At 42.9% G+C, this 144,179-nt stretch overlaps 1 protein-coding gene across 2 annotated transcripts; it reads right to left on the reverse strand.

Annotated features, from left to right (window-relative positions):
* Positions 1 to 3,861: 3,861 nt before the first annotated feature.
* Positions 3,862 to 73,751, reverse strand: ITGA6 (integrin subunit alpha 6). 2 transcript variants are annotated; one of them, XM_054043328.1, is made up of 26 exons: positions 73,406 to 73,750; positions 40,782 to 40,909; positions 39,743 to 39,822; positions 37,905 to 38,178; positions 35,623 to 35,754; positions 32,615 to 32,828; positions 31,751 to 31,944; positions 31,511 to 31,599; positions 30,475 to 30,602; positions 27,539 to 27,634; positions 25,516 to 25,577; positions 23,795 to 23,952; positions 21,563 to 21,721; positions 20,535 to 20,650; positions 20,226 to 20,415; positions 20,055 to 20,138; positions 19,729 to 19,808; positions 19,496 to 19,573; positions 19,290 to 19,392; positions 17,437 to 17,610; positions 14,733 to 14,831; positions 13,728 to 13,838; positions 13,545 to 13,643; positions 12,149 to 12,274; positions 9,742 to 9,871; positions 6,689 to 6,777 (listed from the first exon to the last, which is right to left on the reverse strand). In XM_054043328.1, exons 1-25 carry the CDS (start codon positions 73,567 to 73,569, stop codon positions 9,764 to 9,766), a joined length of 3,246 nt encoding a protein of 1,081 aa, XP_053899303.1. In that variant the 5' UTR covers positions 73,570 to 73,750; the 3' UTR covers positions 6,689 to 6,777; positions 9,742 to 9,763. The 2 variants fall into 2 exon arrangements, with proteins under 2 accessions (XP_053899302.1, XP_053899303.1); XM_054043327.1 differs by lacking the exon at positions 9,742 to 9,871 and having other exon boundaries at positions 3,862 to 6,777; positions 73,406 to 73,751.
* Positions 73,752 to 144,179: the final 70,428 nt, after the last annotated feature.

Here is a 144,179-nt window from a genome sequence, read left to right on the forward strand (position 1 = left end):
AGAGCCCCTTCCAGACCAAACCATAACCCTATCTTGGGGCAACGTACTGTCACTAATCCTAGGTGAGGTTCCCCTATAGTCTGCTACCAGCTTCAGTCCCTAACCTGAAGTTACCTACCACCCCTAAACAGTAAGACTAGCCCCAAACACCCAACTATAGCATTACCTGAGGCTGCTGGGTAGCCCCAATTCTAACTATATCTCAGGGCTACTGGCACTAATGGTAACACTAGCTCCCCAACTATAGGCCTAGCCTGGGGCCTCTTACCAGCCCCAACCCTAATCCCGTCCTGAGGAACCTGACCGTCCTGAGCCCACAGTCCCCTATGAATCTGAGTTCTAATCCTAGGCCAGAGTTGCTTTCCACCCCAAATCCTAACTTGGCTCTAGGCGCCACCTACCATCACCAACCCTAACCCTCTCCTGGGGCTCCAGCCCTAATCTAAAGCTGCCTTCTTGCCCTAAGACCTAGCCTGGAGCCATGTACTGGCCCCAGCCCTAACCAGGGTTTAGGACCTTAACCCTAGGAAGGAACCTAAATGTTGGAGAAGTGAGTCCACAGGATATGTCATCCAACTAGTAGAGCGGAGGAGGCTTAGTCATACCACTAACAATGGTGAAGGAGCCCATATCATCTGGTGGTTGGTCATGGCAGGTATCCATCAAGGAGTGAGTCCACAGGATATGCCATCCAACTAGTAGAGCGGAGGTTGACAATCTCCCTGTAGGAGCCTGGCACCTCTTTCCCAATCTGGTCCTACATCTCCAGGGTGGTCATGTCCCTGCCAAGGATGATTCTCTTGTGATCCTCCAATGTGCTGAGGAAGGAAGATGCTGATAGAATCACTTGTTCTGTACCTGTTTCAGGGCATATATGTTGACAGGATTGAGAAGTGGTTCCCTTCAGATAGACTCAAAGGTGCAGCAGGCAACCTGGCATCACAGCCAACCCTCAGAACCTCTGGCAGTAGGTGTGGAGAGGCCAGTGTCAAGTACAGTCTGCTCCCACACTCCCACCGCCAACTGGATTTGGTGTCAAACTGATGCTAGTCTCCTGCAGGAAAATCAAAGAACCTTCTTAAGTGTGTGTGTCTGTACCCGCTTTCCCTTGTCAGAGCATTCTCACTTATCTGATTACCTGTTTGAAAGGAAAGTGCAGGCGAATGTTGTCTAAGGCTAACAATGGTGGTCCTTGGCACCATTTGTCATCTAATACCGCCTTATCAGGCTGTATTTTAATAGTGAATGCCATATTCTTGCACATTGTAACAAATGTGGTGGGGGCAAAAACCTTTCCTGTTCTTCAGTCCCCCTCCTTTGTCCTGTTAAAGCCTGGATCAGAAAGGTCTCCTTCCTCAGCAGAAGAGGCGGAGACTGTGTTCAACGATGACTCTCTCAGCCTTTTTATATCTCTTCCACTCCCATTTGGCTCTTTTTTGGCTTTTTTTTTCCCTGTCTTGCAGAGGACCATACCTGGGGACCAACATGGAGTCCTCATCCTTGGACTCTCTCTCCAAGGGATGCTTAAAGTCCATTATTGGACTTTCTGCATTGGGGTTGCATCATTGTCGAGAGAGAGGGAGTATATTTCAAAACACCTTTCCAACTTAGCTCCAAGACCTGGCTGTGCCAGGGACAGCTGGTTGCAAAGAGGGAGGACATCACTTGCCTTTGGAAGAGCCTGCAAAAGCTGCCTCGGATCTAGACTGTTACTTCTGTGCTCTGCCATCCAGTTTTAGTCATCTTATTACCAATTTACCTGATGCTGGTGTACCCCCCTTTTCTTTCTCTTCTTTCATAGTGTTCAGCCAGAAACACTCATTGCTTTAATCACAGCTGCTGTTTCTACTTGTTCTTGAGTTGAGATAAAAACATTCCCAGGTAAGATGGCTGTACAGAGCCTTGAGGAGTCAATTATTTTTTGTCAAGATCCAAATTTCTTGGTCAAGGTCCAGACGCCAGAGAAAATAATTAAAAGGGGGGAAAAAGTTGTTGGGATTTGTTCAAAAGGATCTAGCAGTCTGGATGTGGCCTGTGGTCTGCCTCTTAACTACCCCTGGCCTTAAATGACTGCAAAGAGGTAGTTGCTATTTCAGCACACTATAGGGAGGGCAGGAAGTTAACCTTGCTCAGTAGCTGTGTTGGTACTGGCAAAGGCTTCACTAAGGGCAGATATTCCTGCATGTATATACATTTTTCCCCTTAGTTAGAAGCTGGCCACTCAGTAGTAAGTGCTGTTGGGGGTGCAAAACAGTCAGTCAGTTTGAGCGCCAGTCAAATCCAGGAAATAGAGCTGCTAGGGGTAAGCCAGGCTCAACCTGGGCGTTGGATTTCAATACAATTTCCTGTAGTTTTACAGAAGGCAATGTGGATTGAGACTGGTAAAACACCCTAAAAGAGAAATTGCAGAGTGGAGGTATTACATCATTGAACCAAAGACACTGTGTGAGGTTGTTTGTTCTTTCTTGAAGTTGTATGTGCTCAGTAATGAGGATGCCGAAATAACTGATTATGTAGTTCAGAGGTGGGCAAACTACAGCCCACGGGACCCTCCTGCCTGGCCCCTGAGCTCCTGGCCCCTCCCCTGCTGTTCCCACTCACCCCGCCGCCAGCGCAATACTCTGGGCAGTGGGCCTGCAAGCTCCTGGGGCAGCACAGCTGCAGAGCCAGGGCCTGACCTGGTGCTCTGTGCTGCGGGATGGTGTGGCTGGCTCGAGCTGGGCAGCGCAGCTGCCTGTCCTGCTGCTCTGGTGGCACAGGTGTAGCGCCACCAGCCACCGGTGCTCCAGGCAGCATGGTAAGGGGCTGGGAACAGTCAGAGGGCAGGGGTAGTCAGGAAGGAGTGAGGAGGTTGGATGGGGTGACTGGGGTCCAGGGGCTGTCAGGGAATAGGGGGGCGGGAGCTGGGCTACGCCTCCCCTAACCGGCCCTCCATACAATTTTGGAACCCAGGTGCAGCCCTCAGGCCAAAATTTGCCCGCCCCTGCTGTAGTATAACTAAATGTTTTGTTTAATCATCAGTATAATACCCAGGGCAAGCCTCTGTGAAAGCAGATCTCCAAAAGTCCCAATTTCTATCCCTGTATTTATTTTGTAAGGTTTTATAGATACATGTACTTCTGGGTGTAGGCCCTTTAGATATATTCTTTATTTTAAAGGAAAATAACAGTGATATTAGTCCAGCTAGGGTGCATTATAACTGCTGGTTTATCTTTTGGAGTGTTTATTCACAAAAAGGAATTTGAAATTTGTGTGCACATACCTGTAGCTATCTTATGGTAAAGACTAGTACTGGATCTCTAAGAAGAGAGAGAAAAAGTGAAATCTATTGTTTCTACTATGAGGGTTCCTATAGAAAGTGCAGCTGTAGTCTCTTGCAAGGATAGGAATTCATGATCTGTGCAAACACTTTAAATTAGAGGAATTCTGTGCTACAGAATTGGCAAGTAAATTGACTTACCTCCCCTCTGCCTAGGTTACATGAGGAAGGAGACATTAAAAGGTGCTCAGTTACTGCCCTAAAAAGCCTTAGTTAGCAAAGATATGGGTGGGAGCAAAGCAACCGGCCACTGACTGCGCTAGTGGAGGCAGCAGCTGTGCACGGGGGCAAGCTAGCCATCTCTGCAAACTGCTGTGACAAGGGGACAGCCCATGTGCCACAGAACTGTGAGTGATACTGGGCTGCAGAAAGTCGAAGTGTCTCATGTATACAAGGCCTCTGTATCAGACTACTTGCAGGGGGTGAGGCCAGTAGAATTTGGCATGAATACTTAAATGTAGCATGTAAATCCTTCCCCTTTTTATAGATAACCCAGTGATTTTTAAGAAGACTAGTAATAAATTAAATGGTTCGTCATCATGTACAGTTCCTATTTCTCACTTTAATTCGTCTGAAAATTACATATAGAGCAGGCTGGCTTTAGTTATAACACATTGGTGAGCTGTGAAATCTAAGCACCACTTACAGAAACTCAGTTGCTAATGCTTATTTTATGTTACATAATTAACAATTCAGTCGCTAAAAGAAACTTGTCCTGGAAGAAATATAGTAGCAAGATCAAGGCAATGTGTATTTTAATTAAAAAAATTCACACTTTTATACAAATATCCACAGGTAATTTCTAATCCTGGAGTGATTTAGCATTACTAGTTGTGTGTATGAGAGGATAGAATACTCATGACATGACATGAGATGATATTTTCCGTATTTTGCTCTTTATAATAAGAGGGTGCCCCATACCTAACCATATGTTTTGTTTTAATAAGGGCTGCAACAGTCTCAAAATTCCCACTTCTTAGCAACTGATGAGCTCAGTTTCTTGGGGTTTTGAGCCACTGGGCAAAGGAGCTGGGATTTTAAACACTGCTGTAGCTTTCAGTAGGGAGACAGACTGGCAGTATGCAGTAAACAGCTATGTAAACACACATGTTGCAGAACAGGGGTCACAATGTAATTTTGGAAGTATATGATGGGGGGGGGAGGGAAGGAGAGGAGGAAAATTATACATGAGACCTGTTAACCTTGAAGCAAAAGAATGCAGCTTCTAAAATAACATTTTTAAAGAAACAAAGCTTCAGAAAGCCTGACTGAATGAAAGAAATGAATTGTAGTACAAAACAAAACCCGCCCACACAATTGATGACCAGTCTTGCTTGCTTCAGTCACCCCATTAGAACAATGGACTTCTGGGGGAAGGTAAAGCCAGCAGCTTGTAAAGAAAATACTTTTACAAGTTTTTGCATAATTCTCATCCCTATGCAAAACAATTATGCACACAGATCATTAGTATTTTTTATATGGAATAAGAAATCTTAATTCTTATTTAAATAGTACCAACATTTTAGAATGTAGGTTAAAAAACCCAATAAACTCTTTAAATAGCTCTTATGTTACAACAATTGGTTACTGAGCAGCACAACATTGTGTCACTATTCTTACAATTAACATTTAGATATATTTAGGACATCACTCAGTAGTCTCAAAAGGGATCAGTGCAGATCCATTGTTAAGGACAGATAGGAGCTTATGTTTTCTTTCAAGTGCTATATAACATTTTCAGTAGTAGACACACCTTTCTCAACATGAAATCCATACGGAGCTGGAAAATTGTTTCCAGAAGCACCTTTCTTTTTGTATTAAGTATAAAAATTAGATAGAAAAACCTATACATTTTGGATGTACAAAAGAAAATTTAAATATTCTCAATTAACACAAACATGTTACAGGAACATAATTAGTCATAGAAATGAAGGGCTGCAAGGGGCCTTGAAGTCAAGCCCAGACCAAGTAAAACCTAGACCATGCCTGACTGGTGTTCTTAAAATCCCCCCACTGAGGGGATTCCATAGCCTCACTTGGAAGCTTATTCCAGAGCTTAACTACCCTTATAATTAGAAAGTGGTTGTGGGTTTTTTTTTTTTCCTTTCCTAATATCTAACCTCAATCTTCCTTGCTGTGATTAATCCCATTGTTCCTTGTCCTGCCTTCAAAAGACAAAGAACAATTAATCATTGTTCTCTTTACAACAGTTTAACATTTGAAGACCTATTATTAGGTTCCCCCTTCTCCCCTCAGTCTTCTTTTCTCAAAACTAAATACATGCCCAGGATTGGTTTTTTTTTTTTTTTTTTAAATATATACCTGTTGCTCATAAGTCAGGTTTTCTAAACATTTTCATTTTTGTTGCTCTCCTCTGGACTCTCACCAATTTGTCCACATCTTTCCGAAATCCCTGCTGCATAAACAGAAATAAGAAAAAATGCCCCCACAGACTACCGGCGTGAATGTTTATATTTCCAAGGATGCGTCAGTGATTGAAATTTACTTTTTAAAAAAAGCACTGGCACTCTTTAAATGCAGTGAAAGCTTCACGTCTAACTGGACTTTCATATCCTATTTAAGAACATCCATATCAATTTTAAAGTTCACTTAAAGTCTTCGGCCTCATTAGTCAAAGACAAATGGTTGCTGATAAAAAAAATAAATATAAGAATTACTAAAATATATACAGAAACATACAACTAATCTTCAAGCTTTTTTTTTTTTTTTTTTTTTTAAACCTGTGTATATTTGGTGTGAGAAACATAGCAACATGACCTATTGCACATTTAATTTAAGACACTTTAGGTTAAGCCCTAACTACCATAGCTGCAGTCTCTTATGACTAGAATAGCACATTCACAGATTCCCCAAATTCTATTTGAATAAAGTGAGTCAAGGCTACAGTGTGTTTATAATAGATTGCATATTGTGATAGAAGTTTGGAAAATATATTTGGGACCAGATCCTGCATTCCTTGCACATCCATTGACTTTAGGAATGTAGAAAAGGACTTTTGTGACATCATTATAAACTAAATGTACATATTTCATAGAATGCTCAGTTCAATGCACCAATTTTGCCTCTGTCTCTGACTATCTGGAAGTTTAAATAATGCAGATAAATCAGTCAAGCAATCTTAAAATTTAGCTGTGCAAAACAAAAGCTTCAATATAAGTAAAAATATCTACAATCAAAAATATAGGTCCATATTGTATGTAGGTCTGAGTCCATCAGTATTCCATTAATGAAGAAATATTAAAATCTGAATTTGGAGTTGAGGGGGAAAATTTTCCCTATGAGTAACTTTCATTTTCATTCCATTTTGTAATCCATTGTTTTTTCTCAAGATTCTCTTTATGTTTCCCATCTTTGATCTGTCGCTCCTCTTTCCGAATTCTTACAGCATGGTATCGGGGGACACTGTCATCGTACCTGGAGCGCTGGAAGAATCCACACTAGGAAAGGGAACAGTTTAGGATTAAATTACAATCAAAGTACTGTAAGTATAAATGTCAAACTCTTTGCTTGCATTAGTACAAAAGAAATGGCTTATCTCAAGAAAGAAGTGACAGGCAAGGTAACTGAAAAGTTTAAAAAAAAAAAATGCACACCAAAAAGTGTCTACAGATGTGAAACTGAGCCAAAGTCTATAAATTACAACTATCAGCAGCAAGTGAAAGCAAACTGCACAATCCAACAATTCAAGAGAGCGTAAAACAAATTCCTTCCATTAATTTTGTATGGCTAATTTTAGATGCACAGTCCTGCAGCATTGTGCATTAATTCCTGTTGCCTTCTGTAGGATTACTCGTGTGGGTATGTCTATGCTATAGTGCTGCTGCTGCGCCACCATCACACTGCAGCGTAGTCACTTCCTGCATTGACAGAAGGGTTTTTTTTCCATTGTAGTTAATCCACCTCTCTCAGAGGCAGTAGGTAATTAGATAGAAGAATTTTTCCATTGTCCTAGCTGCAGCTACGCTGACAGTTAATTCACAGACTTGAGCAACATAGCTAATTTGTATCTGTAGACTAGGCCTTTGCATTGCAAGATTAAAACCCCGGTTCAGGAAAGCATCCCTGTGATAAATATGGCAATTCCTTGAAAAATCCTTATCGAATTAAGTAAGTATCTTTGGAGGCAGTTGTATTAAATGCAGAGTTTGTGTGGGTCAGGAAGGAGATGTGATGTGAGGCCTGGGAGATCAAAGGACTATATGGAAAATGTGCCACACAAGAATGGACTTCTGGGCCAAGAAGTGTGAAGTGAATTTTCTGGGGAATACCTAGGGGGAGAGGTTAATGCAAACTCCCCAACCTTTGGTTATACAAACTCTTAGCCTTTTAAATTTATGTGCAGAGGAATGGGATATTTTCTGCTGATTACCTGTTCCTGGAGATGAGATCCCAAGCCCAAAATGCATAAAGAAACAGCTGAACTGCCCAGCATGGGTTCTTCTGAATTTGTAAACCATGGAAAACCCAGTTGTGTGTTTTGAAGGACTGACACACATCAGAGCCTGATCTAGGAGTGACCTCTGGTAAGCTTTGTATTGTTTTTAATGTCTTCTCTGTAATGCTTTCACATTAATAAATGTGTTTGCTTAGGAAGAGCTGTGTGCTACCAAACTGCGGACAGTTCATAGCCTTTGGAGAGAAAGCAAAGTGCAGATGCTAGCCTGTCTAGGCAGTCTTGCTCAAAATATCCAAGTGTAGAGAGGGAACTGAGAAGCCTTGTTACCCATGGTCAGGAGGGAAAGAGAAGAGCTGCCCACAAGAGATGATGGCTGGGAGTTCAGAACCTTTAAGTGAGTGACCTCAGGAATACAGGTGCAGTTAATCTGAAATGGTGATAACTCCTAGTTGAGAGAGCATTTAAATACATTCTTAAAGTTAATTGTGTGCATGCAGTACCTTCCTGAATCTGGGTATAATCCAGTTCCCATTGAAGTCAATTGAAAAACTCCCACTAACTTCAGTAGGCATTAGATTAGGGTCTCAGCTTTTGAGCTCCTAATTTAGTGATTTAAGCTCCTAAAACTTAAACAAACAACTATATTCATAATGTGTTTGATAACTACATATATCTTTATCAAGTGAGTCTTGTTTATTTTAATCAAATATTGGCTTCACTGATTATAGGGCACAATTTATTTTGTTCATTCATCTGTAGACTCAAACTGAGGAGTCAAGGGATGCATTGCATTTGATTAGTTGGCCAGGGCATTCCAAGTCTCTAAGGGAAATCTATTTTTATTAGTAAAAAGAGTGCAAGATTGCAGGGTCAGAGTGGGAGATGTTCTCCATTAAAAACTGAATGAAGAAAAGCTGTGATGAACAGTTCACCATTGAGGCCCTGGTCTTTCACAGTTATATATGCACACACTTAACAGTCCCATTGCAGTCAAGGTTAAGCACATGAGAATGGCTTTGCAGGATCAAGGCCTTAGAAATGAAGAGATATGCAGACAAAGAGTAGAGAGAATTTACTACAAAAGCTTTCTGAGCAGAATACTTAAATTCAGTGGTCTACTGCAAACTCGTAAGAAATATTGCTCTTTAATTATATAGTACTGAAAAAATAGTAACTTTAAAGATGATAAATGGTAGGAGAAAAAGTTGTCACCAGTATTCCAAAGTCTGGGGCTGTTCAAAGTTTTGGTTCAAGCTCATCTCTATTATTATCTACACTTTCAATGTGTGCACAGTGTTGACAGATTTTAGTTAGATCCCAAAGCATCATCATCTCACACACACACACACACACACACACACACACACACACACACACACTCTTATGATTTCCTATGCTGAGCAAAATTTACGAAAAGCATAAAACATCTGTCAGTTTTCAGGAGAAAAAAAAACGTGTTCAGATCACAGCAGAGTATATTTTAGAATGTCTTAAGAAGTAACCAAAAACCCATTAAACCTTTATCAGTTTCCACAGCAATTTAAAAATAATTATAAGGAAATGCCTTTTCATCATGAGTAGCACAAGGCTTTTAGCATGCATAAGAGGTTAATAAAGCAATTTATGTAACATCCAAATATCAGGAAACACTAACACAAAACCAGTAAACTTTATTTTACATCTTAAAACTTTACTCTCTGTAGTTACCATGTGTAAAGTTTGAAACTTTAAAAAACTTAGTATACAAATGCTCGATAAGTAATTATTTCAGTGTGTAGAATTCCACTGTAGTGGTTAGGATTTTTTGTTGAAACATACACACAAAAAGCATTCAAAGTAATATGTAAGAGCCTGTGTCTCTTCTCATGCTCTGAAAAAGGTGATTATAAACAGAGTAAGCAAGCAGATATTGATATTTTGAAACCCAGCCGCAAGCTTCCCATTGTTAGCCACCACAACCATAGCATGTCCCACAGCTAGAAATTAAAAAATATTGATCAATTACCAATTACAGAAGTAGATCAATACTATGCATCAGAAGTAAGCCTCTCTTTATCAGATGGCTGAGTATGGATCTCAGCCTTGTGATATGTGGCATCATAATGATTTTTCTTACTTCTCTTGAAGAAACCACACTACAAGGAAGCAAGGTATTTAGTCAATTTTATGGATTGGTATGTAAAGGAAAAAAGTGACAGCCTATTAAACAATTTTAAAGCCAATTCACAAGACAATCAAATGGAATGGACAGTAATTCTTATCATCCCTTTCACAAGTGCCTCAACTGTGAACATAGGTGAGGGTGGAAAAAGGTATTTCAAAACACTTCCCAGGATATCATGTCCCTCTATGCAGAACCAAAAAAAAAAACCCCACCACCATCACCTCTAGAAGAGAGAGAATTTGTTACACCACGTTGTAGTTTCTGACTAATCTGTCAGCATCCTAGGGCACCTTGATGTCGACAGCATGCAGAGTCACAAATCTTAGCCAGTTGTTTAGCGAGCATTTTAAAATATAAGACAGTATTGCAAAAATACAGATTAAGTATTAACTACTAACCCTAGTACTACAGAACACCAGGACATTATTTGAGAACCAAGAGTTTATGGATTGGCTCCAAATAAAGAATACACCAGGTAAGAGAAGGAATACCACCATTTTTACACATTTTAAGACACCCGTACAATGCTCAAATGATAGAAACACGAATGGGTCACATTAGGTCCCAAAAGACAAGTGGAAATTTATTGTACTTTCACCCAAAAGGGTCATTTGTATGTCATTTGCTTTGAGATGGTCACTTATTTTCTTCAGGACTCTACTGTACTTCCCACAATGGTGAAAGTTCTTGTTGCTTTTACATAAAAAACTAAGCAAATCATTTTTGCCCTTGTGGTGAGGTAGGCATATTATATTCTATTAGCTCAAGAAGCTTTGACTTTTCTCTAGTCGTTTTAATTCTCCTTTCAGTGTAAGATACATAGATGATAGATCTCTTTTATATTGAAAGAATAACAACTGCTTAATACAAACCACACACGTGTGTGCAATCATAATCCTTAGCAGTCAAAATGTAGCTCCTCAAGTGAGTTATTAAAAATTGAATCAGAAGCAATTTTTTTTGGCAGTTATGTGCTGTTACTTTGCAACAGAAGCTGATGTACCTACTGGAAGAAAGCATAACAGGACAATCAAAAGGGAATTGAAGGGCACCTTAGAAACTCTGAACAAGAGCACCTTTTATGGTCAGCAAAGAACAGCAGCTGTTCAGAGAAGCTATTTTCAAGTGAAGTTCCTCAGGGTCTCTTCTGAAAACATAGTAGAAGTGTCAGAGAACCAGATGGTACCAAGGACTGAAGAGATTTTCCTAATCCAGGAATTTGCTTCCTTAGCAACAAGGTCTAGCTAGGAATTTTGGAGTGTGGATGGGAATCAGGAATAAGAGGATTGTACTCTTCCACTTAAAATGATTCCTGACCCACTACTGGTTTCCCCTGACAATGGTGGCTCTGTAAGGAATTCTTAGGTGATATGCAACTAGGACACTGAGCCTAAGAACCAAGCCACCAAGAATGAAAGGCCAAATGCTTATGTGTTTGACTTTATAAACTAAGTTAATACCAGATTAAAGCTTTAAGGGAGAAAGTAGGTTTTAAGCTAATGCAGCATCTACAATCAACATTTTTCAGTAATGTCTGAATTATTAACTTCTCAGCACATTGTACATAAAGGAACAATGTATTCTGTCTGGGGTATTAATAGGCATCTATTATGTTTCATAATATTCTCAAGCCACAAGAATGTATCCAAATAATGTTTTATCAGAACAAGAAGCTTTACTGTTCCAAGTACTGTAGATAGTACTAATTTGCGATACATGCATTTTGACAGTTTCAATGAACAGGCCAATTTGAAGTGGTTTGAACTGTAAACCCCAACCAGATCTAATCCACATACCAATCAAGTTAAATAACATTATTTTACAATATAAAAAGTTAACATATCGCCAAAATTTGCCCCCAATTTAGGATTTATAAAAGTTTGTGTACAATATCTAACAAACAGAAATGTTCCATAAACATTTGTTTTAAACAAACATTGCCATGCATTTTTTTTCAGCCCAAATGTTGCAGAAACTGAAATTACTATTAATTTTTACTACAAAGCAAAAATAGAACTTCACTGGTCATTTTTCAAGATGAGAAATTAAAAACCTTGATTTTTAAATTAATTTTCAGTAAGGTTTTTACTAATAGCATGAAATGAAACTTGTTTAATGATTAAGTAGACTGTGTCCCTATAGCAATATTTTGAAAATGCATTTTTGGAGTTGCTTAACTAGTTTTCTATCTTATTTCATATGTTGACCTGTACCTGAAAAGATAAGAGTGATTTGTAAAATAACTTACCTTCCATAGTAAAAACACCAACAGTGCGAGCATCAGTATTCCAGCAAGAATAGCCACCAAGATGATCCACCAAGGCACTCCTGTATAAAGTGCTACTGTCTTTGCAGGAAAGACAGTAAGTCGCACCTAAGGGAGGGAAAAAGTTTTGAGTAAGGGGGATGGAAAGTTTAACAAGTTCCTAATTGTAACCCAAAGTTCACTTCTACAGCAGTTCCTTGAGCTTTCTGAGCTCTGGAGGCTAGTCACTAGTCTGAAGAGGGCATCATGTCTCCTACAATTCTTATATGCCTACTTGAAGCATTTCTTACCACCCAGTTTTCAAGAGCAGCAGGTGACCGTGCCTGGCTCTTGAGAATGATGGTGGGGATTCCATGGGACATACTCAGGTGAGATGTAACCCAGTGTGCCAGTGAATTCTTCCAAACTAATGGAAGCTCAGAAGCATATAGGACCTACAACCCAGAAGTACTGAACTCTTCCCTAGCTGAAAGCTCTATGCCAAAGCCAGAATGAGAAAAGAGTCTATGGGGAAAGTACTGGATTAAACTAAACATTCACTAGAACCCTTCCTGAATTACAATTTTTTTGTGGATGAGGTTGGGGGAAAGAGGGACTAAAAAATAAACCTGCCCAACTCAAAGCAGGGACTGTCATTTTATTAAGTGTTTGAATATCACACAACCAGGGCCGTCCCAAGCCATTTGGGTGCCCTACGCAGTCCCCCCGGGTCTGGGAGGCAGGAGAGTGGCATGGGGGATTAGCGAGGGGCCAGGAGCAGCCTGCTCCACTTCCCTTGCCCCAGCTGTGTCGCTCGGGGGAGGGGGCTTGCGGGAAAGAATCCCCCGCCCCACTCACCAGCAGCAGTGGAGCAGCCCGGCCCCAGCCCACTCTACTCCGCCAGCTCCCAGCCACGGCGCTCCACTTCCTGCCACCAGTCCTTTCCCCAACCTGAGCGACATGGCCAGGGCCACATCTCTCCGCTTCCCACTGCTGCTGGTGAGCGCAAGGGGCGATCCTTTCCCCGCACTCATCGGCGGCAGGAAGCGGAGCGCAGCACTGGGAGCTGGGGAAGTAGAGCGGGCTGGGGCCAGCCCTGCCTCTCCCTAGCACCAAGCTCACCAGGATAGTGGGCAAGAGGGACAGTCTCTCGCAGGCGTGCCCAGTCCCACCCCGTAAGGCGGTGATTTACATCTCCCTTGGCTGCTCCTGCCATACCCGCTTGGGACCACTGCCTGGGAGGGCACATGAATCAATTATACTGTGGGGAAAGAGTAAAATCTGCAGGGGACATTAGTCTGTGCTTGCACAGTGGTGCAGAATTCCCCCAGGAGTAATACATATGATATACACAGGAAACTTCACTACAACCCATGTTAAAGAAATTTTGAAAACTCACTTGAGCAGCTTCATTTGTGAGCTTAATGTTTTCAGCTGCAGCAGGAACACTGATTTTAGCCCTAACGAGGATATCTAGATAGTTCAGCGTAGAATATTCCTGTTTCAAAATATAATGAGGATACATTAGAAGAGAAAAGACAGGAGAGTGCAAAAATGTCTCAAGAATTGCAATAGAATATACCTCTAGGAAAGTACTATTCCACAATCTTGAACGCAGTACAACCAATGCCGTTCTGTCCAAGCCTTGCAAGGGACATTTTATATTCACACAGCGTACATTCACATTACAGTCCTGTAATTTATATAAATATACACACACTTCAAAAGTCACATTTTACAGAAAAATATTTGAAAAATTACAAGATGGGTTAAAATAGTTGTAGCAAAGAAACAGGAGGATGTATGTCCAGTAGTTAAAGGTGTGGTCCCTTTAGAAGGCCCAATCCTTGGCTTGCTGAAATCAATGGCAAAACTGTTGTTATTAATTTCAATGATAAGATAGGAATAGATACTGTCAACCAAATATCTGTCAAAATGTAGGAATCAGTCTGTGCACGATTTCTTTACTTTGTTCTTATTAGTTATCCTGCTCCCTTTTAAAGTCCATTTCTGAAATCTAAATGCTTACCTAGATACATTGCTAATTAAATCTAGAAAGATGTATTAAATTGTTCTTTTACAGCTGTCTGGAAATTATTCCAATATACTTGCCAGATTTAGAAAAGAAAAATATTTAAAAAGTTATAAAAGTCAAACAGAATATCTATACCGGGGATCGGCAACCTTTGGCATGCAGCTCGCCAGCGTGTAAGCACCCTGGTGGGCCGGGCGGGTTTGTTTACCGGCCATGTCCACAGGTTCGTCTGATTGCAGCTCCCACTGGCCGCGGGTTCGCCGCTCCAGGCCAATGGGGGCTGTAGGAAGCAGCGACCAGCACATCCTTCGGCCCGCGTCGCTTCCCACACCCCCCACTGGCCTGGGACGGCAAACTGTGGCCAATGGAAGCCGTGATCAGACGAACCTGCAGATGTGGCAGGTAAACAAACCAGCAACAAAGGTTGCCGATCCCTGATCTATACAACAAAGTGCCTTCCTTCACTCTGCTAAACCTAAAAGGGTTCCATAGGAGTAAAGGGAAGGTAAAGAGATGGAAGAGAAATTGTTGTTTTGATATGGAAATGCTTACCAGGGTCTTATATTTTCTTTCTGAAAATAAAGACATTTTTTTGCCATTATTAGTCTGCTTCTCTGCAACTTCACGTTTCCTTCTTGACCTATGGGACTCCTTTAAAACAAAGAATTATATATTGATAAACGATATGACATTGATTAATAAGCAAAATAGAAATGTGCAAAAGACTCTTTGAATATTGGGCATTTAAATATTTAGTTTCTTGGAGGTGTTAAAAAGCAATTCAAGTACTAAAGGGTAGAGATATTGGCCAAAAGTTAGGCATGTTTAGTGTCAGTTGCAGTTCTCATAATCCTGTTTTCAAGGATTTATATACTATAAACATAGCTCAGGTAAAAACAAGTTTTCCTTTTTAGACTTGAACAGAGCTTCAGTTTCAGGACGCAGGCCTAGGAATAAATACAGACAAATCTGAAGCCATTTCGCCCCAATGCAAAACGTTCATTCCTCCATTAATTGGTGGCATCACAAGGGTATTTCCTAAACCTGGCCCTCCAAATAAAAATATGGAGATGAAAGAAGAACACAGTGACAGTAGGGCTAGTGCGCGTGTCACACAAGGCAAATCTAGGTGTATGCCACATGACCACCAGGATTCCATATCTGAGCGCTGCTGCCACAGACAGTATGTCTATGCATTCCTGCTAGCACTGAATGCTATCACAGCAATTACTAAGATTTAAGCTGTAACTTAAAAAAGTGATCTAAACAAAAATTGAGGGCAGTAAGGCAAAGTGTTTCACTTGCATTCTGCTTAAAACCATTTCATTTTTTAACACACCAACAAGTGAGTGTGCTATTCCTACTACACTCTTAAGGGAAAAAAACGATTCTAAAGTTGGTCCAATGAAAGATACTACCTCACCCACTTTGTCTCTCTGAACAACACTGCATATATTCCAAAGTAGGCAGATATGCTCCTGTTAAATTTGTTCACTGGGTATGTACAATAAAAGTGTTTCACACTCCACTGGTTCACCAATATAGCAAGGCCTGGCAAAGTGGCTTATAAGAGAATCATGTGCACACTCCCAAAGTTACTAATTAGGTTTCAATGGGAAACTTGCAAGTTTTTACAAAACATGTAGAGAGTTCACGTTGTTTAGTAGAAGCATGTGAATTTAATATTTGTTTGGCAAGTCAGATCATGCTTTTTAAAAGGGAAGACATGCACAATCTGGCCCTTAGACAAATTCTGCTCTCGGTTATACCCATTACACATGTAATCAGTTTGAAATGAGTGGGATTGCAAGGATATCAAATGAGGACAGAATTTGGTGCACACACTTTAGAAGTACATTACATGTACAAAACAAAGCATGCATTATGCATCCCATTCTACTTGGATGGTGAAGAGATTATTTATATACCTAGCTTTAAAAGTTCTTTTATAGTTGTGGTTTATATCCACTTTAAAAAAAAAAAAAAAAAAAAAGATGGACTTAGTTCCACGTGGAGGAAATTGCAGGATTATCACAGAATTCAATGCAAGCAATGTGTGCAAAGGGCTCACAGGATCTGGTTGGATGTTTATTATTGTCTACCATTTGTTCTTGGGTAAATAATGCCAAATTTCAGTAAAATTATTTGAGCATGTTAGCGTAAAAGCAGACACTTAGTTTGTCCTTCACCCATTCTGTTGAAAGCTCTTTTAAAGCAAGCATTGGGTTAAGTGAAATTATTAATAAATGATAGAAGAAAAACACATTTTCTTGTTAAAGAAATCCCATAAACTTGTGTGATTCTTTTTGTCTGAAAATTACTATAACAGACAGAATAAAAGGGGAGGGGGGAATCTTTTTTCCATTTTGGACATTTATAAAACTAAGAATGTGAGTAGTTCCATTGATATCAAACCATCCATTCCCCACTCTTCCTTGCCCATTTTCTCCTCTGTATACTTTGAAGTTAAAAGAAGCCCAGACCCTTCTCTACTGCTATTGAACACTGCATCTGAGCTGAGAGGGTATGTGGCTGTTGCTCTTTAAAACTCTGATCCTGGCTCTCCTCACTGGCTTCTCCTACAGCCTGGCAACAATACTTGGAGTTTAAGGAGCAGATGGGCAGTTCTTCAGTTGAAGCTTGCTATTGGAGAGGGTGAAAAGATGATGGAGAGTAGAGAAGGGCAGGCTGAGAACAGAGTCTAGCAGTTTCAAAAACTTCCCTTCCTTCAGGATCCCAGCTCTTTCAGGCAGCACTTTGTGGCCCTCTTAGCAAATCTAACTTGGGTACCAACCCTAAGTCTCCTCTGAAAGCAAAATGAATTTTGCCAGAGGGGCTGCAGCAGAAGGTGAGACAGAGATTAAACTGGCTGCTGGCAAAAGGTCAATTGAGCTCATGAGGAACAGGAAAAAGAAGAGGTTCAAGCAATCTAAGCCAGCTTTAAAAAAGTATAAATAATTGCCCTGTTTTTCCTTATCTCTTCACCATGAATTGTTTTTCTATTATGGAAGGGGACACTGCTTTATTAAAATACAAGTTAGGTTTTAAAATGGCTTTGCTTTTAAATGTAAAATGAAGGAGCCATAGTCCAATAGCTATGGCAGGATGTAAATTAGCATAGGATATTGATGCACTTTGAGTCACTGAAGATGCAAAGCATTCCAAGGCAGGCACCAGTATCCTACTAACACACTCCCTGTTGTGCTTTAATGTTACACGAACTTGCTTATAAACAGGTGAAAGTACATTAACATACCTTAAGTCGCAAAAAGTTTATTTCATTTTTAGGTTCACAAGGGATTTTCGCCAATTCTTTGGAGTCTACTTTCATCAAATAAAGCAGCCATTTGCCATTGTTGATTTCTTTTGGCCACTGGATGTCCAAGGAAGCTGTGCCAAATGTTTTAAGTGGTCTACCCAAGTTAGTTATCTGTTAGGAATATAAAATCCACACACTTCTTATAAACTGGAATTTACAGTTACAGATCTGCACTGACACTTGAAGAGTTTTTCTGGTATTAAGAAAAATCACAGGAAAACACAAATTCCGAAGATACCATACATTTGGGATTTGCCAAACAACTTTTGATTGGAAATAAAAGGTAGCTAACCTTCCTAATTATAGAAATTATCACAGCATGATATTCTGGATGATCTAGCATACAATTCTGTATAACAAAATCAGGAGAAACTAGATTTTATTTAAAAGTTCTATTGATAAAAATAAAACTAGAGTAGTTGCAAGACTTAGTCTATGAGATCTGAACAGAATACAAAGGTGATAAAGTAAGCAAAAGCATATATAAAGACTGTGGCTGGCCTGGCTGATAGCAGCCATATTTAGTGTTAAAATGTTTTCCAGTGCAGGAACAATTGGAATGTCTGCTCCCTGGGCCAGTAGTGTCTGAAAACGTAAGTGGGATCTTTCTCCTGTAGGACAGCAACAGGAGCCAAAACGTACTAGCAGTAGCAAAAATGTGCTCAGTTATAGACAAGCAGGAGGATTAAACTATAAGGGAACATCTTATAGTGCCACAGAATTACACTTCTGTCAGTCTTGCTCCAGAAGTATGGTAGTTGTTTTTTGTTGGTTTTTTTTAGTCAGAGAGCAATGCTGCAATATCTAGAGCTTTGTCATCACTGAGCCACAGAAACTACAACAAGTATTCTAATTACTGCATCAGCTATAATTAAATAGAACTGCAGAAGGAAGTCTTCAGGAGCCCAAGGCAGGGACACGAATGATAAAGAAAACGGATCTAGATGCTTCTGAACTTGAGACATGCTCCTTTCCCTTCCCCAGAAACCCTTCTCTCCAACCCTCGAACAGAGACCATGAATGCACAAATTAACAACCTCATCATGTGTCCACTGGGGGTATGAGGAGAGGAGGCCAGGATTCCAGCTTCGAAACACACCACAGCCAGTCAGGATGTGTTTTGGAAGGTGGGGAACAAGGGGGTGGTTCTGGTGCAAGAGCAGCCAGTCTTGAGAAAAAGGAATGGGCTACACTGAGCAAGTGTGGAGCACGAATGTGTGGATGGAGGGAAATACATGGAGCAAAAATTTACATTGCCAACACTGGAGCATTCAGGAACCTGCAGATCATTTGAGATGCGTGGATATGAGATCTTGTCTTAGTAATTAAAAGGCAGAAGGCCAAGAGAGTGAGCTCACGGCCATATTTTCAAAAAGGGCCACAACACAGCTTGTTTGTGGATGCTCGGCTTTATGTGCACAAATATCTGCACACACTTTCTGAGCACTAAGACTGGGCGTACCATTGATGGGTTTTGTGTATGTAAGTTTTGTTACCTATAGGCATGGAGGTTTATGCTGGAAAATTGTAGGTGCAGGGGACTGCACACAAACAAATGGAAGATGCTTTTTGGAAGTGTGAACCTGAACTTTCAAGGCTAGAGGAAGCCCCAGTCTTGATGGATCAGTCAGGTTGTGTGTTGTGGAAGTGAAGAGGGAGGTGGTTAATGGTGGTGATTCGGGTGCTAGGGCAGCCATCTTCGAATCAGCCAGATTTTAAAATACTATATTAACACAAGTGTCAGAAAAAAAAAATCAATCATGATTTCTTAATAATCTAGATCAACTCACTCTGAATTCATATTCTATTACATTTCCAACATCATCTTCAGATTCCATAGCACTCTCACCGATTACATTACCTCCAAAGTACACCTGGGAAGGCTTAGCAACTCTGTTCAATTTAAAAAAAAAAAAAAACAGATCATATTTTGGTACGAGTTGCAGCAAAGGGTTCGTTCTCACATTGATTTGTTATGCTAACTATAAACACTTACCCAGTGAGTGACAAAAGCAATTCAATAACCACTTTAGCAGTAGCAGTAATTGGAGCCAAATTAACTTGATTGCTTGTTCTATAATGAAAAGGAAATGGCAGTGTTTATTTTAAATTTTAACAGTTTTCACATTACAGTAAAATTGCCTTTACAAAACAAATTTAAGCCATTCCTTAATGTTTACAAGTATATGGGAAAACACCAAGAGAAAAGGTAAAACCAAAAAACCTTACGTTTCCAACTTCAGATTAACATCCAAATCAGTTGTGTCAACGTTAACTTTAGTTGTACTTAAAATCAGATAAAAGGTTACCTAAACAAGAAAAAAAATCCACACAGTATGATGTTAGGTGAATATATTTTTGTAAGCACAAACTTTGTTTTATGAAAAAAAATATATCATAGAATTCTGAAACGTTGAAAACAGGGATAGGCCCCAAATCAAACCCCAAAGACATAAACACTCTTAAACTTAGGGAAACTTCAGGACTAGGTCCAGAATCTAACTTTATATATTAGGCCCATCTTTAATTAAAAAAAGAAAAAACAAGCCACTCACATTGGAATTTCTCTTGAAAGGATTTCCAAGTTCACACACTGCTTCAGAACCATTTTGATTGGCACCACAAGTTAATTGTTTTTCCTGAATTAAAGATGTGCAGAAGTCAAAACACATTAAGTATTTAAATATATGTAATGTACCTTTGTCCTGGTTTTCTGGAATACTTACAGGATAAGCCCTCAGCTCTCTGAAAGAAGAGTAGGTCAAGCTATCTGGAAAAGTTGCAACTAGTTTAGCTTCATGGGCATCTTCACCATCTTTTTGGAGATTTTTTGCATCTGATGGATTATTTGTCACAGTTATTTCTAGCGCAATATCCTTCTGATCTTTGAGGACAAGCACTGGAACATTGTTCTCACTATGGAAACAAAATATAAAAAGTCTCAACATTAGGGGAAAAAAAACAAAAAAAACATGTCCCTTCCAAACATCCACCCAAACGCATTAATTTTTGCTAACGTATAAATTAAGTCTTACATTGGTAAATAAGCAAATCTGCCTTCATTTCCTTCTCTGGTACAGAATCTGTATTGAAGTTTTAGGTTGCTATTGCATATGTTGTCCTCTCCACATCCTTCTTTTAAGAACTGCACCTATATAAAACCAAAAGTAGTTTATTTTAGGACATACGACAATACTAAAATCTATGTTCAGAAAACAAAACACAGTTGCTGACATATGCTACAGTTAGTTCAGATCCACAGACACTTCATACACCCTTCATTGCACAGACGTGGCCTTAGTCTGACTTCACCTTTTCAGCTGTAAGGAGATGGGGACACTATTGCATTGCTGGAAATTTATCTTGTTGCTGCTAAGTGAAAGCATCATGTCATGTGGAAATACAAAATCTGGGTCAGTTTGGGGCCCACTATTTCAAAGTGATATGTGCCTCTCCTGCTCATTACTTTAATGGGAGTTGAGCAAACACAGGTACGTCTCCTCAAGCTGGGGACTCCAGCCCTGGCTTGAAGTGTAGACAAACCCCAAGTTCCAGGGACAATCGTTCCAGGGTACCCTGACGCTGCAAACGTTAATTGCATAGTGCTTGTGTGATGTGGGAGACGCATTCACAAGGATGAGACAACTCAATTAATTTTCACTTGTGACCAAAGCTAAATTTCAACCTGAGTCTTCTGGGGTGCAAAGTTAGTGTGTTAACCAGCTGTGCCATCTTCACTTCTGTTTTAGGAGGATGCAGGAGCACGTTTTAAGTTTCTGCTACCACAAGTGATGAGAGCCCATATAATCCTTACTTCTCTTTGGTCATAGCTTAGTTCTTTACAGCCTTTAATTCAGTGACTTCTGATACAAGTGCATGTGCCATGCATGCACACACACGCACATTCTTGAATTGGAGTTGAATATTAAAGACTATACTGGAACTAATTACCTATGCAAATAACCCAACCTGTCCACTCTTCTGTCATACAAACTTTGTGTTTTGTTGGCTTAACAATCCACTTTGCATCATCTTCCAAAGATCTATTCAAGAAGAGACTTACTTCTGAGTTCACTGTTTCTGGTTCATTTGAATTTAGAATTGGAACAAGATCTGGAAGCGATCTTCCTGGTCTTCTCTTTGATGGTAAATTGGATTCTGAGCCGCTGATTTTAACGCCAACCGATACAGGAATGGGACGTAGTTTATCTTTGATATTTTCCTATTAAACATTTGAAATAGCTTATTTAATACTCAGTGTAAAAAAATCCCACTAGATTTGGTAACTAAGCAATATATATTCTGTTTTATTTAGAGTGCAAGCAAGATTCTTTCACTATGTTTCTCAAGGGAAAAAATTGAATGTATTCATTGACTTAAAGAATATTAACAACAGACATGCTGGTAAGGGCCATCTGAACCCCAGGTCCATTGGTTCACGAATGATTTCTCTCACAGGTAATGATCACTAGGAATAACATCTGGGAACACAGAGGTAAGCATCATATCTTTAATAACCATCCACTAGAAGAGGAAACAGTGGACATACTCTCCCCCTCCACCCCCAATGAGGAGTGGTTTTTAACCTTTTCATTTGCAGACCCCTAAAATATTTCAAATGGAGGTGCAGACCCCTTTGGAAATCATAGACCTAGTATGCAGACTTCCAGGAATCCATGGACCGCAGATTGAAAACCACTGTTCTATTGTAATGGCAACCTTTCACGGACCCCTGAGACATAGTCTGCAGTTCACCAGGAGTCCACAGGTTGAAAACCACAGCTGTAAAGGATTCATTCAATTGTGGAAGGAAAAGTGAAGCAAAAATTGGCTTGCAAGGCTGTTGCTTGGTCGCAGACTAGGCATGGAGTGCAAAGATCATTTTCCTGCCCCTCACACTCGGCCCCATGGTAGAGTCCTCCAGGAAAATAAATTTATAACGGACAATGTCCTCCATAACAATCCTTTTTCCGTCCACTAAGAACCGCATTAAATGCCCAAGGCTATTTAGTTTTGGGGGGAATTCAGTGCCACTGCATATGTAAAGAATTCATGGTCTCCGCAGATTTTTTTTCCCCCCTTCGCAGAATATAGATTCTGCTGGAGAGGCAATGCAATTATGCCTTTCACCCACCAGGGGTGGCTGTGGCACCAGAAGAGACAGCAGCCAGCCATTGGCTGAAAGGTTGATTCCTCACAGGAAGGGTCAGGTGAGGAGACACGAGAGGGACAGAAGGGGGCACATGGGGCTGCTGGGGGAATCACAGAGTGGGGTTCAGAAGGGCTAGTGGGAGGGACAGACTGGGGAGCTGACTCAGGAGCCAGTGGAGTGATAGCATTGAGCCAGAGGCTGAATGGGAAGGGAGCTGCAGGGCCACATGGAGACAGGGAGAGGAGGGGCAGCAGGGGATGGGGGCAGATGTGGTTGACTGAATGGGAGAGGCTAGAGTCAGCCAGGGTCTGCATGAGGGAGGCTCCCTAACTCCATAACAATCCCTTCTCCCCAAATAAACTTGTTCCATACTTCTCCCACCCACACACAACAACCCTCCAGTTTCACTCCCAGATTCCTTCTCTTTCCTGCAGCTCCTCTGTTACCTCTGACTCCCCCAAGCCTTCGCTCGGCTTCTGAGGGGTGCAGGAAATATGTTTCTATATTCTACTTTAAATTATTACTCAAAGTTATGTATTAATGTACTTAGTAAGGAGTCTATTTGTCAAAAAGAGTTTCCTGAATCTTTTTTTTTTTTTTTTGGTCTGTATTGTTACAGACATACTTGCTGACAGGTATTTTGAAATAAATTACCAAAATAATTGAAACTGGCATGATTATATTGTGTTATTTTGACAAAATATGCAGAATTTTAAAATATTGTGCACAGAATTTTTATTTTTTTGGTGCAGAATTCCCCTAGGAGTAGCCATTGTTCTTGTGTACAGGTCTTCCATGAGGGTCCTCGGTTTTGTAATTTACTCCCTCTCCTTTGTTCTGAAAGCCTCAGTCTGTTGAACTTCAGGGCACACTACAAGGCTCATATGTTTTAATTCAGGCTTTTGAGGAGGTAGGAGATAGCATTCATGAGAGAGTCAGGGTCAGTTTGAGCTTGATTTTGTTTCTTCTGATTGTTTTTCTCCTCCTCCCCCTCTCCCCCCCCCCCATTTGAAGAAAGAAGGTGGTGCTGGCTTTATCTTGTATGTCATACTTTAAAGTTATGTCAAAAGGTACCTGGTGCCCAGGATAGAAGTTTTTCTATTGGGTATAAATCAAAAATAAAATACTCTCCCATCACTTTACCTGCATCACAAGAGAGGTTGTCACACATTCTTTTCTATTCTGTCCTCCTAGAATTATACGTCCAATGAACTGATCAGACAGATGCTTAGAAAACTGAACTCGAGATGGCAGGCCTAACCGCCTCCTGTCATTTTCAGCTTCAAAAGTATAGTTAAGTTCTAGATCAAAAATAAAAGGAAAATACAGAACTACAATTAGGAAATATTATAGCACTAAGAATGCTAATTTATGAGTTGGGCTTGTCATATTAGCCAGGAGAACTACGCACTGTCCAGTACTGGGCTTATTAACTACTCTCCTTTGTTTGCAAAGCCATCTTTGAAGCATAACCTTAATTATCTGCCTGTTTTGGCCATTTCCCATTTGACAGCCAGCTTCCCTTTCCCTGCACATGTCCAAAAGGAGCTTTCACAATTAATAAGCTGCCCCCCCCTCCTTTTTTTTTTTTCCCCCCCAAAGAAAAGTTTCCTGTCCCCCATGTGCACACTGCTGTGACAATACAAATGGTAAATAAACTGCATAGCCAGCAGAGGCAAGGCTGGAACACAAAACATTGTGAAGGCCCCACATAAACTTTCTCTTTTTTCCCTGATGTGCCCCACAAGCACCTGACTGGATGAGACAACAGCATCCACTGTTAGGTATTTATATAGAGACTGTGGTATCTAAGCCACCATGCAGGTCAGTGCCCTTCTAGCCAGGTGAGGTTTTGGTAGATATAGACCCTGCTCAGTTTTAATCTACCCTGTACCCACAGAGCTGAATTAATATTACAGGGCCTGACAAGCAGCAGATATGACAGGCTCTAATCTTGTAAACACTTATGCTTAGGTATGTATAGTCACTGAAGTCAACAGGGCTTCTAATGAGCATAAAGTTACTCATGTGTTTGCAGGATCTGTGCCGTACTCAGCATTAGAGTGCTGTACTCAAGCAGTTCCTTGGGCATTTGGCTGCTTGTCCCCAATAAACACAGACTGGAGATGAGGAGTCAGGAGAAAAAATAATTTTTAAAGCCCTCCCATGTAACATTTCCCCCCCCCTACAAAAAACAAACAAACACACACACACAATCCCTACACCTTCCCATGGTACAACAAAAGCAGTATCTTGGTCACTTAAGAAAAAATAGAAAACATCTGAAATTGGTCTCAAACTTTTATAAGTTTATTGCACAGGCCTCCAAATCCTTATACACGCAAGTAATCCTTACTCCCAATTGCTGCTTCCAAGGAACCATTCATGTGAGGAACACCCTTAGTAGTAAGTTTGTAGGAAAAGTCCCTCGACAAACAGCAAATACTACTTATCAAACAGGATTTTAAAACTTTATATTTTATGGAGTGACACTGGTGTGTGAATAGGCTTTACAGTTCTTCTGGGAGTGTTTGTTGGCATACACTACATGGCTTTGAACCAGTCAAAATCTAGCTTTCACACAAGCAATTTAGTAATACAACTTAATTACATTTCTACAGAATGCTACACTTCTGTTAGCTCAGGCTACAACTCTCAAGTGACAGCTAGTACTGGCAGCATGTGCTGAATGACATTTTAGATTTGGCAGACACCGCGTGAGTGTGTTACATCATTTACATACCTGCCTCTGCAGATAACTTTTATTGACCACAGCTTTGCTCTTCCAGAACATTAAATAGCCTTAAAAAACAAGCAAATAAAAAAACCTCATGACAAGCAGATAAACATTCATAACTACTTACTTATTTTTGGATTGAAGTCCTTGGGGTTAGCAATATATTCAAAACATGCTTCAACATCCATGCTGTAAAGAGTCAAGAATTTAAAATTAATGTTAAGAAGTGATGATCCAACAGAGTGAAAGTTTGAATATTTCATTAAACAATACAGTCACCTGTCCGTTGTCCTGGCTTTTATAATATGATTCATATTATACGAATTAACAGAACTGGCATTTTGCTTCTCAGTGAATGGTAAATTACAAAGCCAGAAGAAAAAGTGCTTCTCTCTTTTACTCTTTCAGATATTTTAAATAAAATAAAATAAAAAAAGGCTTCAAGAAGTTTTTACAAAAGCAAAATTGTTTTTCATATTTAAATAAATAAAAATCTTGTCTTTCCTGTATTTGCTGGAGGATCTCTTGGAGAACTAATTGGATTATGACACTACAGGAGACTGAAACCTGAGCCAGTGATTGGGTAGGAAATATTTAGTCTGACTGTTTAACATGAATGGTCTTGATTCTTTATTGGCTGCATCCAGTGTAATCATTTACACTGGTGCCGCAGCAGGATGTAAAACATATTTTATTTTTTATTTATTTAATGTCTGCTAATGGGTCTTTACTACAGAAGTCTTCTTCCACTTGGAAAGTTCTAGCTATTAAATATTTAAAGTAGATAATTGGTTCTTGTGACTGTCACTATTTGTAGAGCACCTTATAAAAAGCCAGTGCATGAGGAGATAATGGCACCAAATTATGTTTATCAAGATCTGTTTTTCTATAAAACTATAAAACTAGATTGGTTTCTAATTTACTTTCTATACATGGGGAGGTATTTTCAGTTTCAGCTTTCCTAATATAAAACACCCATATGATACTTCACTGTGGATGTAACTCACAAGTTACCACCAGTACACCCCATGCCTTTTACCCTCTACAGTGGTCCTGCAGCCTCAATATTTCATTAAGAGTAAGTATTACTCAGATTGAAAGGATCTGTTCTTTTTCTTCTGGTAGTTTGCACTTTTAGTTTGTTACAAAGTGTCAATGTTCATTGAAAAGTTATTTATTTTTGGTCTTTAAACTTCCATTTAGTGCCAGTGATTAAAAGCCATCCCAGGCTCTCTAAAATATGCATGTATGTTGAATGAAACAGAGAGTGATAGATCACATGGGACACCATGGGACCAATACACATATACATGACCCACCAACCACTTCATTCTTGCACTGAAGTTATATTAAAAACTTTTTAAAATGTAAGTTTCTAAGGAAGAGTATCATAAAATTTTATTATTGCCCAACATGTCGTCATCTTGAAGAAGTCTACTACTCCTATCTCCTATTTACCTAACCTTTGCCTTTTGGGATCTTGATTAAGAATCTGCCATACAATGAACAGGAGTACTTGTGGCACCTTAGAGACTAACAAATTTATTAGAGCATAAGCTTTCGTGGACTACAGCCCACTTCTTCGGATGCATATAGAATGGAACATATATTGAGGAGATATATATACACACATACAGAGAGCATAGACAGGTGGGAGTTGTCACCTGTCTATGCTCTCTGTATGTGTGTATATATATCTCCTCAATATATGTTCCATTCTATATGCATCCGAAGAAGTGGGCTGTAGTCCACGAAAGCTTATGCTCTAATAAATTTGTTAGTCTCTAAGGTGCCACAAGTACTCCTGTTCTTCTTTTTGCGGATACAGACTAACACGGCTGCTACTCTGAAACAATGAATAGGTTTTCCAGTCTGGATAAAGCTTTAAGAGTTACAGGCTCTAAATTATAAAAGTTACAGGACAGGGAATAAATGCACATAGATGGCAACCAATGGAAACCCATTCTCCTGGTCTTACTTTTCAGAAGCAAAGCCAGTTATTGGACAAGAAGATCAGAATATGTTTCACATCTATCAATCATACTGCATATGCCTCCCTTCAGCTCAGTGGGTCCGCATGCCCATCCCCATTACACTGAAAACATGAAGCCCTCAATATGTCAAAGCTTACAACAAAATAAATATCCTACCAGATTCCACTGGGTTCCAAACAGGTCTTTCTGTTCAGGTCAATTTTGTCAGGAGATATCTTGATGGTTTTCTTAATGCTTATAACAGGCCGAGATCTTTTGTTTGGGGAGTGGGGGGGACGCGGAAGGGGGGAACAGGTGTGAGGAGAGGGGGGAAAAAAGAGGGGGAAGTTACAATTAGTAAAATAAATTATATGTTACGCTGAGTTTAAACAGAAGCAGCAGACTCTTATACTTGCATTGATTTGCTGTGAAGATTCCCTACATCCTAGTACTATTCAAAGAAATGTTTTGAGTTTCAGAAAGGTTAGAAATAAAACTTACAGCATTTTGAAGAGACAAGGTGGGTGAGGTAATATCTTTTATTGGACCAATTTCTGTTGGTGAGAGAGAGAGAGAGAAGCTTTGGAGCTTAAAAAAGAGCTCTTCTTCAGCATTTTGTAGAGAAGCCGAACAACCCTGAAAACCCACGAAGGTCATGACTTGAATTAATGTTTTTTAAATCTCTGTGTTAATGCAATGTTATGGTTGTCATTCTACATGCACAAGAAGTCAGGAAATTCAATGTGATGGTTCCCACAGCAATTGTAATTCAGACCCTGTGTGTATACAGTGGGTAGCAGAAGTCATTTAGATTAACATATATGTCAACTTTAATGTGCAGTGTGGATGGCTGAATTATGGCTGCTGAGACAAACATAATTTTTCACTTCCTGACTTTCATGCATGTAGGATTGCTGGCATAATGCTGCATTAGCAGCTTTATTTTATTTTATGTTTTAAACATGAGAAGAGTGCATTTCTTTTCTTTTTAAAAATAGGCTTGTTTACACAGATGAAGAGAATGGCTAACCCTGCTCCCACTGAAATGACTCTGAATTTTGCCATTAATTGTAGCAGAACAGGACCAGTAGGTACATTTTTGAATATTTAGAAGCTGAATGCAGCTGTGCTTATTTCAGTGGAATTCTTTCACTGACTCACTCCTTTTACACCACACCAGATTCATGTCCTCACCTCCTGTTTATATAAGTACTTAGATTGCCCTCATCATCATAGTATTGAGAGACACCAAGTATTGTATGACATGACTAATGTCCATCACATATGGGTTTTGCTCTCATCCTCTGCCAAGGGGGAGAATTGTGGGTGCAGTCAAGTGTTTTGGTTTTGTACTTTTCTTGGTATTTTTAGGGACTTTTAATTATGTGCATGCTGCTATGCTTATATTAGAGAAGGCACAGTCAATGATGGGATGGTCCTTAGGTCCTTTGCGAGTTTGTTCCAGTCTCAGACCGACCCCAAGAAAGTTCTGTCCTGAGGAGCAGAGTTGTCAAACAAGATCTTCATCCCGGGGCGATCTTCTAGATATCCTGAGCCTTGGCCAGGAGTGCCTTGAAGATAAGGACTGAGACCTCAAACTTTTGACTCAGACCTCAAAGTCTTTTACCAGTGTTTCCCCTTCCTACTTGTGTTAGTGGTTCTGTATGATGACAGGAATTATGTTAAATGGCAAAATTAGATCTTTCTGCAGCCAAATCCTATCCCCAGTGCAAAGCCTGAGTAACCAGGCTATAGGCTTAGGAGGTCAGCAAGGGGTCAGATTCCAAACTGTTCTGTGGCCACTAATGTAACCTCAGGGCTTCAGTACACCCTACATCTACTGCACCCGCATCTGCAAGAGAGCCTGGGGGGAAGATTATAATTATTTGCATTATAGTAGCACCTAGAGGCCCCAGTCAGCATGGTGGTCCCACATTATGCTCAACATGGTACAGAGTAAAAGGTGGTCCCTGCCCCAATCAAGGGATGATAGGTAGGCAATAGCAGATCCACTGACCCTGTCGCTCACACAATATCTCCTTGCACACTGATGTGAAGGGAGCCCCATGGAGCAGAGCTCCACATGTCACAGGTTTTAAGAGCTACCTACATGGGCTTTCTGAATTCAGCCCCTTAGCCCCTCACACAGCAGAAATGCACAGATTCCTCAGTGTTAAGGCCTTACTTGGTCATGATGGGCATGCATGCATGCAGGATTTGCCCAATAGCCACTATAATTATCCCACCTTACATGCATCATTCCAAGAGCTCATAATCTACAGTTCTCTTAAACATTGCTACGTTTTCTTGAGAAACTCATAACAAAAGCTAAACATCAGGGATGTTAGGTTATCTTTCAGCCAGTTTTGTAGAAGAGTATGTCTACACTGCACACTAAGCCCAGGTTTGCGAGACTCAGGCCTGTGGACTCAGTGTTTCCAAGTCCATGCTTGAGCATTCACACTACCTTGTAAACCTGTGTTTAGTTGTTGGATCTGGCTCTCACAGCCATGCTAATCGATAATATGCTAATGTGTCTATACTGCTCTATACCATCCTCTCACCCAGGTGTGTGGCTTGAGCAGCATCCACACTGCAAAATGACAGAGCTTAGACCTCAGTCCCAGCGGGACTTGGGCTCTGACCCACCCCCTGTCATAACTATAAAGGGAAGGGTGTAACAGCTGTCCTGTATACAGTACTATAAAATCCCTCCTGGCCAGAGACTCCAAAATCCTTTTCCCTGTAAAGGGTTAAGAAGCTCAGGTAACCTGGCTGGCATCTGACCCAAAGGACCAATAAGGGGACAAGATACTTTCAAATCTTGGGGGGGGGGGGAAATGGGGGTGCTTGCTGATCCAAGTCAAACTGATTTGTGTGTGGATGGAAGGGTGGTTTGGACTCAACTCTGAGTCAGAGCCTGGGCTAAGTGTACAGTGTAGACATACCCAAAAGAGATCAGACTGATATGTGTGTATTCTTCCCCAGCACAATTTTCAACCTCTGGAGGAAAAAAAATGCATTACAAACCTGAATCAAACCATTCATCTCTTCAAAGCAGTTCGTTAGAAAACCAATCTAGATTTAGTTAAAATACTATATACAGTACACACCTGTAAACAGAGACAGAATCGGAAAGTGACCCAACAGCAATATCAGGGTAGGAGTTTCTGTCAAGATCCATATTTCCAGTAACAGAATAACCAAAATATTGAACACTGGATTTTTTGCCATCAAGAATCTAAAAACAAACAGATTGTTGGGAATAAGACATTTAAGTAATTATCATTGCTTTATACTCCAAAAATCTAGGAAATCTGGAGAAGTGGGGCATACAAATCCACATGTTCCTTTCCTCTGTTCTGTTTGTGCATTGGGTTTCCACCATTTGGGGAATCCAGCATGAGAAAAATATAACTGGCTGGTGAATAGAACATGCTCACTTGCACTCTTCCTTTTTAAACCTGTGTCCTCAGTTATGGAAAAGCAGCAGATGACTTGCACTTTTCCAAAATACCATGCCTCTGAAGAAGTACTCCTTTCAGGTGGCACTTGCTCCCGTTCCAGACCTTAGGTCTGGTAGATGCAAGGAAAGTCTGAATTTGGCCCTTAAATATTATAGGCCAGATTGGCACAAAGCATGCATTGCAATATGGCCACTGTGTGGAGTGCAAATTAACCCTAAAGCCATGGTAGCCAGCCTGGAAGATCGTACCAGTGTAGTAGGATCATTGGGTAGCTTAGATGTCCATCTCAGGGTTTTATGCAGCTTCCCATCACTGTGGTGTCTAAGCACCATGCTATATCCTCTACCATCACCCCTCCCTGCTGCCAGCAAAGAGGATAAGGCTGGGCTTCCCTGTGCCCTGCTGACTGTTGTGTGCCACAATGGCTTCCTGGGAATCCTCAGGCTCCTTTAACACACAGCCAGTCCAGGATTGGGGGAAGCAGAAAAAGGAGCTAAAAGCCACTTTTGCGCAGACACCTTCTTGAGCTTTGCTATAGCCGAGGATCTGGGCCTGCAGAAAGTGCACAGAGCAATGCCTATTGTGGAGGTTGCCCAGTATTATATTCTTTTGTGGAACAAAACTTCTGATGCTTATAATGCTCTGCAAGGCTGAGCACAGGTGGTAACGGGTGTTTAATTACCTGTGCTGGCTTTGTATTTATTCCATTCTTGGATCCATGATATATGAACACCTTACCAAAATCATCATATGGTGCCCCCACTGCAATATCTGTTGAAAAGGAATTAGGAGATTTAGCTAAATGTTATCCCAATGAATGGTTACAGTCATGATAAAGTAAGATGCTCTGAATCTAGTTTTAGGGGGAAAAAAAAAATATATATATATATGGACATTCATCTTCGAAGGTCAATTTTCTCACCTGGGAATCCATCTTGATTAATATCACCAATATTTTCAACTGCAATACCAAACATAGAATCAGTGGTTCCATTGAGGCGAATTGGCTTTACCCCTTCCCATTTGCCTTGTTGGTTAATGTAGATGTACACAGCACCCCCAATTTCTCCGTCTCGGTCAAAATACTGTGGGGCTCCAACAACAATATCTTGCCAACTTTAAATGAAACAAAGTACAGAAATTTTAAAAGAATTCTGAGAAATAAGTGAAAATTCCTGGCAAGTTAAAAACTACAGGCTGAATATAATGTAAGTAAGTTGGTCAAACAAAGAGGCAGCTGCTGAGCAAAGGTCACTAGGAAGCACGTTAAATTGGTTCAATAGTGAAAAATTAACCTGGCAATTTTTATTAAAGGAACAAATTGAGTTTGTGGCTTTCCCCCTCTTTTCTGTGCTGTATAAAGAAGACCTAAAAGGATTTTTGCTTGAATGATTTTTTTTCTGCTTGGTTTCTTTTACATATTACCTATTCAAGTTTCAGTCAACTTTTCATCTAGCTGGATTGCTCTAACAATGAGTAGAAAAGAAGTCTAAACTATTCAATAGTCACATCCCTTCAAATAAACTCGGAGACAGCAGCCAGTGTACTTCTCTGAAAAGGAAGCCAGACTTAGTATGCCCTATATTGCTAATGTGAAAATCAAGCAGAAAAAACAAGCAAACTGGAAAGCCTTCCCTATACATCCTAAAGTCAGGGGGAAGGGCACACAACTCCATTCCTCCACATTTTCCTCCATTTGCAAGCATCTTTAGGTACGCTATACATACAATGCACTGCAGCAATACAAAACTAGGATTTAATAGCATGAGCTTAACAAGAGCCTTACCCATCATTGTTGAGGTCCACAACTGCAACATCATATCCAAAAGAAGAGGCCAGCCCTTCTCCTTCAAATATATGCACAAGCGAGAGTGCTCTCGGAATTTGGGTATCTTTTTTCAGCAGAACTACAGCTCCACTGTGGTTGGCTCTTGGTGCACCTGATACAAAAGTTGTCTCTTCTTGGGAAACGATACCTTTACCAGTGTCCAAAGAGAAACCTAGAACAAAAGAAAACAAAAACCAATAGCTAGAGTTTTTTATTGTTAGAGCTGAAAATAATATATATGCACTATATTAAAGTGGTGCCTGGTAGCACTACTGAAATCAAGTTTAGCAAATACTGTATATCCACTACATGCTACCAATTTCATTTACTTTTCAATCAGCTATAACAATAAACACCTTATAAATGAAATAGTACACAAGTGTGAATATAGAATGATATGAAGCATATATCCATGTAATGTCTGTAGAAAGAAAAGACCCTAAGTGAAAGTTTTTAATATTACAGACATGTCTCTATATCTCCACCATAACCATGTGTAGCGTCTGTAAAATATACAGATGGTTGGTCAAACAAATCTGATACTCTATGGATGTGTTTTTGTATGTGTCTATAATGTGCGTGTAAATGCACGCAAACACACCAACCATCTGTACATTTTAAGACGCTACACATGGTTATGGTGGATATTTTTAAAAAAATGTATAACTTAAAACCAATTTAATAAATCTAACCACTTTAATAGAGCTTAAGTACTTAGCCTCTAACAGAATGAACAATTATGAATTTCATAGAAATGTTATTTTCTGTTATAAACATGCAAAACATTGTACAAGCACGATATTTTATGTTAATGTTAGACAGTATTTGAGAATCTGCTGTATACAGTAGTGGTGAAGTCAGCAGTAACTTGCTAATTATGTCTATAAAGGAAATTTTAAAAAGCATGCAGTCCTAAATATTCAGTTTAAATTCGAAAGTTAATACATTGAATTATTATTTTACATATTTTAACAGAATTACTGCATACATATATTAGAATAATGCATGAATTTGTGCTATAAATCTAAATATCAAAAGTCATACAAACTGTGAGGAAAAATCTAGGCTAGAAAGGAATATCAAGCCCCCAGTCTCCTTTTCTTGGTATCCTTCACCACTGCCGTTCCGATTCTCAATTACAAAAATAAGACAGAGTTTCAGATAAGCTTGGAAAGAAGGCTACAGTATATTTTGAGAGCTACATTATAGATCAAGTCCTCTCCAAAGCCCCTTACTTTATAAGCTATCCTTCATCTGAATCCCTGCTGTTACATGCTTTTACTTGAATGAATTTGAAATGGGGGGAAATTAAATAAATAAAGATTATGTCAAAGTCTGGATACACACACACACACACACAAAAGGTATGACCAAGACCATATATACGGTCACCTCAGGTAACAAACCTAGGTAGCTATTCATCATCACACCAGTGGATTTGTCCACCCTTACATTGGGAGGCAATGTTTTGTATACAAACTGATCAGGATCAGTATCAGACACACTTGTCAAAAACAGAAGACCTGTGAACATATATGGGGGGGAAGAGATCAAAGAAGAAAAATATGGTAGTTAGGCAGTAAAAATAACTGCACATCACATATAACCTAGGGCACAGCAACTGCCAATTAATGCCAGGCTGGCACTGCAGTACTTACCGATGAAAAAGGAAGTTAATTTGATTTCAAAGATGTGTCAAATCAAGCAAAGGAGTTTTTAGAGTGACAAAGCCTCCAGGATATAAATGCAACATTAGCCTTGTTATGAAAATTTAATGCTGATGAACAGGAAGACAAAAATACTATTGTCATGCTTATTGCAGTCTTATTCTGTTCACAACAGCATGAAAGCTCCTTCATAACATCCCTAGCCCTGGCATTCCTGCCTCAATCCAAATGGCTCATTTAGATCTTTAGAAATGCTATGAATTCATCTCTCTACCATCACTATTTATGGTCCCCAGCACCTACAAATTCTTGATCTGATTCCTGTTTAACTGCAACTGATGTTCTATTTCTTCTTGTAACAAGTCTCATTCTCACTTTCATTTCTTCACTCTAAGTGGCAATGCTTCTCTCCTTGGCAATGCTCTCTCCCCACATGATACTAAGAATTAATCCCTCTCTCTTCCCATCACCAGCTATTCTGGCTCCATTTTACTAGCACGTGCTTAAACCCATTGCAAACATAAAGAGTACTGGTGTAGAAGTGTCACACAAATCAGCATTTGGAGCAGAAAGACACTTCTTTCTCTTGACACTATTCAGTTTTTCAAAGATCCCATTCAGCCTTTATTCTTTCTGGTTTGTAATAGCACCTCTCATTTGGCCTTTCTTTTTCATTGTTTGCATTAAGCAGGAAAGTTTTCTTTTGCTTTTCATCATGAAAATCACACTACATTTTTATCAGTGTCAATCCATGCTAACGATTAAAGCTTTTAAAAACGTATCTGTAATTGCCATGTTGTATTTGAGTTATTTAAGACAGCCATTAGCTGTTCAAAGAAGCCTTAGGAGTTAAGGGACTGGTAGTTGGGTGCAATGTTTATGCTGTCAGCACACACACACACACACTGCTGACTTAACAGTTATTCTCAGAAACTCAGGCTTTACTACAGCTCCCAATTCTGCATGCTGGTGGCCATGTGATCTAGGAGTATGAATCCACAGACAGTACTTACTGTTAGAGAGTGATTATAACCACATACTGAGAATATGCAGGTCCCCATCACAGCTCTTAAATGTCTCATTACATTTGTAGCTCTTATAGGTACCTCAACGGAGTATCATTTTATACTTCACGCTAGCCCGTAAATGTAGAGGAGGATGTGAATGACCAAATATGGGTTGCATTTTACAGGAGCATTAAATAATTGCTTTCTGCTTGTATTTTATGGTATTGCACACCATTTGGATAGTGAGTGTTCAAGAAGTCTGAAGAGTTTTACCATCTGTGCTTAATCCTACCTAAATAACTGTTAGCTGGAACAGGAACTAGATTCTCAGCTCGGCGACTCTCACTACCAACTTCATAAGGCCCATCATCAAAGATATCCAAAGCATAAAATGTTTGATTCTTTTGCTCTGCACGAACCACCCCTGAAGGAATGAAATGGTAAAATAAAAATGGATGAATGACAAGAGAGAAAAATAATAGATATATGGTTCCTGATTGACATTAGCAACATTGTCCTTGTGATCATGTTTGAATTGGAAGAATAGCACACAGCCTGAAGTTATGTTTTAAAATCTCATGGTATTGTATACATATGGGTCTCATGATGCAGCAACTTTATGGTGCCATGCAATGATCTGGAAAATATGGTATACATTATTTAATTTGTCAAAAAAACACTGAATAAACTGATCATCAACTCTCTTCACTCAGCGTATCATTTCACCCTTTCAGCAAAGGCATTACAGAGAAAGCTTCTAGATCCACAAGATTTCAAAATACTGATAGTAATTTTACTATCAAATTATCATTAAATGCAGCCAATAATATAAATTAGGTAACATCCTTTTTTTAAGAGAAAAAGAGCTACATCTCACACTAATCAAAATGGGTGCGTCTCTTTAGTTAGACATATTTAACAGTTTGCCAAGTACAGACATGTTTTTCCATGATATGGAAAAGCATATTCATAAAACTGATGTACTGTCATAGCAGTTCTTTGCAATTAACAAAGCAATCTCTGAACTCAATATGCTCTTTCAGCTTGTTCAAATTTTCTTGACAGAAACAGATATTTGGAAGATTAAGTCTTCACAAAAAGTATACCTTGTGCCAGAGCTTAACTCAAATATTTCGCATGGTTCATGTGCCAGACACAGGTGTGTGAAAGAACACTGTATAACAGGAGTCAAAGATCAGACAGGCATTCTAAAGGAGGGGGAGGGAAGTATTTTGCACCTATTGGTGTAATGATGTGCAAAAAGAAATCTCTTTAAAAAAAAAAAAAAACAGGCCAGGCATTTGAAAATTTCTCAACATAAACCAAAGGATAGAAAAATAATGGATAGATTTGTGAATTTTGCAACATTTGCTAGGTGATATGTGCCAGTTGCCACAGTCTTTAGTTTTTACTCAGGCAGAACACCCATTAAAGTCAACGGAGTTTTACTGGAGTAAAAACATAAGGATTTGCCCCTGAATGTTTAAATATTTGCTCTGTCTGCAATCATCTTCCCATGATACTGCCATATTGAATGTGTGATATATTAGGGTATATCTACACTGAGTTTTAAAAACCTGCAGCAGTGAGTTTCAGAGACTGATTACAGACATAGGCGGACGGGCCAGTCCAGACGTTGTGGCTCGAGCTGGAGCTTGGACTCCGAAACTCACCCACGTCCCTGGGCTTTGGGCCTACACTTCTGCACTGCTGTTTTTAGCATGATAGCACAAGCCCCCCCACCCTGAGACTGAAGACCCAGGCTCTGAGACTCATGGCTGCAGGTTTTAAAAATGTTGAAAGGTACCCCCAGTTTCTACAGAAGATGACTGATGTCACAAACACAAAAGAATGATCTCAATTAGGATAAAAGTTTTAGTGCAGACATTAGTCTGAATAATTGCTCAAATGCAGAAAAAATGAGATGTTGGCCAAATAATGCTAAAAATATGTATATACACACTCAGTGTGAAAGTTCCACCCTTTGAAACAAGCACTGAATCCTGCATGAAAATTAAGACCAGTGAGGTAGGGGTTTCCTACACAGCATGTTAACTTATCTAATCCGTCCATTAGCTATTCCAATTTTTTAAAATTCCCCTTACAACACTGGTCCCCAAATTTTTTATCTCGTGCCCGCCCAGAGCCGAGGCCTGGAGCGGGGCCACGACTCCAGGAGGGGGGGGGAATGCAGACGGGGTAAGGGGGCCAAAGTTGGGGCCATAGCTGGAGGCAGGGGACGGGAGCGGAGCCTTGGCCAGGGTCAAGGCCAGCAGCTGGGACCATGGGCGCAGGGCCAGCAGCTGTGGCTGGAAGTGGATCCCCAGGCAGGCAGCCAGGGCCGGGGCCAGGAGCGGGGCTGGGTGGCTCTCCCTCCCCACCCCTCCTGGGGGCTGGCCCCGGGTACCTGTCACACCCTCCCAACGTTCCTCTGTGCCCCGATCAGGAAGGCGCACCCATACATTGGGGAGCTCTGCCTTACAAGTCTTTAATGTGACATCAGCTAATAATTTAGCATTTACAAAACCGGGGTAAATGCTGAAAAATCTAGAATGGGAGAAGAGAGGGTCATACCTTTCCAGTTATAAGTTCCTGGTGCACCAAATACAACATAATGATAGTCTCTAGTAAAAGTAGCAGCTACACCTTGCTGACATGAACCAAATTTCTCATGGCCCCTCAGTCGGCCATCACAAAAACTCCATTCTCCACCATCCATAGCAGACTCATCATCCTTAGGGTCCTTAATAGTGAGATCCTGACTCAGCAGGTAGCACCTTCCAATGATATCACGAGATTCCTGAACTGTGTTTACATATTGCCTTTTCTCATAGCGATGTGCACATGTCTGCAAGGAAAACAAAGATACTATAGATAAGCAAAATATTTTATGCCTTCCGTATTTTTTTCCTGCAAAATTATTATTAAAGCCAAATAATGAGAAGGCCATTCTCTATAAGCCACATGCTCCCCTAGCAACAGTAAGCATACAAACTAGGTACTTATGTCTCCAAGAACATTGACAACAGAGACTCCGAAGTTGAGTCACATCCTCTTGTAATGTCTGCATGATGGGCAGGAAGAAAAAAATACCACCACCACATAGGCTGTGCTAACCCATGTAAAGTTATTGGAAACCTTGCAGATCACAGCACTATTATGCACATACTCAACATTTCACATAGGTTGGAGGGCAGGGGGCATGCTTGCTTCTCCCAGAAATGGCAGCATGGTTTGTGCAGAAGCCAGGTTGTCACTGGTTCCCTGTTGATGACAAGGTGAATTTGCCCCTCCCTCCATGCAAGTTAATGCTGCCTCCAGCAGCATTACTAACTAACAGTTTTGGAGGTAAGGGAGAGCCGAGATAGGTGAGGTAATATATTTTATTGGACCAAATTCTGTTGGGGAAAAGGACAAGCTTTTGAGCTTCACAGAGCTCTTCTTCTGTGGAGCTCAAGAGCTTGTCCTTCTCACCAACAGAAGCTGGTCCAGTAAAAGATATTACCTCACCCACCTTGTCTCTCTAATATTCTGAAACTGGTGGCTACAACGCCACTGCAAACAATTCTGGAGGGTAGTAAGGTTGGAAGCGGTAGTTTTGCATGAGCATAGCAACATGGGGGAAGTTCCTTGCCATGCCCCCATTTCTGATCCATATTTGATGTACTGTACTACCATAAGTAGTGTATTTAGCAATAAGAGCATTAAGATACAAAGATCTATGGCATCATTCTGTGGTATCTTATGAAAGTTTCTTCCCTCTGCACCACTGAAAATAAGGGTATATGACTCGTCATCATTAGCATCTTTAACAGAAAGTAGAATTACAAAAAGTGATTTCACTCCACAATCCTGGAGTGAAAACAATCATCAGATCCACTGTTAGAGGCCATCAATTCCTTTGTAGTTATCACTCACCCATGGTGAGCCTCAGACGGAGGTTTGTATTTACTAATACTGACAACAAGTCCAAGAAAATGTGACATTTCTCCCGAACTTATACAAAAGAATTTGAAGGTTAAATTTTTTTAAAAATTGAAAAGTACTTTATGCTTTCATTTTAAAGCCACACTTTAACACCAGCCACGGAGATGCTTTACTAGTATCTACTGTCTACCCTAGATTACTGGGATCATAAAATCAAACCAATTCAAAATTCAGAGAATTAGAAAAACATTCAAAAACTCTGCTGTTTTCTGAGATGTCATGATGGGGGGGAGGGGGAAAAAACCTTTCAGACTATCTGCAGTGCCTCATTCCTCTATGAAAAAATTGAATTCCTTATGTTTGGGAACCTAATAGCAACAAAACCTAGAAAGAGTTCTGTAAGGGTATAGAAAAGCAGACAACTTTAAAACATGCAGCATAAGCCTAAACAAATACTAATAAATATTCAAGTCCTATAGACTTACCACCACCTTTCCTCCTGGCCCCTGACTTTGGACAGTTACACCCATCCACTGGTCTTCTTTACTCTCCGTTGCTGGATCAGCTGCATTATCACAACACAGTTTTACACACTATGGTTAACTCTTGTCAGAACATTTTGTGCTTTGATTATAAAAATACAATTTTAATTCCAGTTTCAGAGGGGTAGCCATGTTAGTCTGTATCAGCAAAAACAACGACAGGTTTCAGAGTAGCAGCCGTGTTAGTCTGTATCCGCAAAAAGAAGAACAGGAGTACTTGTGGCACCTTAGAGACTAACAAGTTTATTAGAGCATAAGCTTTCGTGGACTACAGCCCACTTCTTCGGATGCCATTCTATATGCATCCGAAGAAGTGGGCTGTAGTCCACAAAAGCTTATGCTCTAATAAATTTGTTAGTCTCTAAGGTGCCACAAGTACTCCTGTTCTTCTTTTTGCAAAAACAACGAGGAGTCCTTGTGGCACCTTAGAGACTAACAAATTTATTTGGGCATAAGCTTTCGTGGGCCATAACCCACTTTATTTTTCACTCCATGCAGCTGATGAAGTGGGTTAAGGCCCATGAAAGCTTGTGCCCAAATAAATCTGTTAGTCTCTGCCACAAGGACTCCTCGTTAATTTTAATTCAGTATTTGTTAACAACTCCATGTAGTACCTGAAACAGCCTTTAGGTGGCACTCTCTATACACTTTACCCATACAACAAAACCTTAATTGATGAGGAGGATTAGTTATATCAATGAAAAAGGATTTTCTTGTGTGTGTTTTTTTTAATTAAGATATAACTTACACTTACTGAAGAACATGATCATAAGCAAAACATCTGGATTCAAAGTCATCAATATTATTTTAGCAATTAAGCTAAGACTTGCTTTCACTCAAAAAATAAATAAGAAAAGCATTTAAAGAGGATAAGAATAAGTTTTCCTTGTGATCACTGATTTTAAGAAAAAGAAAGATGCTATATTCAGTGGGAAAGACCATTGAAGCCTACATCAGATAAGAAAAATATGGAAGAGACTACCGTTCTCATCAAAGAGGACACGTGTGCAATGCGTCTCTGGGGATGTAATGTCACAGCTATACAACCCTCCAGTTCTGTTGGCTTGCTGGGATGGAAAGCCTCTCTCCCGAGGTGCTCCAACCAGCAATCTGTTGAGAGAGAAATAGAAAATCATATATTTTGAGGGACTTGAGTAACTTGAGAGAAGCAACAAGAGTAGAATCAGGGGATGCTATTTTGATCATATGTCAGTAGAGATCTGATTTGTAAACTATTGAAGGAGGATGGCATACACCATGACAATTTTTCTATTTTTTTTTTTTTTTTAAGTAGATGATTTAAAAATTGTGTCTCTCTCAAAGCATGATGGTTCTATGAAAACTGACTGTGCAACAATGGCATTGTGAGGTTCTCCAGTTATCATCTAATGATTTCATATCAAATATACTCAGTTTACAAATATTTTTCCTTAATTGCCATCCAAGCAAATTCAGCCTTAGATCTGAGAATCAAGTTGGATTCTTTATGGCTAGTTAAGCTTCAACAGAAGGTGACCTTGAAAAACCCTGAAAATTTAAAAATCTAGAGCTGGTAGAAAATCAGAATTTACATCCAATGGAAAATTCTAGTACAGTATTTGGAAATTTGTTTTCCCAAATCAGGATGAAAAATTGAAAGAAAATTTTTCACAGGATTGAGTTCCAAAAATTTGCTTCAAAATGTTTCATTTTGACATTTCTGATCAAAACTAAACATTTTGACATTCTGGAATTGAAATGCTTAATTTTGGCTCAACTCAACATTAATCTGTGTCCTCCTGACCTGCTTTGGTATAATGTGCTACAACTTGCTGTAGTTCGAGTGCCTTGTGTCCAGAGGCTGGGCTCCCCGGCCAGACTACATTTCCCATGAGTTTCTTTGCTCATGCCATTCCCACAACACATCATATCAATTCAACAAGAGGTCAGACCCTGGTGAATCATGGAAGATGTAGGCCAGCCCAGAAGCCCAGCCCACAGAAAAAAAAATGAGGGCACGTGGCACCCAAACTAGAACTCACATGAGGCAACATGGCAACTAACGCTCACATATAATAATGTTGAACTGACCCATAACAAAATGTTTTGATTGGTTCAAACTAAAATGCTTCTATTCAGTTCAACCTGAAATATAATATTTTGTTTAGATTTTCCTACTGGGAAAAAGTTTGCAAGATTTCAGTTTTTCAGAACCTGCATCTTCTGCTGAAAAAAAAAAAAAAAAAATCAATACAAAATTCCCAGCTCTATTAAAATTGCTTCAGGTCTTCTTTACACATCATAAAGGAGCAAAAAAGAGCATACCTTTATTTTCTTTTCCAGGTTACTTTTTTTTTTAAAAATCCAATATCAGCTTGTGGTTGCAATAGCGTAGTCCCCAAAAGTCTAAACATTTTTCAAATGTTTTTGCCTAGGCAGCTGCTGTTTGTCCTTCAAGACTATTACTGTACCAGGTTCATGAACCAAGAAAAATCTTGAATCATCTTACATAAATTACTGCTGAATGGTGCTGTAAATCTTAAATCTTATCAGATGCACAAGACAGTTCAACAATCAAGCACATTATAAACAGGCTCTAGTGAAACAGGTGTAGATTAGATCGATACAATTGGTACATTCTAGAATGAAAGTAGTGCCCAAAAAGGTATTAAAACATGCTGGAACTAAGCTATGCTGCAGCACTACATGTCTGCCCTGTGGAGCACAGCCGAGTGGGATAAAAGACAGTTTCAGGCACTGCAGCACAGGTCATTGTAAACATGCTGAGAACTATTAACTTTACATTTTAATTTCTGTCATTCCTAATAACGTTCAATTAATCTTTAGTTCAATAAATCAAGCAAAACTTACTGTAAAGGTTCAAGTCAAGCATCCCAATGCACGAACAATGCAGTCTACTCACCCTGCATACCATTCTTAAATAGCAGAAGTCCATAATAGAAATTACTGTACTACCATCACAAAGTAAAGCTCAATCTCTGGTTAACGATGAGAGATACACAAAGCTAGTGATGCTGGGCCTTATGCACCAGAATGAGTTTCATCCTGGCTGAGGCAGTCCAAATGAAACAGATTGTATGTTGCCTAGATGAGTTCTGATGGATGCACGCGAGTATCATTACAGACTGATCATCTCTTTTTTACATTTGAGTAGTCATTGGACTGTTACTTATTCTACATTTTTTTTAATAAAAGGAACTTCAACAACAAATAAATGTGAGCTTATGTTGAGAAATATAATTGTTTCTGCAGCTGTGTGCATTCTGGAGTCTATTTTAGCTCTTTTGCTGGTGATCAAAACCCCTTCTTCCCAAGGTACCAGAACAAAAGAGGATTTAAAAAAAATAATGGATGTTTATTTTGGCAGGGGAAACAAAGATTAAAAACCAAATGCTTACTGTGAAAATGGAGTTTAAGTAAGTTCTTGAGTTTTTCGGAGGATGATTTGCCTATTTATTGCAAGCTCCCCCTTAATGCACAATGGCTCTGACTAAACCTTTCAAACACAAGTACCTAAAGTCAGGCTTCTAGATCCATATTTAGACACCTTCATAAATATAGTCTGATTCTGAAAATTTGTTGAGTTAACAGGAGCAACATGTGGGTGCTCACCAGAGACTCAAAGGTTCAGGTTCCGAAACAGATTTTTCTACTTAATATATTACCATTTATGTCATAAAGTGTAAGCCATAAAATATAGAAGATGTATAGCAAGTTAGCACTGCTGTCAGAACCTTAACTTTTTACAATTTCAGTTGTGCAGACTTAGGGCTGATTACTGGCAAATAACCTCAAAGGGACCATGAATGCAAATAAGTGACTACTCCACATGGATAGAGTGTTGCAGAATCAGACTCAATGGTGCATTAGTCTACATTCATTTGGTTTGTGTGTGTATTATACTACCAGGGGCACTCTGTTAGCCAATGAAATTGCAAGGTAATTAAATGAACTAATAGTAGTCTTACCATATCACCCTTGGCAAAACTTCTGTTAAGCATCATTGGACATAGTTTGCTTTATGCTAAATAAAGCTGAACTGTTACCTCCTAGCTGAATACAAGGCTACTATTCTCCCTTAACTCTAATCAATCATAGCCCAGTAATTAAGAATTTGAGTTTTCCAAATTAAAACTAATTGAGAGAATTATTACTTTTGTGCTTTTGGCCAGGTTGCCACCTCCATAGCTCCACTTTCATGGACTGGGGTGGCTCTGCAGCAGCCCTGCCTCTTTTTTCCCCTCTCCAAAGAGCACCTTACTCCATACCAGACACACCGAGATACCATGAACAGGATTCCCCTTCTGGGGTCCAATTAATAAAGTCCTGCCAACAAGGGGGCATAAAACAAATGGAATTCAAACCAAGAAGGTTCTTTGCCCCAGTCTCAGGCTGGGCCCAGCCTTTCCACCCTATCGGTCTGCTCTCCCAGCAGTAACTCCCAGGACTTCTTGCTTAGAGTTTGGCCTTCTCACCTTCACTCTACAGACCGCTATGAAGGAGAGTGATCCTCTTTTGAATCCTTTTTCTCCCACAATCCCAGTGCATGGTTCTCAAAGAGTTTAATTATATTGACCAGCAAGAAGAGCTCTGCCTTCTCCACAGGCCTCCTCCCTCTGGCTCTCCACAGGCCTCTGTTTTATCTAACCCAGGCCTGATCAGACTACTTGACCTCACCACTCCCCAGCCACAGTCACCAGACCTCCTTCATTTTACCAGCCTGCGGAACAAAGCATCAGTCTCACAGGTAGGGCTGAGACCCTGTGACAGTACCATTAGTTGAATCAATAATTCAACTACTTTTTTGAGCTGGGTGCCTTTGGTCATGACTATGTTTCCTCCTCCAACCTCAAACACTGATCATCAGCTGGCTTACAATATATGGATTTGCTCCATCACTCTCCCAACCTGATGTCCAAATCTGAAGAGAACATACATGTTTTAAGGCTACGGCACTGGAGGAGCAAGGTTTTAACTCCAGGTCTGCATGAAAGAACACCTATTTAATTGAATCCCACTACCGAGGTATCATTTTAGCGCAAATGAAAGAGCTAAAAGCTGTTTCTTAGTGCTTAGGTCCCAAATTCAATCCCTGCCAACCAGTGTGTTGTTTGTGTGTGCTTGAAGCCATGGCTCATTATAGTTAAAAGTACTTTACAGAGTAATGCTGTACAACACTAATAATCATTCTATTCAGACAGAATTATGGAGACAAAACTTACTTGTTTTTCCAAAAGTATATGAGGAACTATACTACTCCCCCCCCACCAAAGACAACAGCAAAAGTCCTGTTGATTTCAGCTAGAGCAGGATCCACCCCATGATTTTTTAATTTTGTTTTTTAAAACACACATCTGCAGTATGTATACATTGCTAATAAGTGAGAGGAGGTGGGAATTGGCCATCCAGATACTATTAGGGGGAACTGTTGCTGATCATTGTTCACTGAAAAAAGTCTGAATTTCAAATAGATAAATGGAAGCAACCTAGTTTCATCAAACATAGTCCAATGAAGTGCTTAAAAAAATTATAAACTACTGCAATATCAAGCAAATCAAACAAACCAGCAATAGATTTCCAGTTTAACAGTCTATATGTATATTAAAATAGTCTTCTGGTTAGTATTAAATTCCTTTCTGCTTTCATCAATAACACTTGAGAAACTTAACAAGTGAGTGTGATAGAACTGCAGCTTTATATGCTTGCAGAAACCTTTATAACTTTATGAAAACTGTGGTAACACAAATAGAACTCAAAACTATCTCAGTTTCCCCCCCTATTTTTTTCATGTAAACATATCAATCATTTGTGAAGGGGGAACTGCAGTTAAGATGAAAACCACATATCAAAGAGATTTTAAAAGTTTATTTGTTCATACCCCTCACCACTTTATCACTTGACCAAACTTTACTGGATGCTTTCCCAGCTCTAGTGAATGTCTTTACCTTGCTCATGTCTCAATACTTTCCAAGAGACAATACAATTTTATAAATATATTTCTATAAGAAATATAAATTCAGTGATTCATTACATCAACTTTAAACCAATCACTAAACTGGGTGAAACAAACTAAAAGGGAAAACATCCAATTAACATACTAGAAAGAAAATCCTGTTCACACACCCTATATTTGCCATGCTCTTTTTTAAAGTGACAGGATTATGTTAATGATGCCAGCCTCATGACCATTATGCGGACTGGAGGAAGCATAGAATGATAGGGTTAGAAAGGACCACAAGGCATTATTGAAAGTGTTTTCTGGGTAACAAATTACCTGCATCTACAAATAGGCTGAATAAAGTAGTCACAGGTATCAGCAGTTTTAATTTTGGTTACCTTCATCCACCACAACTGTCCAATGTAAGGTTGCTATTACTGGGAACAGTGTAGGATATTGTGCACCACTGTCCTTTTCAAAAAATTGCAGCATAAACACAAGTAACACAAAATTAGGAAAGCGATGAAGGTAAGTGCTGCAGTGGCTGAACTTTCACTCTACAGACCGCGATGGAGGAGAACAGGAGTACTTGTGGCACCTTAGAGACTAACAAATTTATTAGAGCATAAGCTTTCGTGGACTACAGCCCACTTCTTCGGATGGAGGAGAGCGATTCTCTTCTGAATCCTTTTTCTCCCACACGCCCAGTGCTTGGTTCTCAAAGAGTTTAATTATCTTGACCAGAAAGAATTGCTCTGGCAACTACTGGTAATTTACAGACCATAGTTTAATCCTATTTGTGTTACCCGCTCTCCCTCCCCCCAGCAATATGCTCCTTTTGTTTGCCACACTCACTGGTTTCGTATCAGATGAAATTTTCTGGGCAGAGACAATTTCTACCACAGCACAATATGACCCTGATCCTGACTGAGGCATCTGGATAACCTTCAGCAGGAGACTGAGTCGGAGTCTTGGTCTCCCTAAGTTTGCGTGTCTGCCAATGCTGCCAATTAAGGAATCTAGTCCTTGAGCTCAAGCAGTAGATGCTCATGCTTTTAGCAGTGAAGATCCCAAGTTCAAACCTCTTTCTCAGCATAAGCAGGGGCAATGACATTCTTGCAACACGTGTAAATAATTCTATATTAAAGGCATTTATGAACAATTTGACTTAGAAGATGGCAACAGCCCATAACCATGAAGAGATCACAGTGAGAAAGTCAAGTGGGAAACATTCTGTGTATAGCCAGAGCAGATTGTGCCAGAAGTTAATGAGAGATTTGTATTGACCTCAGTAGGAACAGGATTGGCCCTGTGCGTGTGAAGGCACTGTTCCAACCCATTCGGAGACAAATCATTACAGGCATCCATCTCCAAGTGAGCACTGTCCCTATAAATGTCTTGACTGTTAGCAACAGAGAGTCCTGTGGCACCTTTAAGACTAACAGAAGTATTGGAGCATAAGCTTTCGTGGGTGAATACCCACTTCGTCAGACGCATGTAATGGAAATTTCCAGAGGCAGGTATAAATATGCAGGCAAGAATCAGTCTGGAGATAACGAGGTTAGTTCAATCAGGGAGGGCGAGGCCCTCTTCTAGCAGTTGAGGTGTGAACACCAACGGAGGAGAAACTGCTTTTGTAGTTGACTAGCCATTCACAGTCTTTGTTTAATCCTGATCTGATGGTGTCAAATTTGTGTTACGATATCCGCACAAAGAAATAAGGAAACAAATCAACTGAGCCAGACGTGTACCCAGAAGCCTCCTGCTACAAGACAAGCCCAAGAAAGAAACCAACAGAACTCCACTGGCCATCACCTACAATCCTCATTCCTCAGTTTAAACCTCTCCAACGCATCATCAGTGATCTACAACCCATCCTGGACAATGATCCCCCACTTTCACAGACCTTGGGAGGCAGGCCAGTCCTCGCCCACAGACAACCTGCCAATCTTAAGCATATTCTCATCAGGAACCACACACACCGCACTACAACAACTCTAACTCAGGAACCAATCCATGCAACAAACCTCGATGCCAACTCTGCATCAGCAACACCATCACAGGACCTAACCAGATCAGCTACATCATCACCGGTTCATTCACCTGCACGTCCACCAATGTTATATATGCCATCATGTACCAGCAATGCCCCTCTGCTATGTACATGGGCCAAACTGGACAGTCACTACGTAAAAGGATAAATGGACACAAGTCAGATATCAGGAATGGCAATATACAAAAACCTGGAGGAGAACACTTCAACCTCCCTGGCCACACAATAGCAGATGTAAAGGTAGCCATTTTACAGCAAAAAAACTTCAGGACCAGACTCCAAAGAGAAACTGCTGAGCTTCAGTTCATTTGCAAATTTGACACCATCAGATCAGGATTAAACAAAGACTGTGAATGGCTAGCCAACTACAGAAGCAGTTTCTCCTCCCTTGGTGTTCGCACCTCAACTGCTAGCAGAGGACCTCACCCTCCCTGATTGAACTAACCTCGTTATCTCCAGACTGATTCTTGCCTGCATATTTATACCTGCCTCTGGAAATTTCTATTACATGCGTCTGACGAAGTGGGTATTCACCCACGAAAGCTTATGCTCCAATACATCTGTTAGTCTTAAACGTGCCACAGGACTCTCTGTTGCTTTTTACAGATCCAGACTAACACGGCTACCCCTCTGATACTTGACTGTTGTTGGCTTTTTAAAAACGAAGGTAGACAGCTCAACTCACACAACATTACTAAAACAAGCTGGTCAATACAACACAGAAGTTTTATTTGAAATGCTAGTTTCACAGACACCATCTCGGCTTTATGATTAAATTAAACTCTCAGAAGTGATGAAAACAAACAGTACAAGTCACTGCCTACATACCTAGTGGGGTCTATTTTCTCTCTGTATACTTGCGTAATTCCTGTTAACATGCACATGAGTTATATGGTATATCATCAAATGATCAGCCCTCCTTCCCCCCTCAACACCCAAGATCTCCCAAAAATCCAACAGGTGATTATGTTAGTGCAGAACTGCTTTGTGACTCTTTCTACAAGGATACACACCATTTACAGTTTGTACCAATGGGTATGTTTAGATCATTAATATGTGAAGTCCTGCCTAGAGTACAGGGGACTGTACTAGAAGACCTCTCAGGTCCCCTCCAGTACTATGATTCTATGACTCCATGAGTGTATTTTCAAATTATCAGTGTAAAGATGCTTCCCAGATACATCACTAACCTGTTTTCTAAAGCCCTGGTGTTTAAAGGATTATGGTTTTCACAGCTCTCCCCAAAGAGCAGATTGTGTCATAGGGAATGGGAGAAGAAATGGACAGCACCAGAAGGGGCAGGGTAAGTAACCACAAAGCAAAACTAGGGAAGGCAAACTAGCCTCTGTTCTGGTGTATAGAAAGGGTCAGCCCCAATGGTTCTGTGACCAAATAAAGTAATCTAAAAAACAAATGCTCCACCTTCACATTCATTCAAAGAGCCGATTGCATATGGATTCTAAGGATCTTTTGCAGATCTCCATGCTTACCCAAAAACCCCTCAGTGCCAAATGGCCAGAAGGTTACAAGAATATCCTGATTCTGATATGTACATTCTGGTTCACCAAAGAATGTCATGTGAGGTCTTAAATGAAAGCCACGGTCACTGGTCATTAACTTAGTCTGTGAAAGGCATATACAAATACTAGGTAAGGAGTTATGTATGTATACTGAAGATATGTTCTTACATTCTGTATCACAGCAGAAGTGGAAAACAGGTTGCCTATGAGACAAGGGATGTTTATTCACCTGCCTGTCTGTTGGCATGTAAATTCAGCATTGTGAGCTAACACAGGGCCGCAGAGGCGTTTTGGCCTCTTCCGGGAGCGGGGTGGCTATGTGGTGCACTACTGGCTGGCAGGGTGCAGGGGGGTAGCCCAGCTCGTGATGGGGAGGAGGTGCTGATGTGCGTGAGTGGGGTCAGGGCATGCAGAGAGCCTGCCTTAGACCCGCTGTGCTGCTGATCGAGAGCTGCCCGAGGTAAGTGCCCCCCAGCAGGAGCCAGCACCCTATGCCCCCTCCTGAACCTTGAACCGCCTCCTGCATTCCAGCCCCCTGCATCAGACCTGACCCTCCTCTCACAGCCCATATCCCCTCCTGCACCCCAACACTGCCCCAGCCCAGAGCCCTCTCCTGCACCCAAACTCCCTCCCAGAGCTTGCACTCCTCGCCCCCTCCTATACCCTGACCCAGGCTCAGACCAGAGCCCCCTCCCACACTGCAAACCCCTCGGCCCCAGCCCAGAGCCCATACCCCCTCCCGAACCCCAACTTCTGCCCCAGCCCAGTGAAAGTGAGTGAGGGTGGGGGAGAGCGAGTGGGGGATGGAGTGGGTGGGGCTTCATGGAAGGGGCAGGGCCTTAGGGAAGGAGCAGGGTAGATCCTGGATTGCCCTTAAATTCAAAAAGTGATTTTGGGCATAAAACAGTTGGAGACCACTGAATTACAATAACAATATTTAAGTTTGATTGCCATCCATTAAGTTAAATATTTCATACTCAAAGAGCAGGGACCTGGCAGATACAGTATTTTGGCACAAACTATATTTTTCTGGCAAACTACAAAGATGATTTGTTTGGTTCAAAAGTTCCTTTTAAAATGCATGTTTCCATTTCCTATGTGCAGTTCTATCTGTCTGACTTTGGAACAGGCTAGCTATTGTTCAAGAAGGACCAGCAGCTGGGGAAAAAGAGAAGAGGTGCTGCATTTTACATCAGGAATCTATACACTTGTTCTGATGTCCAGAAGGAGGTGAGATGCAGACCAGCTGAAAGCTTCTGGGGAAAGATAAAAGGGGTAGGGATGGTAGGGATCTATTACATAATGGTAGGGATCTATTACAGACCACCAAATGAGAAAGAGGTGGAGAGATTTCTTGAACAGAAACATTCAAACACAAGAACTGGTAGTACTGGGAGAGAGAAACTTTTTCACACCTTTTGGGTGGAGTTCTGGGAGAGAATGTGTTTAAGTTCTTGGAAGTCTGGAGGGCACCCAGAGCAGCCAGCCAGTGGGTTCCAAAACTCAGAAACGGATGCCAGACAGAAGGTCTGTGCCTGAGAGAGTGCCTTCAGACCCCTAGATTATGGGCAGTGGCTTGACTCCATTGAGGCTCCAGGAGCTTGAAACATCCCAGGGATCCAGAGCAACAGAGGCTTAGATTTCCCTCACAGTAGTCTTAGAGGGTAGCTTGAAGGAGGCACTGGAATCTGTGCCAGTAGGTGACTCTGCAAGCAATCCCACTGAAATTAAGTCAACAGTATTATGAGCTGTATTTGTCAAAGAGAAGCTAGTGATTAGGTTTGTCCTGCTATTGCATTTCATTTTTCTAATTATCATGATTTCACAAGCTCCATACTTCCTATCTGCCAGAAACATGCTGTAACTAGACTCACTTTCTATTACCTAAGATATCCTGAAAAGTCTGAACCTGTCAGTTAGTTATAGCTCTTGGTTTTGCATCAGCTTTTCTTCATACACTCTACAAAAGGCATCTCTCTTTCAACCAAGAGCCTGATAAAATAAAAGGCAACACCCATGTACATAATCTACCGGCTGCTTTTCTGAAGTGTGTACCCAGAAGGGCAGTACTTACAATATGGAAAAGGCCAGCTTGCACTGCTTTCCCAAAAGCAATTTGAAAAAGCTTAAAATGTCTAGTTGCTGCATACATAATATTCTCATGTGCAGAGAAAGCTATTACTTATGTTCTGATCACCCAGTCTACACACATTCACTGTGAAAATGAACTATTGATTTTTCTTTCTTGATTTAACCCCTTACCCAACTCCACAGTTATAGTCACAGTTCTGGGTTTTGGCGTCTCTGTGAAGCAAATCTTAGCAGCTGGGAAAATAAATCTCAGTTCTAAAACCATATGCTGCTGGCACTGTCCAGATGAATTTCTCATTACAGGCTTTGATAGCACTCTTTGGCCAAACATGGGTGAGCACCCACATTGCTGTCACTGTGACTTAGGCCTGGTTTACAGCTAAAGCTTAGGTTGACATAGCTACATCACTCAGGGGTGTGAAAAATTTCAGCGTTGTGCAGAATAGTTAGGTTGACTGAACCACTGTAGAAACAGGTTGAGGGAAGAATTTTTTCCATTGATGGAAGAACTTTTCCATCAACCTAGCTACTTTTCTCAAAGGTGTGAATTTACTACAATGACAGAAACACCACTTCCGTCCTATAGATGGTACTTTTATGACTTTTCTCAAATATTGGCAAACAGTTTGTGCCCCTTATAATTGTTAACTCTGCAGCAAATAGTCCCTTCTGAATAGCTTATTGGCAACACTATATATAATTGCCAAAGTCAAGTCAACATACACACAAGTCAACAACATGACTCCAGTTATAAAACCATCAGTTGGCCCTCAGTTAACTGCAGATTGCAGGACAAAAAGGGTTACTGTCAAAAATTCAAATAATAAGTTTGCAGAATTTTAATAAGAAAATTCTTCTTTCTACTGCAGTAAAAACTTTTCCTTAAATCCCGAGCCTAATCAAAAAGGAAATGTGCAATTAGATAAGTCACCCAAAAAGATTTCAGTTTATTCAAATAAACTGAAAATGCAGATAGTCACCTCACTGGGAAGAGCACCAATCTGTTAAAACGTTTTATAGTAGTACAGACCATAGTTCAAAAGGAGTTGCATGTTTATTCAGAACACCCAAACAGCTTCTTTGGTTTAACTCCATACGTATGTAGAGTAGTATCAAGGAGGTAAACTGAAATTCATGAGATATTCATACAAAGATACAGATCTCCCTCTTTCTCCACATGTGGGCTGGACAGGGGAAAACTGCCATACTGTATTACATTTTAGGGTGAGTAGGAACGGACAAACTGCATGGAGTTGATGGTTTTTCAAGGTCTCAGAACAACTTATTTGTTCACAAAACTAACTGAAGATTGAGAGCTTAAGCCTCCAAAGTTAATACCATTTCCTTCCACAAACACGGTTTTCTCCCCTGCTTTTTTCTTTTCAGTCTGATTTAAGCGGAACATGACACAAACACTGGAGCTCAAGTACAACTTTTGAGACCCTGATATTCTTGCAGACTGAAAGTTAGGCAATATGAGTTCTCCCATTTCTAGTTGTTAGAACTCAGTTGGATCTCAGCTGACAATAGCTAATATTTCCTTGCTACATCTGCGGGGGGGGGGGAAATATGTGAAAAAGAAAAAAAATTGATTGCTAATCAATGCTCTGAGACATCACAGTCACAATCAACAAATGTCTCAGTCTCACCAAGTACGATTTGTGCAGATGAAAATGTAACTTGGGCTTATGCAGTTACCCCCTGTGCTCAGAATCCATCCAATATTACTCTCCGGTATGTATGAAAAAATTATTTATTTCTGACCACTTCAAATGAGTGCATTGTGTCATCTTCACCTAGGACCTGGCTCCCATAAATGGAGACTAAGGCTCACACCAAGTGAATATGGAGAAGTTTATAAGTGGGAGAACAGTGAGCAGTTTTCATCATGTTACACTGTAAAAAGCAAAGGCCAGAGATGCAGCCAGTAGGTTTAACGGTTACAAAACTTTAGCACCATATATGGTAGAACGGAAATAAAATTATAACAGTGGTCCTTTATCAAGAATGGTAAAAAATAAACAGCTATGAAAATTGAACCAAGAAAGCCTGAGACAGGTCAATAATGGACTTGCTAGCAGCAACACCTGGTTGCCTAGTTTGGGTGTTCCCTGAATAAACATGCATTTTCTTTTGAACTTCAACCTGTGCTTGTGCTGCTGTGCAAACATTGCTTACTTTCAAGCACACTGCTTTGTAAGTGTGATGAGACATTCAGAGCTGTTTTCGGTTTTGTTTCGCTGTGCATTTACAAGATGTACCTTGTGGACCCGATTTTCAGAGGTATTGAGCACGCAAAACTCCAGTGGAAGCCTATACGAGCTCCAGGAACTCAGCATTTCTGATGATAAAAAAAATCAGGCCCCAACTCTTCATCAGCAGTTCAGCTATTTACACAGCTATTATCCATTTTGGCACTCAAGTCTCACACAATGTAGAATGTTCTTTAGACTTGAGTCAGCAGATGAAGTTACAGAAAAGGTGGTTCATGCTTACTCTGCCCTGGTATATCCTGGTATCTCAAAGATTCCTCATTTCCTTGAAAGAGGGATGTAAGAGTAAAAAGAAGTATACGAGCCTAGCTTACACAGTGGCATTGTAACAATTTTTATAGTGGGGGTACTGAAAGTCATTGAGCAAAACTGTAAACCCTGTATATGATGGAAACCACTTCAAGCTGGGGGGGAGGGAAGGGGAGTTTCCGCACGCACAGCATCCCTAGCTGCAGCTCCCCTGAGCATAGAGGTTGCTGAGGAGTTTATTACTGACTGTAAAATACAGATGGCAAGTTTTGTATCGTATACTAAAACAGGGCTTCACTTTTCCATGGTGTGTACTACAACCAGAGAGAGCAACTTATGGAGCATCTCTCATTGTTGATCCTGGGGACCTCCACCCTTCCCAATCATAATATCCCTAAAGAAACTACAGCAATTGCTTACATAGGAAAGTAATATGAAAATGTATTTGTAGCTGTGATTTAGCAGTTGGAAACAAGTAAGAGAGCCAACATCATGCACAGAGCCAGCTCTACATGGACCACATCAGCAAGTGCTTTGTGAACCACAATTTGAGAACCATCACTTTAAGATTTTACTAAGGGTATGTCTACACTACGAAATTAGGTCAAATTTATAGAAGCCGGTTTTATAGAAATCATTTTTATACAGTCTATTGTGTGTGTCCCCACATAAAATGCTCTAAGTGCATTAAGTCGGCGGACCGCGTCCACAGTACCGAGGCTAGCATCGACTTCCAGAGCATTGCACTGTGGGTAGCTATCCCACAGTTCCTGCAGTCTCCACCGCCCATAGGAATTCTGGGTTGAGATCCCAATGCCTGATGAGGCAAAAACAGTGTCGCGGGGGATTCTGGGTACATGTCGTCACCCTCCCCCCCGTGAGAGCAACGGCAGACAATCGTTTCGCGCCTTTTTTCCTGGATTACCTGTGCAGACAACATACCACGGCAAGCATGGAGCCCGCTCAGCCCAGCTCACCGTCACCATATGTCATCTGGGTGCCAGCAGACGTGGTACTGCATTGCTACACAGCAGCAGCTAATTGACTTTTGACAGTAGACGGTGCAGTATGACTGGTATCCATCATCGGCTATCTGGGTGCTGGCAGACGTGGGACTGCATTGCTATACAGCAGCAGCTCCTTGCCTTTTGGCAGTAGATGGTGTATTACGACTGGTATCCATCGTCGTAGTCGTACTCCTCAGTGAGTTCAGTCAGAGGCGCCATGGCTCATGAAGCCGTACATAGGCAGCCTGGACAGCAGTCAGGACCTGTTCAACTATAGGTTGAGCAAGTGCAGAATGGTGGTAGAATGTGCATTTGGATGTTTAAAAGCACGCTGGCACAGTTTACTGACTCAGATAGACCTCAGCGAAACCAATATCCCCACTGTTATTGCTGCTTGCTGTGCGCTCCACAATATCTGAGAAAGTAAGGGGGAGACATTTATGGCAGGGTGGGAGGTTGAGGCAAATCGCCTGGCCGCTGATTACGCGCAGCCAGACACCAGGGCGGTTAGAAGAGTACAGCAGGGCATGGTGTGCATCAGAGAAGCTTTGAAAACCAGTTGTGTGACTGGCCAGGCTACGGTGTGAAACTTCTGTTTGTTTCTCCTTAATGAAACCCCACTCCCCCCCCCTCCCGGTTCACTCTACTTCCCTGTAAGATAACCACCCTCCCCTCCCCCCTTCAAGTACCGCTTGCAGAGACAATAAAGTCATAGTTACTTCACATTCATAGATTCTTTATTAATTCATCACACAAATAGGATAACTGCCAAGGTAGCCAAGGGGTGTGGGAGGAGGGAAGGACAAGGACACACTGCACTTTAAAACTTTAACACTTATTGAAGGCCAGCCTTCTGATGCTTGGGCAATCCTCTGGGGTGGAGTGGCTGGGTGGCCGGAGGCCCCCCCCACCGCGTTCTTAGGCTTCTGGGTGAGGAGGCTGCGGAACTTGGGGAGGAGGACTGTTGGTTACACAGGCCACTATCCTCTGATCCTACTGAGGAATACCAAAAGAAACTACACCATCTGCTCAAGAAACTCCCAGCTACAGTACGGGAACAAATCTACATGGACACACCCCCAGAACCCCGACCAGGGGTATTCTATCTACTACCAAAGATCCATAAACCCGGAAACCCTGGACGCCCCATCATCTCAGGCATTGGTACTCTGACAGCAGGATTATCTGGCTATTTGGACACTCTCCTCAGACCCTATGCTACCAGCACTCCCAGCTATCTTCGAGACACCACCGACTTCCTGAGGAAACTACAGTGCATTGACGTTCTTCCTGAAAACACCATCCTGGCCACCATGGATGTAGAAGCACTTTATACCAATATTCCACATGAGGATGGACTACAAGCTGTCAGGAACAGTATCCCTGATGAGGCCACAGCAAGCCTGGTGGCTGAGCTTTGTGACTTTGTCCTCACCCACAACCACTTCAGATTTGGGGACAACTTATACCTTCAAGTCAGTGGCACTGCTATGGGTACCCGCATGGCCCCACAGTATGCCAACATTTTTATGGCTGACTTAGAACAACGCTTCCTCAGCTCTCGTCCCCTAGTGCCCCTCCTCTACTTGCGCTACATTGATGACATCTTCATCATATGGACCCACGGAAAGGAGGCCCTTGAAGAATTCCACCTGGACTTCAACAATTTCCACCCCACCATCAACCTCAGCCTGGACCAGTCCACACAAGAGATCCACTTCCTGGACACTACAGTACAAATAAGTGATGGTCACATAAACACCACCCTATACCGGAAACCTACTGACCGCTATACGTACCTACATGCCTCCAGCTTCCATCCAAGACACATCATACGATCCATTGTCTACAGCCAAGCCCTAAGATACAACCGAATTTGCTCCAACCCCTCAGACAGAGACAAACACCTACAAGATCTTTATCAAGCATTCGTAAAACTACAATACCCACCTGGGGAAGTGAGGAAACAGATTGACAGAGCAAGACGGGTACCCAGAAATCACCTACTACAGGACAGGCCCAACAAGGACAATAACAGAACACCACTGGCCATCACATACAGCCCCCAGCTAAAACCTCTCCAGCGCATTATCCACGACCTACAACCTATCCTGGAAAATGATCCCTCACTCTCACAGACCTTGGGAGGCAGGCCAGTCCTTGCTTACAGACAACCCCCCAACCTGAAGCAAATACTCACCAGCAACTACACACCACACCACAGAAACACCAACCCAGGAACCTATCCCTGTAGCAAACCTCGTTGCCTACTCTGTCCCCATATCTACTCTGGCAACAGCATCAGAGGACCCAACCACATCAGCCACACCATCAGGGGCTCATTCACCTGCACATCCACTAATGTCATATATGCCATCATGTGCCAGCAATGCCCCTCTGCCATGTACATTGGCCAAACCGGACAGTCCCTCCGCAAAAGAATAAATGGACACAAATCGGACATCAGGAATGGTAACATACACAAGCCAGTAAGTGAACACTTCAATCTCCCTGGTCATTCTATCACAGATTTAAAAGTCACTGTCATTGAACAAAAAAACTTCAGAAACAGACTTCAAAGAGAAACAGCAGAACTAAAATTCATTTGCAAATTCAACACCATTAATCTGGGCTTGAATAGGGATTGGGAGTGGCTGGCTCACTACAGAAGCAGCTTTTCCTCTCCTGGAATTGACACCTCCTCATCTATTATTGGGAGTGGACTACATCCACCCTGATTGAATTGGCCTTGTCAACACTGGTTCGCCACTTGTGAAGTAACTCCCTGCTCTCCATGTGTCTGTATATAATGCCTGCATCTGTAGCTTTCACTCTATGCATCCGAAGAAGTGAGGTTTTTACTCACGAAAGCTTATGCCCAAATAAATCTGTTAGTCTTTAAGGTGCCACCAGACTCTTTGTTGTTTTTGTTGGTTACACAGGGGCTGTAGCGGCGGTCTCTGCTCCTGCTGCCTTTCCTGCAGCTCAACCATATGCTGGAGCATATCAGTTTGATGCTCCAGCAGCCGGAGCATCGACTCTTGCCTTCTGTCAGCAAGCTGACGCCACCTATCCTCTTCAGCCCGCCACTTGCTCTCTTCAGCCTGTGATTCAGCCCGCCACCTCTCCTCTCGTTCATATTGTGCTTTTCTGCACTCTGACATTGTCTGCCTCCACGCATTCTGCCGTGCTATGTCAGTGTGGGAGGACATCTGGAGCTCCGAGAACATTTCATCCCGAGTCCGCCATTTTCTCCTTCTAATCTTCACTAGCCTACGCGAGGGAGAAACATTTGCAGCTGGTGGAGGAAAAGGGAGAAGTGGTTAAAAAGACACATTTTAGAGAACAATGGGTACACTCTTTCACGTTAAATTTTGCTGTTCACATTACACAGCACATGTGCTTTCGTTACAAGGTCGCATTTTTCCTCTTATATTGAGGGCCTGCCGGTTTGGTGTGAGAGATCACTCACGCAGTGCCAGGCAACAGAATTTGGCTTGCAGGCAGCCATGGTAAGCCACAGTCTTTTGGCTTTTTTAACCTTCATAACATGTGGGAATGGTTTCAAACAGCAGCTCCCTCATTTCCCATACCAATCATCCGTTGGGTTGGCCATTTAAAATGGGTTCGCAATGTAAAAGGAGGGGCTGCACAAACCCAACTATTCCCCCTTCCCCCCACACACACACCCAATTCTCTGGGATGATCACTTCACCCCTCCCCCACACCGCATGGCTAACAGCGGGGCATATTTCTGTTCAGCCGAGCAAGAATGAGCACCTCTGAATGTCCTCTTAATAAAATCACCCCATTTCAACCAGGTGACCGTGAATGATATCACACTCCTGAGGATAACAAAGAGAGATAAGGAATGGATGTTGTCTGCATGCCAGCAAACACCGGGACCATACGCTGCCATGCTTTTGTTATGCAATGATTCCAGACTACGTGCTACTGGCCTGGCATGGTAAAGTGTCCTACCATGGCAGACAGGATAAGGCAGCCCTCCCCAGAAAGCTTTTGCAAAGGCTTTTGGAGTACATGAAGGAGAGCTTTCTGGAGATACCCCTGGAGGATTTCTGCTCCATCCCCATATACGTTAACAGACTTTTCCAGTAGCTGTACTGGCCGCGATTGCCAGGGCAAATTAATCATTAAACACGCTTGCTTTTAAACCATGTGTAATATTTACAAAGGTACACTCACCAGAAGTCCCTTGTGTGCCCTCATGGTCTGGGAGTACACCTTGGGTGAGTTCGGGCGTTACTGGTTCCAGGTCCAGGGTGATAAACATATCCTGGCTGTTGGGGAAACCGGTTTCTCTGCTTCCTTGCTGTGAGCTATTGTCATTGTCTTCATGATCATCATCATCATCTTCCTCATCCCCCAAACCCGCTTCCGTGTTGAGTGATTCTCCATTGAGAAGCACAGGGTTTGGGTAGTGGTGGCTGCACCCCCTAGCAAGGCATGCAGCTCCGCGTAGAAGCGGCATGTCTGCAGCTCTGCCCCAGACCTTCCGTTTGCCTCTCTGGCTTTGTGGTAGGCTTGTCTTACCTCCTTAATTTTCACACGGCACTGCTGTGCGTCCCTGTTATGGCCTCTGTCCATCATGCCCTTTGAGACTTTTTCTAAGGTTCTGGCATTTCATTTACTGTTACGGAGTTCAGCTAGCACTGATTCGTCTCCCCATATGGCAAGCAGATCCAGTACCTCCCGTTCGGTCCATGCTGGAGCTATTTTGCGATCCTGGGACTCCATCATGGTTACCTGTGCTGATGAGCTCTGCATGGTCACCTGTGCTCTCCAAGCTGGGCAAACAGGAAATGAAATTCAAAAGTTCGCAGGGCTTTTCCTGTCTACCTGGTCAGTGCATCTGAGTTGAGAGTGCTGTCCAGAGCAGTCACAATGAAGCACTTTGGAATAGCTCCCGGAGGCCAATACCGTCGAATTCCATCCACACTACCCCAAATCCGACCCGGAAAGGCCAATTTCAGCGCTAATCCCCTCGTCGGAGGTGGAGTAAAGAAATCTGTTTAAAGGGCCCTTTAAGTCGAAAAAAAGGGCTTCGTCGTGTGGACATGTCCAGGCTTAATTTGATTTAACGCTGCTAAATTCGACCTAAACTCGTAGTGTAGACCAGGCCTAAGATTCCTGAGTGTTGTACAAGTATAGTCTCTTTCCATATATTTTACAGCAGAATACTTCTGAGTTGCTCATTAAAATAAAATGGCTAAATTGGACTCTTGTTTGCAAAGCAAGAATACCTGTATGCAGCCTCTAAGAAGTACTTGGCACATATTGCTCTCATTTCTTAGATACAAGGGGATGTTCCATCTTATCACAAGTACCACACATCCTATGCTAAAGGTGCAGAAGGGCTGAGCACAACACACAAGTTAAGATACCTGAGGCTCCATTATTTTTAAGTGTTTATAACCTTTTATGGGGTGATAAAGGTTAAAGAGAACAGTCAAAAGTGACAGATACAGTCCACTAAGACAACACTTTAAACAAATCTTTCTTTTTTCTAGGCTGGATTCTTATGTGGCTATTTACTGTACAGCAGCTTGCTTGTGTATATCCAAAACTAATTATTTAATTTCTTAGAAATAAACATATGCATTACTCATCAATTTACCATGTCATTTTGTACATCTTGTTTCTTTCAAAATGTCCCAAAGTATATTTGCATCTTAATACCCCAAGTCTTAGCAAGCATACTACCATAAGATGGTAACTTTATATCAAAATATATTTCAGTGAAAAAGTTAAACGCAGTCTGTCCATTTGGTGTGGATCATTTTTGCTTGATTGTTTTTAGAGTCCATTGACCTACTAGCTGGCTTTCCTTTAGCCTAGTTTTATTCCGTTCCATCTCACCTTCCCAAACCACTTTGTTTCTACCAGTCCTGGAATAGAGATTTTTTTCCCAGTTCCAACTTGATTTTGAAATGTAAAAAAAAAAAATCAGTGCCACAGAATGGATTTTAACAACAGTTATTCTACAGTGGATCTGGCTATTTCTATGAGCAATTTACCAGATAACAGTCACATTTGGAGTGAAGCTTTGCCTAGTTTAACAGAAGAAAATTGGACTGGCACACACACTGTAGCTGATGATTTACTTCTATAAAAACACCACGCATCTAATCAATATACTGATTTGGGAACTGTTCTGTTTTATTTTGCGAGATGGAGAAACCAGACAGCAATGAATTAGATCTGGAAACCAATCTCCTCTGTAATTAGCCTCACATGGAATACCATTTGTGGGAAGTCAGTCTACCTGCCCTGTTTCTGAATGACAAGTTATTTGCCTTATTTAAAAATCAAGGTTAATTGTATTTTTTTTTAAAAAATATGCATTGCATGCAGCGTTTTAATCTGCTCAGCTATTTCTATGACAAAAATGTTGTGCAAGTCACTTAATCTCACTTTCCCACATTTTCCCTCTCTCTAAAAGGGGGTAACACCCACCATTGCAAATTGCTTTGAGGTCATCAGATGAAAGATGCTATACCAGTTGTTTTTTTAAGACTGTTTAATACCAAAACAGGTTTCTAACAAACTTGAAATATGACTTCCCCCCCCCACTTTGATAACCCCATTATGCAAATTTACAATGGCCCCAATCTATTACAAATTCAGTCCATCAAATGAGCCAGATCCAACCAACTTTATCTGAAGCTTCTACTGAAATAGCTATTTAAAACTTAGACGGTTTGTCATACCTCCCACACAAGGAAAGAAACTTTTTTCTACCTGGGCATCATGATTGGAAGAAAGGGGTGAATTAGGGCTTGTCTGCATACAAAAACTGTACTGCTTACCCTCCCAAGAGGGGGTGCAGAAACATCCGAATAAAGGTGTCTATAGTGTATTCCTGTAGCAAAGAGGAAAAAGCTGTACTAATATAAGGCCACCTTAATATCAAATCAATATAACTCCATCCACACTAGTGCCTGCACCTATTTAATTTCAGTATCAAAAACAAAAATTGAGCATGGAAAAGGATCAGAGGGGTAGCCGTGTTAGACTGAATCTGTAAAAAGCAACAGAGGGTCCTGTGGCACCTTTAAGACTAACAGAAGTATCGGAGCATAAGCTTTCGTGGGTAAGAACCTCACTTCTTGCATCTGAAGAAGTGAGGTTCTTACCCATGGAAAAGGAGTAACTCTTCCTAATAAAAACCTGACATGCAATTGCAACAATGTAGAAATTCCTTCAATCTCCAAAATTACTGCTACATATCATCCACTTTGTTTCACCACCACCACCGATCTGCATCTTCATCCCAAGCCCCAATACACTGTTATTCCCTCTGCAGAGGCCTGTCTAAAAGCTTCTTCAGCATATTTACGAGAGGAGAACTGAAATTGTGAGTGGAAGGTTTCTCCAAATATAAATAGGAAGTTTTAAAACTCCAATATCTAGAATACTAGACCATACAATGCTCTTTCAACTGCTACTGTTATGGAGGGGTTTCTAAATCTAAATGGCATGTTTGTCCCAAATTCTGCTCCTTTGAAGCAACACAGCACACAGCATTGTGGGCCCTGTTTTATGCACAAGACATGCTTCTGAAGGCACTTTCTTAAACCTCTTCATCTCGACACACACATGGCTCCATGCTCTCTCTTTCCTTCTACCTTTCTTCAGCTGACTGGGTCATAGTTTCACTCTGAAAAGCAGTACAAATCTTCTTGTGCCAGTCTCAATGAGATTAATGCTGCAATTGGTGTTTGTGAAGCTGCCAGCTGAAGCTTTCAGGGTTCTGATTCTACACAGAGCCTCAATTCTTAGCTCCAAGCACCATTTCTGTGCAGACTGGAATTGGAGCAAAACACACAAATAGCAAGTATGCCACAGCCAACATCACCCCTTTGGTTTCAGTTTTCATTTGAACAATGAGGGCTGGGGGACAGAGTCTTCTTCAGTTCTTCCCTCCTCAGACTTTTGCTGGTAACAGTTATGCTTTTCAGATAAACTTTACCCCATCCCACTGACATCTAGGATTCTCAGTCTGGAAGGTACCAGATGTTTTACTTATTATTAAAATGGATGCGTTAAGTATTATGACCTCTTTGGACAAAAGAATGATTCATCAATAGCTTCATTGAAGACACGAGGTTTACAGTTTAAGTAGGCGGCATGATTGTGTTGTATGTGTCTGACTACATGGCAGAGGTCTGCCCATCTGTCTGTGCATGTCTACATCAGCCTAGTCTGGAAGAAAGGAGCAGAACAGCTGTGTTATTGTTCAGCCCTTTCTTTTTCCAATAACTTTTATGCATAGTTCTTGGACTGGATTTAAGTTCAATGATTTTTATAATTCACTACCTTTGCTCAAGGATAGAATGAATATTTGACAAAAAGAATTCTTTTCCTTCTGTCCTCAACCTCTACATTCAAATATTAATTTAAATTGAACAAGGACAACTGCCTTCTCCCTCTTTCCCCAGTTCAAGGTCTGCCCTTGTTTGCACTGACTATGTACAATTTTTGTTCTGTTTGCACTGGCCTACCCTCACCATCAGTCTGGGAATATGCAAGTTTAGTTTTTAGATCTGATTCCTTTCCTATTTCTGAGACATTTTTAATACTGTACTCTGATCACATCAGAATTGACTAAGCTAGCCATATATGATGTTCAGAAGGTTGATTTATATACTATAATATTATTTAATAAAAACTGTCTTGAATACTAGACTATAATCACAAATTCACCCCTTTCAGAAAGGGTGAGTGCAATAAAAGGGAAGGGTAGGAACTTAAAGCAATTTTGGTAAAAAGAACAGTTATATTTAGGCTTGGCTGAATTCAATTTTTATAATTTTAACAGATAAAGCTTAAAAATAAATATTGACTTTTTCTGTTATCTGTTTAAATTCTCACAGTTGTAGGAAATTGCAAAGGAGGTCAATGACAGCAGACACCGAGATTCAAAAATGTAAAGCTTTATAATAGTTAAAATACAAATTGTCAGCATCCCATGTCAAAATATACAGATTAAATATCCTTAAATCAAACTCGAATTAGTTCTCAAGCAACATTTTTTTCCACTTTGCCTCGGTACATTTCAATTACCATCGATGGAAAAATTGTGTGTTGGTTTGGTGCATGCAGTGAAATCGACATTTATTGACATTTACTAATAAAAACCTAATTCTTCCAAGCCTAGTTATATTATAAAGATGTTCTTATAAAAGCTGCCACATCCATGTTTTCTGCACACAGTAATATCTCAGCTTGCAGAACACTGTTAGTTATTGTTCTAAACACAATGTTATTGTTCCAACCTAATGAGAGACTAATAGAGTTGCCTGAGACTTTTTAAAAATCAGAAAGATGGAGGCTATCAACCCACACCGCTTCTTAGATCATCATCTCTGCCATCTGCATATATCCTCTTTTCAGAGAGTCGAGGCCAGATTCAACCCCCATATAAGCTACTGAAACTCCATCAAAGAAAATGGAATGGCATGGGCTCACATTAGAACTGTATTTGACCCTCAGCCTCAACATACTTAAAGATGAAAATATATTAAACCGAGCAGAGTGATTGGCTGTGTGCATCTTCCAATAGTTAAAAAAAAGTTTTACAACCTTTAATTGCAGCTGCTGGTCTAACTTGTTTTTTGAAAGTTGGAGACTGAATTTGAGGCTATTTATCATCATTATGCACACTGGGTGAAATCCTACAGTCCTTCCACAGGCAAAACTCCTCCTGAAGTCAAGGGAACAAAGCAATTAATTGTTCTTTTGTTTGGTCCTAATATTTAACAATGCTGTTTTAAAAGACATTGTGCTAAAGAAGTATGTCACCATGTTCTTTTGCTTAGTTAGAGTGGGTACAGTCTTGCCTACACTTAAAAGTTTTACTGCTTTAACTTTACTCACACATTTGAAGCAGCAATATCCCTCTACTGTAGATGCAGTTTTACCAGCATAAGAGTGTTCATACCTGCACATCTTATTCCAATTCAGCAAAGCAAAATAAGCTATAGATGTATAAAGCACCTTATACTGATATACACCTCTACCCCAATATAACGCGACCCGATATAACACAAATTTGGATATAACACGGTAAAGCAGAGCTCCGGGGGAGGGGGACGGCTGCACACTCCGGCAGATCAAAGCAAGTTCGATATAACGCAGTTTCACCTATAATGTAGTAAGATTTTTTGGCTCCCAAGGACACCGTTATATCGGGGTAGAGGTGTAACTGCATCTACACTAGGGCTTTTACCAACATAACTATGTCAGCAAAATAAATAAAATCAAACCCCTTACCAGTAGAACTACACTGTAAAACTTTTTGAGCGTAAACTAGGCCTGAGAAATGGACTACAGTGAATAGTTTCTCTGAGATCATGAATGGGTTGCTCATTCCAATTTTACATTGTTTAAACATTCTTCACTGTAAAATGACAAGTCCTACAATTCATTGTACAGTAGGTGCATGTGTTTGCAGAAATACATTGTTGCAGTGTTATCCTCCTCAATCTTTTGACATAATTCAGCCTCCCTTTTGCCTTGAGGCTCTCAAGATGCTCTAGGCTTCAGTGGCTTTCTCAAGTGGACAAAGTTGTGCCAATTAGAGAATCAGTTTTAAAACTAAAAATTAAACTTTTAAACTTAAATAACTAGAGATGTGATTCTAAACCAGTTTGGTAATAGCCCTGTGTGAACACTCTTATTTTTGGTTTAATAATTGCTTGTTTCAATTTAGATTGAACCAGTTCCTGGTCAATTTAAACTAACCTGAAGTAAGCTTGATTTAAACAAAAATAAGAATGTCCACACAGCCTTTTATCCCAGGTTAACTATATCACTTTTTTTTTTAAAGTCACATCTTTGTAAAACCAGGGCAACTTTCTAGTGTAGATGAGCCCAGAGACCCCATCTGCTCCCAGTTCTCCTCCTACATCTCTGACCACTCTTTCAACCTCTCCTTTAGTGGGTGATGATCCGCCACCCACCACTCCCCCCATGTCAATGTCCTTCAGAGTTCTGTCCTTGGACTCCAAAATCTCCCCTCCTCCATCTGTTGTAATAGGAATGGGAGTCAATAGTGACCCCTTTCCCATGATAGGAGTAGTAACCTTTTGCAACTCATGTCAAGAGACTGGGCCAGGTAATGGGAATGGTGGTAAGAGACTGCTTTCTATGTGCGGCATGCTTATTACAGCATATAGTTCCTTATCCTCAACTGTCCCTTGAGATGAGCCACAGATAACTCAAACGCAGAGGGAAAAATACCTGAGCTCTTGATCTTTCCTTGCAAAACCTCCCTTTCTCCTCCACTGGTGAAAATTCCATAATTCTCCCTGCCACTTAGGCTAACAAACCAAATCACTTTCAATCCCCTCTCTTTCTCCCATCACACTGATATCAATGACCTTATTACTTTTCCTTCTGATAGCCATATTGGGGGTCGGGAAGGAATTTTCCTCCAGGGCTGACAGGTGAAAAACCTCTGCCATTCTCTGCAGCGTGGGGCACGGGTCACTTGCTGGAGGATTCTCTGCACCTTGAGGTCTTTAAACCACGATTTGAGGACTTCAATAACTCAGACATAGGTTAGGGGTTTGTTATAGGAGTGGGTGGGTGAGATTCTGTGGCCTGCGTTGTGCAGGCGGTCAAACTAGATAATCAGAATGGTCCCTTCTGATCTTAAAGTCTATGAATCTAATCTCCAAAATCTGTCCTTTCTTCTCCATTGCTAGCACCAGGCCCTAATTCTCTCACACCTCAACTTCCGCACCCTATTTCTCCTCTCCAGCCTCTCTGACACTCATCTTGCCCCCACTATTCTGTCCAGAATGCAGCTGCAAACTGATCTACCATCACACATAAAGGCGGAAAGGAATCCTCTGGATTAGGTTACCCAAGTATAGGATGTGGAGAGAGAACAGGTAGGTGTATGTCTACACTACAAGCACTACAGCAGCACAGCTGCAGCTACACCACGGTAGCATAGACACTACAGTGACAGAATGGGTTTTTCTATCATTCTAGTAAATCCATCACTTCTAGACGTAGGTCAATGGAAGAATTCTTCTATTGAGCCAGCGTTGTCTACACTGGGACTTAGGTCAGCTTAACTATTTCTCTCAGGGGTTTGGATTTTTCATGCCCCTAAGCAACATAGCTAGGTTGACCTAAGTTTTATGTGTAGGAAGGGGCACAAGCACAGGCGCCAGCTTCCAGTTGTCCCAGGGATGCTCAGACCCAGGCCCCACCCCCAGCCTGCCTCTTCCCGCCCCCACTCCACCTCTTCCCGCCCCCTCCCACAAGCGCATCCCATCCCTGCTCCTCCCTCTCCCTCCCAGCACCTCCTGCACACCGGGGAACAGCTGATTGTGGTGGGTGGGAGGCGCTGGGGGTGTAGGGGAGGGAACTTGGCTACCAGTGGATGCTAAGCACCCACTCATTTTTTCCCATGGATGCTCCAGCCCTGGAGCACCCACAGAGTCGGCATCTATGGGCACAAGGACAAAATCCCAAAGGATCAGAGCAAAGGGATCACCCACCAAAGACACTGGAAGAACAGTCAGAGCAGTAGGAGAATCAAGAGAGTATAGAGTCTACTCTAAGGGCAAAATTTTCAAAACCACTGACATGACCAGGGATCTTAAGTCATATCTTCAAAAGTGATATAGGCATGACGAGCCAGATTAACAAAAGTATTTATGTGCCTAAAGACTGGGGCCTGATTTAAAACTTATGGTGACCTAGTTACAGCACTCAGTGTGAAAAATCCATGGACCTACATACTGTTACTCAACACTGACAGAAAAACCATTTCCATCAGTATAGAGTGCGTCTACACTGTTGAGTTACAGCAGCATAGATACAGTGCCATAGCTATGCCACTGTAGTGCCCATGGTGGAGACATGGCCTCAGACAGGTAGTGGTATTTACAAAGGTGCCTAAGTGAGTTAGGTTCCTAATTCCCATTGATTTCAGAGATCTGTACTTTGCTCTCCATCCAGACAGTTTAGCTTTCATCTAGGTCCTCAACATCTTGAATCTTGACTACTGCCGTCTCCTCCTTTCTCGACAAAATGTTATCCCTTTAAATCTATTCAAAATACTAATTTCATTGGGGCTACTCATGCACGTAAAGTTACGCACAGGCTTAAAGGCTCCTATGATTGGCAGTCTAATTCACAACATTCAGGCTGACATTCTTTCAATCTGTGAGACTTGGCAAAGAACTAAATCAAAAGTAACTCCATGGCAGTCAACATGAATTGTGACGTTTTACTCTATCTACAAATATCATTATGACATACATATAAATTTCTTGTTGTTTTATAATTATAATTTCTTTAATTATCATTAAACTAACTCTAGGAATATATATCCATTGCATCCCATGAATGAGGAAAAGGATGATCTAAAGCAAATGCTTTGCTTTGTTAAAGGCAACTGCTGTTAGCCCTTTATCTCAGTTACACTTCTTCAGCCCTCATCCTACTGATGATTTTAACAATTCTCACTCTGACCCAAACACTGCCAGTAGGGAAATGAAAATCGTTTATCTTAGGAAACCTCATCAGTTAAGGGGCAAGAGGAGGAAGAGATTAAGGAAATGTAACAGATAACTGTGGTTGCCTTTAATGAAATGTAGTTTGCTTTTATCACCCTCTTCATCATTCACAGGCTGAAATGCGTAGTATATTCCTAGATTCAAATGATGACGCCTGAGGCTTCTTTATTTGCTGCTTGATGGTTGTTGGGTTGGTTTGTTTGTTGGGGTTTTTTTGTTTGTTTGTTTTTTGCTAAAGATCCAATTACCTGGCATGAGACATATGTATCCAGTTTTCATTTTATAAGGTTTTTCAGTTTAGAATGAGGGTGTGACGGGTTGGATGACAGAAACCCCCTTGGGAGCTGCCACCCGATGTGCAAAGACTACCCCTGCTCCTGTTTTCCCTGCCAGCTCAGAACTCCAGCACCCTGTCTTGCTGAGCCAGACACTCCTGTCTGCTCCAACACAGACCCAGGGTCTGAATCACTTGTCCCAAAGCTGCAAGTTTACCTGAAAACAGCTCACAGGAGTGTGCTTGTCTTTAGCACTCAGATGCCCAACTCCCAATGGGGTCTAAACCCAGATAAATCCATTTTACCCTGCATAACGCTTATGCAGGGCAAACTCATAAATTGTTCGCCCTCTATAACACTGATAGATATGCCCAGTTGTTTGCTCCCTCAGGTATTAATACATACTCTGAGTAAATTACTAAATAAAAAGTGATTTTATTAAATACAGACAGTAGGATTTAAGTGGTTCAAAGTAGTAACAGACAGAACAAAGTAAGTCACCAAGCAAAATAAAATAAAATGCGCAAATTTATGTCTAATCAAGCTAAATACAGATAATCTCACCCTCAGAGATGCTTCAGTAAGTTTTTCTCAGACTGAACACCTTCCAGGCCTGGGCACAATTCTTTCCCCTGGTACAGTTCTTGTTGCAGCTCAGGTGATAGCTAGGGGATTCTTCATGATGGCTCCTCTCTCCCCTTGTTCTCTCCCACCCCTTTATATCTTTTGCATAAGGCGAGAACCCTTTGTCCCTCTGGGTTTCCACCCCCCCCCCCTCACTGGAAAAGCACCAGGTTAAAGATGGATTCCAGTTCAGGTGACATGATCACACGTGAGACTTCATTACTCACTTGCCAGCACACACATATACAGAAAGACTCACAGGTAAATACAGCCATCTGCAGACAATGGGAGTCATCAAGATTCCAAACCATCCTTAATGGCCCACACTTTACATAATTACAATAGGCTCTCAGAGTTATGTTTTATATTTCTAGTTTTAGATACAAGAGTGGTACATTTCTACAAATAGGATGATCACACGCAGTAGATTATGAGCTTTGTAATGATACCTTACAAGAGACCTTTTGCATGAAGCATATCCCAGTTACATTATATTCACTTATATTTTAATAAAACCATATAGACTGCACAACGTCACAGAGGGCTCATGCCAGAAGAGGTCACAGCTGTGTATAAAACTATCTTTACAAAAGAGCTGGAAAACATGCTGAAAAGGAGAAATATAGCTGGGGATTCACAGGTATTCCACCACTACTGCCCTCTCACCATGGCCTTATTCTCAGCTGTGACAGTGAAAAAAGTCATTTTTACCAACATATGGGCTCAATTTCTGTCAACTTCTCTCCCACAGGTTGGCCTACCTCCCTGGAATACTGGGACAGTAGACACAACTTGTCCTGCCTATAACCAGTCACTATGTTTGGCATAGCTTCCATTAGTACCAGTACCCAGTGGGCATTCCAAATAGGAATTATGAAAATGAATGCCATTAATTTCGCAAACATAAGATCAAGTCAGGAAGTCCTCATTTAGAATTTCTCAGGGTTTTGCCTTCCCCCCCCCAGCAGAACCTCCATCAACTTCAATTAGATTTTTGCCTAAGTAAGGGCTGAGTAAAAACAGGTTCAGATTCTGATGTCAGTTACACCACCAGTTCAATGGGTTACATCAGAAATTGGACCTGAGTGAGGAGTTCAGGATTTGACCCATAGACAAAACACTTTTGCTGCTCCTGACAGTTTAAAAAATGTAAAATCTCTGGAAGGCAATATCATCATCATCTATACTAATCTGGTCTCCATTACTGTCTGAGCACCACACAATCTTTCACCTATTTATCCTCACAACAGCCCTGTGTGGTAGGGAAGTGCTATATCCTCATTTTAACAGATTCAGTGATTTGCTCATGGTCACACAAGAAATCTGCAGCTAAGCAGGGAGCAGAAGAACCCAGGCTTCCGGAGTTCCAGGCTAGTATTCTAATCACTGGACCATCCTACCTTATTCTACATTTGGGAGAGTCAGATTGAGAGGAAAAAGTGGTCAAAATGTCTTTACATATCCAAAATACCTAGCAGCCACTGAATGTAGCTCCCGCGGTTTGTCTTCTTTTAGAATTTTGTTTTTTTCCTTTTCATGAAAGTTTAGATCCAGAAAGTCATGTCAAAATTGAAAGAATCTATGGGTTTTCTCCATCCACAGATTTGGATTGTTCTCAAGTCCGGAGAAGGCAATTTCATGCTAATCATCTTTAAGAAGTTTCAGTTAAATTTCACAGACTCAGAGTATTGTGACTGCCCTCCAAGGGATTACTAGTGACCCATGAATGACTGCAATTGTCCCTGCACATCCTGATACACTTACTAGCAGCATTGACAGTACCATGGGGTTCTAATAAACTTAAGATAATCCTTTTATTGAGAAAAAGTAAAATGAGACAAGCTTTCAAGAATCCCAAGCATAAACTTACATAGGGCCATGATGTATGATTCTAGAAAAAGCAATTTTTGGGGTTTAGATTTTCATTCTTTAGCACTGGAGTACTTTATGTCCTCAATAACTATACAATTCTTATAGCTCGGGATTTAAACCCATGCAACCTCCCTGAAATCAATGAAATTGTATAGGGTGCAAGTCAGGGCAGAATGTGGCCCTGGAAGTTTTAAGTAAAGTTATCGGGTAACTTTCTTGCTGGCTTCACTTCTTCTCTTATGCACTATGGATTCTCTTTGGACTCCATGCTCTTCTTTTTGAATTAAAATCAAATATTAGTTTTGGTCTTTCATAAATCCTCACATAGTATGGTATCACCCATAGAGAGCATATACAGTAAAATCTGTAAATGTGTTCAGATTTAGAGAGACAAGGTGGGTGAAGTAATATCTTTTATTGGACCAATTTCCACACAGGACCAAATACTTCTGCATTCAGTTACTGCATGGGCCTCCCTGAAGCCATATAATTGAACATTTTATTTTGCCGTTGGGTCTTCCATGAACAATAGAATTTATTATCATGATTACGTTGGCAACACCGGATTTATTTGCCCAGCCCTTCCTGAAGGAGCTCACCTCTGTAGTGTGGAACAGGTTCAGTCTTGAACACCAGTGATTTTATTGCAGAAATACACACACACATATCATCACTTGGATTGCTTTTGATCCAGTCATCATGCAAGTCACAGAGAACCTAGGAAAATTATTTTAACTCAAAAATTCAATTCACATTTTATTAGAAACAGCCTACTTCATCTCAGGACAATGTCTGGATTAATTCCTACATCATCAAAGAGCATGGATCAGCATTTTGTGATTATGCAGCAAGAATACAGCTCATCAGTACAGTTATAATATAGAGCGTGATCTTTACAAATGGGAGCAGATTTAAAAATCAACGGTAAATATTGATGATGTAAAACTAAAGATTTACTAATATGCGTCAGTTTCTTCATTTGCTTGAGTCTGCTTTTCCCTAAGAGGCGTGAATACACTTGCTTTCCTGAGCACTTCATTCTGATGCCGCTGCTGCTGGCTTGATTTAAGAACACTGAAGTCCTTTGGGGGCAAGGTCCTTTTGTTGTCATACGCCCCTTCGGAATTCTTTGTCCGCAGTCATCAAGAATGCAAGGTCAGTGTTTTCCACCAGGCTCACACGTCTCTCTGCAGTTTTGCTGTTCCCCCAGAAACCTCTTTAGTTTTAAATCATTATGACATGAAAAAAATTGTGAGGTTCTCAACTAGACATTTATGACGGAGCTCCCCCTTGGCTGCTGCACAAGTGCACACCAGTACAGAGATTTTGCTTTACCCCTTGGTTTTTAAACAATCAAGCTCAGCTCAGACATTTTGATTTAAACCAATGAGAATACACAGTAGGTCCTGTCGGCGGCAACACGGTTTCCCCTGCTCTGAAAAGCATCTGGTGTCCTCATCTACACAACTTTTGCTAACAGGTGGTTGTTCCGCCCGTTAAATAAAAAGTCTCTTTTTCGTGCCCTGCAGTCAGAAGCCAGTACAAGTCCGCACCCAAAGAGCCGCACGCGCCTTGCAGAGAACTCGTAACACGCACAACTCGGGGAGTCCGTCCCTCCCTCCCGCAGCGGCGCCGCCAGCTACCCAAACCGCAACCGGTGCCGCAGCCCTCACATCCCGCAGCACTAGTAACCGCTGGCTTCGTCCCGGCCGAGGCAGCTGCCAATACACCCCTGAACCCAAGCGCACAGGACGGAAGGAGAACGGGAGGGAGGAGACGCGCTGCATCGCCACTAGCCCACTCCCACCTGCAGGGCTCGCCCGTGAAACGTCCCCCGCGCCCAGCCCGCAGCTCCACGCAGCGCAGCCGGCGGAGTTTGAAACAGATGCCAAGGTCCCCCCGCCCCGCGGACCCCAGGCGGCGGAGAGCGGCTCCCGGCCGGGGCTGGGCGCAGCCAGCAGTGGCACTGGCTCGGCAGCGGGCCAGGGCTCGGCAGCCTGGCGGCTCCTTTCTTCCTGCTCGCCCAGGAGCCTGCCCGGGGAGGGGCGGCGGGGGCCCCGCGCCGCGCTGCGCTGCAGCGGGAAAGTTTCTGTGCGGAGGGGAAGGGGGAAGCTCCCTGCCCCGGGGCCGGGGGGCACTTACAGTCTCTTGTCCTGCGGCTGCAGCTGCCAGTGCATGGCCAGGGAGAAGCCGAACAGGCTGTCCCGCTCCCCTTTCCGCAGGATCACGTTGTCGGTGTCCAGGTTGAAGGCGGAGGCGAGGCAGGGGAAGAGGGACAGGTAGAGGAGCGTCTGCCCGGGGGCCATCTGCTCTCAGGGCTCCGGCCGGGGACCGAGGGGGGAGCGGGAACCTCCTGCTGCTCTGTGCCCTTCGCCCGACTGCGGCTGGCGCTCTGCAGCCTCTCCCCTCGCTGCCACACGCTGAATGAGCCCGTTGTTCTCCTGAGACTCCCAGGCTTTGCACTAAGTGACGAAGAGAGGCGAGCCCCGCCTCTCCCAGCCACACCGGGCCCCGGCCCTGCAGCCCTCAGCCTCTCCTAGCCCTGCCCTGCCGTTCTGGCCCTGTCAATCTTCCAGACCCTGAACAACAGCACGAGGCGCCTCCAGCCCGGAAAAGCGCCTCTGCAACCGTCCAGGATGTAGAGCCTATCCCAGCTCTGCAGCCTGCCCTGTCTCCACCAGCCTACCCCAGCCTTGCACAATTCCCCCAGCAGTGTCTTGCTGTAGCTCTCCATAGCTCAGATGCTGCAATCAAGGGTCACCTATAAGGAACCTGCAGCTAGTTACGTATTCCTAGTTCGTTATTCAGGATTCCAGTTCCTTATTCAAGGGTTCTAAAATTGAAATTGAGTAACTAACTGGGGTTCCAACACATATAAGCAACAATAACTCCTGGTTACCCCAATCATGTGTATTTGTGTCCATCAGACGTTTGGGAAAATATAAATTAGAGTAGGGATATCACATTGCACAGAAATAAAGCTTGTGTCAGAGAGTGATCTTCCCCAGGCTGTTCAGAACCTTCTGACAGATGCAGAACATATGAGTTGAGGGTGACCCAAGAGATATTTTGTCATTTACATCTAGTCAAACCCCAGTTACTTATTCAAATTAAGAGTCCTTGAATAAGGAGCTGAGAATAAGTAACCAACACTAAACAAACATAAGGCAGCCCAAGCACATTGATTTCACTCTCTTCTGGTGCCTTCTTGGTCCCCAAAGCCTAAAAACGACAGCAGATGCTGCAAGCAGAATTCCACCAAGGACATCTCCCAACACCACCAAGCTGTAAATGACCCAGTGGAAGATGATGGCCTGGAAAAAAAACAAATATGCTTGACCACAGAAAAGAAGTAAACCATAAAATACTGAAAACTAATTTACTAATTTAACTAATATGGAACATGTACCAGCAATAACAATAAATGTCCAATAGTAAATACAGTCCAGGTCATGAGACAGTAACTACATGTTCTGAAACATTTTCAAAAACCATTGCCTCAACTGAAGATGAAAAGCCAGTTCTGGACAGCAGCACCCAGAACATCAGCTGTTTCTAATGTTCACTTTACATATTCCCCAAAAGGCAAACTAAAAAAACAAACAAACCAAAAAACGCGCCACCAATGCTTATTTGTATTAGTTCTTTTAGTCCCTGTTGCAAAGCACATAGAAAACAAACTCTACATATACATAAGTCTTCTCTAAATTGTCTTCAGGGCACTGTAGCCTCAAACCTCCATAATATCTGAAGAGATCTGAGATTACCTAACTCCTAATCTATAATTGTTACTAAATAGTCTACAGCTGAAGCATCCCATGTCATTTTATCACATGCAAATCACATTACAAAACATCTGCAGGGATGTTTTGTAATGTACATAACATATTGGAAGGTTAAAGAGTGTCAGTGGTGATTTTTAGTTTGTTTGCAGTTGACTTTTGTCACTGCATCCTGCATTCATTTTCTTTTCCTAAAGTAAAATTTTTTTAAAAACCTACAAAAATCAACAAGCGCATGGCACAGTAGTCCTTCTTGGCCATTAGTATGTATTCTCTGAAAAGTAGGGGCGTACCAAGTTTTAGCTACAAAGACCAAACAGCTGTGAATCAGGAGTCATGATGCCTGTGCTTCCATAGCATGGGTTTTTCTAGGTCTTTCATCAAAATGCAAGTATCATTGTGACCCAAAATATTCTTATAACGTGATGACGGCTTGTGATTAGAATCTACTAGACTTGAAGCTGACATGTTCAATTTAGTCAAGTCAGTTCTGTACATGACTGGTTTGAATGGGCTTGTATTTTTTTTTCTCCTAAACCTTTTGCCAAATGCCTATGACAACATTGCTGTAGTGGAATTATTTGGGTGCTGGTATATGAGCAATTAAGTCTGTTTGAAATGCCATTCAGGCAGATTTTTAAAAATACATTTCACCAAGATCCTCATATTACATTTTCTTATGGTCATTGATACTGCAAATACATTTTTTAAAGAGAAAAGAAATCCATCTGCTGCTGTTATGAAGCCCCCCACCCACTCCAGAAATGTGCTTCTGTAGCCTGGAAATCAAAACACATATTTGTTGAATTAAGCTCCAAGATATTCATTCCTAATAGAAGCCTTCTCTTCCTGCCTGATTCATTCAAAACCATAATCCAGTGTTCAGTCACATCACAATCACTCCCATGGCATGGACTTGTGTTGACACAAACACTAGACTGTGATTTCACAGGGACTGGGAGAGGACTATACTCATAAGGGAGCAAGCTTATTACAGTTCATAAATTTGATGGTAATTAGCAATTACTTGAAAACAAAAACAAGTGTAAGCCCTTTAAAAATAATTTTGAGGTTTATATCAAAGTAGTAGGAATTTTCCCTGCAATAACATCCAGCCTACGTACTATAGTACTTTGAAAAAGTTGCAATAGTTCTGAATAACTTCAGCAGGGAGGGGGTCATTCAAATACTCTCATACTGGATCCAGAAAATAGTTTGGACAATGCTGTTCCATTACATTTATTGGACCCCTCTTGCCAATGCTGTCTAGGCATTTTTTACTTGTTCACTATTAGCCATATCAAGGGTGAGATGAAAAACAATTTCACATTTTCTTATTACCAGAACTAAATAATAATGAACATTCAAAAATGTAGTTACATGAAAACCTCTCCCAACAAAAATGGATTGTTTATAAGGTGGAGCAGAGATGCACTCAAAACTTTTAGAATTACATTGGGATAGTCTCTTAAACAGGTTTCAGAAGCAGCCGTGTTAGTCTGTATCCACAAAAAGAAGAACAGGAGTACTTGTGGCACCTTAGAGACTAACAAATTTATTAGAGCATAAGCTTTCGTGGACTACAGCCCACTTCTTTGGATGCATATAGAATGGAACATATATTGAGGAGATATATATACACACATACAGAGAGCATAAACAGGTGGGAGTTGTCTTACCAACTCTGAGAGGCCAATTAATTAAGAGAAAAAAAACTTTTGAAGTGATAATCAAGCTAGCCCAGTACAGACAGTGTGATAAGAAGTGTGAGAATACTTACAAGGGGAGATAGATTCAATGTTTGTAATGGCTCAGCCATTCCCAGTCCTTATTCAAACCGGAGTTGATTGTGTCTAGTTTGCATATCAATTCTAGCTCAGCAGTCTCTCGTTGGAGTCTGTTTTTGAAGTTTTTCTGTTGTAATATAGCCACCCGCAGGTCTGTCACTGAATGACCAGACACGTTAAAGTGTTCTCCCACTGGTTTTTGAGTATTTTGATTCCTGATGTCAGATTTGTGTCCATTAATTCTTTTGCGTAGAGACTGTCTGGTTTGGCCAATGTACATGGCAGAGGGGCATTGCTGGCACATGATGGCATATATCACATTGGTAGATGTGCAGGTGAACCTGGTGGCTGAACTTTGTGATTTTGTCCTCACCCACAACTATTTCACATTTGGGGACAATATATACCTTCAAGTCAGCGGCACTGCTATGGGTACCCGCATGGCCCCACAATATGCCAACATTTTTATGGCTGACTTAGAACAACGCTTCCTTAGCTCTCGTCCCCTAACGCCCCTACTCTACTTGCGCTACATTGATGACATCTTCATCATCTGGACCCATGGAAAAGAAGCCCTTGAGGAATTTCACCATGATTTCAATAATTTCCATCCCACCATCAACCTCAGTCTAGATCAATCCACACAAGCGGTCCATTTCCTAGACACTACTGTGCTAATAAGCGATGGTCACATAAATACCACCCTATACCGGAAACCTACTGACCGCTACACTTACCTACATGCCTCCAGCTTCCATCCAGGACACACCACACGATCCATTGTCTACAGCCAAGCTCTAAGATATAACCGCATTTGCTCCAATCCCTCGGATAGAGACAAGCACCTACAAGATCTCTATCAAGCATTCTTAAAACTACAATACCCACCTGCTGAAGTGAAAAAACAGATTGACAGAGCCAGACGAGTACCCAGAAGTCACCTCCTACAAGACAGGCCCAACAAAGAAAATAACAGAACATCACTAGCTGTCACCTTCAGCCCCCAACTAAAACCTCTCCAGCGCATCATCAGAGATCTACAACCTATCCTGAAAGATGATCCTTTACTCTCACAGATCTTGGGAGACAGACCTGTCCTCGCTTACAGACAACCCCCCAACCTAAAGCAAATACTCACCAGCAACCACACATCACTGAACAAAACCACTAACCCAGGGACCTATCCTTGTAACAAACCCCGATGCCAACTCTGTCCACATATCTATTCAAGTGACATCATCATAGGACCTAATCACATCAGCCATACCATCAGGGGCTCGTTGGTAAGACAACTCCCACCTGTTTATGCTCTCTGTATGTGTGTATATATATCTCCTCAATATATGTTCCATTCTATATGCATCCGAAGAAGTGGGCTGTAGTCCACGAAAGCTTATGCTCTAATAAATTTGTTAGTCTCTAAGGTGCCACAAGTACTCCTGTTCTTCTTTTTTCTCTTAAACAGGTGAGACAAGGTGGGTGAGGTAATATTTTTTATTAGACCAACTTCTGGTCGTGAGAGAGACAAGCTTTCGAGCTACAGGTGGTCTATTATATAAATGTCACTTTATTTGCTTTAATATGTCCTACGGGGGGGAAAAAGCAAGTTTGAAAATGTCAGTTTCCTTCTTTATCCAAGTGGCCCATGATATTGCAGAGATTAGCCCATCTGCAGAAAAATGTTATGGGACATCTAGCAACCAACACAAACTTCAGCACTTCTTATTTTGTTCTGTCCCAGTATAAAGGAGGATGAAAATTTGGTATGACAGACAATTAACTTTGACCGCTCTAATAATGCATAATAATGCACATAATAATGCAATGTTTCTGAAAGAAGCAATAGCCATGCTACTGTCTCAGTCAGCTCAAAGCCATGTGTCCTTTCTCTAACACATGCTCTGCCATAGCTGAATTTTCAGCTGCCTGTTTTTTAATGGCATGTTGGTATTCTGCCAAATGGGCCGCAAGACATTGGCCTGCTGTGCCTACATACTGAGGAAGCAGTGCCAGAAATGCTCTCCTCCTCAATATAACAATTGTTTATTTAATTATAAGAACTCATTTTTCATTTTTAGATAAGCCAGATAAGACATTAGTCTACATTCTCGAGAAACTCTAAAGAGTGATGCCTTGCATTGCTGACCCTTTATCTTTCAGATGAACAAAAACACCTTACATTTATTTGGCATAAAAAGTAGAGGATCATTTACTGGTATACGTGGACACACAGCTGTATATCTTTCATGACGCACATTAAAAATTCTTGAAAAGCAAAAATATGTAACCACGTCTCCTTTTCTTCCTTAAATTAAATTCAGTATGCTTATTTATTGTATTTAATTTCAGATGGAAAATTGACCCAGGCCTATAGTTCTAAAACTAATTATAAGGTTCTCTAAATTCTTAATTGAATCAAACTTTGGGGTTCAGAATTTATACACGTAATCAACCCTTCTGAATGATTTCTTTAATGCAATGGTTTTACAATGTTTAGACTTGCTGGCTTTCCCAGACTTCGTTCAATACAGCCGATGCCTCTCAGCAGCTCCAGCAATCAGCTGAATAGACTATTACTCTTTTGTGCACTAGCACATTTTTGCTAGAATTTCCACTACTGCTATTTTCAGTTCTGTTCCACCAGTGTTAGCACTAGTGAGCAGTAGAGTAGACAAGATGCCTGCAGCTGTTGGCATTTTAAGCAAAATGTGCTCTGAGCAGATTAGATGTCATGGTGATTAAAATGCCAGTGGCTCCCTGGAGGCCTGTCTCCACTAGCACTCCCATTGGTACAGCTCTACCAATTGAGTTGAACTTGTACTAGCAAAGGAGGGGCATTTTTGCAAAAACAAAAATATTTGTTTACAATCCTAATGTAGACACCCTGGCCCAGATCTACACTCGGATTTAGGCGTTGCAATCACAAGAACACACTGAAATCCACAAAGCCTGAGTTCGGTGCATAGGCTCCCTATAAATAAATGAGGAGAGATAGGCACTTTACAATGAGATCTACAAAAGCCAACATGCTAGGTAAGGAGCTGCCTAAAACATCCAATGGGAGATGCCGACAAGAGGAGCGTGTCATAGGCCCTGCCCCTCTCTCAGAGATAAGTGCCTAAATCCAGGCTGCAAGGAGGCATCTGCCTCTGCAAAGTGAGCCACAAACAGTAACCCACCACCTGGAGTCAGGCAGATTAGGCGCTTAAGTAGTTTCTTGTGGGAATGAGTTAGGTGCTTTCCTCTTTCCATGCAAAACTGGATAGAGGAGGAAGGGGGGGGAACGGGTGCTGCCAGTGCACAGCTTGTAACTTTTAACTCAGTGGTTAGAGCACTCATCTGGAATGTGGGGAACCCAGGTTCAATTCCCCTCTCTGCCACAGGGAAAAAGGTTTTTAACAGGAGTCTCCCCATAACTCTCAGGAGAGTGCTCTAACCCCCTGGATATTCTGATGTGGGGATGTCTCAGTCTCTCTGTTTGAGCTGTTCCACTGTGGATAAATAACAAGAGTGATTGGGGCAGGGGTACCCTGGATCTCTTACCTCCCAGATGAGTGACTTAACCACTGGATTTCAGTCTCTCTCTTTCTCATCCCCACCCTACCATGACTGTTCCACTGGGACTTCAGTGAGAAATAGGCATCCAGACACCTAGAGTGAGGCATCATAGCACCTGCTCAGAGACAGAAACTAGGCACCCAGGAAACTTTTACACTGAAAACTTAGGCACCAAGTGAGTTTAGGTGCCTAGTGGATTCAGCAGGAATTTTGTGGATCTGGGCCTCTGTTCCTCCAGTGGGAGTGGAGAGAGATTCAAGCAGGGTATTGGACTATGAGGACCCAGAGAAATCTCAGTAAATGATGTGGCAATAAGAAATGTGTAATTAATATAAAGCTTACTGCAAAAAACATATATTTTTTAAAAGGGGCAGAATAGAGTGGGTGGGGGTAGAGAGTCCAAACATACTGAAGTTTGCCTAGTACAGCTAAACGTATAAGGGCTGTCTTGCCTCAAATGAGAAGTACTGCGCCATTGGAATTATTTTGTCCAATAATATGTGGGCCATGGCTGACTAGTTTTACATTTGATCCCTGTTTGTTTGTTTGTTTGTTTGTTGGAGGAATATAGTCCCAATTCAACACATTTATGAAATGAACTTGTTAAATATACATAAACATTTCAAATTTTTCTTTCAATTTATCACCAACACAATTAATTATCTTGTTCATCAAAATTTACTATGCACACATAGCCCAGAACCAGCCCCTCTATTCCCTACACATCTGGGAACAGGGAGAGGGAGCTGGTTAAAAAGGTGTCTGGAGCTCCCTGATCCTTGAAGTACTAGGCACGGAGCTATTCCCAAGGAAAAATTTCAAGCTGCCTCAGGCTGCTCTAAGTTGCAAGATGCATAGATAGCAGTGACTCCCCAAAGTCCTTTCTAGCAGCTGGAGATCACCGCAGCACAAGAGTACACTGGCCACACTCCCTTTTCCTTGGCCGTGCCTCCTATGCCTGGTACTGCAAGTAGGGCTGGCTTAAAGCCAGTTATGCCAGCTCTGTCCCATGACTGGAGGATTCTTCTATGCAATGGGGATCTCCAGGTGACCACAGCAAAGCAGTCTTAGTGGGGATGATGATTTGGCTGCTTAGTGTGTAGAATGACTTTTACCATCATAATTTAATACATTACCACAAATATTCTTATATAAAACAACTCAGGAATAACTACAGGGCCCTGTCATTTCCAACTGAAGTCAAGAGAAAGAATCCGATCAACTTCAAAGGAAGTTGGATCAGGCTCATAGCAGACAAGGCTCAACTGCAAAGTTGACTTTTGCTAGAAACAGTCTGTGAGGGAGGATGGGCAAAGGTAGCCTATAACTACCTTCACTTTCACTGGAGTCTGGGGCTGACTGGCCCTGGCATAGTTTGGAACAGCCTCTGGCCAGGACCATGAATGAGGGACAGCATTTGCACACAGGCCATGTTTCAGTAAACAAAAACTAAACAATAATGAAGAATTAAGATACGTGCTATTTTAATCTCCTTACAAGACAAAAAAAGACTTTATAAAGGCCTTGAAAACAACAGGATCTAGATTGCTAGGCACTTGGGGTCTGCATCACCCCTGCTGCTAGTCATTGGCTTGTAATCATGTCAATTCGCCTGATTTCCTTCATCTCTCTCTACTCCACCAGAGCAGACCACCACACTATTCCCATGATCACAAGTCTGCTGAGACTTGATTTCTATGACTGATTCCACTTTCTCCTACCCCAACCCACTAACACAGGGTTCCTGTTTGTCAGATTTGTAGACAACTCTCCCCAGACTCTTTTTTCACATTACAATTTACATTTTACTCTTTTTCTACATTAAACCTCATGAAATTGTAGCTGCAACTGACTGCCAGTGCAAATCCTACAGTGTAGACAGCTAAAGATGTGATTAGCACCCGTCTGGGCCTGAGTGGCCCACAGGAGAGAGGGGCTGTGAGCAAGCTTTTTGCAGCTATCTGAGCCCAATGCACATTAGAGCTTCAGGGAGCAGCGGGGATCTTACGCCAGTGGAGGATTGAGCATAGAAGACTCTGTGCCCCCCTATGGCAGATAGGGGCCAAGGGTGGCTGACACAGGAGGCAATTGTGCTGTCTCTGCCAGCTGTACACCAGCTGAGTTCCCCTACACATGAAGAATTCTCCACTGGCCATCTTAGGCCTCTCTAACTTTAACAATTAATAATTAAATGAAGGCTGATGCTGTCTAATTATTTAATTATTCTCTTTATTTGTTTAGAAACTAATTTCTAAAACTCTACTTTTCTATTTGCTACTGGATTTTTCCTTCTTTTTAAAAATAAACTAACTGGCAGTACCAGATTAATAGATGTGCAAATCTTTAACATTTAGTTTCTCTTTTCTTTTAAACATATATAAAACAATTTGTAGCACTCTACCAGATTAGTATTCCTTTACAAAGGAAAAACATACTCCACCTTTGTAGATAATGATTCAGAAACTGACTTACAATATTTCTGATCTGAAATCTTCTACTGTTGTATGATGTTCTCAGTCATCGTTTTAAAAGATATCCTGGATGAAGGAAAAATTTATGTTGAGAATTCCAGTTCACAGATTCTAGATTCACATTGCTTTCAATATTCTGTATCAACTCCTTTCCCTTTTTTTCCAGAATAGCTATCTACTTTTATCTTTTACAAGAAGAGACCATTTTTCCACCCAAGATTTGAGGCACGTTTCTTCAAGCAGTTTTAGAATGATCAGTTTGAGCTGTCTGGAGAGCAAACATCTTCGGCTGTGTCGACACTGTCACTTTCAGTGCTAAAACTTTAGTCATTCAGAGGTGTGAAAAAACACCCCCTGAGCGACAAAAGTTTTAGTGCTGAAGAGCGATGGTATAGACAGTGCTTTATCGCCGTGGCCGCACTTTAACGGTGGGCAGCGTAGACATACCCTTATTAGTAAATACTCCTGGGGCGGTTATCTTTTCTGATGAGTTAGCAGAGGTCAGAGAAATGGTGGTGACAAATGGGAACATGCAAGGTATTAAAGGGGCTATAAAGTATTAAACTCTAGCCTCCTGGAGGGTATTGGATACATTTAAAGGAGGCAAAAATAGGATTCTGAGATATTTATAATATAATTGTGAGAGGCCTCACTACACTTCCCGAACCCTAAAAGTCAAAAAACAAATAGGAGAAAAAATCTCATGTAGAAAAACAAAGATTCTAAAGAACCTAGGAGATTCCCACCTTACAACAGAGTTCATTGCTGACATGTAATAGCTGTACATCACATTTGCACACAGTGGGTGAAATCTTGGCTCTATTGAACTCAATGGAAAAACTCCCATTGATTTCAGTGAAGCCAAAATTTCACACAATATTTGTTTATGCCTGAGTCCACAATCCAATCACCCAAGGCCACCATGTTCTGATTCTTCAGGTATCAATAGATCCTAAAGAGACCATTAATTGAGTTAATCTTATGAGGAGCTATAAAGTGGCTTGAGGTGTTCATCATGAGTAAAATTAGTGGCCATGTAATCTGAGTATATACATTGGAGCAGATTCTGCTGTGCGTGGGACTCACCAGAAATCCATGGCCAGCAGCAAGAGCTCAGTGCTGGAGTTGTCCACCCCTATTGTAGGTTGTTCAGAGGCAGGGCCTAGAGATCATCAAGAAGTAGTGGAATCATGCATATAAAAAACAAACAAAAAAAATCCTTAAAAGAATACCTTTGGGCCTTTTTCAGATTTCAAAAAAAAAAAAAAAAAAAAAAAAAAAAAGCCCCACAACAAAGAGCACAACTCTATTTCTTCCCGTTGCCTCATAAAGGATTGATGTAAAATGTAAAGACTTAATGATGACTGCATTTTATGTCCTTTCTGAAAATAACATTTCAGTACTTAAGTTGAAACAATAAAACTTACGCTATCCTTGTTCTCTTCCTTCTCACTGAAGGATGGGAGGTGCAAAAAAGACTAATGGGATGCAGTTCCTCTGAGGTGGAACAGCTAAGGGAGCAAATCAGCACATACTTATGTTGGTAAATGGAGCCTCGAACTTTTTGCATTGGACAAAGTTTACTTTCTCTATGAAATCAAAACACCTTCTTTGTTGCTATTGATTGCAGGAATGCTAAGTGCTCTGTCAGAGGAGAGTTTGGAAGACCTCATCTTTTTGAATTTGTAACTATAGCCTAAAGGTTAAATTCAGCCCTGCTATAAAGTAGTGCAACTCTACTGACTTCAGTGACCTTACAGCTAATTACACTAGGGATGAATTTGGCCTTAGGTGTTCAAGTTCTTTCAGACTGGGAACAGGTTGAGCTTCAAGATGTTCAATAAATATTTAGGATCTTTTTTTGAAACACAGTTTTATCAGCTTCTATTCACTTTGTCTTCTCGGCTCTCTGAGCTGTGGTGCAAACGTAGTATCTGCCTTGTGGCAACAGATATAACTTTGATACCTTTTAATGTAGTGGACATTAGCTATTGAATTGTTGTAAAAAATATATATATATATCCTCCATACTTTCTGTCACTATAGCTCTAGTTTCATTTCATTTATTTATTTATTAAAAACAATGGAGACTTGGTCTAGGTATTTTTGGGGAGTATAATTAGGTGGCTTTTTAAAAAACTCTTGGGCTTTCACTTACACAGATTATTTTATATTTCCTCCTCTTCCTGTTCCCATTGTTTAGTTGGCAGCAAGCACCTCAGCGTTAATCATCAAAGAATATGGGGGAGGTAGGCACAACTAACCCAACAACTACATATGGGATTTGTGCATTTACTATGCACCTCTTTGACATTTACCCACAGTTGTGTAAGAATAATGGCTGTATCTCTTTTGCCCCATTCCAATATTAAAAACAAAACAATGCTCCCCTGTACATTATTCTGTAAAACACCAATTGCATTAGAGCCCTCATGAAGTACTTTCTACATTCTCGGGAGATTCACAGTTATCATGGGAATGGAGGGAGGGATCTTGAGCTATCTGGGTTTCCCAGTACCACAGTGTACCCTAGAACATAAGCTCCAGAAAGTGGCAGAACAATGGGAAGGCCCACTGAGTCTTTGTGCACCGGAGTGGGAGAACAGGGCTGCCTTAGCCCTGCAGCACCACCAACCCTAGCTGCCTGAGGTAAGCGCCGCCTGCCCCAGCCCTGAACCCTCTCCTGCACCCAAACTCCTTCCTGAAGCCTGCACCCCCTCCTGCACTAACCACTTTGTAAGTGTAAATAGCAGCATTGTATATACAAAACATTACATGTGGAAATGGGGTACCTGGGTGCTGTTATAGAGGCTGAATTGAGGTCCCTTTGAAAATTTCACTCATTGTGTGACTCACAGTAACCAAGAAAAACAGATATAGAACAGTGGGAGTGTGGAGGACAAGAATTGTTAATTGCACGCTGTATAAACCTGAAAGAAAGCTTTTCAGTAGATGTTCCAGGATCAGATAGTATTGCTATGCAACAAGGTATTTTTCCTACAGCAAAACCACCACCATAAATGGAACCCTTGAATATAAGAGGAATGTACATTGCAAAATCAGGAAACATTACATTGTTTAACAATGATTACAAGTTTTCATGGTGTATCATCAAATTCGTCTTTTAGTGATTCAAACCTTCATTAAAATAGGGTTACCATACGTCCGGTTTTTCCCGGACATGTCCGGCTTTTCGGCAATCAAACCCCCGTCCGGGGGGAATTGCCAAAAAGCCAAACATGTCCGGAAAAATACCAGATGGGCACTTCCTCTCCCGCGGCTGCTCTGCTCCTCTCCTGACTCAGACTTTGGCTCTGTTTAAGAGCCAAGCTGCCCGAGCCAGCACTACCGGCTTTGGGCAACCCCCTTGCCTTCGGACCCTGCGCCGCCGGCCGGGCACTTCCCCTCCCGGGCTCCAGCTGCTCTGCTCCGGTGACGCAGAGTCCGGAGGCAAGGGGGCTGCCCGAAGCCGGTAGCGCTGGCTCAGGCAGCTTGGCTCTAAGGCTATCCCACAGTGCACCATTGTGACCGCTCTGGACAGCAATCTGAACTCGGATGCACTGGCCAGGTAGGCAGGAAAAGCCCCGGGAACATTTGAATTTCATTTCCTGTTTGCCCAGCGTGGAGAGCACAGGTGACCACAGATAGCTCATCAGCACAGGTAGCCATGCAGGCCGATAATTGAAAAAGAGCACCAGCATGGAGCGTACAGGAGGTACTGGATCTGATTGCTATATGGGGAGAGGATTCAGTGCTAGCAGAACTTTGTTCTAAAAGACGAAATGCAAAAACTTTTGAAAAAATCTCCAAGGGCATGATGGAGAGAGGCCACAATAGGGATTCAGATCAGTGCCGCGTGAAAGTCAAGGAGCTCAGACAAGCCTATCAAAAAACAAAGGAGGCAAACGGTCGCTCCGGGTCAGAGCCGCGGACATGTCGCTTCTACGCCGAGCTGCATGCAATTCTAGGGGGGGCTGCCACCACTACCCCACCTGTGACCGTGGATTCCAGGTCGGGGATAGTCTCATCACTACACCTGAGGATTCTGCGGACGGGGAAGAGGAGGAGGAGGAGGAGGACGAGCTTGCAGAGAGCACCCAGCACTCCGTTCTCCCCAACAGCCAGGATCTTTTTCTCAGCCTGACTGAAGTACCCTCCCAACCCTCCCAAGCCAGTATCCAAGACCATGACCCCATGGAAGGGACCTCAGGTGAGTTTACCTTTTAAGATATAAAACTTGTTTTAAAAGCAAGCATTTTTAATGATTACTTTGCCCTGAGGACTTGGGATGCATTCGCGGCCAGTACAGCTACTGGAAAAGTCTGTTAACGTGTCTGGGGATGGAGCGAAAATCCTCCAGGGACATCTCCATGAAGCTCTCCTGGAGGTACTCCAAAAGCCTTGCCACAAGGTTTCTGGGCAGTGCAGCCTTATTCCGTCCTCCATGGTAGGACACTTGACCACGCCATGCCTGCAGCAAGTAATCTGGTATCATTGCCTGACAAAGCCTGGCAGCGTATGGTCCCGGTGTTTGCTGGCATTCAAGCAACATCCGTTCTTTATCTTGCTGTGTGATCCTCAGGAGAGTGATATCGCTCATGGTAACCTGGTTGAAATATGGGAACTTAATTAAGGGGACAGAGGTGGCCGTTCCTACTGGGCTGTTTGCCTGTGGCTGAAAAGAAATCCTTCCCTGCAGTTAGCCAAGCGCAGGGTGGGGGGTAATTGGCCCTGAGCTTTTCGCGTTTGGCTAGCAGGGATCTTCCCTGATACCTGCAACGCGGTGGGGGGAGGGGTACAGCGATCATCCCAGAGAATTCATGGCCGGAGGGGGAAGCGGGGGGGTTAGTTTGGTTTCTGCAGGGATCTTCCCTGATACCTTCCACGCGGTGGGGGGAGGGATAAAGCGATCATCCCAGAAAATTGGATGGGGGGGGGTTAGTTTGTTTTCTGCTGCTGAAGGTTAACAGGAAAACCGCAGCAGTCAACGGGCTTTGCTTGGTATGTGGGAAAGGAGGGCGCAGAAGCCGAAAGACAATGGCTTACCATGGCTGCATGCAAGCTGAATTCTATTGCCCGGACCTGCGTCTGTGATCTCTAACACCAAAGCCACAGGCACTCAATATTAAGATGGAAATTGCGACCTTGTACTGAAATCACATGTGCTATGTACTGTGAATAGTGTTTTTCACCAAGAAAGAGTATAAGCATTGTTCTGTAAAATGTATCATTTTAAAAACTTCTCTCCTTTTTCTCAACCCTCCCTCCAGCAGCTGCAAATTTATCAAGCCTCCCTCCTCCGTCACGAAGGCTATCTCAGATAAGGCGGCGTAGAAAGAGGACAAGAGACGACATGTTCACTGAAATAATGGAATGCACCCGAAATCAAAGAGCTCATTTGAATGAGTGGAAGGACACTGTAACTAAATTTAGGAAAGATGCCAGTGAACGCGAGGTCCTGAGGGACGCTCAAGATGAGAGGTGGCGGGCTGCAACGCTGGGGCTGCTGCGTGAGCAAACGGACATGCTCCGGCGTCTGGTGGAGCTTCAGGAACGGCAGCAGGATGACAGAGTGCCGCTACAGCCCCTGTATAACCTCCCTCCCCCCTCACCATGTTTCATATCCTCCTCACCCAGACGTGTAAGAACGCGGGGGGGTAGGCTACGTGCACCTTCCCACTCCACCCCAGTGGACAGCCCAACCAAAAGGCTGTCATTACATTGAATTTGTTCAGTGGCCTTTTACTTCCCTCCTATCCTCCTCCCAAACCTCACGCAGATTACCTTGTTGGTTCTCTCCCTATGTTTATTATCAGTTAATAAAGAATACATGATTTTTAAATGATATTGACTTTATTTCCTTTGAAAGAAAGCTGGGGGAACGGGGAGGGTGGGTTCCTTACAGAGAATGAATGAGTCAATAAAGGGGGCGGGTTTTCATGAAGGAGAAACAAACAGAAATTTCACACTGTAGCCTGGCCAGTCATGAAACTGGTTTTCAAAGCCTCTCTGATGCACAGCGCTTCCTGGTGTGCTCTTCTAATCGCCCTGGTGTCTGGCTGTGCGTACTCAGCAGCCAGGCGATTTGCCTCAGCCTCCCACCCCGCCATAAAGGTCTCCCCCTTACTTTCACATAGATTGTGGAGCACACAGCAAGCAGAAATAACAATGGGGAGATTTCTTTGGCTGAGGTCAGAGCGAGTCAATAGCAATCTCCAGCGACCTTTTAAACGGCCAAATGCACATTCTACAACCATTCTGCACTTGCTCAGCCTGTAGTTAAACAGCTCCTGACTCCTGTCCAGGCTGCCTGTGTATGGCTTCATGAGCCATGGCATTAAGGGGTAGGCTGGGTCCCCAAGAATAACTATTGGCATTTCAACATCCCCAACGGTTATTTTCTGGTCCGGGAAGTAAGTCCCTTGCTGCAGCCCTTTAAACAGAGTAGTGTTCCTGAAGACGCGAGCATCATGAACCCTTCCCGGCCAGCCCGCGTTGATGTTGGTGAAACGTCCCTTGTGATCCACAAGTGCTTGCAGCACCATTGAAAAGTACCCCTTGCGGTTTATGTACTGGGTACCGTGGTGCTCCGGTGCCAAGATAGGGATGTGGGTTCCATCTATCGCCCCACCACAGTTAGGGAATCCCATTACAGCAAAGCCATCCACTATGACCTGCACATCTCCCAGAGTCACTAGCTTTCGTAGCAGCACCTCAGTGATTGCTTTGGCTACTTGCATCACAGCAGCCCCCACAGTAGATTTGCCCACTCCAAATTGATTCCCGACTGACCGGTAGCTGTCTGGCGTTGCAAGCTTCCACAGGGATATCGCCACTCGCTTCTCAACTGTGAGGGCTGCTCTCATCTTCGTATTCTGGCGCTTCAGGGCAGGGGAAAGCAAGTCACAAAGTTCCAAGAAAGTGCCCTTACACATGCGAAAGTTTCGCAGCCACTGGGAATCGTCCCACACCCGCAACACTATGCGGTCCCACCAGTCTGTGCTTGTTTCCCGGGCCCAGAATCGGCGTTCCATGGCTATAACCTGCCCCATTAACAGCATGATCTCCAAAGCACCGGGTACCGTGGTTCGATAGAATTCCATGTCCATATCCTCATCACTGTCCTCGCCGCGCTGCCGTAGCCTGCTCCTCGCCGCCTGGTTTTCCAGGTTCTTGTTCAGCATAAACTGCACGATAAGGCGCGAGGTATTTACAATGTTCATGACTGCTGTCTTGAGCTGAGCGGGCTCCATGCTTGCCATGGTATGGCGTCTGCACTGTTCACCCAGGAAAAAGGCGCGAAACGCCATTGTTTGCCATTGCTTCCTGGAGAGGGGGGAGGATATACCCAGAACCACCCACAACAATGTTTTTAGCCCCATCAGGCATTGCGATCTTAACTCAGAATTCCAATGGGCGGAGGAGACTGCGGGAACTATGGGATAGCTATGGGAAAGCTACCCACAGTGCAACGCTCTGGAAATCGACACTAGCCCTGGTACATGGATGCACACCGCCGAATTAATGTGCTTAGTGTGGTTGCATACAATCGAATTTATACAACCTGTTTTCCAAATTCGAATTATATAAATTCGGATTAATCCCGTAGTGTAGACATACCCTTAAACAGAGCCGAAGTCTGAGTCAGGGGAGGAGCAGAGCAGCTGGAGCCGGGGAGGAGAAGTGCCCGGCCGGCGGCTGGGGTCCGGAGGCAAGGGGGCTGCCCGAAGCCGGAGTGCTCGGCTCTTAAACAGAGCCTAAGAGTCAGCGGAGGAGCAGAGCAGCTGGAGCCCGGGAGGGGAAGTGCCCGGCCGTGGGCGCAGGGTCCGGAGGCATAGGGGCTGCCCGAAGCCCGAGCGCTACCGGCTTCATGGTTTGCCGGGCAGCCTCCAGACCCTGCGCCCCCGCTGGGCTCTTCCCCTCCCGGGCTCCAGCTACGCTGGGGAAGCACCGGCCGGGGGCGCAGGGTCTGGGGGCTGCCCGGCAAACCGTGAAGCCGGTAGCGCTCGGGCAGCCCTTTTCGTGTGGCTGGGAGGGAGGAGGACGAGTTAGAGCGGGGACTTTGGGTAAGGGGTGGAGTTGGGGCAGGGCGGGGCTGGGGGTGGGAAAGGGGCGGGGCCAGGGCCCGTGGAGTGACCTCTTTTTTTATTTTTTAAATATGGTAACCCTAATTAAAAACTACATTTTTTAACCTGTCGATATTTTGAACATACAGGTAATCACTTAGATTCAGGGTCTATGCTAGTTTACACAGTTTTCACACTAGAAGGCATCCCACCCGCTAGAGGTCCCCAGTCGTGGAATGTCTGCAAAGAGGCCACAAACTCCTTTGCACTAGCAAGGCCATCAAGGTCCACTGTTGCCCAGAAGGTATGCAGCTCTGGCCAGAGAACTGCATGGCTGAGGAATAGGATGATTCCGCACCCTCTCCCCACCCCCTCCTCCAGTGACTCATGCCAGTGGAACCCCAAGAGAAATTAAAGCAGCCCTGCCCACCTAAGAGAGGGCAGCAGCAGAAACACTATCTACCTTCACCTGGGTGAATCCTCACCAATGGGCATTGATCAGGTGTAAATTACCTCCCTGCACCAACTATGTCAGCTGTTCATAACCAAGCCCCACTGTATATATTTAAGAATTAACTGGCATATAGCCATTAGCACGTGTAATATTTACCTCTTAATAAATACATTTGTTTTATTTATATTTTTTATAAAAAATACATTTATATAGCAGCGTAGAAGTATTCCACACCGTAGGGGTTGTGTACACATAAACTCGCTTTGATTTAGTTAAAGTGGTGCAAAACCCTGTGTGGAGAGTCTTATTTTGTTTCAAGAATGGCTTGGCTTAAACCTGTTCCTAATCAACTTAAATAAACCCGATTTAAATCAAAATAAGGGTGCACACACAACTTTTTGCACTGATTTAACTAAATTGGTTTAATATTACATCATTAGATAAACTCAGCTGAAGGTACATGGTACAACTCAGTGAAGGCAAGCTCTTAGATAAAGGCATATTCTTTGACCCGGTGCTTTCAAAACCAAGACATCACAAACAAAGTCAGACATCACAAACAAAGAAGTGACTGGATTTAGTGCTTCTGAAATTGTTGATGTTCACATAACTCCAACCATACAATACATTCCTGTTGATAAATGTGGGGTATGGGGTTCTCTCGATAAATGTGTATAGTTGTCTCTCAGTGGACTCTCTACTTTGAAAATATTAAAATACATAATATAAGTCTATACAACATTTATGAAAACACTAACATAGTGTTATACCTAAAGAAGCTGTATACTTGATTTCATTTTTATTATGTGACATTAAAATAACTTCATGTTGTATTAATGTTCCTTTTTGGGAAGATATGAAAATCTACTGTAATTAAACCTAGGCTTCTATTTATGGCTCTGAACCTGCTAAGACTTACTCATGCTGTGAGTTGTTCCATTGATTTCAATGAGACTTCTCACAGTGCATAAAATTAAGCACATGAATAAGTTTTTTAGGATCAGGGCATAAGTTTAGTTCTGGAGGCTTCAGGAACTAAACTTATATTGTACAGAAACATTGGCTTCTTTTGCCTTTTCACTTCATATACCTATTTTACGCCCTAAAATAATCTGCTGTCACTTTCCTGTTCTTATTTATTCCAAGGAATTTTTAAAATGTTACAACAGTTTGCTAGCCAAGGAGGAATGTTGAAGTGCATTAATTCTTATATAACCTCTAAATATTTACAACCAGTGAAAGTGAAAGGTCACTGGGAACTCTAAGAAAGTATGGACACACAAAAAATCCATCTATGAGGGTACTGTTCCCCTGCAGTTCCAGTTTCATTCTGTGAAAAGATTCATTGCATTATGCTGCCATGAGCAGACAAGCTCAGTGAGTGAACTGTAAATCTAATCAGTTTGGCAAAGGGGTTTCATGGAGCAGTGTAAACAATAGGAATAGTTGTGTTGGCTTCACTGATTTCAAATGATTCACTGTTTTCCAGAACAGCTGAAGATGTAAAAAACCAGACAATTAATTACTGAAGTGAAATTCTAACAAAAAAAGAAAACAAGTATGAAGTGAAGACAAGGCCGGCTCCAGGGTTTTGGCCGCCCCAAGCAGTCAAATCAAAACAAAACAAAACAAAAAGTCGCGATCTGCGGCGGCAATTCAGCAGGAGGTCCTTCACTCCCAGGCAGAGTGAGGGACCGTCCACCGAATTGCCGCCGAATACCTGGACCTGCCGCCCCTCTCCGGAGCGGCCGCCCCAAGCACCTGCTTGAGAAGCTGGTGCTTGGAGCCGGCCCTGAGTGAAGAGATTTCAAATGCTACAGTTATTTACAGGATTTAAGATGTTACTTATTATTATTAAATTTTCTTACAGTTTTTCAATATTTCTGTAGTTTTAGTAGCAAATTCTAGACCCAGAGAAGGCAATGGCAAAATTCCTATTGATTTCCATGGGATCAGGATCTGGCCTTCAGAGTTTTGGAAACTATACTGATAAAGATATTCACTGGTAAAATAACAGACAAGCTACAAACATCTTTCCAAATTCCTATATAGTATGGAGTACTGAAGTAATGATCAGAGGGGTAGCCGTGTTAGTCTGAATCTGTAAAAAGCAACAGAGGGTCCTGTGGCACTTTAAAGACTAACAGAAGTATTGGGTGCATAAGCTTTCGTGGGTAAGAACCTCACTACCGCTGAGCTCCAGTTCATTTGCAAATTTGACACCATCAGATCAGGATTAAACAAAGACTGTGAATGGCTATCCAACTACAGAAGCAGTTTCTACTCCTTTGGTGTTCACACCTCAACTGCTAGCAGAGCACCTCACCCTCCCTGATTGAACTAACCTCGTTATCTCCATACTGATTTATACCTGCCTCCGGAGATTTCCATTACTTGCATCTGAAGAAGTGAGGTTCTTACCCACGAAAGCTTATGCTCCCAATACTTCTGTTAGTCTTAAAAGTGCCACAGGACCCTCTGTTGCTTTTTGAAGTAATGATCATTTTCAGAGAAAGATTTGCTCAGACAGTAATTCCAGACTGGCCGTTGCAGGAGAAATTATTGTTCTTCGTGTTCTAATGATCCGTTCTGGAATATTCCTAGGGTGTTCACATTTACACCACCACATGTTTATTTTATAAATATGTACTTCTGTTTGAGAAGATGAAAACACTTTGGAAACTTTTGAAGTTCAAGTATAAACATGAAAGTAGTCAATTCTTTTTACCACTTAAGTCACTTGTACAGTTTCTAAAAGTAAAATTAAATGGCTTCTGTAACTCCAAGAGAAAGATACCAATTTCCCATTGGTCACTGGCATCCTGTAGCAGTATCATTTTATTAATTAAAATATTTTGTTATCCTCTGGAGACTTGAATTTAAATTCTGGCTTATTTGCAGGAGCGGCGCCAGGGTTTTTGGCGCCCTAAGCGGGGGTCCTTCCGCGCTCCCGGTCGTCGTCGGCAATTCTGCGGTGGGGGGGGTCCTTCCGCGCTCCCGGTCTTCGGGGCACTTCGGCGGCAGGTCCCAGAGCGAGTGAAGAACCCGCTGCAGAATTGCTGCCGAAGACCCAGAGCGCCGAATGACCCCCCGCCGCCGAATTGCCGACGAGGGCGGCAAAATGCTGCCCCCCCAAATCCTGGCGCCCTAGGCGACTGCCTAGGTCACCTAAATGGAAGTGCCAGCCCTGCCTATTTGTAAGTGGAAGTGAGTTTGGTTGCTTGTCTCAGCCTAGCCCATTTGTCCTCATTACAAAACCACATTTGTGTTTGGCATGAATTTAAGTGGTGGTGAGGGTGAGAGAAGAGAAAGCGGTGGAGGTCATGTTTGAAACAAGCTGATATGAAAACATTCATCACTCAAATATTTATGACTTCAGAATAACATAAAAACTGGATTCACCAGCAACTTTTGTCACAGTTAAAATTGTGACCCAGCTCAGTTGTCATTATCAGTGTTCTCTGGAAGTAACAGGCTATGGAGAAATTGGACCTGCTCTTACTTACCTAACTCAGGCAAAATGCCTATTTCTGTTAATGGGGATTTTGCTTGAGTAAGAAATGTCCCATCTCCTACTGACTTCCAAAAAAGAGAAGTTTCACCTGGCAGGTCAGGGTCTAATTTATGCAGTCTGACAGTACAAGTGATATGCAGGGCCATATTTGTCAGTGTAATTCATGTTTGCTCTTTGCAGTAAAGGTGTATCTCCTCTATTTGCTGTGGATCTATCTTTTACATTAACAAAACAAAAGTGTAGCCAGTCTTTTAAAGTAATAATACTTTCCACTGATAGTACCTTTCATCCTATCGCAAAGTACTTCCCAACAAAAATGAATCACCTCTTATTACACATCTGGAAGTTAAGAATATTGCCCTATCTCCATTTTACAATTGAGAAAACTGAGGTATAATGAAGTCAAGTGGCTCCCCGATATTGCAAAGGAAATCTATCGCAGGGCCTGGAATAGGACCAAGTTTCCTGACTGCCAATTTGCCTCATTATCAGTATTCTTTTGAAAACAAACTTTGGCTATTCTTAATAATTCATAATGACACTATCAGAAAATATTCTTTCAATAGCATTTTAGTTTGGAAAAATAATACTTATTTCAATGAGTAGCATGCCGCACTAAGTGTCCTGAAGATATTACTAGCTGTAACACTTTAACTTCAAAGACACCTTGATTCAGAAAAAGAATGGAGTGTCAAGTTTCTGAGAATTACTGGGGCATCATGAACCATTACATTTTAGTTTTCTGCTTTATTTTGGTTAAATCTAAGATTATATCTAGTTGGATCTATCATTTTTTTAAATTTTATTTTATTTTATTCTAGTCCACAGCAGACCACGGAGTATCTTGCTGTAGGCAAGTTTCAACCAAGCTGCACTATAACTTTTATATGATTAGTGAAATCAGGACTAGATCGTACACCCACCCTACATCTTCCAGAGACAGATCTCAACCCTTCTTCAAGGGAATAGAAGGATGGTGTCAATGGCCTCCACAGTACTATTCCCCCACTCAAACCCCCGGGGTCAGGATCCACGTGGAGGGAGGGGACAGGGCTTGGGTGTACCAGAGGCTCAGACATGTGCATCATCCCCCTGATATTAGAAAAGAAAGAGGTTGGCATCCATATTGATTTATTTTCGTTTAAGTGATAAAGTGAAATGGTAAGGTTAACCTTTGAAATCAAGCATGCTCATGCTGTCAAGTTAGTGAAATACACCTGTGTTAAAAAGGCAGTAAATAAAAGGGATTGAAACAAAATAGTGTGTTTATAAGAACATAGCCACAGCATGGAATATTCAACAATGTAACTGTTTGATTAATAATGCACAGAGTGAGCTCACCATACATACCAAGGTCCCACCATTGTTGTTAATATATGGAGATATACCTATCTCATAGAACTGGAAGAGATCCTGAAAGGTCATTGAGTCCAGCCCCCTGCCTTCACTAGCAGGACCAAGTACTGATTTTGCCCCAGATCCCTAAGTGGCCCCCTGAAGGATTGAACTCTCAATCCTGGGTTTAGCAGGCCAATGCTCAATGCTGGAGCAGAGGGAAAAGAGATTTCTTTTATGTCCTCCTCTTTTACAATGATTGTTGTAAATATTATGTCCTTTCCTGAAAACTGTGCAGTTCTAGTACTGTTATTAAACCAAATCTGCAAATTTAAAAAGGAAGATACAACCAACCTAGCCTTTCAAAAACCTTTACCATTTGGTATAAATATATGTCAATAAGGGAGACAAGTTGGGTGAGATAATATCTTTTATTGGACCAACTTCTGTTGGTGAGACAGACAAGCTTTTGAGCTTACATGGTGCTCTTTTTCAGGCCTGGGAGACTTAAAAGAAGAGCTCTGTCTAAGCTTGAAAGCTTGTCTCTCTCACCAACAGAAGTTGGTCCAATAAAAGATATTACCTCACCCACCTTGTCTCTCTAATATCTGGGACCAACATGGCTACAACATCACTGCATATGTCAATAAGGGTCAAACCAGGTACCATAAGGGATGGAAATAAAAATACTCCATGCATTGTACAATATTAGTTATTGGATAACAGGGGGAAGTGAGAAGTGTTTAAGTAAGGAAAATTAAATGTATAAGAAGAGATCAAACTTTGATGCTTTGAAAAATAGAGCCATAACTGATATGATTATGATTAATATAAAATTAATTATATTAGTTTTATTTTTCCTCAACTGCCCATCCACGTTGTTTGGTTAGAACACAAAGAGACAAGTGGGGCAGTTGGTATATGACATGTTTACTTCTAGGGCATTTAAGCCCCAATCCAGCAAACACACACATGCTTAATTTTACACGTATGAGCTGTTCCATTGACTTCAGTGGTACTAACGAGGTGCATAAGTTAAGGACATGCATAAGTGCTTGCAGGATTGAGGCCCTAGTAGACAGCTAAATATAGGAATTTACTTTCTTCTCATTACACCTCCACCTCGATATAACGCTGTCCTCGGGAGCCAAAAAATTTTACTGCGTTATAGGTGAAACCGCGTTATATCCAACTTGGTTTGATCCACTGGAGTGCGCAGCCCCCACCACTCCCAGAGCGCTGCTTTACCGCGTTATATCCGAATTCGTGTTATATCGGGTCACATTATATCGGGGTAGAGGTGTATTTAGAACAAGCATGCTCAAAATGTGACCCACAGAGTCCTGAAATATGGTCTGTGGATGCCAGTCAAGTGACCGTATGACTACATGTCCTCTTCAGAGGAACAATTTGACTTCCAAAGACACATGAACAAAAGCTGAAATCACTGACAAACCCCTCACTACTTAAGTGGTACATTTATTACAGGTAAAAACTTATGGTTACTATTACCCTGCCTCCCACTTTTTGGTACAAAGCTAAGCAAATTAGGTACAACTCACAATGTCCCAAGTTTGGGCCACCCTGCTTGGTGTAACACTAGCATGCTGACATATTTAATGTTTCTATTTGCATAACTGCTTTTTCCAAACTGTAATGAACGAGTATATGACAGGGTGGCTAACAGGGGACCAAGAGTTAAGATATTAATGACTTTTCCTCTGGGATCTTGGTATTACTCAAGTATGTATGTATGTATTTGTTTTCTAAAGGTTGACCGTCTCTGTCTGTCTGTCTCTCTCTCTCATACACGCACAGATACATGTATAGATACACATTATCCTTTTCTGTATTTTTCCGTGTGGGCAAGGCCCAGTTCCAAGCAACACTCAAACTGCCTCTCCTACACCCAACAGCACACTGGTCCTTTGATATTAGGATCCTGCAGGTTTTTCAAAAATAAAACAAGCAAATAACAATATATTACTGCATTTGTTAAACTGAGGAAACAAAACAATGAGATGAATGTACCTTTGTCTTGTTTTTCTTTCATTTACATTTTGGAGCACGACAGGCAAATTAAAGCACATTGGCCAGATTTTGTGCTACGCCACATTCTGTGATACCCTGCTGAGGTCAACATATAGAGTGTAAATAAAGGCAAAATTTACCCCACAACTCCAGGGGGTCTAGAGAAAACCATCCCTAGCATCATCCCAACTACAACAAAACACTCTATAAAAGCCCAGGTGACTAACTCAGGTGGTTAGTGAGTAAGGAGCAGTTTATTGCATGCTATGATTGTATGGTAGGAAATTAATTTCAAAGAAGCATTACAGGCCAAACCCCTTAATGCTAGCACAGCGCTTGTTGTTTATGGTACTTTATTTCATTTTTACTTTAATTCACAATAAATTGTTTATACTTCTACACTATACAGTGACTTCTTCATTAGATCCCTGTGTCATGCTGTCTGGAGAGGCTCACAACCGTGAGTGCTAACCTCAGGGCAGACTGTCCAGAAATAAGGCACAACCCTAAATTAGATTTCAGCAACAAAGTAACAAGTGTGAACTCCTAAAACACCTATAACAACCTTAACATGGAGTCACAGAGTCCCCTGGGGCACTCCGGTCTATCTTACCACCTCAGATAAGCCTGCCTCTGTGATAAATGGCCCCTCATCCCAAAAATTACAACACTATTCAGGTTGCTCCCACTCCCAAAAGACCAATCACTTGCCCCAGGTCAATTGTACCCTAGATTTCTCACCAAAGACAACATTTGTAGCCAATCCTGTAATTAACTAACTAAAAGTTTATTAACTAGGAGAAGGAAATGAGAGTTATTTACAATGTTAAAGCAGATAACAGACACACACAATGAATCATAATCTTAAATTCCAAACCATAATTAAAACTTCTATAATAAGCAAACTTTATATGTCCTTTAGGGCTAACCCAATCTAAACAGTTGGGGACTCCTTGCTTATGCTTAGAAATCATTGCCCCCTCAGATTTCAAGCAGCACAGGGATATTTTTATTCCCTTCCCGCAGCATTTGAGCTGTGATGGGCCATGGGTTTGTGCACCTACCCTCTTCAGTGGTGTGGGAGGAGCAGTCAACAAGTCTTTTGTCCACAATGGCTGGGCTGATGTCTGCAGACCTTGTTTTGTTGGGGAGGAGATAATACCTCTTGTGGTAAACTAGCATTTTATATGTGGTAATGCTTCTCCCCTGACTGTGGAGAATTTAAAAATGTTTGATAAAACTGGATAGTTACAGATCAAACATTTAAACATTACCTTATACATGGGGTACAGATATTACAAGTAGGATTGATACATGCAGCATCCTACAAGAATTCTATAAAGTCTAAATACTAAACGCATTTTTTAAATTCTAATATTTATTTTAATAATACTAGCACATAGGCAAGCCAGACTGGTTTCCAGTTATGCATTTGTCCGTGTTCAGTGGGGCTTAGGGCCTTGGCATGAGCTGGCGACTGGTCTGCCTGCGTCACACCCTAGTTCTTAGATTCACCAGTCTACTTCACTAATTTGACTCCACTGATTCCTGACTGGTTGCTCTGTTTCACTAGATTCTGGGTTTGAGCAGGAGAAGCCGGACATTTTTGTGGTATTCGTCACTGATTTTGTTCTGTAAAATGGGGACTGGATAACTGCCCTTTATTACTGAGAGTCCATAGATTAATTTTAAAGGCTTTCTTTCATCTACATAACAATATAGGTTCAGAGAGCTTTCAAAGCCATTATCTTTAATTGGAAGTCAATGCTGGAAAGTCATACAAATTTTACAATAGGCATCTGTTATAAATAATAGACACTGGAGGAGAGGGGTTGACATTCTCCTTCCCCCATAGGTGGAAGCTATATTTAAATGCTGATTTACTGGAATTTCAGTGAGCTAATTTTAAAAGAAACTCACTAAAAAGCCATGATACACAGTGAACAGCAAACCCGAAGGACATGTCACTAAAGTACAATTTTAAAAGGAGAGCACTAGAGGTTACTTTGAAAAGAAAGCCATTATGGTACAATTTTCAAGCCAATTCCCCTGGAATTTTCAGTGCGTTGGAAGGAGCAGTTGCTATGCTACAGTATTGTTTGAGAACATAACTATTCTGTGATAGACAAGTAAGGGGAAGTAAATTGAGATTATTTATTGAGGGGCTATCAGTACGCTCGGCAATCAGTAATACATACATAATAATACATTCATCTCCCACACATCCATCTGGGCTGCAGTGATGGCCTGAAGATACTCTTCCCAGGGGCCACCCTGTAATGTGCATTGCAGGCACCCTTTCTGCCTTCCAACAGGTGGACTGAGCAAGGAAGGAGCAGCTGGAGGCAATGCAGCAGCATGCAGAGAGGGCAGTTTGGGAAGCAAGGGTGGCCACAAAAACACCCTCCACCCAGCTAACCTGCTTCCCAGATAGCTCCTGCTTGTCTATCTCAGGACCCACCTCAGATATCACCCAGCATTCATCTACAAAACTTTGTGCAGTTTCATATCCTACCCCTGGCACTGCATGGGATAAGGTGTATGGGAAAAATCAGTGCCTCTCTACCATCCATGAAAAACAGCACACGTGGAGCTGAACAAAACTTGGCATCTATGTAAAGGTTTTATGTTAGCTCTACTCCCGCCCCCTGGAACAGGCAATGAATTGGTGGCATGTCCAGATTGCAATGACCTTTGGTAGGGGTAGGATATGTAATGGTGGGGACAGGGCTTGGAAGCCCTGGGGTCCCTTTTGGTTCATGTCTGATGTTCCTAAATTCTCATGCTTCAGAGTTTCAGCTGGTCACCTGCCAGGGTCAGGAAGGAATTCACCACCATCAAAAAATGTATTATGGGATGGTTTTGTGTGTGTGTGTGTGTGTTTTTGTTTGTTTGTTTTTTAACTCCTTCCTCTGAAACATCAGGGATATCCATAGCTGGAGATTGGACACTGGATGGGAAAGGCTGATGCTCTCAGGTGGCACCAAGCATTCTGTCTCTAAGGTCCTTGGCTGGCTGGTTCTTGCTCACATGCTCAGTGTCTTACTCATCACCATATGTGGCATGGTTGGGAAGGAATTTCCTTCCAGGCCCGACTGGAAGTGACCTTGTGGGGGTGGGGGATGGTTCACCTTCTTCTGCAAAGTGTGGGTGCAGGTCATTTGCCAGAATTATCTGGGTATATTTCACTTAATCAATTTCCTGCTATTGCAGGAGTCCCAATTATTGGTGCAACTCAGGCCTGGTCTACACTACAAGATAAGCGGTCTTGCGAAGCCCTAGCTATGGAAGTGTCTTCACTTAAATTTGGCTCCTGCTAACATAAGTGCCTCTCTATGCTGATTTAGTAACACCACCTCCCTGAGCAGCATAGAATCATGGTCAATGTAATTAGATTGGTGCAGTGTCAGTGTAGACACTGCGTTGCTAATGTCGACTATTACTGGCTTTCAGGAGCTGTCCCACAGTGCCCTACATTGACAATACAATTGATACAAGCCCTCCTAGTGAGGATGCACATTGCCGACACAAGGAGCCAAGTGTGCACACACACAAGCGATTTAATAACTGTGGTGGCTGTATGCCAATGTAAATTAGGTCGACATAATTTTGTAGTGTAGATATGGTCTCAGTCCCTCCTATTCTCTGCTTGTGGCACATAATATTTGGGTCTCCTGAGAGCTGTAATACTTTGATCTAATTTGATTGTTGGGTTTAGTGTGCTCGGTGGTGTTGGTGGCCTGTGATACACAGGAGCAACTTCCCCCATCAGCGCCTCCCCCCCACCAGGGGGCCTGCCAAGCAGCACCTCCCCCTCCCTCCCGGTTCCTCCTGCCAACTGCAATCAGCTGTTTCACGGTGTGCAGGAGGTGCTGGGGGGAAAGAGGGGAGGAGCGAGGGTGCAGCGTTCCCCAGGGAGAGGGCAGGAAGAGGCGGGGCGGGGGCTGGAGTAGAATCAGGGTGGGGTGGGGCCTTGGGGGAAGCGGTGGAGTGGGGGCAGGGCCTGGGGCAGAGCTGGGGGGTCAAGCACCCCCCAGCACATTGGAAAGTCGACACCTGTGCACAGGAGGTCAGACTAGATGATCTGGTGTTCATTTTCCCTTCTGACCTTAAATTCTATTAATCTAGTCTCGATTTCCCAGAGCCCATAGAAGGGACAAGAGGAGCAGAGCATAAATTAGACAGCAGTTTGAGGGGCTACTACTTACACTAGGGGCCAGGCAGGGCTATAAACATCTGCAGTATATGTGGAGTGTAAACGTAACTTAAAGCTACCATTTGTCAACTTCCCCCCTCCCGGTTCCTGATCCGAATACAGAAACAGAGTAACTGAGAACTGGCCTTATACCTTTGGCATTCCTCCCATCATTCAGTTGAGGACCAGCTGGAAATCCTTTCTCATGACAAAACAGGGATGCAGCCTTTTTGAAAGGAAGAAACCAACAAGCAGCTACTCCACCCCCAATCAGTTATGCAAATGCTTGGAATCTGGTGGAGAAATCCATTGGAATTTATTGTTAAGGGTGGGTGTCTTACAGCTGTCAGGATAACAGGTGGTAAAGACAAGCAGGAAGTTTCTGTCTAACACAGAGATAATTGTGCTTCTGAAGGAAGGAACTAACTATTAATAAATATACAGTTGAATCTGAACTCTCTCACCTAAGCTGTTTTAAAAGCACAAACTGAGCCTTTAATTTCTCTTTGCCAGCTTCTAAAGCCCTGACTACATAACAAAAACCACCATGCTAGTGTACAGTTCTTTGTCACAATTAGGGGCCTCTGCGTCATGGTTTTACTGCTTGTGTGATTGGGAAACATGCTTCCATAACCATGTTAGAGAATTGTATTTTAACCTAGATAGTCTTACGACTTGTTTATATATAAAGTAAATGTTCTTTTTTTTTTTTAAGGCACATCATGACACCTATCTGCCAAACATGGTTAAGTTGTGCTCACACAGCAGCTTTTCCCACAACACAGCATTGTGTTAACCATGTTTGTGCATGGACAACTAACATGCTCACACTTTCCTTGCATCATGTGACATCTTTCCCAGCCCTTAACCTGCAAAAAATATCCACAAGTTTGGGCCCTTCCCTGGCATAGGAATTCTGTGTCTGGCTAAGTCAAAAGCCCATGTGTGCAGATCCCTTCTTCAGGAGTAGGGGCTTAGGCCTCAGTCCTGCACCTGTGCAGAGCCCATTGAAATCAACAAAGCTCTGCACTGGCAAAGCAGTTTTGCCCATGGTACTCTGCATACAATGAATTGCAGGATCAAGTCCTAGAATGTTACCAAATAATAGTATAATACATCTCAGTTTTTCATCAATAGATCTCAAAGAACTTCACAAAGGAGGTCGGTATCATTGTCCCCATTTTACAGACAGGGACACTAAGGCACAGAGAGGTGAAGTAACTTGCCTAACGTCACTCAACGGGCAGGGACAGTAATAGAAGCAGGGTCTCCCAAGTCTCATAATTGCTTTATCACCTTAATGCAGAGGTGGGCAAACTACGGCCCACGGGCCACATCCGGCCTGCGGGACCATCTTGCCCGGCCCCTGAGCTCCTGGCCCAGGAGGCTACCCCCCGGTCCCTCCCCTGCTCTCACCCTCCCCCGCAGCCTCAGCTCGCTTGCTCTGCCACCAGCACAATGCTCTGGGCAGCGGGGCTGCGAGCTCCTGGGGCAGCACAGCTGCAGAGCCCAGCCTGACCCAGTGCTCTGTGCTGCGTGGTGATGGCGGCATGGCCCAGCTCCAGCCGGGCAATGCGGCTGTAGCGCCGTCAGCCACAGGTGCTCCAGGCAGCACGATAAGGGGACAGGGGGGGTTGGATAGAGGGCAGGAGAGTTCGGGGTGGTGGTCAGGGGGCAGGGGTGTGGATAGGGATTGGGGTGATTGGGGGGAACAAGGGATTGAATGGGGGCAGGGGTCCCGGGGGGGCCATCAGGAATGAGAGGAGGGGGTGGATGGGGCGACGGAGGTCTGGGGGCAGTCAGGGGACAGGGAGCGGAGGTATGTGGATGGGGCAGGGGTCCCAGAGGGGCCATCAGGGAACAGGGGGGGTCGGATGGGGCAGGAGTCCCGGGGGGGGCAGATAGGAGGTGGGGGCCGGGCCATGACCCCCTCCCCTAACCGGCCTTCCATACAATTTATGAAACATGATGCAGCCCTCAGGCCAAAAAGTTTGCCCCCCCCCCCGCCTTAATGCCTACTATAAACTTGAGGTTAGTGTAAGAATACATTTATATAAACAATTAGATAGTTGTGTGTGGTTTTATGAAACTAAGGAAACTAAAACATATTATAGTATAGAGGTGACACAATCACATTGGGCTTGCAAGGGGTTTTTGTAATGATTTTATTTTGTCTTTGATATGGGGGTTAAGTGGACTACTTTAAACCACACAAGCTCCATACTAAATATATGGAAACACATGGATCTTGGTATCCCTATAAGCAAAAGTCACCTAAGATTAGGGTGACCAGATGTCCCGATTTTATAGGGACAGTCCCGATTTTGGGGGCTTTTTCTTATATAGGCACCTATTCCCGCCACCCTCTGTCCTGATTTTTTACACTTGTTATCTGTTCACCCTACCTAAGATAATAAAGATTAAAAGCAAGAGGATCAACTATTCCTAATGCTTTTATTAGATCAAAAAAGAAACATGATATTTAGAGAACTGCGGGGGGTGAGGGGGATCCAATTTCTCTGCAGCATAAACTGAGTTACAAATTGCCCTTTAAATAGTCTTTAAGTTATCTCTATTATTTTAGCAGGTTTGTTAAGGCATTTTAGTGATACATTGTATAAGAGATTCCAAATACAATGTTTTCTTTATTAGCAGTAATGAAGTTTAAAAACATATCTCTACTATTGTACACTGCTACTATTAGATAAACAGTTTCAAAGCAAACTAAAGAGAAGCTATGGTGGTGTTTATTGTAGCTTATATAAGATAAACATTAACAAAACTCTAAAGGGGAGAGTGGCCGGTCTTTATAATTGTTACACTGTTGTTTATGTAAGGATTTTTTTTTTTTTAAGTACCCAAAAAGGACAGAGGGGAAGCAGTTGTTTCCTGTGTACAAAATTTGCTTTGTCATTCACCCAAAACAAATAAATAGTTAAATAGTTGGTAATGGTAACCTTTTGTTTTGGTTTTCTATAAAAGTATTAAAGAAAAAAAAGGCAGTCTGCTTTTGAACTGGACTGTTCCTGTCCATCTTTGGAATTTGATGGATCCATGATCAACAAGCAGTACTGTAGTAAATAGCACAAGTTGAGGTGTATTGTATTTTCAAATTCTTTAGAAATACCTTTGAACTGTGAATCATCTTTTACACATCTCATGTGGAAGAAGACTCTGATGGGCAAATTTTCATACCAAACAGGAATAGTTTCTCTAAACACTGGTTACTTTAGGCCACATCTAAGACTCAGGCCTGGTCTACACTACGGGTTTAGGTCGACTTTAGCAGCGTTAAACCGAATTAAGCCTGGACACGTCCACACAACGAGGCCCTTTCTTTCGAATTAAAGGGCCCTTTAAACCGGTTTCTTTACACCACCTCCGACGAGGGGATTAGCGATAAAACCGGCCTTTGCGGGTCGGAATTGGGGTAGTGTGGACGGAATTCGATGTTATTGGCCTCCGGGAGCTATCCCACAGTGCTTCATTGTGACCGCTCTGGACAGCGCTCTCAACTCAGATGCACTGACCAGGTAGACAGGAAAAGACCCGCGAAGGTTTGAATTTCATTTCCTGTTTGCCCAGCGTGGAGAGCACAGGTGACCACGCAGAGCTCATCAGCACAGGTAACCGTCATGGAGTCCTCCCAGGATCGCAAAAGAGCTCCAGCATGGACCGAACGGGAGGTTCGAGATCTGCTCGCCATATGGGGAGATAAAGCAGTGATAGCTGAACTCCGTAGCAGTAAAAGAAATGGAAAAGTATTAGAAAAGATCTCCAAGGCCATGAAGGACCGAGGCCATAACAGGGACACACAGCAGTGCCGCGTGAAAATTAAGGAGCTAAGGCAAGCCTACCACAAAGCCAGAGAAGCAAACGGAAGGTCCGGGGCAGAGCCGCAAACTTGCCGCTACTACGCGGAGCTGCATGCAATCCTAGGGGGTGCAGCCACCACTACCCCAACTGTGTGCTATGACTCTCTCACTGGAGAAACACACAGGGAAGACGGTTCGGGGAACGAGGAAGATGACGATGGAGGTACTGTAGGTAGCTCACAGCAGCAAGGAAGCGGAGAAACCGGTTTCCCCAACAGCCAGGATATGTTTGTGACCCTGGACCTGGAACCAGTAACCCCCGAACTCACCCAAGACCCTCAGGGCACACAGGAGACCTCTGGTGAGTGTAACTTTGTAAATATTTGTAAACATTACAAAAAAAAAGCAAGCAAGTCTGTTAACGTGTATGGGGATGGAGCGGAAATCCTCCAGGGACATCTCCAGAAAGCTCTCCTGGTTGAAATGGGGTGATTTTATTAAGGGGGACATTCAGAGGCGCCCGTTCCTGCTCTTCTGACCAGAAATGTTCCCCGCTGTTAACCACGCGGTGGGGGGGAGGGGTGAAGTGATCATCCCAGAGAATCGTGTGTGTGTGTGGGGGGGGGGGGTGGTTTACTTGTGTTTGTGCCGCATGTTAACCGGGAAACCGCAGCCCCCTCCTTTTACATTGAAACCCCATTTTAAATGGACAACCCAATTCATCCTTGATATGGGAAATGCGCTGCTGTTTGCAACCTTTCCCGCATGTTAAGAAGGTTAAAAAAGCCAAAACACTGTGGCCTACGATGGCTGCCTGCAAGCCGAAATATGCGACCTTGTAATGAAAGAGTGTACCCATTGTTCCCTAAAATGTGTCTTTTTTAACCACCTCTCCCTTCTCCTCCACCAGCTGCAAATGTTTCTCCTTCGCAGAGGCTCGTGAACATTAGAAAGAGAAAACGTAAGACGAGGGACGAGATGTTCACGGAGCTGCAGATGTCCGCCCAGGCTGATAGAGCACAGCAGAATGCGTGGAGGCAGTCAATGACGGAGATGAGAAAAGCCCAATATGAACGAGAGGAGAGGTGGCGGGCTGAATCGCGGGAAGAACAGAGCAAGTGGCGGGCTGAAGACGATAGGTGGCGTCAGCTTGCAGACAGACGGCAAGAGGCAATGCTCCGTCTGCTGGAGCATCAAAGTGATATGCTCGAGTGTATGGTTGAGTTGCAGGAAAGGCAGCAGGAGCAGAGACCGCTGCTACAGCCCCTGTGTAACCAACAGCCCTCCTCCCCAAGTTCCATAGCCTCCTCACCCAGACGCCCAAGAACACGGTGGGGGGGCCTCCGTCCACCCAGTCACTCCACCCCAGATGATCGCCAAAGCATCAGAAGGCTGGCCTTCAATAAGAGTTAAAGTTTTAAAATGCAGTGTGTCCTTTTCCATCCCTCCTCCCCCACCCATCCCAGGCTACCTTGGCAATTATCCCCCTACCTCTGTAAGGAACTAATAAAGAATGCATGAATGTGAAAAAACAATGACTTTATTGCCTCTGCAAGGGGGAGGGGAGGGTGGGGTGGGGTGGTTGGTTTACAGGGAAGTAGAGTGAACCGGGTCGGGGGGGGGGGGTTGAAGGGTTCATCAAGGAGAAACAAACAGAAGTTTCACACAGTAGCCTGGCCAGTCACAAAACTCGTTTTCAAAGCTTCTCTGATGCGCACCGCGCCCTGCTGTGCTCCTCTAACCGCCCTGGTGTCTGGCTGCGCGTAATCAGCGGCCAGGCGAGTTGCCTCAACCTCCCACCCCGCCATAAAGGTCTCCCCCTTACTCTCACAGATATTGTGGAGCGCACAGCAAGCAGCAATAACAATAGGGATATTCTTTTCGCTGAGGTCTGAGCGAGTCAGTAAGCTGCGCCAGCGCGCTTTTAAACGTCCAAATGCACATTCCACCACCATTCGGCACTTGCTCAGCCTGTAGTTGAACAGGTCCTGACTCCTGTCCAGGCTGCCTGTGTACGGCTTCATGAGCCATGGCATTAAGGGGTAGGCTGGGTCCCCAAGGATCACGATAGGCATTTCAACATCCCCAATGGTCACTTTCTGGTCCGGGAAGAAAGTCCCTTCCTCCAGCTTTCGAAACAGAGCAGAGTTCCTGAAGACGCGAGCATCATGTACCTTTCCCGGCCATCCCACGTTGATGTTGGTGAAACGTCCCTTGTGATCCACCAGGGCTTGCAGCAGCATTGAAAAGTACCCCTTGCGGTTTACGTAGTCGGTGGCTTGGTGCTCCGGTGACAAGATAGGGATATGGGTTCCGTCTATGGCCCCGCCACAGTTTGGGAATCCCATTTCAGCAAAACCATCCACTATTGACTGCACGTTGCCCAGAGTCACTACCCTTGCTATCACCAGGTCTTTCATTGCCCTGGCAAATTGGATCACAGCAGCCCCCACCGTAGATTTGCCCACTCCAAATTGATTCCCGACTGACCGGTAGCTGTCTGGCGTTGCAAGCTTCCACAGGGCTATCGCCACTCGCTTCTCAACTGTGAGGGCTGCTCTCATCTTGGTATTCTGGTGCTTCAGGGCAGGGGAAAGCAAGTCACAAAGTTCCATGAAAGTGGCCTTACGCATGCGAAAGTTTCGCAGCCACTGGGAATCGTCCCATACCTGCAGCACGATGCGATCCCACCAGTCTGTGCTTGTTTCCCGGGCCCAGAATCGGCGTTCCACGGTATCAACCTGCCCCAGTGACACCATGATTTCCACATTGCTGGGGCCTGTGCCTTGTGAGAGGTCTATGGCCATGTCAATTTCCTCATCACTCTCGTCGCCGTGCTGCAATCACCTCCTCGCCTGGTCCGGGTTTCGCCTTGGCATGTTCTGGCTCTGCATATACTCCAGGACAATGCGCGTGGTGTTCATAGTGCTCATAATTGCCGCGGTGATCTGAGCGGGCTCCATGATCCCAGTGCTAGCTATGGCGCCTGGTCAGAAAAAAGGCGCGAAAGTAGTATCTGATGGACCAGGAGAAGGAGGGCGGGAGGGAGGGAGGGAGAGAGGGAGGGCCAAGTGACGACATGGTGTACAGGTACAGGAACAGGGAGAAACACAAACAACTGTCACACAGAATGGTCCCCCCAAAGATTAAACTGGAAACCCTGCGCTTAGCAGGCCGTTGATTTCACGGAGGAAGGGGAAGCAAATGAACACAGAACAAATCTATTTTTTACATCTTAAGGTGGCAGCCGACGCTGCAGCATGAGTGACAGCCATACCAGTACGATGATGATGGGTACCAATCATAATATACCATCATCTGCCAAAAGGCAAGGGGCTGCTGCTGTGTAGCAATGCAGCCCCACGTCTGCCAGCCCCACGTCCGCCAGCACCCAGCATCGCCCTCGGCCTCTTCTGGGTGCTTAGCAGACAATATTGGGCAATTGGCAGAAAATAGTATATTATGACTGGTAACCGTCATCATCGAGACAGTAGCATGTCTGCCCAGGTGGCCATGATTGACAGCCACTCCAGTACGACGACGACGGGTACCAGTCATAATATACCATCGCCTGGAAGGGGCTGGTGCAATGCAGCCCTACGGCTGCCAGCCCCACGGCTATCACTCATGCTACACCGTCTACCGCCAAAAGGCAGTTAGCAGCTGCTGCTGTGTAGCAATGCAGTCCCACGTCTGCCGGCACCCAGAGGACATATGGTGACGGTGAGCTCAGCTGTGCTGAGCGGGCTCCATGTTGTCTGCACAGGTAACCCAGGTAAAAAGGCGCGAATCTATTGTCTGCCGTTGCTGTGACGGGGGAGGGAGGGGCCTGACGACATGTACCCAGAACTGCCCGCGACACTGTTTTGCATCATCCGGGCATTGGGATCTCAACCCAGAATTCAAAGAAAAGGCGCGAACCGCTTCTCGGCTCGAGCTGTGGCGCAAACGTAGTATCTGACGGCCTAGGGGAAGGAGGGAGTGACGACATGGCGTACAGGCACAGGGAATTAAAATAAAGAACGGTGGCTGTGCATCAGGGAGAGACACAAACAACTGTCACAGACTGGTCCCCCCCAAAGATTAAACTGAAAACCCTGGGTTTAGCAGGCCGTTGATTTGACGGAGGGAGGGGGAAGCAAATGAATACAGAGAAAATCTATTTTTTACATCTTAAGACGACGGTGCAGCGTGACTGATAGCCCTCGGCATCTTTCTGGGTGCTTGGCAGCAAATACGGGGCGGTGTATGACGATGGTCTTCAGGCCTATTGCACGAGCTGCTGCTCAGGGAAGACTCTGCTAATGTGCGATGACCCGACTTGTAATAGGCCGGCTAACAGTCATAATACACCATTTACTGCCAAAAGGCAAGCCCCACGGCTGCCAGCACCCAGATCGCCGATGAAGGCTACCAGTCTACTGCACCGTCTACCGCCAAAAGGCAGTTAGCAGCTGCTGCTGTGTAGCAATGCAGTCCCACGTCTGCCGGCACCAAGAGGACATATGGTGACGGTGAGCTCAGCTGTGCTGAGCGGGCTCCATGTTGTCTGCACAGGTAACCCAGGTAACCCAGGTAAAAAGGCGCGAATCTATTGTCTGCCGTTGCTGTGACGGGGGAGGGAGGGGCCTGACGACATGTACCCAGAACCGCCCGCGACACTGTTTTGCATCATCCAGGCATTGGGATCTCAACCCAGAATTCCAAGGGGCGGCGGAGACTGCGGGAACTGTGGGATAGCTGTGGGATAGCTACCCATAGTGCAATGCTCCGGAAGTCGACGCTAGCCTCGTACTGTGGACGCGGTCTGCCGACTAGAGCACCTAGAGCATTTTATTGTGTGGACATACACAATCGGCTGTATACAACCGATTTCAATAAAACCGGCTTCTATAAATTCGAACTAATTTCGTAGTGTAGACATACCCATAGAGAAACTGTCACTAAAAACATTCTGATGGCAGGAGGTTAGTTATGTTTCTTCTGAGAAATCACTTCTCTTTGAGGGAGAGATCGGAGCAGATTTAGGGTCCCTCTACCCTTCAAACTGGAAGGGTAAATTCCAGCACATGGAAACATACCCCTACTAGCTCTGATCAAACTGGCAAACTAAAAACAGAGTGTAGCCACAGCATTGTGAGAAGGGGGAGGGGCTAGTCATCCCAAGCAGGTACCGAACATCTTGGATGGGTTCATACTCGGGGCAGTTAGCCACTCATGCCAGAACAGCTACACTCTATTTTTAGCACGTAGCTCAGAAAATGCTATCATGGATGTGTCTCCTCAAGCTGGACTTTACATCTCCAGCTCAAAGTGTAGATGTACCCGTAGCTGTATTTATCCACAGAAGTGGCACATCATGGATAGTGGCAGTGAAAGTTTCCCTGCCTTTCTCCTTAGACCAGTACTTGAGTATTTAAAAAAAAAAAAAAGAAGTACAAGAACGCTGTTCTGGCTTCCAAAAAAATGCCAGAATGGCATATACTTTTTTATTGCATACCTGTAGCTCCAGCTGCAGGGGAGGGAGACCACAATAAGCCAGTGGTGAAGGACAACACCCTAGACAGGCTGTCCAGGCCCTCAGCCCAGAGTAGTAGATCCCAGAGTTACTGGTGCACCAGAGCCGGCAAGGCAAAGCACAGTGCTGCCAGAATGCACGCACTCAGGCTGGTGCCAGCAGACAGCAAGAGCAATGCCAGGTCCTGGCCTTGGGCAGCCTGGGCTCTGCACCACACCCCTCAGGCAGCTGGTGCAGCAGCAGCTCAGAGTGCTTCAGCCCAGTGCAGCAGGAGTACTTGCAGTCTGACCCAAGCAGGAGCCCACCAGCCCCAGCTGCCTCTGCTGGGGTGCAGTCAGCTGGCTCTTCTCCTCCTGACACTCCACCAGCCCAGGGCAGCCCCCTGTTGAGGTCCAGCTTGGGCCCCCAGCAACTGCGCATTTGCCCTGGAGAGGAGCTGGAACATGGTGCTCCCAGAGCTCCACGTCCCACTAGGCTGGGCTCGCTGGCTCTAACTCAGCAGCACACTTCACCAGGCAAGTATCAAGCCACCTGCTCAGCCAGTCCCGGCTCCCCAAACCTGCTGGGCGGGGCAGCCACCTGCTCATTGTTATACCAATCGAATGAAAACCAGCAGGGTCTTATTAAGAGGGATAAGGCAAAGATGCCATATTTATTGTAACTATAATAAAGCAAAAGATAAAAGTAAACAACGTTGTTTGACTACTTATTTTTATTACTACTTATTTTTTATACACACACACACATTATATATATATATATATATATATATACACACAATTATTTATTTAAGTTTTGTATAGGTGTTATAGTTACCAGCCTAGAAGTTGCTCATGCCACATTACTGGCCAGGTATCTTGGTCATGAGCATGGAGCCGAGTTTGTGTCAGATGCACCTGATGCTCCTGGAGATTGGCAGCAGAACCAGAGACTCAAAGTCCTTAGTCTGTTTTATTTTGCTGTTGCTGACTCAATCAGCAGATGGCACCTTTCTGTTCAAAATGGCACATTTTTGGTGGCTTCACACAGTTTGAAGTTTGTGTTTTTTATCCTTCCACGTGATGGGATGGATCCCAGTTTACCCTCCATGGAGGGGGGGGGGGGAGGTCTGGTGGTTCTACTTGACACATTTTTCGGCCAATGGATACTCCCTTTTTAGGCTGGCACCTTCCTAACCATTTATGTACATTAAGCATTCATTAACATACATTTTATATCTTAACCATATTTTAATTTACTGTCTTCACCACTTTTGGGGTGTGTGCCAATTCATTTGAGACTTCCGGCCCTTTAATCACAGAGGGTGGGGGTCTGTTTTTAGGAGCCATTGCTGTTACAATGAAGTGAAAGTCACTTAACGGCTTATAGCGTTTGTTTACATTGTATTAATTACTTTAAGAACAAAGTCAATTAACTTGTTTGTAAGTTTTACATAGTGATAAAGTATCTTTCACAGGACAGATACAATCAATGTTTTTTTACAGACAGTAGCTTACAAGTTTTAACAGAAGACCCAAGAGATTTTTGTACTTGGTGAAACTGTTGGATTTTAAAGTGTGGGGGACAAATTATGGGGGGGGTCACTGTCACTTGCGGGAATCACTATAATGGGGCTCAGAGTGAATTACCAAAAGGACATAGAGAAGAATAAGACAGCTGGTGCTATACCAACAACCTTTCTGGACTGTATTCTGAGCAGCCACATGAGCCCGGAGCCCCATTTCAGCATGGACAGATGTGTAGAGCTAGACAGGTGTGGGTCCAGAACTTGGATGACTGCAAAAGCTTGATCCAGCCCATACCAGCCAGCCAGCAAGGAGAGGGAGGGATGGAAGAGGAAGAGCAGGAATGGCCCTATCTTCAGAGATGAACTTGGCTCTGATTCATAGGAGCTGTTCCCTTATATGTTCCAGGATGAGCACAGCACAGTGGAGGTTTCCCATACAGAAAAAACAGAGGAGGATTCAGCATCTAAGACTGGGAAGGTGGAGGCTGCCAATTTTGTTGTTATTATGAAGGAAACTACAAAATATTTGGGCAGGTTCTTAGCCAACAATAATCCTAGCTTTGGCTTCAACTTCAGAGCAGAATAGCACCATTAAGCTCATCCACCCCCCACTTCCCAAGCAGTAAAACTTTTGTGCATATTTTAGTTTATAATCCTAACTGAAGCTTCAGTCTGAGAGGATGCAGCACCATTACACTTGTCCATCCCTCACTTCCTCCTACTTCTTTCTCTCCCAATCACGCTATTCAAAGTGCCAGACAAACGTAGAACAAAAATTCAAACCAGCACTCTATAGTTTGGAGGTTTTTAAGAACAGGTTGGACAAACACCTGTCGGGGATGGTCTAGGTTTACTTGGTCCTGTCTCAGAGCACAGAGGGCTGGACTTGATGACTTTACAAGGTTTCTTACAGCCCTATATTTCTATGATTTGATTATTTCTGCCCCTCCAAAAGGCAACTTACTGTGAACGACGCTGAATGGCACTTGCTGCCACCCAAATCATTGCAAGATTAGACACCCTTCCACTAGTGCAGAAGCCAGTTTATAACTGATCTGATTTCAGTCCATTCCTGGAGAGTAATGAAATAGAATTTTTCATTCAGTAAAAATTCCAGACAGTTGCTTAGATTCCTTGGTATGCCTCCCTCTGCTGCCACTGTAATTTAATCTCGGTCTAGTCACGTAGCAGTTCATCTGTCACAACAAGACTCAAAGATTTCCTTGGTATCAAATGGAAGGACTCATCCCTGATGCCTGGAATAATTGGTCTATCTTCCATTCTGGTGTCTGAAGAAGCACAACTTTTTATAAGGTTTCAGCAGCCTGAAAAGGGTGCAAGTTTGCTGCCATGTCATCCAGTAATTGCCCATCCCCCTTCCCTCCCCCGCCGCACCTCCACCCCCCAAAAAAGAAAAGGTTTTGGATAGTTGGAAGGTAAAATTCACTCACACTCCTTTAGAAAAGTTCTCAGCAGGAGGAAGTTTGATGGCAGAATGTGTAAGCTAAGGGAATAGCATGCTTTTTTGGGATAAAAATGCTTACTTCTTACTTGTAGTTGTATAGTCAGGGAATAAAACTGTATGAATTCAAGGGTGCATACCAAGTTTTTCCCCGCTGTCTGTCAGGAAAAATTACATCACTAAAACTTGTCAAGGCCTGGCAAGCAGTCTCTGTGACATGATTGTGAATTGGAGGACAAAACAATGGAGAAGCAGGGATGATTTGATAATAGAGGTACATAAGAAGTACTCAAGGCAATCAGAAAAGCACACAGACTTGTAGAAGAAATTAGGGAAGGAGGTAGAGAAATGAAGAACAGAGGACAAAGAGAATGAGGAGACGTGATCTGCAACTTTAGACACCTAAATACCTTTAAAAATCTGGTCCCTAATACCTATACAATCACAAAAGGACAATATTGCCCTGTGTTATCTTAAAAGCCAAAGCTTCTAGATCAAAATCAAACCAGAATTTGAGGACTATTTTCTTACCACAAATGAAGTTTAAAACCAGAAATTCAAATTCTGGTCATTTATACACTAGTTTTTTAAAAAATGCCTCTCCATTGTTTGTACAGTACTTTTCTTTTTAATGTTAGAAAGCTGTTTTCTAAGGCGCATATATATATATATATAGAAAGATGCACTCATTATGATAGTCTGTTTTCCAGTTCTCAGGCTATAAGATTTGCTGTAAACCAACTACTAAAATTCTCTGGGTTGCATTGCCAAAAAAGTAGGTGTAGCTGGAGTTGCCCCAAATGAAGGGCCCAATTCATTAAACTTCTGGGTATGGCTTTTGTTCCAAAAACGTGGAATTTATGAGCATAAAATGAACTCATGTAGAAACACTTCTCACTAGAGATCTCCAAGTACATTGCAACTACAAAGGTGTAGAAAGGGACCCAAATCAAAACCCTGAAGTCTGTGGAACTCTGGATCCAAACTAACTCAGGCCCATCACTACAGTGTAAGTGTTCTTGAAACACTGGAATAGAAGCTGGTTATTAGGGTGACCAGACAGCAAGTGTGAAAAATTGGGACAAGGGGTGGGGGTAATAGGAGCCTATATAAGAAAAAGACCCAAAAATCAGGATTGTCCCTATAAAATCAGGACATCTGGTCACCCTACTGGCTATACACACTTCCATGTAATTATTTCAGTGTAACCTGGCTGGGGGTGGAAAAAACTGGTGAAATCTCTCCCCTCTCCTCACCCCCCCCCCCAAACCATCATCCATCTCTGGAATCAATCTGACTTCAAAACTTTTGATGTACTGAAATTGTCCATGAAGAACATGCCACCAGCCCTTATACCTCAGTCCTTCTCCCTCCAGGATGGAGATGGGAGATGTCCAACCATTGCCTGTTCTCACCAAGTATTCCACCTCCCTTCACCATCACCATCACCCACCCACCCAATCATGTATGTTTATGATCATGAACAGCACCTGATTGACAGAGCCAGAGGCAGATGTTCTCTGGGTGTCAAGCCTTCCCAGAAGAGAGGTCCAGTGAGTAGATAGATACCTTTCTCCCCCACCTTTACCCTCTAGCTTTTTCTCCTGTTCTGAGGGGATGTCAATCTCAGATGGTAGGACTGCTTTCCTCACAAATCCCTCTTGACCAATTCAAGTACCACACACATACGTGTAAAATGGCTAATAGACTTGAGTCTGATTCAAACTTCCATATGCTAGGGCCTTCCCCATATGGGAAAGTTTTACCAGTTACACAAATATAGCTAGCTATAGAAGTGTAGAATTATACCAGTATCTCACAGACCCACCCATGTGAACACACTTATTTCCATCTGAAAGAGTGGCTTTTTTCAGCTTCCCTTAACCCCCCTCCCAGGTGGCATAAACGAAACAGCCCCTCTTAAGATAGAATAAGAATGTGCACATATGGGATTACACAAGGATAACTATATCTATTTAAAGTTGCGGCCTGGGTTATACCAAAAAGGCTTTCCCATGTAGACAAGGCATGGGAACCCATATAAGCTAAAATAGGATGTTTTTTTCCCCATAGCCTTCAGGGCCATACAATTGTTTGTTTAAATTTCTAAAATTTAAAACAATGCAAAGCAACAATCACTGCAACATTAGTCACAATCACAAAGCAAGATGGTTGGTTACTTAGTCAATAATGTATACTTTAGATCTGGAATAAAGCAACACTATAAGCAGTAAGTAGATAATTTCTGTGCCTCCATGTGGATGTAAGAATACCACCTGCAAATAAAGAGGCCAAACCCACAACTCGAAGCTGGATCCAAGATTTCCCAATGATACATGAAATTTAAAGCCAGTGTTCTGGTTAGTCTCCTTATCAAGAAAGTCCTGAGCCATGAAGTTCAGATCTGAACTTCTACAAAGTGTATTGGGCTTGGATCCAACATTAAGGCACAAACTCTATCCTGTAAAGGGAAAAAAAACGAAGACCCATGAGTCACTTGTATGATTAAATCAAATGTCATTTGATTTACTAGTACCTGCAACAAACTTTGCTTTCTTTTCCCTCAGATTCTACATTTGAGGAAAAAGAGAGAGAGAGAACTGGGACTCTCTGTAAATACATTGTGTATTTCCTGGTATATGTTATACAGCTTAACAGGTACTTACAACAACCATATTTTCTTAATTGTCCAAAAATTGTTTTACAATGAAATAACCAAAAACTGCTTATGCCTGCAAAGGTCCAACAAGCAAGTATTTAGGACAGGAGTTCCTTGGAACTTAGCATTCATAATCAAGTGCCTATCCGGCATTCATATCCTTCAACGGCTATGTTAATTAACTTGTTAGATGTTAATGTGACCAACAAATTATCTATAGGGACTGCTGCACAGGAGCTGTGAATCCTAAATCTTGTAATTTCACGTTTAGAAAGACCAAGGGGTTACAACAATGCTGAATTGATATGCTGAGCTTTAAGAACATTTTAAACACTTGTATCATTGTCTTTAAATGTAACAGATCAGCATTTCTTTAAAATGCACACTGTGCAAATTCACTGGGTGTGTCACATTACAGTGAAAAGACGTTTGCTGAAATGGGGCTGGGCCATGAAATAGGCAGCTGATTAAATGGAAAGCAAGGAGCCTTGGGCAAAATGACCTTTAGAGTGGCAGACAAGCAATATGCAAAATTTAGACTGAGATTTATAGCTAACTCTTCTGGATCTGAGTTATCACTTTAAACAGAAATTTCATTATCAGCTCTTCCAAATATTCCATGGTACTATCGAGCCAGCCAGCCCAAAGCAGTAGTGGAATGGGGACAGTGTAACATATCCAAACACTGGGTTTTTATCAGTGTTGCCAACTCGCAGGATTTTGTCATGCGTCCATGATAATTATTGTTTTCCTTAAAGCCCCAGCTCCGGGAGTCAAGTGGCTATGTGATGATTTCAGCCTTCATTCTTAAAGAAAAAGTAAGCTTCTAGCTCTCGTGGGTGTGGGGAGAAAGCTTCAAAATGTGACCCCAGTGCACCCTAAAGGCTCAAAAAGCAGAAGACAGATAAAAAGAACAACAAATCTATTCTTTTTATATAATCTCATGATTTTAAAGCCAAGCTCATGATTTTTGGTGAACCTGACTCATGAATTTTGAACATTTGGGATTGGCAATACTGTTTATTGAACAAGAAAATTGTGGCAGTGTAAACATCGCTAGGCTACCATGGATTAATACAAAATCACTGTGTGACACTATGTACCGCTAGGAAACACCCTGGAACTCCCATATTCATCATGGTGACATGATTATATGGTTATGATATAATTATATGTTTTGTACAAAGTATGCCTTGTGAGGTATCATTTTAAAAGTCTTGATGTGTTGAGCATTAATCTCTTGTTGGATTGTATGTGCTATCACTGTATGTGAAGTTTGCTATGTATGTGTTATTTAAATATATTGTGCGTTGGGAACACCCACAGGCAGCCTTTCATGTACAACAATGAAGAAGCCAGACAGTGTTGATGGCTCATTAAGGGGAATCCACACTACCGAGGACTATCACAGGATCTGTGTACAATGAAGACTTCTCAGAGGGGGCACATAAACAATGGACACCGTTTGCTTCATCTCATGGCAAAAGATCTTTCCAGCAAACTTAGGGTGACCAGATGTCCCAATGTTATAGGGACAGTCCCGATTTTTAAATCTTTTTCTTATATAGGCTCCTATTACCCCTCACTCCCGTCCCGATTTTTCACACTTGCTGTCTGGTCACTCTAAGCAAGCTGGAGGAACCTCTAAAAGGGGGAAGTGACATCATCACTTTGTCCTCACTCCCCCCCACAGCTCAACACCTGGAAACATGTCTGAAGGACAAAAGACTGAACTGGGGAAGTGGTCTCAGGGTGAAGGGATTTCTAGCCTGCATATGGAAGATCTGTCACCTGCTTGTATTGTCTATAAGGGTGAGACACTGGTTGGTTCAAATCCTGTCTAGTCTATAGAACTCAGATTGCATTTTTATTTTTATTTCTGAGGTAACCACTTTGATCTGTATGGTTACTACTTATAATCACTTAAAATCCATCTTTCTGTAGTTAATAAATCTGCTTATATATATAAACAGATTTATTATTTATATATATATAAATATATATAAACAGTGTGCTGTTTGAAGTGCATGGGAAATCTGCTCAGTGAACAAAACTGGTGCAAGCCCACTCCACACGGAGGGAGGGACGAACTGGATAATAAACTTATACTGATCAGGCTTCTGACCAGGGCAGGATGGTACAGCTCTGGGGTCCTAGGCTGGGGAGCTGGGGAGAGTTGGCTGTAGCCTCTCTATTGTTGGTTCATGAGTGATTGGCGAAAGCATTCATGTAACTCAGCTGGGTGTGCCCTGCCTGTGGATAGCTGTGCAAGTGCAGGACCTGGAGGAATTTGCAGCTTGTCACAGCATCACAGTGTGAGAGGGAGTCCAGGTTGGTAAGACAGAGGCTCAGTGGTATCCCAGTTCCAGGTTGCACCCCAGGAAACCCGTTGCACACTCCCTCCAGAAATATACACACATCTCACAAAAGTGGGTGACTTGGCAACAAAATGGCAGATGAAATTCAATGCTGATAAATGCAAATTTGAAAACTTAATCCCAACTATACATACAAATCAATAAGGTCTAAATTAGCTGTTACCACTGTCAACAAAGACAGTTCTCTGAAAACATCTGCTCAGTGTACAGAGGCAGTCAAAAAAAGCTAACAGAATGTTAGGAACTATTAGGATAGTGATAGATAATAAGACAGAAAATATCATAATGTCCTGATATAAATTGATGGTACTCCCACACCTCAAATACTGGGTGCAGTTCTGGTCACCCCATCTCAAAAAGGGAATATTAGAATTTTTTTTTAAAAAAAAAAGAGCAACAAAAATGATTGGGGTATGGGACAGCTTCCATAGGAGGAGAAATTAAAAAGACTGGGATTGTTCATTTTAGAAAGGAGACAACTAAGGAAGGATTTGATAGAGGTCTATAAAATTTTGAATAGTGTGAAGAAAGTGAATAAGGAACTGTTATTTACCCCTTCAGATAACAAAAGAACCAGGGGTCACCCAATGAAATTAACAGGCAGCAGGTTTAAAACAAACAAAAGGAAGTACTTCTTCACACAACGCACAGTCTTTCTGTGGAGCTCGTTGCCAGGGGATGTTGTGAAGGCCAAAAGTATAACTGGGTTCAAAAAAGAATTAGATAAATTCATGGAGGATAGGTCCAGCAATGGCTATTAGCTAAGATGGTCAGGAATGCAACCCCATGCTCTGGATGTCCCTAAGCCTCTGGCTGCCAGAGCTGGGCCTGGATAATAAAGGAAGATCACTCAATAGTTGTCCTGTTCTGTTCATTCTCTCTGAGGTAACTGGCATCAGCCACTATTGGAAGACAGGATACTGGACTAGATGGACAATTGGTCTGGCCCAGTTTGGCCATTCTTATGTTCTTATAAATACACAACTAATTTTTGTTTAGCAAGCTTGAGGTTTTGAGAGATTTATTTATTTGAATAATCACTATCATGACAAATGTTTTAAACTGCATCCTAGGATTTGGATTGAATATAAAATACAATGAGCTCCTACACTGAGGAAACTAGGTGTATTTATTCTTTAATTGAATCTAACCATATAAAATGGTCTTATTAAGTAGATTAGAAATCTGATGTATTGGGCCCCCATGTGGTTTATCTTTAATATTTGTGAGTTCAATTACTGTTTTTGAAAAGCAAGGAATTACTCATTGCAATCCTAATGCTAGATTTATTCAGGATTTAGGTATATTTTAAGATTAGACCTGTCTTAATTGTACTAAACTATAAACAATCTTGGAGCCAGGCTATTGAAATTCATGATTATATATCTATCTGGCATTTGCATGTAGCAAAGCTGTGAAGAGGAAAGAGAGAATATTAACATACTTGTAATATTTTAACTGTGAAAGAATCAGCCTCTTGCTATCAAGGCCTGGTCTAAACTGGGGGGGCTGTCGATGTAAGATACGCAACTTCAGCTACTGGAATACTGTAGCTGAAGTCGACATATCTTTTTCCAACTTACATCCTGTCCTCATGGCGCGGGATCAACGGCCACAGCTCCCCCGTCGACTCCTCTACCGCCGCTCACTCCAGTGGAGTTCTGGAGTCGACGGGGAGCGCGTTCGGGGATCGACCGCTACCCACCAATACGGCGGGTAGTCTGGACGTACCCTAAGTGAATTAAATCAGAGGATTTCTGTGAAACTTACAAGATATTTTTATCCATATGGTTCCAGTAATATATTAGTTTTCTGATGGAGAAAGTTATAAAAACTGTACTAGAAAGCAAGATGTATCATTTGGAAACAAAACCTCCCAGCTACCTCTTTATACATGACTTATGGAGAGAAAGTAATTGCAATAAAAAGGGAGATCAAAAGGCAGAAGTCATTTTAGGGTCTAGCAGCGCACCACATACTGTAGATGGTGAAATAAATGGAACAATCATTCCTGCTCTTTTTCCCTGCAAGCCTCAACCCTGCACCACCTATAGACTTGATAAAGTCTGTAGAAAGGAAGGCCTGTTCTGCTAGGCCTTTAACTCCGTGGGAAGAAGGTTGCTCTTCTGCAGATGGTATATTCCAATTTTAATTCAAGTTCTGGTCTTCAGTAAAAACCTAGGCGGTTACTGCTTCCTATAAAAGCTCCTTACAAAGTCTCTTTCACCTTTCTTCATGTAACTGTACATTAAACACATATGTATACACATATTTTTGTGGCTTAATGTATTTTCTTCATTAATTGAACAGTTCATAAGCAGATTCCAGTCTTATTGCTTTTGGGGGCCTTTTAATGCAGCGCATTGAAGCTATTGCACCAAGCGTAAATTCCATCCTTGATCTTGCTGGACGTGAAACACAAATCAGAGAAGTACAACACATTCTATTTTGGTTTTAAGTTAAATGCTTTGTATATTAAATAATTTGTCTGATTAATTTTGTGTATTACTTTAGCAATTAATAAAGAGATTAAATAATAGCAATAGCTGCTCTGAGGAAAAAATGTGTAATTCTTAAGAAAATGTTTGATTTTGTCCGTCAGTAAAATAATCTACACTACATTTGTCATGACAGATCAAATCAATAAAATGTCCAGTGTGAGATTTACTAAGAGGTTTATCTCTGTTTTTGTGCACATCAATTCTCATTAATTGTAATCAGAGTTACACATGAATAAGGGCAGAAGATTATTACTATTCGTTAATGGTTTTCAGCAGCACACACAAACTGTACTTTCCTAACATAAAAAGTCAAAGTCCCTGCCCCAGAGCATACAATCCCTAAATTAAGGTGTTAAAATGGTTTTACCCTTATAGTGGATCATCACTTTGTACAACAGATTAACATAGTCTTCTTACTCTCCTCACAGATGGCACAGGGATAATCAGGGTACCTGATCCTGTATTCTTTGCTCACTCAAAATTCCCCTATCAAGTCAATGCAATTAAGATATGCAGGATCAGGTCCCAAAAATGTGATAGCCAGGATGTTGCTATATACTCTAACACTAGATCTAACACTGGAAAGATTATTTTCATTTTTCTTATTAACTCTGTAATGTGTTAGCATCTGAATATTGACATTCGTACAAGAAATAAGCATGTGTTTATCCATTTAGTTTTTATATCACACCTATCACTGCGGCACTTGAACCCCTTAAAAGTCTATAGATATGCAATGCAAAGGAAATCTTGAGTTTAATTAAATCAAATAAAAAGAGTACATTTTAAGAAAATGCTTTATAATGAAAATCTGAGATGTGATTGTTTCAGCTATTCTTTGATGAAATTTTTTTGGCAAGATTGAAGCTGGATTTTAGATGTAAATGTCTACCTAAACCTGAACAGACAGTGCCATGGAGTCCAGACACTTGATTGCAGGCTGTTGTTATCAAGAGAGAACCATTCTAAGAATGCAGAAGCTAAAAATTGTTTTGGTTTGGTTTTTTTTATACAGACATGTTTGAAATGCTAGCTCACCACACACTGAGGTGAGGTTGAAAAACTCACCCCTTAGGTTAAATCCTATCTGGAAAATAAATCCTTATCACAGGGTGTTTCTGTAAAGTATTTCACAGCGTTACTTTTTAATCACAGTATTTCCTGGATATTTCATAATTGCTGTGTTTATAAGGAAAATTAATTTAGTTATGTATATATCTCAGTTCATGAAACCTCTGACAGAATGAAAGAGGTATTTGGCAAGTCCTAACTAGTGCCTTGTTCTCTGATCTTTCAGGTACTGTTGACTTTAAAAGGTATTAAACAATTGAGAGCTCAGGCAGAAAAATCAAATCTCATTGAAAACAAAAAGATCCTGCGCCTGAAAAGTGAGGATGGAAGGGCCAGGAATCAGGTGGAAAACATCCTATTTACTACTGCAATAAAGTCAGTATTTAGCCAAATCTCAGACATGGAATTAACTTCCAAATTAATTCCAAATTAATTCTAGCTTTGGCTGCTGCTAACGACTAATGAAATCTGATACACTTCAAGTAAGAGAAATAGAGCACTTGATTGCCCTCAGGTCTTGGGAAACCATGGAGACAATAGTAGTAAATATCATATTGTAGCAGAGAAATAAATTCTTAGCTGGGGGTGAAAAATGTTCTGTTGAGGGTGGGGGAGACTGTCAAGGTGTGAGGGGTGTTTTTCTATTTGGCTAAATCTCTTCCACATGTTTCCCTTAGACTGTTATCTCACTATTCATCTCTACATGGCCAGATTTTCAGAAGGGCTCAGCACTCAGCAGTTCCCGTTGCTCTGGAGCAGAGCGCTTTTGAAAGTCCATCCCACAGTGCTGTAAGTGTACAAGTGCTGCAGAATAGGCAGGATGTACCAAGTAAAGAAAGAAGTTCTTGCACTGAAGAGGTTACAACCTGAGCACCTAAAAGCACAAGCAGGTACAATGCAGATACCAAAAAGACAAACATGTGTATGTGGTCATTGTAGTAACTAAGGGTACGTCCAGACTACCTGCAGTATCAGCAGGTAGCGATCGATTTATCAGGGATAAATTATTAAGACGCGATATATCGATCCCCGAACGCACTCCCAGTCGACTCCAGAACTCCATCGGAGCGAGCGGCGGTAGCGGAATCGACGGGGGAGCCGCGGCCGTTGATCCCGCGCCGTGAGGACAGGATATGTTGACTTCAGCTACGATATTCCCGTAGCTGAAGTTGCGTATCTTACATCGACACACACCCCCAGTGTAGACCAGGCCTTAGCTTCACAAATGGAGTGGATTTCTGAGGAGAGATTTGGAGGAGTAAGAGGCTCAATATGTGAAGGCAAAGAATAAAGTAGTTTCTAATTACCTTAGCTGCCGTTCACTGCTTAACTGAGATTATTACTAATATCTCTGAGCAGAGGAATATGTAAGGCTTGTAACATTTTCATTCCTTCCAGAGCAAAACGGCAGCCAGTAAGATATAGAAGAGTCTCTTCGAGCTAGTCTACACTGGCAACATTAAAACGCTGCTGCAGCAGCTCTCCCAGCGCTCTAAAAAACCCACCCCCATGAGGGGAGTAGCTATCAGCGCTGTGAGCACAGCTCCCAGCACTGGTGTACTGTTTACACTGGCGCTTTACAGCACTGAAAATTACTGCACTCAGGGGGGTGTTTTTTTACACCCCTGTGTGAGAAAGTTGCAGCGCTGTAAATTGCAGTGTAGAGAAGCCCTTAGGGTTAGTCCTATGACTACGTTTAAAATGAAACAGCTGCGCCACTGAAGCACTTCAGTGTACACACTCAGTACAGGGACGGGAGGGGTTCTCCCATTGCTATCTTCCGGAGAGGTGGTAGCTAGGTCAACAAAAGAATTCTTCCGTCAACCTAGCACTGTCTATACCCAGGCTTAGGTCAGCTTAACTACGTCACTAAGGGGTGTAGCTGGGTCTACTTATCTTTATAGTGTAGACCTGGTCATTGCAGGCACAAACTATTGCATCAGGAATCATGTTACAACATACTAGTCTACCAAACCTGTTACGGAGCCAAACCATGTTTTTAGTAGTTTTACTGTTTTATAACAACCAAGGCCCACTGATGCTATGGCTTAATGTCCTGACATTATATTTGCCTGTGTAAAGATCAATCTTCATTCCTGATTCTAAAAGAATTGGTATTACATCTAAGCAATGAGTTAAATGCAAATATTCAGTAGAAGAGGGATGAAAAGAGTAAGGAATATTCCCCGAAACCGACGAATGTTTGGAAACCTGGGACAAATACATCTACATAGCAAGCAGCCGCAGCACTGAGTCTCAGAGCCCGGTCAACAGACTCAGGTGTGTGGGGCTTGCGCTACAGCACTAAAAATAGCTGTGTTGACATTGCTGTTTAGGCTGGAGCTCAGGCTCTGAAGCCTAGGGAGTGGGGGTGGGGTCTGAGACACACTGCTGCAGGCTGTGTAGACATACCCTGAGAGATTAAGTGGCTATTGGATGACCCCTTCTATAAGCTTAGGACATATTTTGGTTGCCATTTCTGGAAGATGTCTCCTGGAAGGTGGTACTTTCTGGAATGATAATACAATGCTGCTATTTGGTGTAGACACAAATCCTGGTAAAAATCTAGTTTCAAATTAGTAGCCCCATGCAGGGCTTCTAGAATTTTATCTTTTATTGGGACTAGGTAAACCATGCTCAAACATGTTCAAGTGACACTAGACTGCTAGTCTTCACTTAAGTCTATAAAACATATTGGTACAGCTAGGCATATTTGGTACATCATTTGTTAACATTAATATAATTGGCTCTCTCTATGCTCAAGACAGATTCAGGACTGAAATATCAGGGTTGTTACAGACACAAACGAAGGTGGAGTAGAAGAGCTGTATAAGGAGAAAAATTGTGCATGATCTTTCTGTGCTGTATGAACTTCTATCCATTGTTATTTCTGTCTCATATTTGCCATGTGAGCATGAAATTATTCTTTAAAAAATGAATCCACTTTATTCATATGCTAAACATCCACAGAATTGAGCATGAAAACTCTTGACAAGATACAACTGAAAAATAAAGAAGACAGAAAATGAATTTTAAACTTCCTTTTGTACTATTGCTTCCCACTGAGATACAGTTCAGCTACAGAAAAGTGTTAAATTAAAAATTAAACAGAAATTATGTATTAACAATAATTTGCTGAGTTGTGAAGCCCTTACATTCAACTCAATGATATTTCTGTGTATGTCTATAACACGATAACTTTTCAATTCCAGAATTTCAGAGAATGTTGTAAGCAACAAATGCCCAGAACCCTATTGATTTTGGGGGGGAGGGCAGGGAATTAGAAAGCAAAAAGGGGAAGTGGGGAACCACTGGAACCTCTGCCATCTGATTAACATAGCCACAGCTTCAAGTACCTCTGAATTGTCTACAGAGGAAACAACAGATTGATGGCACCCATTGATGCCTTCCAACATAACAATACCCCATCTCATCTTTGCTCATCCTCCCAATAGAGTTTAACATGTTGACAGCTTGACAACCTGAATGTCTTATCTCCCAGACAAATGATAGCGGTGGGAAGGGAATGGGGGCATGCACACAGCCTCTGGTACGAAGAGGAGGAATGAGGGATCCTGCTATAAGGCAGGGGGTACACACAGATCCTAGCATGGGAAGGAAGGAAGGAATGGCAGACAAATATAGCACCCACCATGGGGAGAAAGGAATGCAAACTGAGATCCTGGAACAGGGAGGGGAAGATTGAGGGACCTGTTATGAGGAAGGGGAGTGCACACAGAGTCCCTGCCATGGAGGGTGTACACAGAGCTGCTGGAATAGGCATGGAATGAGGGACCCTGCTATGTATGGGAGGAGGAGGGTAGGGAGGGCACATACCAGAGTGTATGGAGGAAAGTTTGGGGGTTGTTGTAGGGAGTCCCCAAAATGAAGGAGTATGGGAGAGATACAAGGAGCCCCTGGTGTGTGCAGTAAGCTCAGCCTACTCAAGCTACAAAGTGTGCAACCTCCTACCATTTATAATAATATATTGTAATCCTCAGAGGGGAGTAGGGTCTCTCAAGGAACCAGCCTTGAGCTGGCTTAGCACTTAAAAAGAGCCAAGAGATTATAAAAGCTGGTCCCTAGCTGATATGGTGATTGGAGGGAGTAGGGTAGGGTTACATTTAAACATTTAAAAAAGAGGACACTCCACGGGCCCTGGGCCCGCCCCCGGCCCTGCCCCAACTCCGCCCCTTCCCCGCCTCTGCCCCGCCCCAACCCCACCCCTTCTCCGCCCCCATTCCAAACCCTTCCCCAAAGTCCCTGCCCCAACTCTGCCCCCTCCTCTGAGCACCCTGCGTTCCCCCTCCTCCCTCCCGCTCTGATCTTGATTGGGGATTACTGAGTGCTTCCCTGCTCCCCACTCGCCCTGCAGCCTCTATGCCCCTGCCTGCCCTGCTCCTCCTCACCCTGCAGCCTCTGCACCCCCCTGCCCCTGCAGCCTCTGTGCCCCCTGCTCCCCACTCGCCCTGCAGCCTCTGCGCCCCCTGCCTGCCCTGCCCCTGCAGCCTCTACAAACACACACACACACACACCGCCGCCTGCCCTGCTCCCCCCGCTCACCCGGCAGAGGGAAAGCTACAGGTTCCACATGGATTCAAACACTGCCGCGCTGCTCTGTGAGGGAGGAGGGAGTGGGGGAGGGGGAGGGACTCTGGCTGCTAGAGGCCCTAGTGGCTGCGAGCAGCTTTCAATCAGGCCAGGCGTCCAATCAGCCGCGCCGCACTCTGCAAGAGGGGAAGGGGGAAATCCCGGACATTTCTTCTTGATTAGAAATCTCCCCCCGGACGGCCATTTAACACTGAAAAACCCGGACATGTGGCACCAGAGGTAACTCAGCCATCTGTCGCTCACTCACTCCACTAACCCTGAGCATCAACCCTAAGCCTGAGGCCTGCCTTGGGCATCGCTCCCACGGAAACCTGCAGGTTCATTTACTGACTCATGCAAATCACCTGTGGAGAGTTCGCACTGACTGGCGGAATTCACTCTCAAGTCACAATGCCCTTCAGCTCACAACACCAAGGTAAGGGGCAAAGATGGAAATCAGGCTTTTCTGGTGATGTTATTTTCCAAATGTCACCAAAATTAACAAGCTTCTTCCCACTGATGCCTAGAAATTCCCTGAAATTTTGGATTCAATTGGATGTAGCCTTCAAAAATGATCGCCTTAGCGACAGACAAAGAAATGCCATTGAATTGAGTCTTAGGCCTCACTGCACTCAGCTAAGAGTGCCTGAGTCTCCTCCCTATTAACTCAGCAATAGCCCCACACTTGGCCGATCAGTGTGGAGACTCTCAGGCCTGGAGGCGGAGCATTCTCAACACACGGGCAAAAGCACTAGTCACCACAGGAGATCACTATGGTGGAGATCACCATCATTGCACAATTCCAGCCCCACCTCTTTGTGAGGCCTCCTACAATGACAGCTGGAGCACAGCCCCACCCTCCCAGGAAAAAGAGCAGAGGAAAAAAATGAAAGAAGAGAAAAAAGAAAAAGGGAAGGAGGAAGAGGGAAGCAAAAAGGGACAAATTCCAAATGCCCCCAACAAGTCTCAGATTCATAAATTCCAAGCCCAGAAGGAACCACACTGGTCTGAATTTCTTTTTCATATCAGTCATAGAACATCCCTCAAAATAATTCCCATAGGAATTAGAGCAGATTTTTTAGTAAAACACCCAGTCTTGATTTTAAAATAGGCCAGTTGTGGAAAATCCAGCACAACCCTGAATGAATTGCTCCAAACTCTGATGTTAAAAATGCTCGCCTTATTTCCAGTGTGTATTGGTCTAGCTTCAACTTCCAGTCATTGACTGCTCATAACCTTTATCTGGTAAAGTGAAGAGCCCATTAGTAAATATTTGTTCCCATAGGCTCACCGCTTAACCTTCTCTTAGATTGAGCTCCTGTAGTCTGTCACCGCAGGGCAGGTTTTCTAATCCTTTCATCATTCTTGTGGCTCTTCTGTGAACCCTCTCTGATTTATCAGCATCTGTCTCAAATTGTGGACACCAGAAATGGACACAATATTCCAGGAGTGGTTGCGCCAGTGCCCAGTACAGAGATATCAAACCTCTCTACCACAACCTGAGAATCTGCTAGGACAGAGTCCCCTATCTCGTACATAGAGCCTATATTTTTTCTTACCTTCTACACAGATGACGATTTATTTCAAAAAAATCCACACGGAATGGAAATAAATCCAACAGAAACTTCACACCAACTGTCTCTTGGTCCTCATGGAGAGACCGCGAGATGGAGACTTACTGCAGCAAGGCTACAGGGGTCTCTGAGGTTCTCCCTGCCCCGCATCCCTGTCCTGCCTGGCTGTTGTCAAGGGAGCTCTGTGAGGTTACAGCCACCTCATCATCTTTGCCCAATAGGCTGAGTTCCTGCCAGAGGCCTTTGTGAAGTCATTGCCACACTCACCATTCCCTGGCAGGCCGAGGCCTACCCCTGGCCAGCCCGGTTGGATGTTTGAGCTGCACCCCGGATCTCCCCACTTGCTCATTATTGATTCTGGAGAGCAACCAGGCCACCCAGTAAAACAGCAGAGTCTGTTCCTCATCCCACACTGAATTTTCATAGAGGCATCGGTTGTGAAACAATTCAATCTCTTAATCTGGCCTCTATTTCACGGGCTATGAAATGTTACACTCTCAGCACCCTATTAAGCCCAATTGCTTGTAACTCACTAAAAGACCCCTTCCAGAATGACACCCAGTTGTGATGGTAGGACACCAGGAAACAGAGACTCCAGCTCTCCCTGGGCCCTGGGGAATTTGTTCCAGTGGCTAGTCTCCCTCGCTGTCAAAAATGGGTGCCTTACTTCTTATTTGAATTGCTCTGACTGCAGCTGACAGCGGTTGGTTCTTGTTGTGCCTTTCTTGGCTAGATCGAATTAGCCCTGCCCTGTGAAATCCGATCTCCCTGTCCTGCTGGGATCCCCCCAGCCAGAGAACCCAGTAGGGGCCTCCTAGCTGTTTGTCTGCCAGGCTGGGGACAGGACTTCCTCTCCGTGGGGATATCAGATGCACCTGCAGAGGTAATGCAGAAGTGAGTGCTCTGCATCAGCCTGGCGTTGGGCTGAGGGCTTTGGCCTTAGCAGCTTCTGCTCCAGTCATGTCTCTGGGCAGCGGCGGCTCCAGACACCAGCACTCCAAGCGCGTGCCTGGGGCAGCAAGCCACGGGGGGCACCCTGCCGGGGAAACCTGGACGGATGGTAACCCTAGAGTAGGGTCCCCAGAAAAATGCTCTAAAGAAACACAGATTCTAGCATGTCTCTTGAAATAAAAAGTCCCCACATTGTATTTGAACAACAAAACAAATTATTAAAAGATTGTAAGAAGGAAACTGACTGAAGAAGTTTGACTAAAGAGAAATAATGGAAGCAGCTTGAAAAAGATAAAGTTTGAAAATAAGAAAGAAAGCAAATGGTTCTGGGCTGCTGACACCTCTGCATTACCACAGCAGGCTTAGGTTGGATGACCTTGCGAGGCTGGGTGGGCTAGGCAGGAAGTACTATCCAGCAGTACCTGAGTGGTGACCCCACACAGCCCCGTGATTGGCCGATATCGGTACTTAAACCAGGAACCCATGAAGGGGAGCTGTCTGAGCAACACCACAGACTGCCTGCCTGCCTTCGAGACCCTGCTTGTGATTGGCCCTAGAATCTGGCTTCTGACCCTGGTTTGTCCTCAACTTCGATCTTTGATTGCTGTCTGTAACCTGGCACCCAATCCGATCTCCTGGTAACCTGACCCTGCCTGTCTCCTGATGCCTGAGTCTCAGTTCACCCTCTGCACTGCCTTGGACTCTAAGCTCCTGGTACCTGTCTCCCAACTCCAGCTCCAGTCACTAGATCTGAGCGCCCCTCATCCCAGCATGACAGAAGATGGGCAGGGCTATATGAGGAAAACTTCTCTTGCCACTAATTTGATTCTGACCAGTGCTATCAGTTCCTTTATCTCAAAAGATAAATGCAGTGCTTCCACTTAATTAGATCACTCATCCTTGCTTTGTTCAATCAACATCACTGCAATCAAAACCATTTGTATCTATTTTTATTCCATGTATTTATTTATTATTTATGCTAGAACTAGCTAATTTGATCAAGAACGTATTGGAAACTTCCATGGTAACTGAAATTTACTCATAAATATGAAGGAGTCCAGTCAATTTCATTTCTGTTTGATCAACTGTGAAAGAAAGTGGAAAACATTCTGCACAATTCTGAAAGAAGTGAGCTAGCAAAGTGCTACGTGGTAACACAGTCCTCATTATTAATAACATGCACTAGCCAACCAAAACTTCAAATGTAAACATGAACAAAATATCTGTATTAGGTCACTTAGAATTTTTATTTATAAAACTATTTTTTCAGATGTTAGAGGCCTATAGATCAAGGTCACTCTACACTAAACAATTAAGAATGGATCTGATTTTCATTCATCGATTTTAAGATCAGAAGGGACCATTGTGAGCATCTAGTCTAACCTCCTGCTTAACACCAGCCATAGAACTTTCCCAAAATAAGTCCTGTTTGAACAAGAGCATCTTTTAGAAAACCACTGTTATTAAAAAAAAACAACCTCTCCTTTAAGAAAAACACCTACCTTTTTCTATATCACAAAATAGCTCCAATGATTTTTAAAACTTTCAAAATAAGTTTATATTTGTAATATCAACAATCATACGAAATTTCAATCCATTTTTCTCTTAGAAGTTTGTAAATGGCCTGAATATAGGGGTTTAAAATGGAATTACTTTTTCAATCCTTGTGGAAGGGAAACCAAGAAGAAATCTACAGCTCTGATTTCTCAAGATCTTCAAAAACTACTTCATTTTCTTAACTTTTTTTATTAGCTAAATTTAACTGTGGGTCTAATACTGTTTCCATTGAAACCAATGGCAAAACTCGCATACTGGTATCAATGGGAGAAGATGTGGGCTCTATATTAGTCCCATATTTTATACTTCCCGCTTTTTAAATTTTTAAAAACAAATGTGGGTTTTGAGCTGGTCTAAACTAGAAAGTTAGGTCAACCCAGCTACATTGCTCAGAGGTGTGAAAAATTCACATCCCTGAGAGACACCGTTAAGTCAACTTAAGTCCCAGTGTAGACAGCGTTAGGTCAATGGAAGAATTCTTCCATTGTTATAGCTACTGCCTCTCCAGGAGGTGGATTTACTACAGAGAGGGAAGAACCCTTTCTGGAACTGTAGAAAGCGTCTATATTACAGCGGCGCAGCTGCAGCACTGTTGCTGTGCCATTGTAGCATTTCTAGTGTAGACAGTATTCTTAAAGCACTCAAACTGTCCTGCTGCTGCTTTTTTTTTTTTTAATGGGGAGGGAGGACTGAGAAGGAGGGGCATTGAGTTGCCTCAAATAGCTCATTAAAAAAAATTCACACATGAACTTATGACCTGCTCCTGCTTGCATGAGCTTTAGTGAGAGCAGGCACTTTGGATCAAGTCAGTCAGTGGAAGACTTTCCATTTATTTCACTGGGCATTGAATCAGATCCTAATGCTCAAGGAGGACAAGTGTCCTTAGGTTTTAAAAAAAATTGTTTTAGAAATTCTGAAGATGAGATTTTTTTCTGGTGACTTTTGATAAGATTCAGAAGTTCACATATGTAGCATGAGTGTGCATACGGTAGAGAGAGCGCTCTGGACAATGAAGTTAACGTTGGTGGGCTTTGCAACATGCAGTGATCCATTTATAAAAACACTGAAATGACAGTGATGCAGCTCAGTGGGGGATAGCTTTATCCCATCACACAGGGTGGTTATTATTTTAGGGTTTTGTGGGGGACTGGGGAGAGGTGAGGCAGTCTAGAAGGGATTAGTGGGGCTGGAACCAGTGGATCTGCTACTACTCAGCACCACTAGCTATTGCCATGCTGAAGAGGGTGAGCTGTAGGAGATAATGCAGTCCTGAGTAAAACATGTAGCATAAGGAAGGGTTCTCTCAATTCTCTTCCCCCAAGAAGCCTCTCCAGCCCATTTTTTGGGGGTTAGATGCCATGAACAAGATTTTCCCTGTAGTGTCTTCTATTGGATTTTTTACTTAAAAAAAAAAAAAAAAAAAAAGTTTGTGTATTTTTCAATATGAAAGTCAAGGTCAATATTTTCAAAAATGGCATGTGATTTTGAGGTAACTTGGACTTGATTTTAAGAAGCACTGGGATTCCACAACTCCATCTGAGGCCCAGAAGAGTTGTAGGTGCACAGGACTCCTGGAAAGCAGACACAAGAATTGAAAAGCTGGTCACCCAAAAACTGAGGCACCCAAAAATCACTCTTGAAAATTTTGACCCAGTGCATATATTTGAATTTTCTAATAAACACACAGCATAACCCTTCTAGCAGAGGGGAGAACAGCTGGTAGCAGATCCACTGGTCCAAACCAACTAAACCCTTCAACTCTGTGTCACCTCTTAAAAAAAAATCTGTGTGTTGGGGACACAGGCTGTCCCCATAGAGCGATGCCTTGAAGCATTCAGTGATCCAGGCCTCCTGAACTCCAGTTTGTTCTGCTGCATCCAGGGATTTCCATGCTTCAGTTAATACAAAATTATGATTGAGAATTTAGCCACACAAAAAACAGTGAATTCAAAGTGATAGTTCCCAGAGCTCCTATCTCAGCCACACAGCACTTATCCCCTAGGCATAAATTCAACAGCACATACATTAATACCAAAGACTACATGTGCACAAGGAGGATGGGTTATTATGGCCATGGAAATTTCCCGATTTATGCATCTGAATTCAACAATAATGTTGCGTTCATTTAGGGGCAGTTTGCATTTAACATATATGTGCACAATTGCCTATAGATAAACTCTGTAGAAACATTTCAGCTTCTTTTATATCATATACACAAACCAGCATGGCCGGATCCTCAGGTGGTGTAACCTGGGATAGCAACTCTAACATCACTAGAACTACATCAGTGTACACCAGCTGAGGCTCTGTCCAGTCACATCTATGCTAAGAAGCATTTCTTCATGTTTTTGGCATAATAAAAAGCTTGTTTCTTTCTGCTGACCTGCAAGCTCTTTTATGTAGCTGGCTGAGGGAACTCAATAAAACCTGCCTAGCAAGCCAGCTAGGGCGTTTTGTGTTTGGTTGGTTGGTTTGTTTCTGAATTAAGAAAAAAAGTTATCCAAGTTTGCCAGTGCTGCAAAACAAGAGTGACCTACATTTAAAAGTAAATTAAGATCTCTAATGTGAGAAGATAATTAGGGCAGGAAAAAAAAACTTGGTTTGGTTATTGTAGAACAGCAGCTCTCAAACTTTTTTACCGGTGACTCCTTTCACACAGCAAGCCTCTGAGTGTGACCCTCCCCCTTATAAATTAAAAACACTTTTTTATATATTTAACACCATTAGAAATGCTGGAGGCCAAGCGGGATTTGGGGGTGGAGGTGGACAGCTCGCGACCCCCCCATGTAATAATCTCGTGACCCCCTCAGGAGTCCCGACCCCCAGTTTGAGAACCCCTGTTGTAGAAGGTTTTCTTTCTAATGACTCCTCCAACAATTCTCTGTGCAAAGCAGCTAGTGTGCAATAGGAATGCTCTGCAGCAGTGGCACAGCTGCAAATATTTGGTTTGCAGGTGTTTGCTTTTAGACTCATAGTGCTAGTGAAACCACGCTTTATCCAGCAGCTACTTGCAGAAATGCTGAAACAATGCTCAGCTGATTGGTTTCTCAAACCCTTCTCTCTTGAATCCCCCCATCCTTTCTCAGTTCACAAGTGTTAGAACAAAGGCCAAATACTCGCCTATTATTTCAGCTGTTCCCCATGGCCATAAACTCCCTTTCCCATATATGAACATATAGCAAGACAATCAATCAAAGAGGCTCAACAAATGTATCCTATTTACGGCCCCAACAGATGTATTCTATATACCCCTAAAAGGGAATTTAAAAATTCCCTAGGTCAGCAGAATGTATGCACGTTAAGTCATTTGTTACTGGGTATAAAAAGGCTTGCTCTACGCTTGTAAGGTGTGCTCCTCCCTCTGGCATGAGTCGAGGGGGACACCCGCTCAGCTGACTGATCAATAAAGAACTTGAAGCCGTCTTCTCGACTCCCGTGCCTCCTTGGGGTAATTGGGCAGCTCCAGGGGGAAACGAGCCCATTTGGCTAACAAATGGCGACCACGAAGGGACTTCTCTCCCTGTAGAGGGCACTGACCGACGGCCGAGGGCGATTCCGAGGAGTGGCCACCTCGAGCTGTTGCTTTGCTCGGGCCTCGGATCGTCACAATCGGCCGGGGCGGCTGTGTCCTCTCTAAAGAGAACTCTGAAGGACACGGAAGCAAGACGGCTTCAGAAGAAGGGGAAGTCTGACTGCCGGACGCGGCCACTTCGGGCGGTAAGTGCGTTTACCTCCTGGGTTTGAGGAATAACGCCCCCGAGGTGTGGGTTGGACAGTGGAAATCCCCTAGGCAGCCTGTATACGGGAAGGTATGTTAACATTATTGTAGCTTTGTAAATGTCTTGTTGTTGTGTTTTTGGTTAAAGGGTAAGCAAATAATGGCCAATGAGTAACGTAACTAACTCCACAAGTCCATGGGCCGTTTTTAACAATTATTGGGACTTGGAGCAACCTCAGGGATTACTCTTGTTTATAGGAAGGGTAATCTTGTTTCTCCTCTTAATGGTGTGTTGGAAACCGAGATTGTAACTGATTAAAGGATCTGTGTGAAAGATGAATGAGTGCTGCTGACAGGTCTGAGGCTTAAGCTGACTTCAGCCGCCCCAAGACTCCTGCGAGGGGAAACCCGATGACCAGGATATCTTGATTGCAAGGGGGGTCAGCCGAACCTCGTGACCCAGCGGATATCTGAGTTAGAACTAGATCTATACCTTTTTCCCCTCTTGATATCTCTGTCTCGGAAAACTCTGGGTAAAGCATAATGGGGTCCGGACAAAGCACCTTCTCCTGGACACCCCTGGGATGTATGCTGGATAACTGGAAGGCGTTTAGACGCCAGGCTGATTATGGAATTGTATTATGTAAAGACAAGCTTGTAAAATTCTGTACTCTTGAATGGATGACATTCGGGGTGGAATGGCCCGAGGGAGGGACGCTCAAACCAGGGGTTGTACAAGCAGTACATAGCATTGTGACCTGGGATGGGCATTGGGACCAATATCCCTATATAGATATTTGGCAGGACCTTGTGGCCAATCATCCCCCATGGTTGCAAAAATGTAGATCACAAACTATTAAGACCTTAATGGCCCGTGCCCCTGTTAGGAAACCCTGTTTCCCTGTTAAGAAATCTTGTCTGCGGGCTGTGATTCCTTCTGCCCCGGATCCTATGCCCCCTCCCCCTTTGTATCCTGGCCTCCCGGCTCCGGTACCCTCAATTGAAATCCCCACCCCCTCCTCTGAGGATAATGCCTCAACTGAAAGGGGTGAGCCAAGCGACCAGGACTTTTCCAAACGGGAGCCCCCTCCGATCTCTCTGAGCTCCCAGGTGTCTAACCACACCAGGAGAAAGACTGGCCCCGTGACAGCTCAGAGCTCTGAAACGCAGTGGAACTTGTCATCTGACTATAACCCTGGGGATATTCGGTTTACCCTTATTAGCTCATCGAGCAAGGGTGGCCCGGGACTCCAAGGGCCCCTGCAACAGAATTATTTGTGTCCACTGCAGGAAACTGTAGCCCCTGAGGGTAATCTCACTATGGTATATGTTCCCTTTACCACTAGTGAGCTATATAATTGTAAGGGGCTTCGGGCAAGAATATAGAGGAACTTTTAGAAATAGCCATGAAGGTTTATGATCGGAGGGATGATGAGGAGCGAAAGAAAGGGGCCCGCGTTTTGGCCATGGCCCTGAGAGAAGGATATGCAGAAAGGGGGGACAAGGTTAAGGAGAAGCCAGGGCCACCTGGGAGGGGACGGGACCCCTGCCTGGGTCGAAACCAGTGCGCTATCTGTAGGGAAGAGGGGCACTGGAAGAATGAATGCCCCCGGCGACAGGCCATGGGAAAGGAACGTAAAAACAAAACCCCGTCCCTTCCCATCCTTTACAACAACACGGGACGTTCAGGGGAGGGATCTTCCCCATAGAGAAGCCGAGGGACCCAGCGGCCCCTCCTGGCTGCGCAAGCTGCCAGTCTGGATCCCACGGTAAAAATTAATGTGGAGGGCCGCCCAATTGAAGCCCTTATTGACACTGGGGCCACTCTTAGTTTGCTCCCCCTTAGTAAGGCTCCCCGAGGTAGAGCTCGGGAATGTGCCATGGTACAGGGGATAGAGGGACAAACTACAGTTTTGGAAAAAACTTTGCCCCTCCTAGTAAAGGTAGGGGACCGCCAAATTTCCCACCAATTTGTTTGCAGCCCCTCTTGCCCCATCGCGCTGCTCGGACGAGATATTCTTACTAAACTCCAGGCAGAAATCTCGTTTGATAAAGGGACTATGGGAGTTAGAATCCCTAAGCAGCAGTCCTCAAATTACCAGATGGCCCTGATAAGCGCTGGAAATCACTTCCCGGAGTGCCGGGGGAGGAATGAAGGAAGCCAGCTGTCAGGGGTTAACCTTGAGGTTTGGGCAGAGGAGGGAGGCGTCGCTCGAGCCCGGAATGCTTCACCAGTGCATATTTCCCTTAAGGAAGGAAGCAGCCCGGTTCGAATTCGACAATACCCTCTTAAGCTGACCACTAGAATCGGGTTAAAACCTCTGATTCAAAAGTTTCTGCAGTGTGGGTGGATCAGGGAAGGCACGTCCCCGTACAACACTCCGATAATGGGAGTGCCTAAGCCTAATGGGCAGTATCGGTTGGTCCAGGACCTAAGACAGGTTAACAAGTTAATAGAGGCTCCCTATCCAGTCGTCCCAAATCCCCATACTATTTTGGGCCAAGTTCCCAAAGAGCACAGTTGGTTCTCTGTAATAGACTTAAAAGATGCCTTCTTTTCCATCCCCCTTGATTTGGAATCTCAGAAACTGTTTGCCTTCGAGTGGGAGGACCCAGATACTCACTATAAGGCCCAATACCTTTGGACCGTGGTCCCACAGGGACTTACCTGTGCACCCGAGATTTTTGGCAGCCAGTTGAGAAGGGACCTTGCCCCATTCCTGGCTAGACACCCCTCATGTAACATAGTCCAGTATTGCGATGATTTGCTCTTAAGTACTGAAACAGAGGCAGCTTGTAAAGAGCAGACTGCAAAGCTCCTTAATTACCTTGGGGCACAGGGGTATAAGGTTTCCAAGGAAAAAGCACAATTGGTTAGGCGACAGGTCACTTTCCTTGGGTATCATTTGTGCCAAGGAAGTCGTAGTCTGGGTAAAGAAAGAATCCAGGTTATATTTAATAGCCCTCAACCCCGGCACCCCCGAGAATTAAGGGCTTTTCTGGGACTGACTGGCTTCTGTCGGCTCTGGATCCCTGACTACGGGGAAGAGCCAAACCACTGTATGAATCCTTAACTAAAGAGGGTCTGCTTCATTGGACATGGACCAAAGAGATGGAAAAAGCATTTCGAGAGCTAAAAGAAGCCTTGGTTCAGCCTCCCGCTCTAGCCCTCCCCAACCCTCGGAGGCCACTCACCCTATACGTTCACAAGAGGGGAGGGGTGGCTGCTGGAGTTCTATGCCAAAGGTCGGGACCAACCTGGCGACCCATTGGATACTACTCAAAGGTGTTGGACCCTGTCGCCAAGGGGTGGCCTGCCTGCTTACGGGCCGTTGCAGCGACCTCTCTCCTCGTACAGGAGGCTGAAAAGTTTACCCTGGGGGGGGACACTGAGGTTGTGGTTCCCCACGGGATGCCTCAAATACTGGGGACAGGTGCTGGGGAAAAGCATTTAAATCCCAGTTGACATACCAGATATGAGGTAGGGCTCTTGCTAGCCCCTAACTTAACCTTTAGGACAGTTAGCTCCCTCAACCTAGCTACCCTATTGCCTGACCCTTGGGTTTCCTATGAGACCAGCCCCACTCATGACTGTATTGAAGTCTTGCAACAGGTGTCCCAGGCACTCGGTATACAATGGAGGTTGCATACCCCCTGGAGGTCGCAGAGCTCGGGTCAGGTGGAAAGAATAAATAGAACTCTCAAGGATACCCTCACTAAACTATGCACAGAGTCTAGTTTAAAGTGGCTTGATGCGTTACCACTCGCCCTTAACTGCATTCGAAGGGCCCCACGTAAGGGTCTTAAGCTGTAACCATTTGAACTGGTCTTTGGGTTCCCTCCCCGAATACTTATCCCAGGATTCCGGGAGGATGTAACCTGGGAAGTGGGAAATGACTTACTATGGAAACAGGTTTCCGGGTTGCAATCTGTTTTGTTACAGCTGCATCGGTACGCGGTGCCTTTCCAAGCCCTTCCCCTGGACCAGCCCGCGCATCCGTTCCAGATCGGCGATCAGGTCCTTGTCAAGAAATGGAGGCGTGACCCCCTTACACCACGGTGGGACGGTCCACACACCGTTTCGCTCATCAGCCAGGCCGCAGTTAAAATTCTCGGGAGCGACAAATGGACACATCACACCCGGGTAAAGCGGTTTCTGAATCCTGACCAGGGAACCAATCCCACGGAAGAGGACACCGGCCCTCTGCCCACCCCGGCCCCGGAAGCCCGGGGTGGCACGGGCGAAGACACCGTCTGGGAGTATCAAGGACTCGATGGGCTAAAAGGACTGTTTAGGAAAAAGCAATAATGAACTCATTATTGATATTTCTGTTCATAGGTGTCTATCACGGCTATGGTTGGGAGAATAGGTTTATACAACTGGGAGAAATAATAGCGAGTTCCTTCAATCTTAGTAGCTGCTGGGTTTGTGGAGGTCCAGGGGATTGGAATGAATGGCCTTGGGTAGCCCAGCCAGTGCCAGCTAAATGGTGGATTAGTAATTTAAGTATAGTCCACAAAGGAACAGAAGTTTGGGATGAGGATAGTAGCCCTTGGTGACTCTATTCCTCTGAGATGGGGATCCTTTGTCTCAACCGAACAAAACCAGAAGGGGTGTATGTGGGCCAAAGCCAATGTGACTGGACCCTATCTCTAGGATTTGACTGCTATGATCACCCTAGTTGCCATACGTATGACTGTTCTAAATATCAAGGACGGTGGAACCATACCCACGTAAAACTCACTAATCATAGCTGGGTACAATGTTCCTACCAACAGCATACTGGCGAAGGCTGTAAGGCAGTTGGACAAGATGGGTTCTTTGATGCCCTCTTTCTAAGTTGCCAGCGAGATAATACCGACAGTAAGGATCACGTGGTACGCTGGTATCAGTGGGCATGGCAACATTCTAATGGAACTCGGGTAACCCATTTTAATCATTTTTGGTCTACTACCAATAGCCCTAAATTTGGTTGTAATTGCGCTTGGAAGGAAGGGGCTGGGGCCTGGAAATGTGACTACTGTAATCCTGACGGTACATCTATTGTATTAGGGGGGCCCCTGGAGATGGGTAACTCCTTGTATTACGAAGAACCGGGCCCCGAGGACTATCCCGAAACCTGGGATGGCCCTTTCGTGAATGGACAATGGGCCCTAAAAGGCCATTACTGGATATGTGGGCAATATGCTTATCGAAGATTGCCTCCAAATTGGTCAGGAATTTGTTATGTTGGGTACATTAGGCCCTTATTCTTTCTACTACCCCAAATTCAGGGAAATAAGTTAGGAATTAAGGTATATGACGATTTGATTAGGGAGCGGCGGTCCATTGATTCCGCATTAACAGCTGGAAGCTCCCAAAAGTGGGGAGCTCAAGAGTGGCCCCCTGAAAGAATTATACAACATTATGGTCCAGCCACATGGAATCCTAATGAGTGGATCTCAGGGGCAAGGGAGCCCATTTACAACTTGAATCGGATAATTAGGCTGCAAGCCATCTTAGAAATAATAACTAATCAGACGGCTGCAGCTCTTGATCTCTTGGCCGATCAGTCCACTCAGATGAGGAATGTGCTCTACCAGCACCATCTAGTTCTTGATTATTTGCTGGCAGAGGAAGGGGGAATATGTGCAAAATTAAACGGATCCAATTGCTGTTTACAAATAGATGATAATGGAAAGGCGGTAAAACAGCTAACAAAAGAAATGAGGAAACTAGCCCATGTCCCAGTCCAAACATGGGGTGGGTGGAATACGGACTGGTTCCCGTCCTGGTTACCGCAACTGGGATGGCTCCGAGAAGGCCTTCTTCTCTTTGTACTCTTTATTACACCCCTATTATCCCTAGCTTGCTTTGCTCCCTGTGTAGTTGCATTAGTCCGACAAATGGCTAATCAAATTGTACGCCAACGCATGATGGCATTATATCAACCGGTAAAAGCTGAGGATTGGGGGCCATAAGGCTCTCAAAATGCTTTTAAGGGGGGAGAACCTTGTTAGAACAAAGGCCAAATACTCGCCTATTATTTCAGCTGTTCCCCATGGCCATAAACTCCCTTTCCCATATATGAACATATAGCAAGACAATCAATCAAAGAGGCTCAACAAATGTATCCTATTTACGGCCCCAACAGATGTATTCTATATACCCCTAAAAGGGAATTTAAAAATTCCCTAGGTCAGCAGAATGTATGCACGTTAAGTCATTTGTTACTGGGTATAAAAAGGCTTGCTCTACGCTTGTAAGGTGTGCTCCTCCCTCTGGCATGAGTCGAGGGGGACACCCGCTCAGCTGACTGATCAATAAAGAACTTGAAGCCGTCTTCTCGACTCCCGTGCCTCCTTGGGGTAATTGGGCAGCTCCAGGGGGAAACGAGCCCATTTGGCTAACACAAGGACTCTATTTGAAATGCTACATAAAAGAGTTAGTTGTTTCAACCAGGGCCGGCTCCAGGCACCAGCTTAACAAGCAGGTGCTTGGGGCGGCCAAGGGAGAGGGGCGGCATGTGCGGCAATTTGGGGGCGGCAGGTCCCTCACTCCCTCTAGGAGCGAAGGACCTGCCGCCGAAGTGCTTTTTTTTTTTTTTCCCCCAATTGCTGCCGCCGGTCGCAATTGCGATCGCAGCTTTTTTTTTTTTTTGCTTGGGGCGGCAGAAATGCTGGAGCCGGCCCTGGTTTCAACTTCTCTGTTACCCTGTTTTCAGCTCAGCCTTACATTTTCTCTCCTGACCGAGCTTGACACACTTGACCCGGAGCTATTTCTTTCCTTATTTTTTTCAAAAATCAAATCAAATCTGCTTAACACTTGTTAAAGTCATAGCAGTTAAAAAATAGAAGTCAGTTTCAGAAGCTGCTTTTGTATTCCTACAAGTTAAAACGTCTGAAATGTAGAAGCTAGTCATAGGCTGGGTAGAATTCAGTTTTCTTTTTGACAGATAATGTTTATTTTAAGGATTTAAATTTTTATTGATAGCATACTCCTTTTTATTCCAAACCCTATTATCTGAACCTCTGCATTATCCAAACCCCGTCTTTGTCCCCCAGCATGAGATACATGCTGCGGAGGGAGGGCATATATCTCATGCTGGGGGACAAGGAAGGGGTTTGGATAATAGAGCAAAGATCCCCTGGCAGGACTGTGAAGAGGAGGAGTTCCTGTGCCTGGCCACGGGGGAGGCCACCCTGCTGAACAGTCCTGCAGGAGCCCTGGGAGACTCTCTGTACTAGCTCTGCTGTCATTGGAGTGAGTGAGCAGGAATGTGGCAGCAGAGGTAGAGAGGGCTCCCTGTGTTGCCAAAGGCCGGTAGGTGACACCTGATCTTTACAGGCATAAGGTGTAGTAGGGAGGCTGTAGTCCTGGCAAAGCAGAGCATAGACCCCAACCAGGTCTGCAAGCAGGAGGAGGATGACATGCCTTTGGCTGTGGGGAAGGCCACCACACTGCTGAATAGCTGTACTTAAATGTTCACATTTCCACAAAATTATGGGGTTTTAGTATTTTAGATTTGTAATGATTTTAAATTTTCACAGTTGTGGGAAATTAGGGGGCATCAGATAATTATTTTATGACACTAGGCGTGGATTTCAAGAAGTTGAATCTTGATAACCATTAAGACACAAATTGTCAACATCGCATGTCAAAATATACAAAGTCAATAGCCTTAAATCAAACTCTAATTTCTCAAGCAGCATTGTTCTTACTTCACTTTTGTAAATTTTGATTATCATCAATGGAAATACTTTTACATCTGTTTCTTTGTATAGTGGAATCGACGTTTACTGACATTTACCAATAAAAACCTAGTCCTTCCAAGCCTCACTATTTGTATAATGTAACCACTGGCTGGAGAAATAGAGGAAGTAGTGTTCATAGAAAGGAGTCTGAACCTCTGGCTTCTAGTCCCAGCTTTGCCACAGTCTCATTTTGTAACCTTGGGGAAATTATTTACCCTGCATCTCAGTTTACCCATCTGAAAAATAAGGATAATACATACCTAAACTCAGTAGGGTTTAAAATTCAGGCTTAAAATTTGAAACGTACTGTGAAAATATTGAATCTAAGTAAAAAGTATTGTTATTCTAAAATATAGATTAGAGTCACGGGGAATGCAGTAAAAAGCAAAATAAAAATTTGATCAAACTATTTTGCTTAGGACAATGGCTTCTATACATGCATAGCAACATTTTCAAAAGAAATTGTGTGGTTTTAGACCACATGTGTAGCAACCGTGTTTGACAATGAGCCATTACAGCTCTTTCAGTGCCAATGATCTTTGTAATAAAAGCATGTGTTTTTGTAATAGATTATAATGGCTCTGCAGGAGCCATCAGAATTTCTCATATTCAAAATTCACGTACTAGGAAAAGTAGTGAGTGCTCAAAGACAACTTGGTATTTTAGAGCCATTGCGGTCTATTTTGTT

The sequence above is a fragment of the Malaclemys terrapin genome, chromosome 11, assembly GCF_027887155.1.
Source record: "Malaclemys terrapin pileata isolate rMalTer1 chromosome 11, rMalTer1.hap1, whole genome shotgun sequence".
NCBI lineage: Eukaryota > Metazoa > Chordata > Testudines > Emydidae > Malaclemys > Malaclemys terrapin.

Coding starts and splice junctions, on each gene's coding strand:
- ITGA6 (XM_054043327.1), bottom strand. CDS start 73,569: ATGGCCCCCGGGCAGACGCTCCTCTACCTGTCCCTCTTCCCCTGCCTC. Junction 20,139..20,225: donor GAGAGCTGAGGGCTTATCCT/GTAAGTATTCCA, acceptor TCTTTAATTCAG/GAAAAACAATTAACTTGTGG. Junction 19,809..20,054: donor CTTTCAAGAGAAATTCCAAT/GTGAGTGGCTTG, acceptor TTTCTTGTTTAG/GTAACCTTTTATCTGATTTT.